Source organism: Nymphaea colorata, chromosome 3 (genome assembly GCF_008831285.2).
Source record: "Nymphaea colorata isolate Beijing-Zhang1983 chromosome 3, ASM883128v2, whole genome shotgun sequence".
Classification (NCBI taxonomy): domain Eukaryota; kingdom Viridiplantae; phylum Streptophyta; class Magnoliopsida; order Nymphaeales; family Nymphaeaceae; genus Nymphaea; species Nymphaea colorata.
In genome coordinates this window covers 9996365-10124536 of record NC_045140.1, presented here as the reverse complement: position 1 = coordinate 10124536, position 128172 = coordinate 9996365, and the positions used below count along the sequence as shown (strand labels likewise).

General features: G+C 37.9%; 5 protein-coding genes, 1 long non-coding RNA gene and 4 other non-coding genes across 31 annotated transcripts in view; 8 read left to right on the top strand and 2 right to left on the bottom strand.

Annotated features, from left to right (window-relative positions):
- The first annotated feature begins 14037 nt into the window (after positions 1-14037).
- On the top strand, positions 14038-36890 carry LOC116250681 (protein ENHANCER OF LHP1 1). Its single transcript, XM_031624498.2, has 13 exons — positions 14038-14351; positions 14938-16049; positions 16295-16471; positions 16661-16777; positions 30845-30949; positions 31238-31372; positions 31451-31506; positions 31599-31704; positions 31785-31901; positions 31983-32109; positions 32635-32765; positions 32971-33435; positions 35755-36890. Exons 1-12 carry the CDS (start codon positions 14081-14083, stop codon positions 33412-33414), a joined length of 2898 nt encoding a protein of 965 aa, XP_031480358.1. The 5' UTR covers positions 14038-14080; the 3' UTR covers positions 33415-33435; positions 35755-36890.
- Positions 19851-19922, top strand: LOC116251767 (small nucleolar RNA R160). The gene has a single exon (XR_004171824.1). It is a non-coding gene; the product is annotated as a small nucleolar RNA R160 (small nucleolar RNA).
- Positions 21095-21166, top strand: LOC116251774 (small nucleolar RNA R160). Its single transcript, XR_004171831.1, has one exon. It is a non-coding gene; the product is annotated as a small nucleolar RNA R160 (small nucleolar RNA).
- On the top strand, positions 22050-22121 carry LOC116251773 (small nucleolar RNA R160). Its single transcript, XR_004171830.1, has one exon. It is a non-coding gene; the product is annotated as a small nucleolar RNA R160 (small nucleolar RNA).
- On the top strand, positions 22236-25408 carry LOC126409906 (uncharacterized). 2 transcript variants are annotated; one of them, XR_007572814.1, is made up of 2 exons: positions 22236-24303; positions 24453-25408. XR_007572814.1 is itself a non-coding variant. In XM_050076781.1 (2 exons), the coding sequence occupies exon 1, from the start codon at positions 23125-23127 to the stop codon at positions 24127-24129; it is 1005 nt and encodes a 334-aa protein (XP_049932738.1). In that variant the 5' UTR covers positions 22236-23124; the 3' UTR covers positions 24130-24159; positions 24453-24465. The 2 variants fall into 2 exon arrangements, 1 of the variants encoding a protein (XP_049932738.1); XM_050076781.1 differs by having other exon boundaries at positions 22236-24159; positions 24453-24465.
- LOC116251772 (small nucleolar RNA R160) lies at positions 28222-28293 on the top strand. Its single transcript, XR_004171828.1, has one exon. It is a non-coding gene; the product is annotated as a small nucleolar RNA R160 (small nucleolar RNA).
- Positions 36891-48315: 11425 nt separating the features above from the next.
- LOC116251060 (uncharacterized) lies at positions 48316-64477 on the bottom strand. Of its 8 annotated transcripts, none has more exons than XR_004171576.1 (4): positions 64365-64477; positions 63716-63826; positions 48684-48852; positions 48316-48525 (listed from the first exon to the last, which is right to left on the bottom strand). XR_004171576.1 is itself a non-coding variant. In XM_031625128.2 (4 exons), exons 1-4 carry the CDS (start codon positions 64040-64042, stop codon positions 48494-48496), a joined length of 456 nt encoding a protein of 151 aa, XP_031480988.1. In that variant the 5' UTR covers positions 64043-64350; the 3' UTR covers positions 48316-48493. The 8 variants fall into 8 exon arrangements, 2 of the variants coding, with proteins under 2 accessions (XP_031480988.1, XP_031480987.1); XR_004171578.2 differs by having other exon boundaries at positions 63716-63845; positions 64365-64451; XR_007572913.1 differs by having other exon boundaries at positions 48684-48800; positions 63716-63845; positions 64365-64451.
- A 2866-nt stretch (positions 64478-67343) lies between these two features.
- Positions 67344-86633, top strand: LOC116250022 (uncharacterized). 4 transcript variants are annotated; one of them, XR_004171297.2, is made up of 3 exons: positions 67400-67844; positions 70876-71160; positions 80634-80751. It is a non-coding gene; the product is annotated as an uncharacterized LOC116250022 (long non-coding RNA). The 4 variants fall into 4 exon arrangements; XR_004171296.2 differs by lacking the exons at positions 70876-71160; positions 80634-80751 and adding exons at positions 84774-84824; positions 86098-86633 and having other exon boundaries at positions 67406-67844; XR_007572807.1 differs by lacking the exon at positions 80634-80751 and having other exon boundaries at positions 67344-67844; positions 70876-72297.
- Positions 79486-82148, bottom strand: LOC116250021 (proline-rich protein 4-like). 7 transcript variants are annotated; one of them, XM_031623347.2, is made up of 4 exons: positions 81528-82089; positions 81207-81410; positions 80897-81016; positions 79486-79742 (listed from the first exon to the last, which is right to left on the bottom strand). In XM_031623347.2, the coding sequence occupies exons 1-3, from the start codon at positions 82087-82089 to the stop codon at positions 80898-80900; spliced, it is 885 nt and encodes a 294-aa protein (XP_031479207.1). In that variant the 3' UTR covers positions 79486-79742; position 80897. The 7 variants fall into 7 exon arrangements, with proteins under 7 accessions (XP_031479207.1, XP_049932694.1, XP_049932693.1 ...); XM_050076737.1 differs by lacking the exon at positions 79486-79742 and having other exon boundaries at positions 80898-81016; positions 81528-81903; positions 82057-82148; XM_050076736.1 differs by lacking the exon at positions 79486-79742 and having other exon boundaries at positions 80898-81016; positions 81528-81846; positions 82000-82119.
- A 32856-nt stretch (positions 86634-119489) lies between the features above and the next one.
- LOC116251261 (translation machinery-associated protein 22-like) overlaps positions 119490-128172 on the top strand; it is an 18613-nt gene continuing 9930 nt past the window's right edge. For 3 of the 5 annotated variants that reach the window (XR_004171630.2, XM_031625421.2, XM_031625425.2), the window contains exons 1-3: positions 119490-119653; positions 119781-119910; positions 120192-120345. Coding sequence is in view for 4 of the 5 variants with exons in the window: in XM_031625421.2 (XP_031481281.1) it covers positions 120307-120345 (39 nt within the window). In the remaining variant the exon portion in view is untranslated. The remainder of the gene's footprint in view (positions 119654-119780; positions 119911-120191; positions 120346-128172) is intronic. The other 2 variants (XM_031625423.2, XM_031625422.2) reach the window with 2 other exon arrangements.

The window sequence follows — 128172 nt, the reverse complement described above, 5'->3', positions numbered from 1 at the left end:
TGGAATGTCCATAATAACAATTACTAAAAAAAAAACACACAAACTGAGGAGAAAGAAGAGGATACAAGATGTAACATGGTTCAGCTGAGAAGCAGCTTATGTCGACGATGGAGAACTCTCTCTTTTAATATGTACATTGCCACAAGAGAGAGTACTATTATCTATGGTCATTTTACACATTTGAGATCCTTGATTTCAGGATCTAGATTCACACGGTGATTACAGAGTTTGACAAGATTATAGGAGATTATATTGGAAACGATATCGTCCTTATCTAGAGAAGACTCTCGAGCTTTAGATAACTCTTCTTGTATGGAAAGAGTATCTGCCGTATCTTTTCCCTTATAACGGTAGATTTTTATCATTCCCCCACAAGCTAATCTTGTTGTCGACAAGATGGAGCTTGTTCCTTAGATAAGTAAACCATGGTCCAAACAATGCTTTGGTCAAGATATCAGCCAATTGTTCTTCTGATGTGACAAATTCAATTTGAACCTCCTTTTTGGTGACATTCTCTCTAACAAAGTGAAAGTTGATTTCAATATATTTTGTTTTTGCAAGAAAAACAGGGTTAGCGGCAAGGTAAGTGGCTTCAAGGTTATCACATCTGAGTAATGGTGGTGCTATAATGTCAATCTTGAGTTCCTTGAGAAGTGATTTCAACCAAACAAGTTCTGAAGCAGCTGTTGCAAGAGCTTTATATTCAGCTTCGGTGCTTGAATGGGCTACAATATGTTGTTTAGTTGATCCCCAAGAGATAATATTTCCTCCAAGAAGAGTAACAAATCCACTGGTTGATCTTCTATCATTTGGGCAACCAGCCCAATCGGCATTGGCATATGCTTCTAACATCATAAACTTGTTTCTTTGAATTTGAAGACCATATGTGCTCGTGCCCTGTAGGTACCGAAGAATGCATATGATGTGTCCCCAATGAAAATCTGTAGGATCATGTATAAATGGGCATGTTTTATTAACAACAAAGGCAATATCGGGTCGAGTGAGGGTGACATACTACAAGGCTCCAACAATGCTCCTATAAAGAGTGGCATCCACAAGTCTTTCCCCTTCATGTCATGAGAGAGGTAGTTGGGAACAACACGAATAACAACAACTTTACATTTGTCCATCCCAGCCTTGTTAAGAATGTGAAGGATATACTTTTTTTTTTTTGAGAAAGAACAAGATGGTCTTTGTCGAAATGCACCTTGATTCCAAGGAAGTAGTGGATTTGCCCTAAGTCTTTAAGGGAGAAGTGTTGTAAAAGCTTTTTTAAAAAAAATTGTATCTCTTTCTTGGAATTGCCAGTCAAAATAATGTCATCGACATAGATCAAGAAAAAAACAGTGGAGGAAGCAGAATCATAGATAAATAGTGATGAGTAAAATTGTGATTCATGAAATCCTTGACTAATAAGAAACTGCTTCAAGCTGTCAAACCATGCTCAAGGAGCTTGTTTGAATCCATAAAAAGATTTGTTGAGTTTGCTGACATGATTAGGCAATTTTGAATCTTCAAAACCCAGAGGTTGGATCATAAAGACTTCTTCTTTCAAGTCTCATGAAGCAGGAAATTACTGACGTCAAGTTGTTGAATGCACCACTCATGACTAAAGGCAATAGAGAAGACAAGTCGAATAGTAGTCAGTTTAATAACTAGACTGAAAGTATCAAAATAATCCACTCTTTTTCTTTGATATATCCTTTGGCCACTAATCTGGCCTTCTGCCTTGTCACAGTTCCATCAAAATGTCACTTGATTTTGTAGACCCATCTGCATCCAATGACATTAAGTGAGACTGTCTTAGCACAAGTTCCCATGTTTCATTTTTGTAGAGGACATCCATCTCACTGTTCATAGCATTCACCAAGTTAGGATTCCATTGAGCCTCTTCAAGAGAGATGGGTTCAGTTTCAGGAATGGTTTGGGTCAAATGGGTGAAGACTCTACGCCCACGAGTCTCATCTTGAGAGCTTGTCACCATGTGATGGGATCTAGTGGGCTCGACTAACTAGTTATTAGATTCATTATTTGGAGGAGACTCAAAGGGATTAGGATCAGTTTGGACTGCTGGGCAAGAATTTTGAGGGATTTGGTATCAACTTGGTTGGCTAGAGATGAGTCTAGGCAACTCAATAAGGGGTGAACTCATCTTAGACTCGAGAATAGGTCTAGGTTTAATGCACTTAGAACTAGACAACTTTAGCCAACTTGAAATGTTTGAGGCAGTAATGGAGGAACCAAATTGAGAGTATAGAAAATTTCCTTCATCAAATATGACATGTCAAGATATGATAACACGATTGCAATCTGGATTATAACATATATAACCTTTGTGGCAGTTTTCATAGCCAATGAAGATGCAAGCTTCAGCTTTGGGTTCTAATTGTGAAGCATGTCTAGGACCATTCAAAGGGTATATGGTACATCCAAAAGTTCTTATGTGATTATATTTGGGAACTTCATGCACGAGCTTCTCATAAGACATCATTTGCAAGTATGTAATGGGCAACCTATTAATAAGATGAACAACAATTTTAAAGGCATCAAACCAGAATTTATGTGGCATATTGGCATAAATAATCATGGTAAGTGTCATTTCCACTAAATGTCTATGTTTTCTTTCCACTATTCTATTATGCTGGGATGTATAAAGACATGTCATCCATCGACAAGTACCTTGGTTTGCAAGGAATCTGGTAAACTCTTTCCTCATGAATTCCCCTCCTCCATCTAAATGAAAAATTTTAATTTTTTTCTCAAGTTGACACTCTACTATGCTTAAAAAAGCTTTAAAATACAGAAACATATCATTTTTCTTGGACAAGGGAAAGATCCATGAGAAGCGAGAATAGTTGTTGACCATTAAAAGATAATACATGTACCCTTCTCGTGAAGCACATGGTGCTGGCCCCCAAAGATCAGCAAGTAACACTTCAAGTGGTTTAGTCGCATGAAATTCAGGTTTAGAAAAAGGAATTTTATGCATCTTTCCAAGCACACATGAAGATTAAAAATCCAATTTATATTTGTCATCAATAGAAATCAAACCAGCAACTTTCAAGGAGTTCAATAAGTGAAAGTGGGCATGTCTTAGACACAAATGAAATAACTAAAAATCTAAGCAAGAATTTTGTGAACTAAAGAACCATTAGTAGTCTTTAATTGACCATCATCTTCAATGTTAGTTGGATTGCCTTTAGAGTCCTTTCTCTCTCTCGTCCATCTATAGAGTCCTCATTTCTCAATCAGCCCTATGTTAAGGATCTTGCCCATCTGCATATTCTTAACAATAAGCCATTAGAGGAAAATTCAATAGAGCATTGATTGTCTTTGGTAAACCTTGCAACTGACATAAGATTCTTGTGTGCCTCAGGTGCATGCAGCACATTTTTCAAAACAAAAGATGATGCTTTTTTAGGAAGGGACACATTCCCTATAGTTTTAATTAGCATTTTACTACCATTACCAAAAATAATAGAATTAGATCCATGATAAAGGACTCTACCCTATATGTTTTGATATGAACATCAAATTGTGGGAGGCGCTTGTCTGAGTCTTGAATATTGTTGGCAATTTCTTGGTTACTAGATGCATTATCATTTTTCCCGTGTTGAGTGCCATGGCCATGAATGCCTTCGGAATATCATAGCAGTGTCGAGCTATATGATTTCTTCTTCTATAGTATTGGCAGGTCATTCCTTGGCGGAACTTGTTATTATTATTGTTCCTACCATAGTTTCCTCTTCCTCCATTATGACCTCTCTCCCTGCCACAATTGTAACCACTACACCCATGCCCCTGTTCAGCAACACAGACGGTGGCTATGGCTTCAACCTTGGTTAGTTGGGATGAGGAATCCCAAGACTCCGCTCTTGAGTGATCAACATATCATATAATTCAGACCATGAAGGCATATCTTTAAATGTAGTAATCGTGGTAATGAAAGACTCATATTCAGAACTCAACCCATTCAAAGTATAAAGAACAAGATCTGTATCTGAGACAAAATGTTGCACGGTGCTAAGAGAATCATTTAAAAAACTAATGTGTTGAAGGTAATCAATCATAGATGTTCCTCCTTTCTTGATGTTTTATAGTTCTCTTTTTAGTTGAATAATACGAAGATTATTTTGCAAGGCATACTATTTTTCAAGGATGCACCAAACATCTCTAGTCGTGCCAACACGAACCAGTTGTGACATAACTGGTTGAGTCACAGTGACTTTGATCCAACTTAAGGCAAGTTGGTGTTCATGATACCATAAATCATGAGCAAGATTTTCTTCGTGTGTGCTTCATCAAGAAATTCAGGAGGAGCAGGACACTTCCCATTAACGTACTTGATCAGGTTTTGACTCTTCATAACACTTTCAATTTGAAAATGCCATAGAAGGTAATTTGATTGATCAACCTTAACTGAAACCAGACTTGAGAAGCCATTCCATTGTGTACCTGGTGCAGCAGAAGCAGTTCGGGAGACGGCAGAAGAAGATGATGCAGCCATGACAAGTGAGTCTTTGGCTCTGATACCAAGTTAATAAAAAAAACACACACACACAATCTAAGGAGAAAGAAGATGACAAAGATGTAACGTGGTTCAGCTGCTTCGTAGCCTACGTTCATGATGGAGAACTCCCCCTTTTACTTTGTAAATTGCCACAAGAGAGAGTATATTATTAGTGCTCATTTTTACACATTTGAGATCCTTGATTTCAGGATCTAGATTCACAGGGTGATTGCAGATTTTTTCAAGATTACACAAGATTATATTGGAAATGTTATCTTCCTTATCTACAGAAAATTCTATAGCTTTAGATAACTCTTCTTGTTTGGAAAGAGTATTTGTCATATCCTTTCATTTATAACCATAGATCTTATCAATAGCTTGATTACCAGAAAAGATATACCATCTGAAATTGACCAGAGTAACGAGGAAATTTGAAAGAAAAAGAAAAAAAACAAAAGTGACTGAAATAAGCCCAGTTATTCCATCTAGCTGCCACTAATTAACGAGCATCCGATTCATGTTGGCAAACTCAAAATTGCGCTTTATGGCCTCAAACAAGCCTCAAGATCTTATTTTGAAAGGTTAAGTGATTTTCTTCTACAATATGGCTCTGTTTCCAACTACTCTGATCCGTCTATGTTCCCTTATCACCATGGTTGTGATAGCCTTACACTCCATGTGTACATGGATGACATGGTGTTTACCAAAAGCAGCTCTCATTTCATTTTTAAGTTTTCATATGATTTTAAAAATGAATTTTGAGTGGAGGATGTGGGGAGGCTACAATATATCGTTGGAATTGAGGTGCTTTATACACCTTATGAACTTCTAAACCAAGCCAAATACGCTCAAGATATTCTAGAAAAGCAAAAATGCTTCATTATGAACAAATATCTACACCAATGGGCATCAATATAGATGTTGATTCTCTTAATGGAAAGGAAATAGAAAATGCCACCAAATATAAGCCCCTTGTGGGAAATACTTGACCATTACTGGACCCGAGCTCTCACATACTGTCAACTTTGTTAGCCACTTTATGCATTCACCTACTGACTTTCATTTTCAACTCGTCAAGAGGATTCTTCGCTTAATGCTCTCTAGACTTACATGCTTTAAATTTTCAAGGCAATCTACTTTTGGCTATTGCACTTTTCTTGGCACAAATTGTATCTCAGAGCCAAGAAACAAAGCACTATGGCAAGGTCAAGCACAGAGGCCAAATATTGATCTATGGCTTCTATGGGTGCCGAATTGACTTGGCTTCTTCGAGTTCAATATATTGGAGTGATGATCAAGAAGCCTCCTGTTCTATATTGTGACGAAATAAGTACTTTACATATGACCAAGAATCTCATTTTTTGTAATCGGTCGATACACATTCAAATTGATTTTCATTATGGGTGAGAGATGGTGGCAAATGGCAGTTTGGTTCCAAAATATTGTTCAACCTCATAAAAAACTCGTTGATCTCTTCGCTATGCCGTCAGGGAAAAAGAAATTTTTGGCTTTTCAAAACAAACCCAACCTAATTAACAAGCTTCGTTTGAGGGGTCAATATTGAGAATTCAAATTGTGGCAATATTGTGGAGAGTGGCAACGGTTGTGATATAAGCGATAATGGTCATTTTCCTTAAATTTCTCCTGTAATCCCGTTGATTCCTTTGTATTTATTTTACTATCTTTGTAAATCAAATTTTAACAAGCAAGAGCAAAAGCGCTTTCATCGTGAACATAAGTTTTGTGTATAGAATTGAACAATGTCAAATGGTTTTTGCCTCCTTTATTCATTGTTTTCTTTAGTAGAAGCGTGCATTTGAAATTGCATCTAAAGCTCCACAAAATTTTGAAACTCTGCAGGCAGCAATTCACAAGTTCCTGATTTTGTTTTGTTTGATGTGCCACTTGATCTGACTGTAGGTACCCTGACTGCTATCTGCACTTAATAGGTACCTTGACTGCTATCTACACTTAATAGGTACCTTGACTGTCTACACTTAATAGGTACCTTGACTGCTATCTGCACTTAATAGGTACCCTGTCTGCACTTAAAGATCATGTGCAGTTATCACAGCTGTGCACCTTACAGAGCCTTTAAGGGAAGCCAACTGTACCTCTTGCCCACTTGCATTGGGCCCCTGGCTATAACCAGGTTGAACAAACCCAAATATCAATGGGTACTATTACACCTGATAGAATTTAGCCTTTCACCACCAACCCCATCCCAGCGCTTCAATATATATATATATATATAGCAAGGGCACCCAAATGTATCACTTGTGAACGAGATACCATTTTCTAAAGTATCTTTTCAAGGAAATATTTTAAGCTTATGGGAACCAAGATTGACCTTAGTAGTTCTAATCAACTCCAAACGAATGGCCAAAGTGAAGTCACAAACCGAACCTTGGAAACTTACCTTAGATGCTTTTCTAGTGAAAGACCAAATATATGGATCCAGTACTTATCTTGGGGAGAGTGGACCTATGATACCAGTTTTCACTCAAGCAGTTTGTAAGGGATGGAGAGAAAGGGACATCGTGGGAAGACCGAGATGAAATTGAGGTCATTGAGTTGGGACAAAGACATCTTTAAGGATGGTGAACCTAATACAAGTCCAAGTAGTCAATCGAACATATCAAGACCCAAACTAGGGACTCTGTCAAAAGTAGGCCGCCATGGGGCACGTCAAGGGTTAAAGGAGAAGGAGAAGGCTACCACAGGGCAACAGAAATCAGTCAATATTCTGGCACAGTCAAAAGCAAGTTCAACTAAGAAAAATTAATTATAAAGCAAGATCGGTCCCTTTTCAAGAGATTGAGCCGTACCCATCGAGTTTGACTGAGCTTGGTCAGGGGTCCAGTGAACATGGTAACTCAAGAACTGAGGTCGGTCCCCACATTAAAGAGCATTGGATGGACACCCATTAAGAAGCGAACAACACGTGTGGAACCCACTAGTGAGCAGAAGGCAACATTAAATGAATAAACCCCGATTATGAGTATGTGGCATGCACAGGCCTGTATCTATATAATCAGGTTCACAAGAACAATGAACAAACCCAAATATCAACGGATGCTGTTGCACCTGATAGTTGGATCAACAAGCATTAACATATGAGCTCCCGCAAGAAAACTGAGATGAAAGTGTCTATGATCGTGAAGACCAAACCTGACTGCGCCCAATCGGAGTTCGCTTTTGCAAGAGGGAGGGAGAGAGAGAGAAATAAAGGAGTGTGACATCTGAGGGTGTCCGTCTTCAATCCTTGGCTTGAAGCTTTGAAGCAGCCGCAATCGTGGAGCTACAAGGCGAAGAGCAGGATGGAAAACAGAGGCTAGGTGTTGAATGAAGGTGAGCGGCCGTCAGATGCATTGCATAAAGGTTTAATGGCGGCCTTCAGAGGCTTTGGAAAAGAGGAAGAAATTGGAAAGAAATGCAATGCTGGAGGACAGCGTTGGCAAAGACGCCGATGAGCAGGATAGAGGCCTTCCTTTTCCTACATCGTAGGCATGAAAGGAAAAGATGCAGATTCAATGGTTGAAGTTTCGTGTGCATGAAGATCCTATCAAGTATTAATCTGAAAATATCAAATTAATTCCGTTTCAGCAAGAGACGATAGTTGGTTTGGATATTTGCTCAAGGGTGCTACTATTTACACGTATGAAGTACATAAATTAAGTATTCCTTCTTATTTGTAAATGGTATAATATGTAATTTGTCATGATGTTCCTTGATTCTTCCAGAATTGTCTATGTACACTTATATGTAGCATGAGCTTTTCTTTTAGTTCTCGTTCAGCTTCCCCTGCATTATTGCACTTGTCTTATTCTCTAAAGCCTCCTTGAAGTACACTGTTAATATGGTGGCTGATCCCGTTTGTGAGCAGAACTAATATCAAATGATAAAAATATCCATCATTCTTTTTCACTCTTTTTTTTCCTCAACTCTTTATCATGATAGATGGAATGGCTTTCATGAGTGAGCTGAGTGACTCTTGATTGTGAGAGACACCATTTAATTTTCGTATGTATACAAACTATATTTGCATGCCATGTTGATCATGTTTTATGCAAGTCTACCTTCCTGCTGAAGCTGATTTTTTTGAGAACTCTTGCTGATGCTGCATTTGCTGGCATCAAAATAATAGAATTCAACAGCAAGAAAATGAAAAAGCACCAAGCTGCAAAACAGAGAGGCCCCTGTGACAATGCAGGGTTTATGAAGAGGGCACAGAAAAAACATGGAGCGCCCGAGAAGATCATCAAAGTAACTAACCATCAACCCTTGATAACATCGTGTGAATTCGGCATCCCATCTTGCAGCTGCTACATCATCTTGTTGAATATCTCCTCTAAGGGCTGCACTGCACACCGGAGCCCAAATCTCAGAATCCCCCAACACAACAACTAATACCCAACAATAGGATTGCCCCATCACACAACAATCCCCAGCCCGAGGTAACCACCCGAAAAACAAAAAGGAAAAGGAGAAAACAACAGAAACCGAATGAAAAGACACGAACCAGCAGAATAAAGAGCGCCTTGTGAAAATTCATGGATTTATGATAGAGGCAACATAGTCAAAGAAAACATGATTTTTTTTTAAAAAACACGAATAACTGCGATAATTAAATGGCCGTTTAAAACTAATAAAACACATGTTTTAAAAAAAATGTTGAAAAAATGCATTTTAAATGTGTTTTTAATGCATTTTTTCATGGTTTTTTCATGTTTTTGATTTTTTTTATTTTTTCCAAACATTTTTTTTTCATTTTTTATTTTTATTTGTTGCAAGTCTACTTATATTTTGATATTTGTGTTATTAGTTTCTTATTTTATTATTCCTTCATTTTTTTTTATTTTAAAAATTTACCGCTTTTTTCATTTTTTTGTCTGTTTTTCTCAAGTTCGTCGTATTATACCCGAAAAAACCTCCCGTTTAAAACTCTAAAGCGTTATTTGTGACTATGGGAGACAAAATTGACCAGACATGAACAACTCGTTGGTGCTCCTACAGCAATTTCTAACCAGGTCAGCGTCTATTATGATGTTAGACTATGCATTGGCCATATCTAGAAGGTAGGCATCAAAGGAATTAAAGTCCTTTTTAGAGGAAATTAAATGTTTAGCTAAGTTGAAAGGAGAATCTACATAAAACAGTAAATATTCCTTTTACAATTCTCAAATGAAAAAGCACAGCAGTTGGCTTATGGCTAGTGTCCTTCATTACATAGTGGGCCATCTCCCAACCCAATATTTAGGGCTTCCCTTTTACTTAGAAAAGGTATGGAGTGTGATGCTTAAGCATGTAGATAAATTTGATAAAATTTGGGCAGGTTAGAAGACACATCTTTTGTCATATGATGAATGCCCAACATTTGAAACACAATATTGCTTCCATTTTAGTGTTCTGATGCAAGTTTTCTTACATATCCTCGTATATATCATCTTGCAATCAGAATGCTATATCTGTGTATTCCCATAGGCTGACCTTCAAGACAGAAAGAAGCAGCATCATTTGGTCAATCAAATTTGTTTATAGCCTCTTGAAAAGGGAGTGCTAGGTTTTATCGGGCATTTGGAGGAGATGAACTATGTGATTTTAGCATGTAGAGTATGTGGACTATGATAACAATGCTTTCTTTTGGAGATTATTAAATAAGAAATGCTTGGAGGGTTGCAGGGAGCGTGTGGAACAAGGAATTGAAGGTGCGATAGATGATGAGCATAGGGTGAGAAAGCAGTTACCTCAGGCACTCCTCATGGAAGAGGTATTGTGGAAACAAAGGTCTCATATTCGTTGGCTTGTAGAGAGTGATAAAAACACACCCTTACATGTGATGGCTAAATCTAGGCAAGCTAAACGAAAGATTACAAGCCTAGAATGTGATGACACAGAATATGTTCAAAGTGGGCAGATTCTTGAAGTGTGCACTGCCTATTTTTGAAACGTTCTAGCCACAGATGAAACGCAATGAAGGTTATTCAAGAGTTTTGATAGCATTCCTAAGGTCACAGAATCTGACAATGAACAGCTCTTAAAACCTAACTTGAATGAGGAGGTGACTACAACAATGTAGAGTTTGGACAAGGATAGTGCCGCTGGTCCGGATGGCTTCCCTAATTACTTCTATCAGGAGTGTTGGGCGATGGTAAGCACTGATGTGGTAAAGGCAGTGCAAGACTTCTTCTTGTCTAGCAAAATAGTGAGGAGTATCAATGAGACCATGATTTGCCTCATCCCTAAGAAAGAAAATTCTAAGAAGGTCAAAGATTTCAAACCCATCTCCTTGTGCAACTCTATTTATAAAATCATTACGAAGGTTATTGTTAATAGGATGAGGGCATCCTTAGCTGTATTATCAATGTTAACCAAGCAGCCTTTTTGAAAGGAAGACACATCCATGAGAACATCTTGTGGGTGAATGAGACCATTAACTCTAAAGAATTTTGGGATAAAGGTGGTTGTTGTTTAAAGTTGGATTTGATGAAAGCTTATGATAGAGTTTTGTGGGCCTTCTTAGCTAATAATATGAAGTTTTTGGGGTTCCATACTAGTTGGATTGATACTATCATGAAGTATATTACCTCTGTGTCGTATAGAGACTGGTGAATGGTAGGATGTGCGAGAAATTCGACGGGAGGCGCAGGCTGCGACAAAGTGATTCTTTGTGTCCCTATTTATTCCTTATTGTAATGGAGATAGTTCAATAGACAACTCACCAAGGAACGATCAGCAAAAATATTCTTGTTCCTAAAATCCAACGTGTGAGGCCGAATGACTGTGCTATGTTGTTGGCTGATGATGTGATTATGTTGGTTAAGGCCACCAAGAGAACTATTAATACTATAGAAGTTATTTTGAAGGATTTTGAATGTCTTGCTAGAATGAAGGTAAACAAGCAAAAGTCTGATATTTTTGCTATAACCATAGTGGAATGTCACATGTGGGAAATTCAGAGGATCTTACAATGGCCTAATATGGACCTCCCTTCAGAGTACCTTGGACTCCCTTTGTTTTTGGAAAACCTTACAGAAGATCTTTGCTTGCCACTACTCACTAAGGTGGAAAAGAGGTTGGCTGGATGAAAGACTCGGATTTTGTCCTATGCTGGCCGGTTATGTCTCATCTGATATATGTTGATGACATTGCCTTACTATTGGATGATGTTGTTTCGATTGCCAAATGTCGTACTAAAGAAAATATAGCAAGCTTGTATCAAATTCATGTAGAATGAGGAAGACGGCTCAAGACACATGCATCTTGTTAAATGAGACCAATTGTACCTACCATTTGAGGAAGAAGGAGTTGGAATTAGGAAACTAGAAGAAGTGAATAGAGCAATGCTAGTCAGCAGATGTTGTCGGCTTTTGATCAATGGGGCACCTTGGGCCAACTTTTTTATGAGTTATCATAGTCTTTGGACCTTCAAAAGAGCTCCCAATCAAAGTTGGGGCTGGAAATGACAGTGATGGGAATGGAGCTGGATCCAAGACAACGTTGAGTGGAAGATTGGCAATGGAGAACGAACCAGATTTTAGACTGATCGTTGGTCGGGGCAAGTCCTCTTAAATAAAGTTGATGGACATGGGTGTATGTTGCTTTGTAGGGAGTTTAATATTAGTATTCGAGAGGTAACTCGTGGTAGGTAGGAAAGTAAGTCTTTTGCCATTGCTATGATTTTTGGAGTGTCCATTGATAACATTCGGCTAACGGATACTGAGGACAGGCTAGTTTGGTGTGAGGATGGCAATGCAATTTTCAAAGCAGGTGAGATAATCAAGAAGTGTGGAACTCAGGGTGTTAAAGAGTGGTGGTAGAAGAAGATTTGGGCTAGCTACGCCCCGGCCAAGAGCTGCTGGCACTCCTACATTGCTTGCGAAGGCAGACTTCCCACACTTGATAGAATTTAGAAGGCTGTAATTCATCTTGCCAATTGTTGTTCCTTGTGCCTTTATGTTGAGGAGATTAATGACCATGTCTTAATAAAATGTAAAGTAGCTAAGTAAGTATGGAGGTATGGTGCTGCAAAGTTTGGTAGAGTGAAGTTTCCTCAAGGTGAGATTGTACCTGAGTTCAAAAGATGGCTACAAGCTAGGATTTCACGGAAGTGGAGGCGTTTAACGGTGCTGGAGGATGTCCTTCTTAGTTGTTTGCTAGAACTTGTGGTGCCTCATAAACAAATGTTTTCATGATAGTCTTTAGCCCCAGATTAATAGTCTCAAAAGATAAGTTTGGAGGAAATGCATGAATAGTTTTTCCTCTGCCAAATGGCCTCCTGAGGTAGATCTTAAATTGAGAATTTGGATGGAAATTGGGCTGTACAATGTTGATACTATTAGCTCCGATAGAAGTGGTATAGTTATTAACACTGTTAGAGCTCCAACCAGACATGGACCTAAAATAGCTGGGTTAAGCTATGAGGATAATGGGAAAATGGGTTGTGTGGTCATTATCAAAGACTGAGGAAGGATCCATGAGGGAGAAATAAAAGTTTTGAAGCGCATTCTCAGATTTTATAAGGAATATGGAGGTGACTATCTTATCGTCTCTCCAACGAAAGAGTGGGTGAGAAAAGCTACGCAGACGCTGGAAGGTAAAAGGACAAATGCAAGCTGGACTAGGTATATTGGCCAAATTTAAGGGAGAATTTCTTTCAAACAAGGTAAAGCAATAGTTGATTTAGAACGTCTGATCATGGAACATGCCCATAATTTTCATGACTATTTTGTTGACTTCAATGTATAGACATAATTTGAGGCTATGTTTGATTTCAATTTCTTAGTGAAGGGCCAATCCTTTGTTTTAACTGTTAAGGTCTGTTTTGGTCTTCTCTTGTACATATCTATTTTCTTGAAATAAAAGAAGGGGGCCTAAGCCCCAAGCAAGCTTTTACTTGTTCCTTTGGCATCGAAGCCGTGCCATCGGAGAGACGGAAAGTTTTTCAAAATCTGGATTTTCCACCCCTCTGCAGTGAATTTCCCAACCCATCCCACCACCCCTTTGGCTTCACATATGAATTTATATCCCAATATGGGATCCATATCCGGCTACAACTCACTCTCTCCAAATCTATTTATCTGGACCCAAACGAAATATGGGAAAATTCAAATATGGTGTTGCAAAAAGGCCATCTGATAGATTTCAGTTACCAAACCAGCTCCAAATAAGATCTACAAAAGGAAAAAAAAGACTGATTTGGACCCGGTTTAGTTCAATGACTTCGTCAGTCGCTGGTAGCCTTCTTCTCGTCAATGATCAGAGGGCCGGGGGAATACAGATCGGAGAACGGACTGAGACCTGAAGGGTGAATCTGGATCTGGAAAATTGGAGTTAAGGGGATCCGAACCGTTAATTTAGCGTTTCTTGGATCGCGTATCTGACCCGGATTGAGAATCAGCAATCTTCCTTCTTTTTCTTCGTCGTAAAAATAATCTTCGAGGGTATTATAGTAAATGTCTTCACGGGAAATTAATCCCGCCAGTCACGTTTCCCGCGATTCTTTTCGCGCCCTAGGGCGTTGTCCCGGCATAAAAGCTAATGGGGAGAAAGTAATGGAGAGAGAGAGAGATGAAAGGAGGGAAAGTGGAATTGAGGGAAGCTCACAAGAGCGTCGATGGCGCCCCTTCGCACTGCTGCCTGGTCTGGGACGGCCATGGTGAGCAGCACATCGTTACTGCCGGTCCTGACTCTACCGTCATTATCCACCCATACCCACTTTCCTCCTCCTCTTCTGTGACGCTTCGTCAGCACAATTATGCGGTGACGGCGCTCGCTGTCAGCTCCAACTCTACCTCCCTGGCCTCTGCTTCTCGATCCGTCAAACTCTTCACGTTTCCAGGTACTGCGCTTTCATCAGGCAACCGATTGCATTTGTCTCCTGGTTTTAGGGTTTTGTTTGTGCCTTCATCAGCACAATTCTCTCTCTTTCTTTCTCTCTCGCCAATTGCTTATTCAAGCTTATGGTAAGCCCTTGACATGAATCGTCACCACCTTTTCTTGTCTTTCCTGCGATGTATTGGCATGCCATACGCTCATATGATTCCCATGTCTATATTCACATTCCAAACTGTTTGTGCATTTTTACTGTTGCTCACTTGCAGTTTGAGTATCAGATGCTTAATAATGAAATTTTATACGTTTGCTGCCAACTTCAGCATAAATTTTGACTATCCTTCTTCTCTGCTTCCCAACATTGGATTTCATCAAGTTTGTTGTAAGATAAGCTTTGCAAAATGTGCTCTACAAATTTCCTTATTTCTTATGGATATCTTTTCCCTATGTTTCTTGGGGTCAAGAACCTTCTTTTTTTTTTTTACCGTTTCTGTTGTTGGGTGTGATGTAATTGTTTTTTAGTTGGTTCTATTCGCTAAAGGCTGGGATCTTGTTTAATCCGTTTCTTATTATGTGAATCTTTCCATGCACAGGTGGGGAATTTGAACGGGATGTTTCTAGGTTTACCCTACCCATCCGTTCCCTTGCTTTTAATAAGTCAGGTAGTTTATTAGCAGCGGCTGGTGATGACGATGGCATCAAATTGATATCTGCAATTGATGGATCAGTGGTCAGGGTACTCAAGGGACATAAGGGTCCCGTGACTAGTCTTTCTTTCGATCCAAAGGATGAGTACTTAGCATCTGTCGATGGGTATGGTACTGTTATATTTTGGGAGCTTTCTTCAGGGAAATCAGTAAATATTCTTGAAAAAAAAGCACCCAACAATGGCTTGGACATGACTATCTTGAATGGATTAAGCTGGAGGCCTGATGGAGAGATGCTTGCTGTTCCTGGCCTGAAAAATGAGGTCGTAATGTATGATAGAGACACTGCTGAGAAACTTTTTACCCTGAAAGGGGGCCATCTTGAACAAGTCACTTTCTTGTCTTGGTCGCCCAATGGAAACTATCTAGCTACTTGTGGACTGGACAGACAGGTACTCATTTGGGATGTAGAGCAGAAACAAGATATCGATAAGCGGAAATTTGATAACAGAATTTGCTCAATGGCATGGAGACCTAAAGAAAATGGTTTAGCAGTAATTGATATTATGGGTAAATTTGGTGTTTGGGAGGGTGCTGTTCCTTCTCATATGAAGTCCCCTGTTGAAGGTTCCCCCAGTGTTCGTTCCCTTGTGAGCGAACTTTTCGCTCCTGATGAGGAAGAGAATCATGGCACAGGTTGTTCTGGTAGTCTAGGTCAGATTGGTGGGGATGATGATGACTTGGATGCTCCAGTCGACAGAAAGAGATTACACAAGCGGTCCTATTACAAGGATGATTCTGATGAAGATAGCAGCACCCATCTTGGCCCATATTCAACGAGTAGGCCTCATAAGAAGCCTAATGCTAAACCTGCAGGGAGAGAGAGAGTTGGAAGTGAAGAACTTGTCAGCTCCAGGTCAGGAAGGTCAAAGTTGGTCATGCAGGAAGCTTTTCAACCAGGCTCTACACCAATTCAGGATGGAAAACGTCATTTTCTTTGCTATAACATGATTGGAAGTATAACATCTCTTCAAAATGGGGAATCATCTCATGTGGAGGTATAATGTTTCTTTGCCTCTTCTTGCAGCTCTTTCGTTTGGAATACAAAGTGGAAGTGCGTGGCTGCCTTCTTTTCCTGCTTAGTTGCTAATTCATATTCTATAAAATAGTTTAGAGAATACTTTTATTTATTTTCTTTTTTTGCTCTTTCTGAAGACGGTCATTGCCATTTATAAAATCTGTTGAATTCTCAGTTAACACTTCTCTCTGTCATCTACTAACTCAGCTTTTTTAAACATTCCAGGTAGATTTCCATGACACTGGCCGGGGTTATAGAGTTCCTTCAATGACTGATTACTTTGGATTTACAATGGCTGCTTTAAATGATCATGGATGTGTCTTTGCCAATCCATGCAGGGGTGAGAAAAATACCAGCACTCTTATGTATCGCCCCTTCAGTAGCTGGGCTAACAACAGTGAGGTTGGTATTTTACTGTCATTTGTTTGACTGGGATATCACCTTTTGCATCATGAACAAGATCGATTTTCTCTTATATGCAGAAATTCAAAATACTTTAATTTCTCATTTTGTTTTTTTACCATGAAGCACAACTTTGGTTAATGACTCTCTCTCTTTCTCTTTCCCTCTCTCTCTTCTTTTTGCCTTTAGTGGTCCATGCGGTTTGACATGGATGAAGAAGTAAGGAGCGTGGCCCTTGGTGTTGGTTGGATAGCAGCAGTAACCAGTCTCAATTTTCTTCGCATTTTTACTGAAGGTGGCCTGCAGGTTTGTTTTAGTAGCTTCCACCATAACTATAGAAGTCAAAAGCTGTTTGATTTATTACTTTTTGGTAATTCTTTTTGTAATTTCGTTAACAAGTTTTTGGACCATCTTATGAGTAAACAGGAAAAACCATGACAAACTATGCTATATGTTCAAATTCTGTGCATGTGTATATTCATCTTTGTTATGGAAAGCACCAGATAGTTTATGGATCCTTTGTACTAGACTATTAGTTAATTTTAGAATATGAGGTGCAAGCCATGTTTTGTTGCTTGCAGTACAAGTTGAAGGAACTGATAACAATTTTAACTTTAAACCTTCCCATGGCAACTTTGAGCCTGTGGCATGTTGTACTTCTAGTGTCATCAGTGTATATTCTCTGAAACTTTGACTTATCTCATTTATCCTCATATTTCAGAAGGCTCATTTACTGTGGTTACAACACATTTTACCTTTTAATTTTTGTGTCTGCCATCTTCTTTTCTTAATTTTACTGTTTGTAGCACTGTCACAATTATTGTTTATGGGTTTTAAATGGCGATATTTTTTGAGGTATAATATGGTAAATTTGAGTTTGAAAAACCTCTGCAAGTTTTGAAAAAAAAAAAAGAGGAAATCCTAAAAATAAAATGCAAAAAATTCAAAAATAAAATGTAGAAATCAAAAATGTGAAAAAATGCCAAAAGAATGCAAAAAAAACCTTTTTTCCACATTCTTTGGCACCTTTTTTATTTGGTATCATTTTCAAAAAGACAGGGTTGTTTTGGCTGACCTATTTTTAACATATAAAACATGCTAAAAAAGGGGTATTCTGTGACACTGCTTTCAACTTGTCCTTTGTAGATATTGAAAAAGAGCCTTGTAAGAAGGCACTATTGGGCAGTGAAGCCTGTCCATCATGCAAACGATGACATAAAAAAGTTTTTGGTGATCATAGGCAGAAAAAATATGGTCTAATATCATCTTATGATGCTTTTCTATATAATGCCAGAACAATATTCCATTTTACTGTACAGATTGTTATGGCCCAATCATCACTATGTGAGGAACATGATCACAAGTAGAAGTAGGTGATTCTTGCAATCTCCAAGGGAAATTTGAGAATGTTCTCAAAATATTACCAGGGGTATTTCTTGTAGTAATATCATGATATGGTTGTGATATTTACAATTAAATTTCTTCTTTAATGTACTTTTGATGTGCACCTTTTTTTTATTTTTCTTTGTCTTAAGATATCAAATACTATTTGGAACCTTCATGAGTGTGTCTGTAAACAAATTATTGTAAAACTCTTAATTTCTTCTATTATGTGTTATATATTGCAGAAAATTTTCCTGAGATTTTCCCGAAAATCTCAACATTCTCAAAAAATGTGACGGAAAGCTCATTGACAAAAACTTGAGAATGTATTTGTGAATGTAGGTAGGGTTTAATCATATTTATCATGTTACTGGGGATGTTTGATGCTAACTATAAAACTATTGTTGTGAGTAGTTAAGCATATTATTCATAAAAAACAAATTTTGTTGTAATTGAAAGTTGTTGATTTGGGACCTAGGCTTAGTTTAAATTTTCAAAATTTTATACTAATTTTGAAAACCTTGTATGGAGTTAAAGTTGCATATGTAATGTCAGCGTCTTGTACTTTTATGACAAATGCATGTTTGTCAGGTTTTTATTAGCAAGAATTCTCTCAGAAAATTCTCAGTTTAAACAAACTAAAAGGTGTACAACTTAGTAGAATAGATTATGAATTACAGTTTTGTACTAATTTTTTCACAAAAGCGTTGGTAAAAATTCAAAGTAGTTACTAAAATGTTTAATGAAACCCAAAAAAGTTTACAAAGGACTTAATTTTTTTTTTCAAAAAATATCACATAAATATTTTTTATTTTTTATGTTTTATTTTTTAACTGGTAATGTTTTCACATTTTTTTGTTTCACTTGTATTTGGTATTTTTATTGGGATATTTTGAAATGTTGCTGATATTGTTGACCATAGTTCTACCTTGGATATTCTGTCACAGGGGAAGCCAATTATCCTACTAATCCTGATTCTTCTGTTTTTCTTTTTGTAATTCACTGCAAAAGAATTGACCCTCTTTTTTAACATCCATAATGGTGGCACGTCTGTGTTATGCAAGCTTTGTAGTTCATGTTATTATTGTCTTTTTCTCTCACAAACACTGCACAGTTTTTTTTATGCAAGAAGGTTATGCAGTGTTGCACCAACAAGCCCCTTGTGCTCACAAGTTTGAATGCAAGGAAACATAGAGAAATGGTACTTTTGGGTGCAAAATTAAGTAGGCATTATGTAGCACTTCTGGACTGGCAAGCTTTCCCATCCACTTGTCTACTTTGCCAACATAGCTTTTCTCTAACTTGTCTGTCATTTTTTGCGTCAGATAATTTTTGCTTTATGCTTTTATGTGTCAGGTCGCTTTTGCTCTACGTTTTGTTGCATGTGATGTCTTGTTAACTTTTGCAGCCCGATGTGCTTATTTCAAAAATCTTGTGTTTTTCTCATGCAGGTGACAACTCCATCATCTTATACCATGTGAGCTATTATAGAATATAAACAAATAAATAATGAATAAATTTTAAGAGGCTATTACCAGCTTGGGAAGAAACATTTCAAATAACCAGTAAATGCATGTTACTTGTGTCTTTTGTTGCTTAATTATTTGAATCGACCTTATCTTTTTTTTATAATTTTTAATTTTTTAGATTCATTTCTGGAAATATTTTTGTGATTTCATTTGCAAGACAGGATATTGACGTCAATTTATGAATTCAATGTGGTTCTAGAATTGACTTGCTTTGTCAATGTAATTAAGTATCTCTAGCTGAAGCAGTTTCAAATATCTGCATTTATTGGTGCAAATATGTATGCATTATATGTTTATGTGGGTATGTATGCATGCATATGTTTCTTTTCTTGCATTTTAAAATTTATATCTTGGTCAGAAAACAAGATTACGGAAAAAATTTCTGGATTCAATGAGGCAGTAGGATTTGATCTTTAGAGTCCCCTTATTTCCATTGGTATCTAAAATATTTTGGGATTTATTTGCAAGGCAAGATGATGATATATTTTTCTGAATTCAATGTGGAAATACTATTTCGTCTTCAAAGTTCTCTGATTGCCTTGCTTCAACTTTGTCTTTTGGTTGGTTCAATTTTGGATGTTTTGGTAGTCACAGACACCAAAGATGTTACAAAGTTTTCTGTAAGTGGAGGAAAAAATGATTTCTGTGTTTGTTCTAGATGATTCTAAGATTCAGAAATTCTAGATGTGTTGAAGCAGATGGCTCCATGGCTTCTTCATTAATGTCTTCCAGTTCAACATGGAATAATTTCCTTTACACAATTCTAAATTCCAAAACTCATGATGCTAATACTAGCTCCAGGAATAATTAACATATGAATTTAACTAGTTTAGGAAGTTTTCTTGTTGTATCAAGCTATGTATAATATATTCTCAAAGTACAACTTGGAGAAATTTTCAAAGTTTAGAGTGTCTTTGGAGAAAGTAATTTTTTGGTAATCAGTACAGCAGTTGTAATTGGAATTTAACTTCTGGACGGTCAACTGTAGACAAGGTTACTTTTCTTAAACATGAAGCAGATAAATGCTTTTCATAACAAATGAGAAGGCACAGTTGTCCGTCCAGAAGATAAATTCCAATTACAAGTTACAACTGCTGTACTAGATTACCAAGAAATTACTTTCTCCAAGGACACTACACTTTGAAAATTTCTCCAAGTTGTACTTTGAGAATATATTATACACTAAGTCACATGGGTACTTCATTAGGGTCCACGTACCCCTTGTCGTCTTACCCATACCCAAGATTCTTAATTTTAGATCGAAACTGATCCAAACTGCTTACTTTTTGGTTGACTTAATTTTTTTCAAATCAGTTTTCATTTTGTTTTTAGAGTTATGGTTCATTAATGTGTAATGTCTTTATTTATATAACTTTTTTATTTAAATCTTGCTTTCATTCTGATTTTTTTTGTGTTATTTTGCGTAATACATATGTATATCCTGTCATACCCTGGTACCCACTTTTTCTAAAGTTGCCATGTTCGTATCCATATCTCCGTACCCATACCCATATGACTTAGTTGTCTAGTATTTCACAGCTAAAACCTTACTTTCCGTGCTTTCTTTTGGTTGTTTGCTTTCCCACTCGTGTTCTCTTGTATGCATCTTCTCCTTCAATAATTTTAGATTGAACCTTTTCCTGGTTTTATGTCGTGATTTTTTGTTTGTTCTCTTTTGATAAACAGTTCATGCCCCTCATAGGTCAAACAAAGCAATATGATGAGTTTTTACTCTGAATTTAATGTGGAAGTCACATTTAGCCTTCAAAGTTCTCTGATTGCTTTGTTTATCTTAATTCTTTGTAGCAGCTGAATTGTATTTTATCTTGTTAATCTCTAAATATTTTTTTTTCTCTTGGGGATTTAGTTATTCAATTTTCCTTAAATTTTCAAATTTGTTTTTCCCTTTCACAACCTGAATGTGTCCATAAAAACATAAGGTTGCAGATTTTGCGGGTTTATGACTGTTATCTTTTGTACATCTCCTAATGAGACATAAATGATATTCACGATTTACTTAAATAAAGAGGTGGATGCAATGCTTTGGGCGATTCTAAATTCCAAAAATCATGATGCTAATACTAGCTCTAGGAATAATTAACATATGAATTTAACTAGTTTAGGAAGTTTTCTTGTTGTATCAAACTATGTATAAATATCTAAGTCACATGGGTACTTCATTAGGGTCCACGTACCCCTTCTCGTCATACCCGTACCCAAACTGCTTAATTTTAGATCGAAACTGATCCAAACTGCTTAATTTTTAGTTGACTTAATTTTTTTCAAATCAGTTTTCATTTTGTTTTTAGAGTTATGGTTCATTAACATGTAATGTTTTATTTATATAACTTTTTTATTTAAATCTTTCTTGCATTTTGATTTTTTTTTTTGTCATTTTGCATAATGCATATGTATATCCTGTCATACCCTGGTACCCGCTCTTTCTAAAGTTGCGATTTCTGTATCCATATCTCCGTACCCATATTTCACAGCTAAAACCTTACTTTCCGTGCTTTCTTTTGGTTTTTTGCTTTCTCACTTGTGTTGTCTTGTATGCATCTTCTCCTTCAATAATTTTACATTGAACCTTTTCCTGGTTTTATTCGCAATTTTTTTTTTAGTTCTCTTTTGATAAATAGTTCATGCCCCTCATAGGTCATAAACAAAGCAATATGATGAGTTTTTACTCTGAATTTAATGTGGAAGTCACATTTAGCCTTCAAAGTTCTCTGATTGCTTTGTTTATCTTATTTCTTTGTAGCAGCTAAAGTGTATTTTGTCTTGCTAATCTCTAAGTATTTTTCTCTTGGGGATTTAGTTATTCAATCTTCCTTAAAGTTTCAAATTTGTTTTTCCCTTTCACAACCTGAATGTGTCCATAAAAGCATAAGGTTGCAGATTTTGTGGGTTTATGACTGCTACCTTTTATACATCACCAAATGAGACATAAATGATATTCACGATTTATTTAAATAAAGAGGTTGATGCCATGCTTTGGGCGATTCTAAATTCCAAAAATCGTGATGCTAATACTAGCTCTAGGAATAATTAACATATGAATTTAACTAGTTTAGCAGGTTTTCTTGTTGTATCAAACTATGTGTTAACATATCATGTGTAGGGAACCGGGTCTGGATCCAGACCCGGTCCCATGGGCACGGGTACCGAGAGTGGCTCGGTACCCTAGGCGTTTTTCCCTCTTATTTAATCCCACTTATAGTGTAATTGTTGATTAAGTGGAATAACATTTTCTCTTTCCTAGGGTTGCGGTTGTGCACCTAGGTTAGAGCTTCTCCGTGGTTTTTCACCTCTCTTTGAGGTTTTCCACGTATATTGTGTGGTCCTTCTCTTTCTCTCCATCTTGGTGTGTGTTTCTACATGGTATCAGAGCCAACGCGTGAGAGATCGTTGGTGTGATAGTCGTGTTTCTGCCGTTTTTTGCCGTTGCTGTTTCCGCCGTTTTTTTTCTCTGCCGCTGTTGCGCCGCCGCCGTCCAGCGCTGCCAGCTGCGCCGCCACCGTCCAGTGCTGCCACCTGCGCCGCCATCGTCCAGCGCGGTTGTTCTCTGCTGCGTTGCCGCGGTCCAGCGCCGCCGTCGCCCACTTCAGCGCCGCCGTCGCCACTTCAGCGCCATCGCCGTCCCGCGCCACTGCTGCCCACCGCCGTCGCTCTCTCCCGCACCGCCGCTGCCTCTTGTTTGTCGTCTCTGGTGCTGGGTATTCTTTCTCCTTGGTGATTGTGATGGCCGAGGAGATGTCCCTCAAGATCGATGATGCCCTAGACTCGGGCAGCAATACCAAGAGCGAGATCTTGCCTGTTCAAGTCACCTCCATCCGGCTGAACAAGGATAACTATCTCTCTTGGTCGGCTGCCCTAGAAATTGGGATAACCAATCGTGGTCGCCTGCCCTACATCACTGGGGAGAAGCCTGCACCTTCAAAAACCGATCCGCGATGGGCTACTTGGACGTTGGAAGATAGTCAGGTTAAAGTATGGATTATTAGTTCTGTTTCTGCAGATATTCAACCTTTGATCTTGCGTAAATCGACTGCCTACGACATGCGGACTGTACTTGCACGGATGTATGGCCGTAAGAAGAGAGTATTGCGTACGTACCAAATCAAACGTAGCATATACTCTCTTAAACAGGGTGACTTGTCTGTAGCCGCTTTCTTTGCAGCCCTAAAGACTAAGTGGGAGGAACTTGACTACCATGTGAATGATGACTGGCACTGTGGGTCTGATCATGCCTTGTACTGGGACAAAGAGTGGATGGATCGGACGTTTCTTTTCCTCGGAGGCTTACGCGATGAATTTGAATCCATTAGGAGCCAAATTTTCAATTGTGACGAGGTCCCCGGAATTGAAGAGGTGTATGCCCGTGTGGAATCTGAGGAACAGCGTCGACAGGTGATGCATATTGACACCAGTCAGGGGAGTTCTCCTTCAGCCTTTGTTAGTCGTGCTTCTGGGATTGGACAGCGTCCTGTTCGGCGGTGTAGCCATTGCAACAAATCAGGACATTCTGTTCATTTTTGTTGGGATCTTCATCCTGAGAGGCGGCTTGTCCGGGGTCGTCCTCCTTCTAGCCGCCGGAGTCCTTCTGTGCCTGAGCCTAGTCAGAGTAGTCCTTCAAATGTTGCCAAATCTAAGCTTTCCTCCGATCAAATCAAAGAACTGCAAGCGTATATCAGCCGGCTGTCTACTACTCAGGAGGAACTTCCACGTTTGAGGGGGCTAAGTTAGCCCAACCTCTCGTGGCCACTAGTGACCAAGGTAATTCCTCACATGGTGATTGGATTGTTGACAGTGGTGCTACGCATCATATGACAGGGGACCCTAAGATGTTCCAAGAATACAAATTGTCTTCGGGGCAGCAACGTGTATCTATGGCTGATGGTTCTTCTATCTCTGTGGCTGGTAAAGGGAGTTTGTCCTTGTTAAATAAATACTGTCTTCATAATGCTCTTCATGTTCCCAATATTCCTGTGAATTTGTTATCTGTCAGCAGTATTACTAAAGAGCTCAACTGTAATCTGATCTTTTCTGCTGATCGGTGTTTTCTGCAGGACTTGGTGACGGGGCAGAAGATTGGGATTGGTTCGGCTATTGATGGACTCTACAGACTGCCTGTGCAGGTTGCGTCCGCTCTTATTTCAGCCACTAGTGGACAGTTGTCAGGCATGGAAGACAGATCTACTATTATGCGATGGCACGAGCGGCTTGGTCATCTTCCGTTTCCATTGATTAAGAAGTTGTTTCCTAGTTTGTTTCATTTTGTTTCCATGGACTCCTTCACCTGTGAAGTGTGTCAGTTAGCTAAACATGTTAGGGCCTCGTACCCTATTTCATTCAATAAAACCACTCGTCCATTTGCTTTGGTTCATTCTGATGTTTGGGGTCCTTCGGGAGTACCCACTTGTCGTGGTTTTCATTACTTTATGACCCTTATTGATGATTACTCCCGTTGTACGTTCGTGTATCTGTTGAAAGAACGTAGTGAAGTTCCCGTTATTGTAAAAAATTTTGTGGCCTTTGTTGAGACTCAGTTTCAGACGTCTGTCCAAGCTTTTCGCACCGATAATGCTAGAGAGTATGTCTCTCAATCCCTAGATGATTTCTTGAAGAGCAAGGGTATTGTCCATGAAACGTCATGTAGTTACACACCTCCCCAAAATGGCGTGGCTGAACGAAAGAATCGCCATTTGCTTGATGTTACTCGGGCTCTTCTGTTCCATCGACAGGTTCCCAAGCGCTACTGGGGTGATGCGCTTCTCACTAGTGCCCACCTTATCAACCGTATGCCTACCCGTGTGTTGCAGGGCTATTCCCCGTACTCTATGCTTTGGCCTTCTCAGAATCCCTGGCCTCTTACTCCTCGGGTGTTCGGGTGTGTCTGTTTTGTTCATGACCATAGTCCCACCCTCAAGAAACTTGATCCTCGGTCTGTCAAGGCTGTCTTCCTGGGGTATTCCTCCACTCAGAAGGGATACAAATGTGTTGATCCTACCACCTCTAAAGTCTATGTTTCTCGGGACGTCACCTTCCATGAACATGAGACATACTTTCATGTGAATCCTCTTCAGGGGGAGTATCTAGGACACAGTAGTGAAGAGTATTCCTCAAATCAGTTGATTCAGTTTACGGATTTCTTGGATTACAAGGCCAGTGACAGTGTGGCAGACACAGTCAGAGATGATAGAGACCGTCACATGGACGAGGGTCTTGTTGATAATCAGCCTACAGCCTGTGATCATTTGTTTGGCCAGGTGTACAGAAGGAAGAAGACAGATGTGATTGAAAATCTTGATGTAACCAATCCCAATCCTGTGAGCTCCCCGGATGACCCAAGTCTAATCAATGAAGAGCTTCCTATAGCCCTGCGCAAGGGCACCAGGTCTTGCACTTCTCATCCTATTCAGAGATTTGTCTCTTATGCGAAATTGAGTAAGGATTACAAATGCTTTATAACATCCTTGTCTAAGTCTGTTATTCCCAGGTGTGTGGAAGATGCTAGAGAGGATCCTAAATGGCTACAGGCCATGACAGAAGAGATGAATGCCTTGGCAAAGAATGACACTTGGGAAGTTGTGGATATTCCCAAAGGGACTCATTTAGTTGGTTCAAAGTGGGTGTTCAATGTGAAGTACAAACCAGATGGTACTGTGGAAAGGTATAAGGCTCGGCTTGTTGCAAAGGGGTTCAGCCAGAAATATGGTATTGATTATCTTGAAACCTTTGCCCCTGTTGCCAAACTGAAAACTGTGAGGGTCATATTGGCACTTGCCGTGAAAAAGGGGTGGAGCATGGATCAACTTGATGTTAAGAACGCATTCTTGAATGGCAATCTAGAAGAAGAGGTCTATATGAGTATGCCTCCTGGATATGTTCAAAGCGGAAAATGCTGTCATTTTAAGAAAGCCTTGTATGGATTAAAGCAGTCTCCTAGAGCATGGTTTGAAAGACTGAGGATAGTGATGAAGACAAATGGATACAAACAGAGAAATGGTGATCACACCCTATTCATTAAGCAGAGAGATGGCCTGGTGAGTCTTCTTCTTGTGTATGTTGATGATATGATAGTCACAGGTGACGATGAAGAAGAGAAAAAGAAGATGAAGGAGAGGTTAGCTGTTGAATTTGATCTTAAAGATTTGGGTAAACTAAGGTACTTTCTGGGGATAGAGATTGCTCGGTCAGAGACAGGGCTGGTTATGAGCCAAAGGAAATACACTCTGGATCTTCTAAAGGAGACAAGCAAACTTGGATGCAGACCATTTCAAACTCCAATGGAGTCTGGTACAAAGATAAGCATCAAAACTGGCAACATCCTAGATGAAGAAGGAAAAAGGCGGTATCAGAGGCTGGTTGGTAAGCTCATCTATCTTACTCTTACTCGCCCTGATATTACTTATGCTGTGAATGTGTTGAGTCAGTTTATGCATGCTCCTACTGATTGTTACTGGAAGAGTGCAGAAAGAGTGTTGGGGTACCTAAAGAATAACCCAGGAAAATGATTACTCTATACTCAGCAAGACCAACTTAATATTGAAGGATACTCTGACGCAGATTGGGCTGGATGTATTGATACTAGGAGGTCTACCACAGGGTACTGCATCTTTCTGGGAGGTAACCTGGTTGTATGGAGAAGTAAGAGGCAGGAAGTTTGCTCTAGATCCAGTGCTGAGGCTGAATACAGGGCTGTGGCTATGGGAGTTACAAAAATGTTATGGTTAAAGATTCTCCTAGCAGATATTGGTGTTGAAACAGAAGAGAAGATGAGGATGTACTGCGACAACAAGTCTGCAATTAATCTTGCGAATAATCCCGTTTTGCATGACAGAACTAAACATGTGGAGATTGATCGCCACTTCATACGGGAACGCATAGATTCAAAGGAGTTGATCCTACCTTATATGAAGTTTGAAGATCAAATTGCAGATGTTCTAACCAAAGCCTTATGTACATCTCAATTCGAGAAAAATGTAAGCAAGCTAGGCATGTTTGACATGTATGCCAAGCTTGAGGGGGAGTGTTAACATATCATGTGTAGGGAACCGGGAACCGGGTCTGGATCCAGACCCGGTCCCATGGGCACGGGTACCGAGAGTGGCTCGGTACCCTAGGCGTTTTTCCCTCTTATTTAATCCCACTTATAGTGTAATTGTTGATTAAGTGGAATAACATTTTCTCTCTCCTAGGGTTGCGGTTGTGCACCTAGGTTAGAGCTTCTCCGTGGTTTTTCACCTCTCTTTGAGGTTTTCCACGTATATTGTGTGGTCCTTCTCTTTCTCTCCATCTTGGTGTGTGTTTCTACACTATGTATAAATATCTAAGTCACATAGGTACTTCATTAGGGTTCACGTACCCCTTCTCATCGTACCTGTACCCAAACTGCTTAATTTTAGATCGAACTTGATCCCAACTGCTTAATTTTTAGTTGACTTAATTTTTTTCAAATCAATTTTCATTTTGTTTTTAGAGTTATGGTTCATTAACGAGTAATGCCTTTATTGATATAACTTTTTTATTTAAATCTTGCTTTCATTTTGAATTTTTTTTGTGTTATTTTGCATAATAAATATGTATATCCTGTCATGCCCTGGTACCCACTTTTTCTAAAGTTACCATGTCTGTCCATAACCTGGTACCCACTTTTTCTAAAGTTACCATGTCTGTCATACCCTGGTTCTTTGCTTTCTCACTTGTGTTGTCTTGTATGCATCTTCTCCTTCAATAATTTTACATTGAACCTTTTCCTGGTTTTATTTCGTGATTTTTTGTTAGTTCTCTTGATAATAGACTTAATAGTTCATGCCCCTCATAGTTCATAAACAAAGCAATATGATGAGTTTTTACTCTGAATTTAATGTGGAAGTCACATTTAGCCTTCAAAGTTCTCTGATTGCTTTGTTTATCTTAATTCTTTGTTGCAGATAAAGTGTATTTTATCTTGCTAATCCGTAAGTATTTTTTTTTTTTCTCTTGGGGATTTAGTTATTCAATTTTCCTTAGATTTTCACATTTGTTTTTCCCTTTCACAACCTGAATGTGTCCATAAAAGCATAAGGTTGCAGATTTTGCGGGTTTATGACTGCTATCTTTTATACATTCCCAAATGAGACATAAATGATATTCACAATTTATTTAAATAAAGAGGTTGACGCCATGCTTTGGTATTTGATTTTAGATTTCCTTCCTGCTTGTTCTGTTACTAACTTTATCATTGCAATTCACTTTTTTTTTCCTTTTAAGGATCTATAAGGTATTGTCACATATATCGTGTACAGGTATTATACGGCTAGTAATTTTTCGGGTATAATATGGCAAAGTTGTATATCTCGGGAATATCTCAAGAAAATCTCGACAAATTTTTAAAAAATTTAATAAATCCTGAAAACTATAAAAAATAAAAATTAATAAAAAATAAAAAAACGTGAAAAACACGTTTTTTTCATTTTTACAAAAAAACACGGCTAATTGCCATTTTATACGGCTGACTTATTTCTCGGGTCTTGTCAACTAAATAGAAAACTTGAGATGCAGTCTGTTTGGCTATATAGTAATCTCTTTTGTTAAAACCTTTGTCACAAATATTGTTCTCAGGTTTTTAATGGCGAGTTTTTTCTTGGGTACTAATCAGCAAAGTTGTTTTTTTTTTTGGAGGAAATCTTCAAAAAAACTATGAAAACTTAAAAAAATAAGAAAAGTAGCTGTAAATGAAATAAATCAGAAACTAATAAGGAAACATAAATACAACTATATAAAAGTGATAAAAGGAATGTTTTGATGATGATAAAAATGATGAAAGTAATCTACTTATGTTTAAATTTAAATCCATGATAACATCAATATTAAAAAATAGAAAAAAATTGTGAAAATGATGCGATAAATATATGTTTGTTTTTTTTACAAAATATCATGATTTTTATCCTTTTTTTCGTTTTTCTATTTTCACATTAATGTTGCAATATTTTTGAAAATATTGCGACATCTAGTTAAAATTCAGAAGCGTACTATTCTTCTGCACCTATGCCTAGGCATTTGGTAGTAGCCTAAATAAGGTACATGTCAGGTAAACCAAAAAAATATTATTTATTTAATTACTAAGTTCTAACATTTTTTTACTCTTCTACTTTGAAAAAAAAAATATTGATTAACTTAGACCTTTTCCAAAACTCGAAGTTGCAGAGTGTAGCTGGTCAGTCTAGTGATCAGATGAAACTCTAGTTGACTATTAGATTTCCATAGATGTTAGGCCTCTATGTTTTGAGGTGACAGCCCTACTAGTAGATGTTCATTCTATTACACAGACTCTTCAAAAAAGGGGCCGCACCTGTGTCGACATGACGCTGGTGTTGGTGCAGCTTCGACATGCACCCCAACCGCATCCTTTCTTATGCAAGTTCAAAATATTTTCCATTCTTTTTTTTTCTTCTCCCTGTCCTTTTCTTTCTTTATGTATAGTAATAAAAGTAAAAAGAAAGAACAGATTAAGCTAAGTAACAATTTAAAATTATATATATTATGAATACATACATTTATATATATATAATAAATATGTTATATATACACCCTCGCCACACCATTGTACCCAAATTTTTTGGGATACGTTGCACCGGCACCTACATCCGCACCTGCACGAGCATCCGCACCCTGCACTGATGTGATACAGTATGCATTGGGCTCACACTTGCAACGGGATCTGCCTTGGACCCTAGGGACAAAGGGAGGGGGAATGTTCTCTCCTGAGGCATCACTTCCATACTTTGTTGTTTTCTGATTTTTTGTTTTTTTTCCTCCTTTTCTTTGTTAAGTATAACAGTCTGAGTCCGACCAAGTGGGAAAATGTAATTTGGTCCCCTGAAAAGCACCATCTAGGCCCTAAGTGGTTTTTTTTTTTTTGGTGTCATCAGCTGCCTAGACCTGCCTTCATTTGATGGTCATTTGCCTATGCATAATTAATAATTTTTCTCCCTTTAATTAGCTCATAGGTTGAAGTTTGAGAAATTCATGTTAAGTGAATACCTCTTGTTTTGTAATATTGCCATGAAAAATCATGAAAATTGCTTTTTTTGCATACACACTTCAGGATATTATATTTGATAGAGATGGAGCCAGACAAGATAAAGCACAGCCAATTAAAAGTATCTTGTTTTCTATAATTGCTAAGATCTTTACACTATTGAAAAGCAAGTTGGCAAAGTATTTGAATGTTTGAATTTGCTAGCTTTTAGAAGAATTCTTGTCCAAAACTTGGTAATGACAGATAAAATTTAAAACAGATGCTTTTTAGCTGGATCTCCTTGTAACCAGTATGATGGTTAAGCAGTTACATCTCTCCTAACCTGCTGGTCCTTTTATTTAGGAAATTATTCAATTGACGTTATGGATTTTTTTGAGGGTGAAATTTTGTACTTTTGGGATCACTAATGAAACCAGTGTGGTTTTCATTTTCCAGAACTATGTTCTATCTGTTGATGGACCAGTGGTTGCCACTGCAGGCCACAAGGATGAGCTTGTTATTGTTACGCATGCTTCTGAATGTCTTCCCAATGGAGATCAGGTACTTAATAATCTATCTTTGTGAAAGTAATGTTTACTCATTTAATCCTGTCTTTTGGCTTTTTGTTCCACATTGTATCTTCAATGCAAAACCCAAAGGGCATCATGGATTAGCTTTTTACATTTGGGTCTGATATGAAGGGCTGTTACTAAATTACAATGTGATCATATTATACTTGAGGATGTGTATTTTCCAGAAAAGTTCTTTTAGTTGATTTCTCTTCTTTTTTTTTAAAAAAAAGAAGTGTCAGTTGCCTTTCTGAATTATTAAACATTTATGGTTTTACAGGTGTTGGAATTTAACATGTTGGATATTTCCAAAAGAACTCTAATCACAAAAGGCCGCTTGCCACTGACTCCTGGTTCATATCTTACTTGGTTAGGGTTCAGTGAAGAAGGCTTACTAAGTTCATATGATTCAAAGGTCTGTTAATGCTTTTGTCCCTTGTACCAGCTTTTATCTTGGTTATTTGCGTTTCACCTTGACTGCCATTGGCCACAGGGTGTTTTGCGAGTGTACATAATGCAGTATGCAAATAGTTGGGTTCCTTGCTTTAGGTAATCAATGCAGCTATTTCATATCTTGTTTTATTGGTATTTGTTTTTGTCTCGAATGTTATTGGTTGATGTTACTGAAATGATGAGTTCAGTGCTGCAAAAGAGAGAAAGGCTGAGGGAGAACATTACTGGGTGGTTGGCTTAAATTCAACAAAGGTCTTCTGTATTATATGCAGTTTGCCTGATCTTCATCCACAGGTACTATGGATTTGTCACTTTTTACTTTTCAAATTTCATTTGAAAATAGAATAATCTATAATAGATTATTATGTTTTCAGGTAGCGCCAAAGCCTGTACTTACACCCTTCAGCCTTGCATGTCCTTTGGCTTCATCAGATCTTGGAGCAGATGACCTTGAGAAAGAGTTCATGATGAATAACCTATATATCGTTCAGGTCTGTTAACCATTTTTTTTGTTGATGTGAATTAAATTAACATAATTCCTATCACATTTAACAATGAAAATTGGACTACAGGCTGAGGGAAAAATTGCTGAAATGGCTGCTCTTAGTCTCGACGCCACTTTGCAAGATGAAGAAATACTCAATCTGGAAGCTTCACTAGATCGGTGCATCCTAAAGCTCATTGCCAGCTGCTGCAAAGGTTTGTAGCTATGTCACATAGATATGGGTATGGGTGCTGGTGCGGGTACCGGTGCGAGTACGGGTACTGACCATTTTCAAAAAACTTGGGTGCGGGGGTATGGCCGTATATATACATAAGCAATAAGAAATACTTAGAAAATATATATCAAAATAAAGAATATACATCAACATAAACAAATAAATAACATAGAAAATATATATCAACGGCTCTTGCAGCAGTGTGTTTTAGAAACCTGTGAAAAACTTTAAACATATGGACAATCAAGCAGCCCCTTAATCAAATATGAACATCAATCGAATTTTCACATCCAAAGAATAAAATAAAAAGTAAGGTGGAAAAAATTAAATCAAAGTAAAATTAAGAAGTTTGGATCTATAGGTACCCAAGTGTCAAAGTACCCATTTTGGGTACGGGTACGGCGACACGGGTACGTGGACTTGACTGCCATGTGACTTAGGTTTGTAGTCTTTGTCTATTTTTTTCTAGTTTGATTTAGTTTATTTCAATCGAATATTTTATCAGGTGATAAGCTTGTGAGGGCCACTGAACTCGCAAGACATTTATTGCTGGAAAAGTCACTCAACGGTGCCATCAAACTTGTCACTGCCATGAAGCTTCCTGTTTTAGCGGAACGGTTCACTAATATGCTTGAGGTATTTGCTGGAGTACATGTTATTATTTTCAGATGAATTTTTAGCATGATTATGAGCTTCAGGATAAAATGGTCTTGCTTTTAATCATCTCATAAAGCTTTCTATGTTCTAGGTGTTATCTTTTGTTCTTTACTGTGGATTCATAGAGGATGTTTTAGTTTTCCTGATTCCTTTGTGATTGTTGGTTGGACAAAATTGCCTACAGGTGCGACTCTTGGATGATTCTCAAGCTACCACTTCAGCTGCTGTCACCAGAGAAACAATTATTCCTGTTTGTGAACCACAAAGATCTTTTGCTGCATCTGATGGTTCACCTTCAGTTCCTTCACCAGTAGCTTCTATTTCGTTGCCTTCCCCTGTATTTGCCAAGATGGGTCAACCAAAAATTAAGGATGAGACCATCACAGAGAAAACAAGTTTCAATAACTCAAGTGAGTCTAATGGAAAGGATATGTCTGATCCAGTTTTGCGGCCATCTAATCCATTTGCTAAGGCATCAAGTGTCCAAGAACGATCATCATTATTTGATTCAATTAAGCAAATGAAGAAAGCTGATCTTAGTTCAAATAAGGTGGCTGATGAACACAAGAGGAAAGAAAGTATCTTAGTCAAAGAATTTCCGAAACCAAAGAAACCAGTGAAAAAGTGAATATCAGCAGAACTATTGAAGGTATGTGTTTTTAAAAAGCTTAAAATGCTCAATCAGTAAAACCTTTAGTCATGCCATCTAGATGAGAGTATGTGACTTGGCAAATTTGAAGTGTTGATCTGTATAATAGCGTGAATCTGCTTCATGATAGGATATGCTTATGATTTGATAGTTATAGATTATTTGGTTTGTATGTTATTGGCAGGTGGATAATTTCATTGTGTTAAAATATCCATGTAAAGCTTCAGCTTTCTGTTCTCTCCATGTTCTCTTGATGCTTATTTTTAATTAGTGCATAAAACCGAAATACTTTGTGACCTTGTTTTCCTTCTTCAGTAGAAATATAGAAGGTAACATCAGTAGCCTTAGGAAATCTTGTAAATTAAGTTCCCTTAGGCTTTAGCCACTATCTATGATGGGTGTGTTTGATATTTACAATATTATTCAAAATCTCAGTTTTCTGCTGCTAAGCATAGCACTTCTTGGCATACTTCAAGTGGCTTTCCATTCTTTTGTATTAGTTTGAGCTTGCTTTAATGAAATCCTGTGGCTTGCGAACATGGTTCATTCTGTCTTCAAAGTTCTTGCTTTCCACCTACTATTTGACATCTAAACCAAATGTTATCACTGGCGTATCGTATCGCGTATCGGTCGGGCCGACCTATACGCCGTATCGTAACGTATCGTAAATGTATCGTAACGTATCGTAAAATTAATTTTTAATTTGTAAAAAATATTAAAAAATTATAAAAAAATAGAAAAAAATCAGAAAAAATTTAAATAAATTCGAAAAAACAAGAAAAAATCAAGAAAAATGTATTTAAAGGAACATTCATCATTCATGTATATGAAGTATGAACTATGAAGTATGAATATGAACAACACATTCCAAAATAAGAAATCAGACATTCAAAAATCAAAATAACATACTAAGCAGCCGAAGAGTATTCGATTACATCACAATTCATAAGTTCAGAAGTCAAAACATATAGACATAGTTATCATCTTTCATGATCCAAAAAGCCCTCTTTCTCCAAGCTTTCCACTGTGCCCTCTACGAGAAAGAAAGCTATCTCACGGGCAAAACTTAAAGCAAATGAGGAAAATCTCTTCCTCCCACGTCTCTTGCAATGTTTAGAAACAAGAAGAGAGAGAGAGAGGAGCATATCTTTTGAAATAAAATGAAAAAAAGGGGCCATCAGACCCTTTTGCCATTTTTCCCCCGTATCGTACGATACGGGGGTGTATCGACCGTATCGTACGATATAGTGCCCGTATCGTACGATACGGGCGATACGTCTACGATACACCTCCGTATCGTGTATTGTAGGCGTGTCGTATCATTTTTGTTGATACAGACGATACGTATCGTACGATACGCGTCCGTATCGTACGATACGCGTCCGTATCGTACGATACGGATAACATTGATCTAAACAACTTGATATAGAATTTATTTTTGCAAAGTACTGATATACCGATTGATGGTATGTTTATAGTCACTTTATACTTTATAGTTGATATATATATATATATATATATATATATCTGTGTGTGGGGGGGGGTGTTCATGAGTCGGGTTGGAGCTGAGCTGAGCCAGCTTGAGTCTCAATAGGCCTAGCTTAAACTTGGCTGGAGCTAGAATCAAACTCGAGTTGACTAGATCAAGTTGGATTTGGCTTGGCTCAAGCTTAAGAAGGCTCGACCTCTGCTCAAGTCAGCTTGGTCAAGCTCGAGCCAAGATTGAGCTGGAGCTTAGCTGAGCCATTTATTTTCAACATAAGTGGAAATGACCACGTTTGAACTCCAAACCTGACCCTTGCTAGGGGGAAAACTACTGGAACTAGTTTTTGTGATGATGCTGTAAAACATCTAGATATTCTCTTCACGGGCTTAATCAATTTGACACAAGCTGGGCCTGCCTGGCTCGAACTCCACTTGTTTACTAAGCGAGTCCATGTTTTTAAGTCGAACTCATCTTCAGTTTAACTGAGATGAGTTTGAGTTGAGCCCAAGTTGGTTTGATCCAGTGAACACCCCCATGTGTGCGTGTGTATGTACTTACTTTTGATGAAAATCTTTGTAATATGCATGTTAGTTACAGTTTATGCTTGTCTTCTCTAGACCGTCTTTTTGTTTTTCCTTCCAAAACTGGTGCTGATGCTCCCATCTGTTGGCTTCCTTTCTGGCATCGTGGTAGATTCACATGTTCATTTTTTCGAGATTATATGCACTGTTATCTTGACATGCATGCTGTATTGTCTGAAACTATGCCTTTGTTTTATAGTTGACATTTTACGTTGCTTAACTTGGTCTTTTCTTCTTCAATGTACACTCAAGAACGAGGGGCCTCTGAAGTCATGAATTAGCATTTGGTTCAGAGCCAGAGCTCTGGAAACGTTCAGCATGAAGCAGTTGTAAATTGAAAGTGCAATTATCATCTACTTTGTCCAGAATGGATTGGATGCACAACCATGCAAAGTTATTGAAGCTGATAATTTTTTTTTAATGAATCCTGGACTGGACAACTTGGGGCAAATGGGAGCTTTGTTCCTTCTTTTGCTCCTTGAGTTATTTGTGGGTTAGCTTGAGCACATTTGCAATTTTTGTAGTAAAGTCAGTTATGAAGTAAATGCAAAAGCAGAATATACATGTGAAAATCAGAAAAATGTTGCATTAGCAAGCACTACATCTGTAATGGAGCTTATTGGAAAGCAGATCTCAGCCATGTGGAGGAGCCTTACTGATTTTTCACTAGAACTTAAAAGAAGTGTCTTCTCAACCTTTCTCTTCTATGTCCAGCAATACTCATTTATTAGATGCTTAAATTTTTTAATACTGGAGCTGTTAAATTACCTGCTTCAAGCATCTGAAAGGTTTGTGCAATGACTCAGCTTACCAAATTGCCTGCTCCAACCATCTGAAAGGTTTGTGCAAGGACTCAGCCTGTCTAGTCAGTAGACATCTGACTCATCAGAACTTTTTGGTACTGCTGAAGAGGTCTGCTACTCGGTACCTACATGACAGGTGTCGTTCAATTTTGTAGGCTGCTGTGGTCACACTATTTGTGTCTGATCCTGCTTATGGCAGCCAAAAAGCTACAGATATCGTTTAATCCCTACCAGACTCACCTGGATAGGAGAGTAGCTGTTCGTTCACTGTCACCATGTTTGCATCTTTCCAAGTTCTTGCAGAACACCTTTTGTTTTTGTATCTTGCTTCAAGTATTTGCTATTGAGAGAAGATGAAGCATTATTGTTGAGTTGAATCTTGTTTACTGTATATATAGGACCCAGATGTGAATATAGTATGACATGTTTGCCATGGATGTGATCTGATGCTCATTGGAATTCTTTGTAAGAAATCATGGTTTACTGGGGTACATGACCAGATCAAACCAAGTGGTTCTGTGATAGTTTCTTGTTACATTGTCTACTTAGCATAAGAAATGGATTGGGTGTTCAAATTGAGAGCTATGCTTGAAACTGTCAAAGTATAATCTGCTTTCTAGTTTCAAAAGCGGCAGCTGCCTTAGACGTATACCGAGAAAGCTGATACAAATTCAACTTCGCCTATTGCAACAGCAATATGGACGAGCATGGTTGCCTTCCGGTGGTCTCTCTCGAGTCGCCTAAGCTTTCAAATCTGCCACACCAGTAAGTCACATTATCATGGAGGAGCTGCGGTGCTGTTTATAAAAGTATGGGTTAAGATTTTTTCACAATGTAAAGTGAAGTATGCTTACAATTGGCTTGGTAAAATTGTGTACGCTTTTGTCATGTGAAATCTGCAGATGAGTGACATTTTCAAGAGTGTAGCTTCGGTATGGCTTTAAATGGCTACTTTCCTCGGTAAAAGTTCATACGCTCAAAAACAATGTCGTTATATAATACTTCTAAGGTTGCATTATGTTGCAAAGTCGTTGCTGGAGGATGCGGAGGTTCAATGTTTTTTTGACCAGATTAGTTCGAGAGAAGCAGCATTAATGATTAACAGAGTGGAGCGCTCGACCCTCACGCCCCCTTGCCATAAAAAAAACTGCTAGGGGATGAGCTTTAACCCCTCGCTGTTTATCTTCCGGCGAGGGAAAATGATGCCGAGGGCCAACAACCTTGGCCGTTCAATGAGGGTCAAGGGTCAATCCTTGCTGGAAACAAAACAGGGAGGGCCCTTGAGCCTTGCCAGAAGGAAAACAGTGAAGGCCCATCTCGCTGTTCTTTTCGATCGAAGGAAAAGCCCTTGCCAGCTGCCTCGGTTGGCAGGTTGAAGATCATTTTCTTCCGATATTATCGTTCATTTCTTTAACCTTTTGCCAGTTTTGAGCAGTACCTTTCTCTTATATATTTTCTTTCTTGAGGGAAACTGAATTTAGAATATCGTCATTCCAGATAATATGTGTGCCTTTCATTCAGCGCAGTGTTACAATTGTTGTATGCCCTTGTATATATTCTGGGAAACATCATAAAAAGGAACAGGTAAATTCTAACTTCCCTACCTTGATTGGCACCAATGGTATGCAATTACCCCTTCCTCTTTCCTCCATTGTTCTCATATAAAGCTTCACATTCTGGCTCTTATCTCGTCATCCAGGCAAACTTTGTCAAGATGGAATGCATTGCTAGATTCATCACAACAGTTTAGAAGAGTAGTCCAGAGAACCCGCACCCCAATGAAAGGGTCCTTTCCAGTGGTCAGACAATGACGAGTTCAAAAACTTCAGTATGACCTATTTTAATCACAGTTCCAGTATATCTGTCTAGGTAAATCATATTCAGAAGTCTTCCACCTCAAGCTGTTTGCTCCAAGAACGTGTCTGCACCAGCAAGTTAAACTAGTGCAGCCAAGTCGAGAAAAACAAAAACCTACCGTCGATGGGTGATATTACTTAAAAGTCTGCAGAGCAGAGGAAGGAACAAAGCATAGAAGAAAGTCAAGAGAGACCAAAGCAACTTGACTGCACAAAAAATGAAAAAGCGTTAACTTCTGAATATCATTATTGAGGTCTTTAAATACAACATCAGCAAGGAGATAACAAATTCTGTATACAATGAATCAAAGAATGATTTCAGGATCAACTTTGTTGACAATGAGGCAAGTTTTTGAATATTAAAGAACCTGACAATTCTTTAATTATTTTCTACAACTTTATGGTTTACAATGTAATTATGTTTGGTACCTTAATTCTCCCTTAAGTAAGGGGTTAGGGTAAGTCATCAAGAAGATTTTTGTGTGTTTCTTTTTCTCTCTTTCTCTCACGACAACATGGTATCAGAGCCGCAGACCTAAGATTGTGCCATCTAGGGTTTCACGCTACTTCCTTCCTTCCCTCATTTCTCATCTCTTCCTCCAAGCTAGGGTTTCATGTCTAAAGTTCCTGTTGTTTACAAAAGAAGCAATTAGATTGTTTGGTGGAAAGGGGCTAATCACGTATAACATGAAGAAACGTGATTAGCACCCTTGTGTTGCTGTTGAAGTCATTAAGTTCCGTCGAGTCTAAGTCCTTCAAGTCATAGTATGTTTGATTTACATCATGTCGATGTGTGGGGGCCTAGCCGTACGGCTAGCCGGTCTAAATCTTGGTATTATCTTGTCGTAGTTGATGATTTCTCTTGTGTTAGTTGGGTTTTCTTATTGAAGGAATGTTTAGCAGCTATATATATCCTTCAAAATCTTACTATTGAAATAAAGACTCAGTTTGGAGTTTCTGTTAAGTCTGTTTGCACTGACAATAATCTAGAATTCAAATCGTCCAACCTTTTACAATTTTACTCAAAACCTGGAATTGTTCCTCACTTCACCTGTCCACATACCTCGCAACAGAATGGTGTTACAGAGAGAAAATACCAACATTTGTTAGAAGTTGCTTGTTCTCTTATGATACAAAGCCATGTACCATCTTATTTTTGGGGGGATGCGATCCTAACTGCGTGCTTGTCTTATTAATCGCTTACCATCCTCATCTATACTTAACAAAATTTCAATTTAAATACTTTACCTTGATCGTCCATTGTTTCAAACTCCACTTATGTTTGTGGCTGCATATGCTTTGTTCATATCCTTGGACTAAAGCGAGATAAACTTGCTGCCCAAGCCCGAAAATGTATCTTTATTGGTTATCCCAAGAACCAAAGAGGCCACAAGTGCTTTGACCCTATCACCCAAAAAGAGTATGTCAGTGTAGACGTCACATTCTTCGAGTCTTGTCCATATTTCCCACGCCCATCTAGCTTTGAGAGTTTCCCTCAATGCCCTTTGCCAATCCCACCTTTCCCACTTATGTCCATTCCGAGGCCGTCATCACCACCTCAAAATTGTCTGTTGGATCCTCCTTCAGTCTACTCTCGCCGACAGGGTCTCTCACATGGCTCTTCTCCAACATCATCTCTTGAGGTAAGTACACTTGATTCCTCACCTCCAGTTATCTCTGACTCGTAGGATCTCCCTATTGTCTTGTAGAAGGGTAAACATCAATGTTCCATCCATCCCATTTCATAGTTTGTGACTTCTAATTATGGAAGTGACAAGGTGCGACAATTTATTCATGCTTTGTCTACTTATACTGCTCTGACATGTCATCAACAAGCATTACTAGACCCTAATTGGCACCACGCTATGGAAGATAAGATACATACTTTACAGGAAATCAACACATGGGACCTTGTTGTTCCTTCTTCCGGTTGTGATATTGTTGGCTCCAAATGGGTAATTTACTGTCAAATACCATGCAGATGGGACCCTTGAAAGCTATAATGCTCGGCTAGTTGTAAAAGGGTACACTCAGACCTAAGGCATTGATTTCTTTGACATCTTCTCACTGGTTGCCCGATTAGGCACCATTCGCCTCTTGATTTCTCTTGCAATTCACTATGACTAGCAGATGCATCAATTGGATGTCAAAATGCATTCTTGTATGGTGATCATGAGGAGATAATTTATATGCAACAACCACCCGGCTTCGAGGTTCAAGGGGAGTGTGGGAAGGTGTGCAAATTGTGGAAGGTCATATATAGACTAAAATAGAGTCCTCGTGCATGGTTTCATAAGCTATCTAATATTGTCCCGTAGAGTGGATTCCAGAGATCACCTCTTGATCATTCAATGGTTGTTAAGAAGGGAGCATTGGGTATGGTCATTTTGGCAGTATATGTTGATGATATTATCTTAACCGGCAACTATAAACATGGTATATCTGAGACCAAAGATTTTCTTCAGAAGCACTTTGTCACACAAGATCTTGGACACTTGAGATATTTTCTTGGGATAGAGGTGGCTCGTAGTAAAGAAGGAATAGTTCTCTCTCAAAGGAAGTGCATTTTGGACTTATTGCAAGAAAAAAAAATGTAGGGGGCAAAACCTGCCACCATTCCCATTAATCCACAATTGTACATGATGAGCAGTCAGAACCTGTAGAATTTAAGACATATAAATTTTTAATTGGAAAGCTTCTTTATGTCATAGTTACAAGACTAGATATTAGTTTCGCAGTGGAAAAGCTGAGTCAGTTTATGAAGAAACCAAGGAAGATCCTTTGGGAAGCTGCTTTGATGATACTCAAATACTTAAATCTTCTCATGGTAAAGGATTACTATTCAAGAAAGGGAAAACCTTAGATGTCCAAGCCTATAGTGATGCAGACTACGCATGATTTGTTGAAGATAGAAAATCTACTACTGGATTTTGTGTTTTTGTAAGAGAGAATCTTATATCTTGGAGGAGGAAGAAACAAAATGTGGTCTCATGGTCTAATGCTTGGTGAAAATATAGGGTGATGACTCAAACTATAGCAGAATTGACGTGGGTCAAATCCATGCTTAAAAGCATTGACATCCAGTTCAACTACATATGACAATGTTTTGTGATAACAGGGCAGCCACCTATATTGCAAACAACCTGGTCTTTCATGAAAGAACTAAACACATTAAAATAGACAATGATTATATTCATGATTTAGTTCAAGGAGGAGTGATCTTTACAACTCACATAGTCTCTGAATAACAAACTACTGAGATCTTTATTAAAGCTCATGCAATTAGTGAATTTTCAAAGTATTGTAATAAGCTGAGCATGGTAGATATTTATGCTCCAGCTTGAGGGGGAGTGTTGACGATGAAGCATGTTTTTTAATATTAAAGAACCTGACAGTTCTTTAATTATTTTCTATAGCTTTTTGGCTTACAATGTAATTATGTTTTGTACTCTAATTCTCCCTTAAGTATGGGGTTAGTTTAAGTCATTAAAAAGATTTTCATGTGTTTCTTTCTCTCATTCTCTCACGACAACAAGCTTGTTACTGATATTGATGACTCAGTGCACACCCTTCAAATATTTTGGATAACAGACTGATATGTTGTTGTATAGACATGGACCAGGGTTAATGCTTGAATTGGTCCATACTACTAAGGTCTTAAATAGGGAATTCTCAACACTCCCCCCCCAAACTGGTGAATAAGTATCTTATATGACCAGTTTGAGCTTCATAAAGAGGAACTATTCTTTTCTAAGTGCCTTTGTAAAAATGTCTGCAAGTTAATTCTTTGAAGATGCATACATTGTGTAGAACTCTAGACTTGATGAAACTTCGAACGAGGTTATAATCCACCTCAATGTGTTTAGGGTGCTCGTGGAACACAAGATTTGCTGCAATGTGTAGTGTTACTTAGTTGTCATAGAACATATCCACATGTGCGATATGGTTGAGAACAAGATCAGATAGGAGAGACTTGAGCTGCACAACTTAACATGTAACGTTGGTAAGTGATCTATACTATACCTCTGCTGATGATATTGGGACAACTTGTTGCCTTTTAGTTTTTCATGAGATCAAGTTTTGTCCCAAGAAGACACAATAACCAAATGTTGACCTTCTTTTCTCCTTGGATGAAGCTTAATCAGCATTGCAATAATCTCTTAAATGGAGGTCATTGTAACCCAACATCATGATGCCTTGTCCTAGGCCTATCTTAAGATAGTTAACTACTCTCAATGCCATTTCATTATGCCTGGTTCTTGTCTCCTGCATGTAGATGCTAAGCACATTTACAACAAAAAAAAATTTATGGTCTAGTTATGGTTAGGTAAACTAGTTTACCTTTTAATATCTAGTTATGGTTAGGTAAACTAGTTTACCTACTGAACGATGATAGATGTTTGGAATTTTTAGGCTTTCATTGTCTTGAGTTGTGACTTTGACATTCTGCTCCATTGGGGTACTGCATGGTTTAGGTTGAAGTAAACCTGTCTCTTCAAAATATCAAGGTAGTACTTCCTTTGAGACAGGTAAATACCATCTCCGCTCCTTGCAAGTTCAATACCCAAAAAATCTTTCAAATGTCCTAGATCATTCATATGAAAGACACTATTGAGGTACTTTTTCACTTCTTCAATTCATTCAATACTATTTCTTGCAACAACCAAATCGTCGACAAATACTAAGATTGCTACAAAGTTTTCACCTTTGTTTAGGATGAACAAAAAATGATTATTTTGTGACTGCAGAAAGCCAAACTTGATCAACACAGACGATAGTTTCTGAAACCAGTTCCTTGGTGCTTGATGTGGGCCATATAAAGATTTTTTAAGTTTAGAAACTTTATTCTCCCCCTTAAACTTATATCAAGGTGGCAAATCCATAAGCACTTGTTCCTACAAATCCCCATGTAAGAAGCCATTATACATGTTCATCTACTCAAAGTGCCAATTCAACTTTGTTTCTAAAGATAGTAGACAGCTTAAAGTTTAACTACTGATGCAAAAGTCTCACTAAAGTCTATCCCTTCAATTTGTGAATATTCCTTGGCAACCAGCCTTGACTTGTGTCTCTCCACCTCTTCATTTGGCTTAAACTTTGTTTTCAAGGCCCGTTTGCATCCGATGGGAGTAAAACTTGAAGGGTAGTCAACTATGTTCTATGTTTGATTCTCTTCCATCGCATTGAGTTCAGTTCCTATTGCCTCCTGCCAGCATGGGCAATGTTTGGCCTCATTATAAGACTTTGGATCAAAGGAAGTTGATATACTTAATAGGAAAGATTTATGTTTAGGAGAAAATTTATTAAGAGATAAAAAATGAGACAATGGATAACGAGACAAACCTTGTTTCCTTGACTCTAATTTGAGTTATTGAACCAAACATGACAATACTGCATTAAAATTCCTTCAACAAGACCAAGGTTTATGGATCCTGGTAGAACAATGTAGTTCTGGCACATTTTCAAGATGTGTAACACCAGTAGGTTTAGCTTCAAGTTGATCAAAATTGGAGGTTTGATGATCACAGTCCACTTCAGTGGTAGGTAGGGGGCTTTCATGAGTCTTGGTGGCAGCAAGGTTGGATTTTAGTCTACCTCTTTTTAGTTCCTGAATTTTATTTGCCTCATTAGCTCCTATAGAGGCAAAGCAATAATTATGCCCTGATTCTTCCTAAGCACTTAAGAATGGAAATATATTCTCATAACCTTTTAGCTTGAAGATTTATATACAAGATAAGCTTTCGTTGCTAATATATAGCCTATGAAAATACATTGCTGAGCATGCTCTACAATTTTATCTTTTGGATTCACATTTGTCACAAAGCATATACATCCAAATACATGAAAGTGTTTGCAAGATGGGTTTCTATTGAATAATCTATCATAAGGAGTTACACCATTCAATAACAGCGATGGAGGTCTATTTATCAAGTATGCTGAAGTTTTTACACATTCTCCCCAAAATTGCAATAGAAGGTTAGCCTGGAATTTAATGCCCATGCGACCACTAGGAAATGTCTGTGTTTCCTTTACAATGCCATTTTGTTGTGGCATGTAGAACAACTTGTCTCATGCATAATTCCTTTCCTCTAAAACAAATCAGTCATTTCATTAAAGAGAAACTCAGCTCCATGATTGTTTCTCACAATCAAAACAGAAGATTTAAATTGATTCTCAACTAGATTAAAAAACTATTCATATTTTTGTCCCGTTAAAGACACCTAAGTAAATAGACTATAATAATCTATAATGCTCAAGAAGTAAAATGCTCCTGTTAATGAAACCTTAGAGTAAGGGCCCTAGATATCACAATGAACCAGTTCAAAGGGTTTTGTACATGAGAAATGACTAACACTAAAAGGAAGACGCATTTGCTTGGACATTGAACAGACACTACACTGGAGGTTCCTAAATTCTGTCTCAGTATCATATGAGGTAAACATTTTATTTTTGAGAGCAGCAGGGTGACCTAATCTTAGATGCTAGGTATCGATTTTAGGTTGATTAATGTTGATAGCTGCAAAAAGTAGAGATGTTTGAACTTTGAGATGGTTTGAACATGCTTTGGTAGTGATGGATCCTTTGACATAGTACACGCCAGCCCTGAGTTCATCATTCTCAGTTGGTGTCTTGGAAACTTGGTCCTGAATAAGACAACCTTATGGTTTAAACAAGACAAAACAATTGTGTTATTGAGCAACCTTACTTCTAGAAACAAGATTAAACTTGAAATTAGGAACAAATACGACATTATGAAGAGTAATGGACGATGAAACGATAACGATACCTTGATGTACAGTATAGGAGACTTTATTATTTGGCATTCTAATGGAAAATGAAAAATCAGGTTTAACCAGATTAATTAGGTATGAAAGAGAGGATGTGATGTGGTAGCTTGCTTCACTATCCAAGATCCACACATCCATAGTTGAAACAGAAATACCTGCGAAGTTGATGATATTGTTGGGTTTTTTGTACTTCAGAAGTTGAAGTAATTGATTGTACTGATCTAACATGAGTGCTGGCACATTATCTTTGTTGAATGGAGAAGCAACTTCCATTGAATCAGGAGTGAACGATTGCAAAAGTGAAGAAAGATAGAGAGAGGACAAATATGAACAAGATAATGTGGTTCAGTCAAGCTCGACCTACATCCACGGTAAGCATCTCTCCTTCGTTCACTCAAATACAAGAAATTTTCACACACACAATGGAAGGGATACATGAGTTAAATAATATGTCAGCCACATCTATCTAGATCCAAATTTTTAGGATCTGGATTGATGCTCAATTTAATTCGTTCATTTTAGAATTGATTCTGACATCTTTGGACGTTGCTGGCCTATTTTTTTTCCCTTTATCGTGATTAACATTAGATTTTCCTTTCTTCAATGAGCATTCCATATCACTCGGTAGATTGAGTGTTGACAATGGATGTGCAAGCTTGGATACTCCTGCTCTAATATGCCCCCTCAATCCAAGCTCCATGACAAAGATGTTCAACTGACTCTTAAGAGCATGAAATCTGGGACCCAATAAAGGTTTAGTGAATATATCTGCAAGTTGCCTGTGTGATTGTATGTGTTTCATCTCAACTTGATTTTCAGCAACTCTTTCTATCATGAAATGATAATCAATTTCTATATGCTTAGTTCATGTGTGAAAAACATGATTTGCTGCCAAATAGATCGTTTCAATATTATCGCACCACAATATTGACTTTTGTTTAGTTGGGGTGCCCAAATCTTGTAGAAGACTTTTAACCACACCACTTTTGATAATGCATTAACAATGGCTTTGTATTCGGCCATTGTGCTTGATTCTGTGACTGTTTGTTGGATTTTCATGAAATGACGTTACTTTCAATCTTTGCCACGTACCCATTGGTGGATTTTCTATCATCTGAGCACCCGAACCAATGCACATCAGAATAGGTTGACAAGACAAAAGAATCAAATTTGGATATTTCAAATCCATGATTAATGGTGCCTTTCAAATACGGTAAAATCCGTTTGATATAGGCCCAATGTATTGTCATTGGCTCGTGCATAAATTGGCATGTCTTATTCATTGTGAAGGTAATACTCGGTCGACTCAATGTTACATAGTCAACAGCTCCAACAATCTGCCTATAGAGAATATCATTTTCAAGTTTCTCTCCATCATATTTGAACAAAGGGACATTAGGCACAGCTGGCGTAATGCATGGTTTGGCCTTATCCATGTTCCCCTGCTTCAAAATATCTTTAATGTATTATCTTGAGACAAAATAAGTTTATTTTGTTGGTAAATTACCTCAATTCCTAGAAGTGTACCTTGCTGAGGCCTTTAATAGAGAAACCTTGACCAACTCATCAATGATATGTTGAATATTTTCTGAGTCATCTCCGGTGACGACTATATCATCAACACAAGCAAGAATGAAAACAACCTTCCCTTGAGAATTTTTTATAAATAGGGATGTGCCGGCTAAGGACTCTTTGTATCCAATTTGGATTAGATACCCTTTTAGACTCTCAAACCAAGCCCGGCGGGGCTTGTTTCAAGCCATAGAGGGTTTTCTTAAGTCAGGAAACCAAATGAGGCTTGGTGGGATCTTCAGATCGAGGAGGCTGAATCATGTGGACTTTTTCCTTTAGAAATCCATGCAAGAATGCATTATTACCTTCAAGTTGGTGTATAGACCAACCTTTGGAGATATTGAGAGAACAATTCAGATAGTGGTCGGTTTGATGACTAGACTAAATGTGTCTGAATAGTTAACTCCCTCTCTTTGGCTATAACTTTTAGAGACAAGTCTAGGTTTAAACTAGGCTATGGATCCATCTGAGTCCCTTTTGATTTTGTACACCCACTTACAGCCAGCTAGGTTTACGTATTGGGTGGTTCAACTAGCTTCCAAGTTATTGATTTTTATATAATGCATTCATTTCACTTTTGATTGCTTAGACCCAACGTTGGTCATTGAGGCCTCCCCAAGATTTGAAGGTTTAGTTTCTTCTTGGGTTACTAAATAAATCTTGAGTTGTTGAGTTCTATCTTGAGATCGTGTGACCATAGGATATGTCTGTAGGAGCACAATGGTGGTGGCTGGCTCAATGGTGTTGGTTGAGACACTTTATAAGGATCCAATATTGTTGTCGAATATGTAGTCAGACTTGGTGGGCTTGGTGGGAGAGCATTTTCTGTGGGATCTTGAATCCCTTCATCTGGATTGCACCCAAAAGCTTCATCTGGACTAGGTAAAAATATCAATTTGGATCCATTGGAATTGGATTCATTCTCTTTGTGAATATTGGTGGCTTTTGGTCCATATATATTTGCTGCCATCCTCTTAGAAATCCACTCCTTAATGTCCTTTTTAGTAGTTGGCACCCCACAACCATGAAAAAGAAATGAGTTTTCTTTAAATACCACATGTTTGATGATATAAAATGTATTAGATATTGGATCCAAACAAACATATCCTTTATGATACGTCTCATAGCCAAGACATAGACATGCTTTATTTTTTGGGAAAAGTTTTGACTTGCGATATGGCTCAAGGATAAAATGCACTCCCAAAAACTCTAAAATAATCATATCAAGGAACATTTTTTATCAATATTTCAAAAGGAGATTTGTTTTTCAGATCTCAACTTGGGAGCTGATTTATAATATGAACAGCGGTTCAAAAAGCATCCCACCAAAACCATTGAGGAAGAGAAGCATGGATCATCATACTAAGTCAGTCTTAGCAACGTGACAATGTTCTCTCTCCACGACGCCATTTTGTTGTGGCATGTGGGGGCAGGAAAGCCATTATTTTATTCCATTACTTTTTAGAAAATAAAAAAATTCATTACTTAAGAATTCACCACCCAAGTCACTATGAAAGATTTTTATATCTTGGCCCAACTGCTTTTCAACAATCAACTTAAAAATTTTAAAATATAAGAAGGTGTCTGACTTTCCAGTTAGAGGAAAAATCCAACTGAGGCAGGAAGAATCACGACAATCAGCAAGTAGTATTTGCATCCCTCTCTAGAACTAACGGGATTCGGCGCTACATGAAGTAAATGAAAAGGATGGACAGTTGAAATACTGCTGGAAACAAAGGGCAGACGACGAACTTTTGCCAAAGCACAACTAGAACAGAAATCAAAGGTGCTGTCATCAACATTCACACAGCGATTGTTCTTAAGAAAAGATAAATTACTAAAATTAGAATGTCCCAAGCCAAGATGCAGAAGATTAATCAGCAAGTTTGAAGACTGTTGAGATGCCTGCCAAGTGAGAAGAGCTTGCTTCTTCTCTTTATTGAGACCCCTAGTCCACTCATAGAGTCAATTCTTAGACCTCCCCTTGTGAAGAACTGCTCCCGTCTGCAAATCGCTAACACCAATCCATCAGCATCAAAATTATATAAAGCATCTATTATCTTTAGTGAGGCGAGAGACTGAAATAAGATTGTGACTGATAGCTGGAACATATGCCTCCTTAAGAATAAAGGACCGAGAGAGAGAGTTGAGAAAAACATTACCAATATGTTGGATAGGAGCTTTAGTTCCATTGCCGACAAGTAGTCCTCCACCTTGATAGTCAACCTTGTCATCCATGGAATCATCATTTGATGTTATATGAGTGGTAGCACCTATGTCTGGATACCATGCATTGTCACGACCACCTTTGAGGGCTAGGGCCATAAAGGCCTTTGAAATGTCATAACAAGTTGGGACAGTATGATTTTTGTGCCCATAAACTTGGCAAACGATAGAATTTTCTGAATTTGAATTCTTTTGTCTTTGATGCCCATCAGAGCCCACACCCTCACCATAGCCACCATGCCCATGACCGCGTTGAACAAAGAAAGCAGTAGCAGATGAGTCAAGTTGCGTGGGGGGAGTTAAAAGTTGGAGATGCCTCTTTTGGTTTAGGAGTAAATCATAGAGCTCCGAGAAAGAAGGAAGGTGCTTAACAGTGGAGACTGTAGTGACAAAGCTTCATAGTCATTTGGAAGACCATTTAAAGTATGCAACACTATATTCGAATCGGAAACAGTTTCATTCACAACTCTAAGGGAATCCACTAAGAACTTGACAAGATTAAGGTACTCTATCATGTTCTTATCTTCTTTCTTGGTATTTTATAAATCTCATTTTAACTGTAAGATCCGAATACTCGAATGAGAGGCATGAGCTTTGGCAAGAGCAGTCCACGCTTCTTGAGCTGTATCATAACTAATAATCTGAGTAAGGATTGGCTTAGTCATAGTTGCTTTGATCCAGCTTAGTGCAAGTTGGTCCAAGTGTTTCCACTTATTATATTAAGGATACTCTTGAGCAAAATTAGCAACCGAGAATTGGGCCCGGGCAAGAGAAAAACCATCGACTTAGGTTAATAAATCTTGGCTGAACATAACATTTTGAAGTTGAGACTTCCACAACAGATAGTTATTTTGATCCAACTTGACAGAGATAAGGCTCTCAACATCGTTCCATTCAGGACTAATTGATGCCATGGCAGACATTATACTGAGATGGTTGTAGGCAAGAGAGAAGCTAAAGATTAGGGAGAGGAATGAGAAAGCACAGAATATACATGGTTCGACATGTACGCCTACGTCCACGAGAAGCAAGGGAGAGCTCGTATTGTATATTTTCTCTATATTGTTGTTTCACTCTACAATCACTATTTAACGTGAGTGAATACAACAGTTACAAAGCAAAAAAACATGGAAAGAAAAATTAACGGCAATCCATGGTGGGCAACTTTTAATATAGGTAACACTATCCAACTAATCATGGAAATACCATGAATTGCATTGCCATAACGAGCCTCTTGTAGAACCGTTTCAACACTCCCCCTCAAGTTGGGAGTGTATGTTAATGACTCCCAACTTGATCATAGTGCTTCTAAGTTTTTCTCTCGTAACTGCTTTGGTGAAGATATCAGCATATTGCTTCTCGCTTCTAACAAAAGGAATGCTGATTTCTATGTTTTAAACCTTGTCGCGTATAAAATGACAATCAATTTCAATATGCTTTATCCTTTCAAACTGAGTTTGCAGCTATATGTATTGCAGCTTGATTATCACAATACAACTTCATAGGACAAGGTTGTTCAAAGCCTATTTCCTTTAGCATCGCTTTGGGCCAAATGAGTTCACATGTAGTGTTTGTCATTGCTCTATATTCAGCCTCGGTGCTGGATCTTGAAATCACTTTCTGTTTTTTACTCTTCTATGAGACCAAATTGCCCCCAACCATAATACAAAACTCTGTAGTGGACTTTCTGTCTGATGCACTTCCAGCCCAGTCTGCATGTGAGAAACCTTATATTTGAGAGAAGCCTCAAGCAACAAGACGAGCTTTATATCTGTCAAGAGTTCCATCACTATGAAATTCCAGTTTAGAAAACCTATTTGCAACTAACAGGTTTTTTACGTGGAGGAAGAGGGACGAATTCCCATGTGTCATTTTTTGTTAGAGCATTTAATTCATCCCTTATGGCATTTTTCCAATAAGGATCTTGAACAGCCTCTTCAAATGTCCCTGGTTTAGAGACTTTGGTTAACTGCATAAAAAAGGATATCTGAGTTTGAGAGAAAGCACCATAATCAATGTAGGCTTCTATCGGATATTTAACCATGCTGCTCATAGCAAAATCTTTGTATCGTTCGGGCTATTGGCGAAGTCTTTCCGAGCGCCAAAGAATGTTCTCTTGTTTTGTCTCAGTTGCAGTAACTTGTCGGGAATGATGTTGGCGAATCCTTTCCGATCACCGCATGGTGTTTTCTGGTTGTGTTTCAGTTGCAGCGATTTGTCGTGAGTCACAATCAACTCTTTCAATGATAGGAGTGGTATCTTCATTATTTTGGACTTGAATAGAAACTTTACCATTCTCAACATCAGCCATAGGAAAAACATTAGGAAGAGGGAGAGTCTGAAATTTTGAGTTTATCTTCTCCCTTTGAGGATGAACTTGTGTCCCCCTGAGGACGATTTTCAAAATATGCTTGCGACTCATCAAATCTAACATCGCAAGATATATACATTTTTCTTGAAGCCACATCAAAGCATCTATACCCTTTCTTGGTAGGGGAACATCCGAGAAATACACATTTTATGGCACGAGGCTGTAACTTGTTTCGATGTTTGGGAAATTTCTAAACATAAACAATGCATCGAAACTTTCTAAGATGTTCAATAGTGTGTTTCGTTCCTTTAAAAACTTCAATGGGGGATCTATTTTCAAGGTAGCATCTTGGTTGCCTGTTTATAATATAGTTGGCTGCTGAAATTGCTTCACTCTAAAAATGTTCTGGAACATTGTTTTGGAAAATCAACTCACGGGTCACTTCAAGTAAATGCCTATTTCTTCTTTCAGAAACTCTGTTCTGTTGATGTGTTTCTCTACATGTAGTCTGGTTGTGTATACCAACCTTGTTGACAAAGGACTCAAAATTCTTGTTTATATATTCAGTCCCATTGTTCATCTGTAAGGTTTTAATTTTTGTCCTAAACGGAGTGACTACATTGTTGTAAAATATTTGAAATTTAGAAAACACCTCGTCCTTGGTTTTTAAGAAATATATCCAACCCACACGAGAACAATCATCAATGAAAGATAAGTAGTACTTAAAACCATTGTATGAATCAAAAGGGGCTGGTCCCCATAGGTCTGAGTGAACAATCTCAAAAGCTGACTTAGTAGTACTTTCAGAGGAAGAAAATGGTGGTCGGGTTAACTTGGTATACTGACACACCTCACAAGTATTGCAATAAAAAGATATTCCAGGCTTCAAGGAATTTAAAACATAATTTGATGGATGCCCCAACCTCAAATGCCATTTTTCTCCTTCAGTCTTGTTTGTAGTGGCAGCAAGTGCCTTATTTCTGCAGTTCAAGTAATAGAGACCGTGAAATTCGTCCCTTTCACCAATCGTTTTCATGGTGATCTGATCCTAAAACACAACCTTTGAGGGCGAGAAAATCACATTACAGTTGTAATTCTTTGTTATCTTACTGACATACATGAGATTGGAAGCCAAATCAAGCATATATAAAACTTCAATAGGACCCTTCTTCTCAAAAAATTGTGTAACTCCCTTTCTTGTGATGCTAACCTTGCACCCATTAGCTATAGTAACAACTTTTATATAAGAGATACCTTCAATGTTGGCTAAAATATTTTTGGAACCAGCCATATTGTCTGATTCACCAGAATCTATTATCCAAGTATTTTTGTCTAAACAAGACAAAAAACTACACGTACCTGCATCATCACTGCTTTCGTTAGTGGCCAGGGTAGCTGAATTTTGTTTGACAAAATTTTACAAAAGTTGGGTCAGCTTTTCCATGGTCACCGAAGTATCTTTCTGATCATCGTGAAAAGCATGAGCAGCCTTGTGTCGTCCTTCATCATTCGATATTTTGTTTAGCTTCCAACATTTCTCTTTGGCGTGATTTTCTTTCTTGCAATAGGTACAAAACAGTTTCTTTTTCCTTTGGAATTTAAAAAACTAGAACCAGAAGACATACTCACGTCCTTTTGTTTGGAGACCATCGCTGCTTGGGGGTCCTCCTCAGTTCGGTTGAAAGGATTCATGATTTGACGCTGGGTTTCCTCATGCAGAATGATGGAGCAGACAGTGCGGAGTTTGGGAACTTCCTGTGACATGAGAACTTGACTGCACAGCGATTCATATTTGGGTTTCAGTCTAGCCAGCATCTGAAAATTTTTTTCTTCCTCTCGATTTTTCTGGAGAGTAACAACATCAATCGCTACAGGGGTATAGGATTCCCATTCATCCCATAAGGCACGAAGTTGTCCAAGATATTCTGTGAATGTCATATCTCCTTATTTGAGCTTGCTGATTTCTCGCGCTAATTGAAAACGTCGAGCGACATTGTATTGCTGGCTGTAGAGATCACGAGCTGCCTCCCACACATCTTCGGTAGTTTCAAGAAAAAAGAATCCACGAACAATTTTTTTCTCCATGGAATTCAAGAGCCACGACATGACAGTGTGGTCGTTTGATTCCCATTTAGCAAATTTCGGATCATTCTCAGCAGGCTTTGGTTTGATGCCGGTGACGTGACCGAGTCTAGACTTTCTGCTTAGGAAAAGTTTAGCAGATTTTGCCCAGATAATATAATTGAACCCATTTAAGGATTCAGTGGTGATTTTGAGTGCAGGATTGACGTTGCCATGCAACTATTGCTGAAGCCAATCCTGCTCGTTGTGACTAAGAGCTATCTGCCATGATAACCAGATGAGAGGAACCTTCAATATCACACGAATCTGGAAATAGATGGAAGGGACAGAACTCCACTTCCTCTTGAATTTGCAGTTGCACGTCTCACAGAAGCGTTCTGGTGAGAATCAAGATATAGTGACACTCAAAAAATCATATGTAATTATCCCAAATTTTTTCAAAAACTATGTTATTTTACCCAAACATAAAACCCAAATTTAGACGCAAGATTCAAATCCAAATTCCAACTCTCAGATCCAAATTAGATTCAAAACCCAAGCTTAGATCCGAATCAAGTATTTGAAACTCAAAATCCAAAACCGAGTTCAAAATGGCAAAGTCTGGTGCTATAAGCGTCGCGCGTGCTTGCACAGACCGCTCTCTTGTTTTATGCTTCGTCCTCGCACCAAAATATGTTTTTAAAACTTAAAATGAAGCCGACCACTCTTTTGACACACACAAAAAAAAAAAACAAACAAAACCGTTTTATACACTTTTTAAATAAATTAAACAAAAAAAATGAATTTTTATACTTTTATAAGAAAAACCCTTATTTCATAAAAAGTTAAAAAAAATGAGTATCGTGCGACGCGCTGTCTCGCGACCGTGCGTCGCGCGACTGTGAGTCACACGATCGCATGACAATTGCGGTAACGCGATCGCTAAAACCAATCGCGCTGAGTGATCGTGTAACGCGATCGCTGTGGTGCCTGGCATTGTTGCGCCTATGTCCCTGACACTATTGCACCTGGTAGTGCCGAGAATCCCCCCTCCATTTTTGCGAAAAAAACCGCCCTTTGGAGGGCGGTTTTGGCATTTTTGGATAGGCAATAGACCTGCCCACACCCTAAAGGAGTATTTGCAGGTCTAAGGCCTACTTAGTCAAGACCTATTTTCTTTAAAAAAATGAAAATAATTCAAAATTATGTGAAATTCGGATGACAATATTGTTAAATTCAAAAAAATTCAAATTTTGAGTTTTGGCTCCAAAACTCTCTATAAATACCCTCACAATCCCCCTCTTAGGCATGGGCTAGTCCTCGGAGAAACTCTAGTGCATTCTTCCTTGAAGACTTAGAGTTTTTCCCTTAGCTCTCTTCATCTTCCTCTTCCTCTTTCCATTTTTCTATTCTTCTCCAACTTGGAGCAAACTTTATCAAGCTACAACTCTATTAGAGGCATCATCTTGGAGCTTCACTCAAAGAGGATCTAGGATCATCCAAGCACATTTTTCCAAAAGTTATTCTCATTAGAGGTATGTAGTCATCATCCCTCTCCTTTCTTTCCCATGTTTCTTCCATTCTTCATCTCTCCATGGTCATACAAGATTGTTTTGAAATCTTCATTTTGAAGTTAAAAAACCATTCTTGAGTGCACCGAGAGCATGAGAAGGTGAAGTAATATTCCATTTGATGATTGAATCATTCTTTCTTTTCTTGCATGTAGCCTTGTTGTTGTTTCCTTATTTTCTCTTTTCTTCATCTCCTCATGGCCATATAAGATAGCCTTCAAATCTTTATTTTAGACTCAAGAAAGCTATTTTTGAGTGCACCGGGAGCATGAGAAGATGATATGATTTTTCATTTTATGCTTGAAACATGTTATTTCATTTCTTGAATATAGTCTTGCTTTGCTTCTCTTATTTTCTCTCTTCCTCATCTCCCCATGGCTATATGAGATAACTATCAATCTCTATTTTAGAGTCAAAAGCTATGCTCGAGTGCACTGGGAACATGAGAAGATGAGATACTATTTCATGTTATGGTTGAATCATGTTCTTTCTCTTTTTTTAAGTATTGCTTTGATATTATCCATGCATACTTATTTAATTTCCCATTCATATGTGAATGCACAGTGAGAATGAGAGTACGGTTTGGGACTCTATTCCATGTTAATTTTTGAGGTTGGGACTTGTCCAACCTGGAAAAAACCATCACGAATATGTACATGTTAATATGCATTTGCATGTCATTTTGCGCTAGTTCCTTTTAATCATCCCATTAGGAACCCTAATGAACATCTTATCGTGTGGTTTGAGTTTCTTCCATACCCAACGGTAGAAGAAACATATTTTCTTGTAACTAACGAAATGATTATGTTTAAGTTCATAGATAAAAATGTTTGAAATCTTGTTTTTCAAAATATTTTCTAATGAACCCTTTCCAATGTGGCTTTGAAGACTCAGTTTAGGCTCTTGCATGCGTCCAAGCTTCCCTCCGGCCTACATTAAACTTGAAGTCGGTTATTATTTTTCATTTCTTGATTTCTATCTCATGAAGACATATATGTATATACATGTTATATACAAATATGTTCACATGATGATTCCCTTCATTTACCTCTTTCTATGCTTCTATAATTTATTTTAATACTTATATGAATGCATATATATATAAATGTCATATTTTCTCTCTCTAGAATATTTTATTTCTCTTTTCAAGTCGAATGCATTCATCTACAAATTTCTTATATATATATATATATATGTATATATATATATATCTCAATTTCTTTTCCTTTAAAATCTCTCTTTCTATTCAAATCAATGTCATATTTATCAACTTTTGTATGTGTATATGTGATAGTATTTACACATGTATATGCATCTTTTCTATCTCCCTCTCTTTCTCTCTTTCTTTTAAAAGTTTCTTTTCCTTCTCTACTTAAATTAAGACCTCATTGTCGAAAGCTTATATATGTATATGCATACATATAGATATATGCATTTTCCCCTTCTTTTGAAATCTTCCATTTAAAGATCATTGAAATCACTTTCTCTATCTCTCTTTCTTCCTATGGGAGCATTTCATCTTCTCCATCCTTTTAAATATTTTTCTCCCATGGTTTAAGATCATTTTCATTTACCGACTTCACCAAGACCAAAACTCAAGTAATGACCTAATATTGGATTCATGCTTGATCATTTACAACCCCAATCCACTTTTAAAGCTTTTCTTTCTTCATAAACATTTATGTTAACTATAAAAACAAAAATCTTAGATGTTTGTTATGGTAGGAATGCTTTAATCATATAGGATCAATGCATTCATGTATTACACTCACTTAACACCACTTGTGATGCACCACACCAAAGAACTTAAGCAAAAGGAGATGGAGCTCCAAGTAGGTGGTAACCGAATTAGAGCAAAATCTCAAACCTACTTAAAGTCTTAAGAGAACACTAAAATGATTTCCAAAAAATGATCTTCAAACAACATTTGTAAAGTTTTTCTCAAACAAAAATGTTCTACACTCTCAAGTGATTCTTCAAGAATCTCTTCAAAAGTTTGAAACATCAAACTTTCAACATTTTTATCAAACAGTACACCGCATATAGAATGAAAAAGATGTTTAAGCTAAAATGAAATGCATCAACAATAAACATAGCCATTGGATTGATACCCCTGGTAAAGGCACCGAGAACGGTTGATCCTCGTACTGATGGGCGAGTCATTTTCTCTCTCATTATCAAAATAAAATCTCATTTTTCTGGAGTACTCCAAATATCAAAAATTTTGGGGATGCGAAAATCATAGAAAATCACTGAGGCCACCTTTTGCCGTGAAATTTAGACTGAAGGTCGACAAGATGAAGGGGAAGGGACACCCCAAAAATCACCCCAACTGGGCCTCCACAAAGAAATGCACCCCATCTGAATATTGCTGGAAATTGCAGTCTCTGAACACCGGCAGCGTTCACGATTTTCCTTCTCCAGAAATTGGGGATTTCCCCCAAATCGATCACAGAGATGAATAACAATACTTTGATTTCTGCTAAGCCTCCCACAATGAAATAAATGCCGTTTTGCCGGTGACACCTCTGATCAACGGAGCCTTTAGAAAACAGCAAATGCTGTTAACCAGTGGACGACATGGAATACTCCCTTTCAATAGTAACATGGCTCTGATACCATAAAGATTAGGGAGAGGAATGCGAAGGCACATAATATACGTGGTTCAGTATGTATGCTTACGTCCACGAGAAGCAAGAGAGAGGTCGTATTGTATATTTTCTCTATATTGTTGTTTCACTCTACAATCACTATTTAACGTGAGTGAATACAACAGTTACAAAGCAAGAAAACATGAAAAGAAAAATTAACGGCAATCCATGGTGGGCAACTTTTAATATAGGTAACACTATCCAACTAATCATGGAAATACCATGAATAGTGTTGCCATAACAAGCCTCCTGTAGAACTGTTTCAATAGAAGAACACAAGAAATTCCTCTCTCTGGCTTTGATACCATGTAAAAGTAAAGAAAGATAGAAAGAGAGAGAGACAGAGAGAGAGAGAGAGAGAGAAAACAAACATGCACAAAATAGTGTGGTTCGGTTAAGCTCGACCTACATCCATGGTAAGCATCTCTCTTTCCTTATTTCTTCACCCAAATACATGAAATTTCCACACGCACAATGGAAGGGATACAAGAGTCAAATAGTATGTCAGCCATGTCTATCTACATGCAAATTTTTAGGATCTTGATTGATGCTCAATTTAAATTCATTCCTTTTATAATTGATTCTAACATCTTTGGATGTTGCTGGCATGATCTCTTTCCCTTTATCATGATCAACATTAGATTTTCTTTTCTTCAATGAGCATTCCATATCGCTCGGCAGATAGAGTGTTCACAGTGGATGTGCAGGATTGGAAACTCCTGCTCTAACAATGAGCCACAATTATATTTTCTTTAATAGACATTGCAGCATTAAATGGGTTTGTCATTTGGCATTTCCTGTTTCTGTCAGTTTAGCTTGAAACCAGAAGGATAACCATGAAGATTGTGGCACTTATCCCTAGTATGACCAAGGCCTTGGCAATAAGTGCATTGTGGGCATCTTTGAAATTGTCTCTTGGCAAGCCTTGAGTCTGAACTGCTAACTGCAAGACTTATTTGATCAGTAGAGGGTGACAGTCTCACCTTTCTTTGTTTTTCTTCTTGTAGAATGAGAGAGTAAGTTTGTTAAATGAGGGGAAAGGCTCCATAAGTAGTATTTGTCCCCTTATGAGCCTATAGGATTGATTCAATCCCATCAAAAATTGTATTACCTTTTCTTCCTACATTTTTGTAGAGGCGCCTTCATAGCTCGACAAAAACAAACAGGCAGAGAGTCGAGTGAGTCTAGTTCATCCTATAAGGACTTGAGTCTTGTGTAGTAGACGGCCACAGTACTAACATAAATCTGGTCTTGTTAAAGTTAAATACTGTATTGCTCCAACGACACTCCTATACTCGTTGGATTTTCATATGGAGCAGCTAGTACTTGTCCGAGAACCCTAGATGTGGACATAGGTGTAGGTGAGGTCTTGGTGCCAGCCATGTTAATGCGTTGAATGAGATCCACAGAGTATTTTTGGTAAGTGACAACAAGACCCTCTGTGGTGTAACATGGCTCTATGCTAAAAAAGAAATGGAGTTTTCCAAGGTCCTTGAGGGAAAATTCATTTTATAATCTGTTGAATCAATGAAAGAATGAACTTGTTGTCTTGTTTGTAAATGACTATATCATCTACACCAACTAATACAAAGATCAAGATGTTGTATTGTTTGTAAATGAAGAGAGATGTGTCTGTTTTTGAAATTCGGAATCCATGAGAAAACAAAGCTTGACTCACTTCATAATACAAAGCTTTTGGAGCTTGTTTGAGGCCATAAATAGCTTTCTTGAGTAGACAAACCTGATTCAAATCCTTTTCAAAACTCGGAGGTTGGTCCATATAGACTTTCTCATGAAGATCTCTGTTAAGATTGAGATTGTGAACATTTAGTTGGATCACCTCCCATTTGAATGACATGGCTATAGAGAGATTGGATCTAATTGTTGTAGGTTTGACTACAGGAGTAAAAGATTCAAAGTTGTCTATTCTCCTTTATTGAGTATATCCTTTAACTACTAGGTGAGCTTTGTAGCGTTCTAATTTATAAAAATTTCTGTTTAGGATCCAATTTTCTTGGGCATAATTTGAGAAACGAGCGTCATTTTTCTGTAAGGTTTTACATGTGATTAAAAGTCAGCTCTTAACAAGTGAAATGTCAAACAATAAAGTTTTTATTTGCCTATGCAAATTATAGTTAATTCTCAATATATACTGAAACATATTCTCAAGGTTAAAGGGTATATTATATCCTGCTCAGGTCCATATGCAATCTACGTCCACAAAAAGGCCAGGGGAAAATGGAGGAGCCTTTAAGATATCTTCTGGTGATGGAATGTTAATCTCCTTCTCACCCGAAGTACATCAGCTTTAAGATCCTGAAATTCCAAAGGGTAAAGAATATTTTTCAATTAAAACCAAAACGTAAACCACTAAGACACAGCAATGGTATATTTGTGTGCGTGCCTAGTATTCTTAAACACTTCAATGGTCTAGCAATGGATGGGAGTCCTGGAATTCGTGTGCAACTCTACCTATTTTAAATGTGGTGTTCAAATAAATGAAAATGTGAATCTATCTTTTGCAGATCTGTTAAATTTTGATCAGATATATATTGAATGTGGAACTGTTTACTATAGACAGAATTTTGGTGGCAAAGGGTAGTTTCGGTAGTAACCAGATAAGCCGAGGAAACCCCGCAACTCTCGGACGGTTTTAGGTGTGGGCCAGCTGAGTGTGGCTTCCACCTTCCTTGGGTCGGTACTGACTCCTTCGCCCGATATGACGTGTCCCAAGTAATCAACTTTAGTCATGCCAAACTCGCATTTGGATAACTTGAGGTAGAATTGTTGACGGCGTAGTAACTCTAGCACCATCGCAAGATGCTCAATGTGCAAGGTCCACTCGCGACTGTAAATCAATATGTCATAAAAAAATACCATGACAAATTGACGTAAAAATGGAGCCAAAACCTGATTCATTAAGGACTGAAAGGTGGCCGGGGCATTAGTAAGACCAAAGGGTAGCACCCTGAACTCATAATGGCCTTGGTGCATCTGAAATGCCGTTTTAGGCACGTCCTCCTCCTTCATACGAATTTGATGGTACCCAGCCCGTAAGTCAATCTTGGAGAATACCTTGGCGCCATGTAGTTCATCCAGAAGGTCGTCAATGATTGGAATCGGATATCGATCCTTGATCGTCAGATAGTTGAGTTGACGGTAATCTACACACAGTCGCCACCTACCATCCTTCTTTTTAACAAGCAAGACGGGCGAGGCGAAAGGACTGGGACTGTGGCGGATGAACCCAGCATCCAATAGGTTTTGCACTTGGACCTCCATCTCCCGTTTTTGGTGGTATGAGTAGCGATATGGGCGGACGGCTATGGGTGGAGTCCCCGGAACTAGTGTGATCCCGTGGTCATGAGAACGTTGAGGTGGGAGTTTCTTGGGTTCTTCAAACAAGTCGCAGAAGGAGCGAAGCAAGGAATGGAGCCTGTCTTGGAAATCCATGAGAAGGTCCGATCTGCTGCAAGTAGAAAGTCCAAGTGAATTTGATGGTGAAAGCGCTGGCAGCTGGTGGTCTATCTGAAATACCCAAGCCACGTGCTCGATCTACTGAATGTTGATGTTTTGGGAAGTACTACTAGCTATGAGACAGCTGAGCTCCTCCAAGTGTTTTAAATCACCACGATGACCCTTGAGAATAACCTCCTTCCCGTTCTTTTTAATAGTGGCCTGGGACTGCACAAAATCAAAAGTGATGGGTTTCACCTCCTGCATCCAATCAGTACCCAAGACAAGGTCATAAGTACCAAGATCAAGAATGCGAAAATCACTTCAAAAGTGACTGCCGCACATCTCCCAGTTCAAGTCAGGGCAAGTTTTGGAGCACCCGACTCTGGTGCCATTGGCTAGAGCAATGGTCATATCCGGGCCGTCCAGGACATCCAGGTTAAGAGCATCAACCAATTTGGAGTTAAGAAAGGTTGTTGTACTCCCTGTATCTAATAAAATCAAGACTGGCTTTTGACGGATGTGCCCCCTCAATTTTAAGGTGTCTCGGCTGGTACTCCCATTAATGGCATGCATGGAGAGTTCCACAAGTTGCTCATCCGGGCTAGGGAGTGGGTGGTCTTCCTCGAGGCCGCCTTCATCCGAACTGAGTTCATCCAAGACGTGAGTTGACGAGGTCTGCAAGAGTGTCCGCGAACCCAAGGGGCGCCGCAGCGGTAACATGTGGGATCCTTCTTGACAGAATGTTGATCCTGTGGGGTTTTCAGTCCGTCGGAAGGGAAGGGGGTGGACGGCGAGCTACGAAATTGGTGTTTTGCAAGTGACTTCAAGGCGGCTTCGTGCAACTTGGCCTTGGCCATGGCCTCCTGAATCGTGAGGGTGTGTGGGCCCGGACGAGGGGCTGAAGCGGGTCCGTAAGTCCGCCAAGAAAACAGGAAATGAAATACTTATCGGACAGGGTGATGTGAGCACGTAACACATGTCCTTGTAGCTCCTCGAAGCGCTTGATATAATCAGCGACACTTCCTGTTGTTTGAGGTGGTTGAATTCAGGAATGACGGTTTCAGAATCTTGAACGCCAAATCTATCGCATAATCGATTCATGAATTGAGGCCAGGTGAGGTCATTGTGGTGGAGCAGTTCATTGGACAGCCAAGTGTCTCCTTCTTCGTTTAGATGGAGGCGGGCGAGCTTTACCTTACGGTGTTCCTCAACGTCATGGACATCAAAGTATTGCTCACATTTTCGAATCCAATATCTGGGATTAGTGTTAAGAACAAAACACAATAAACTCTCCTCTCACACTCTCAAGAGGGGGTTAGAAGCAACAAAGAAGAAGACAACGATTTACGTGGTTCGGAACAATAATCTCCTACGTCCACGGTCGCACAGATCTCTTGTATTCTCTCTCTCAGATGAACACACAGACAGACTCAACACCAGCGGCGGCCATCCTCTAAACATAAGGATTAGGGCAAACCCGCATTTGTATAAAATGACATATATGCCCTTACATATAGAAAAATTGTACAGTATTGCATATGAGTGTCCAGTATGGATCAAGTTCCATACACCAACAATTAGTCGGAGTGAACTCGGGAAAATGGAGGCAAAATGAAACATCACTAGAACGCCGCATCGTAGGGGGAACGAGAGGTTGTGCAGTAGCGGGTGAAGCGGATGATGTTGCTGCCATTGAGGTGGGGTGGGAAGGTGGTGCTTCTAAGAGCCCGTGATTATCAGAGTCCGTGCCCATCTGAGGACAGGAAGCCATCGCGTCCTGTAAGTCGGTGGACCTTTGATCAGCTTGCTTAAAGCATTGCTCCATGCGTTGCCAAGATTCCTGAAGACGAAGGTTAATTTCTTGGCGAAAGTGGGCCATGGAGGACTCCAGCCGTTGGACAAGATCATCAGGTGCTTTGCTGTCGATGGTTTTGGAGCGTGTAGCCATCGTGTGGCTCTGATACCACTTGTTACGTTCTGCTTGTTAACAGAGTTTTGAAGAGAGGAAGAGAGCAGAGTGAGAAGGAAGAGACGGAAGGGAGTAAGAGAAATTGGAATTAGAACCATGAACCTTTCATTAATAACTAAGGCCTTATAACCAGAAGTGGAGGCCTCAAAACAAGCAACGTGGCTAACCCACTAACAGGAACTAACTTCTCGCAAGGTAGTGGGAAACCCCCACTACATGGAATAGCTGAAATCAACATAACTGATGACTAACTAGGACCATGACGCCTACTAACCGTTACCACGATGCCACAATGGCCATTACACGATTAAGGTCGTGACACAAGCCCAATCGCAGACGCTCACTCTTTAAAGAGAGACGAAACAAACATTCAGCAACCAGATGCAATGTCCGAAAAGGAATGATTAACAGGAAGAATCGCTCTCCCGATATAAACACATTCGTTGCGTATGATAATACGTGAAGTCGGATGAGCGCGTCGATTTCGTCGTTTTGCTGGTAGAGGCAGGCCATTAGGTCTTGGGCGAAGGGAGTCGTCTGAGACCGGCCGCTCGTCGACGTCCCTCCAGATTGGTTGGGTCGATTCTCTTCGTAGGAGAGCTGCAACCCAATGGAGATGGTCCCAGACCGAAGCGGAAGACGGAGGGGGAGCGGGGGACGAAGGAGGACTGAGGAGGGGCAGCGGGAGAAGGGGCCCCATTGGGCCGGGCCGGGCCGACCCGGGCTGCTTCATCTGGCCCTGGCCCGGGACCGGTTTTCCCGGCTCAGATCCGGGTCCCGGGCTGGGTACTGGGTACTCGACACTAACCGCGGTTCGGTCCGATCGGTCCGACCGAGCTGGTTACCGGGTACCCGACGGCGGCCCGACACCCACCCTTACATGCATCCACTAAAAAACAGGGAAGAAACAGAGCTTAGGGGAAGAGTTGAATGGGAATAGATTTACCTGGCTTGTAGCAACTTGTACGTTCTTCTCTCTGTACATGTCGAACCAGATCCGTTTCTGCCTTCTATTTTTGTGAAACGCCATCAATTGGTGGCCAAGCCAGAAATTGTGCTGCCAGGGGGAAACGCAACTGAAACTCAACAGTGTGTACAGTTATTATGTAAACGAACTGAGAAGACGACCTAGCTTTTGTTTCCATTACTTGTTTTCGCTTCTGAGTCTTGGGAAAAGAGCCAATTTGTCATTATCCCCGTGTTTGCCATGTGGATGCCTTCGATATATATATATTGCTCCGATTTCTCTTCCTCCACGGTGCAAAATATGCATGGACTAAGATATCCCCGTGTCCGGTTACAAGGAAATTTTTTCCCTTTAATTTCTAAATATTTTCCTTTCCTAATTGATTTTAGGCAAAGAAGGAGATCGATCGCTCGACCGGCTTATAGTTCGACCTTCCAGATCCAGTTTACATCGCCAAGATGCATGGACTTCATGCTAAAATAAGCTGGCAGCCACCGCTTTCCTTTGCCTCCTCCAAGGCCCAACATATATGTACACATCATGGTCGCCTAGCTACTAATCATTTGGAGTAGAAGTTCATGTAGGATCGGAAATAAAAGGAATATAAGCAAGGATGGCAGAAGCATACCTTCAAAGCTGGTGCGAGCTTTAAGCACCTTCTCTAGTTTCCTTTCTTTTCCATTCACATTTTACGGCTGCGAGAGATGCTTCTAACGCCGGCCCGGGAACTTAAGACGCAACTTCCGAAAAGAAGCCTAAACGTCAACTTCATGTGCTTCAACATGATCATATTCGTCTGCCAACCACGAGTTTAATTTATTATTGTGAAAAAAGATAAGATTCCAAACGTCTACATGACAAATTGACAACCGGCCTTGATGTTCGGCAATTATTCTGGCTCTAACTATTTATGAATAAATATATTGCAAACTTCGGGGTTTGGAAAAATATCAGCAGCTGATAGACCATGGGTGGCATAAGAGTGGTAACTCTGACTAAGTCTTGAAAAACCGGCCAATCTCTTTCACCGTAGTCGATGGCTTTTGTTCAAAACCGTAAATAGAGCCAACCAATGGAGAGGCCCTGTTATTATGGGGAGCCCTGCCGCGCTTACGAATGACAGCAAAACAAACCTGCTTTACAAAGTATCAGAGGACTCTATGCCTCAACTGCCAACAAGCAATTGCTTAGCATTTGAATACCTTGTAAATCTGAAGAGACTTCTGCTTTACAATTTTTAAACCAATAGATCTGCCATCGAATTCTCACTGTTTTTTAAGTAATCGAACAAATTGATTGCTTCATGATCACTAAATAGAGTAGATTTTTAGATCTACGCCAATTTTACAATATTCTTATCACATGGAGTTAGCTTTTGATAGATTTAAGCATCTCCAAACTGAATTCTCATGTTGATCGCTCTGAGCACAGATCAATTTAAATTATGAAGTTACAGAGATGCCAACGCATATGAATTTCTTCTAAAGTAATCATTAAAATATTAAAACACCAAGGAATCAGTTTTTCATCAAATCGAGATCTTTGATTATTTGTTCCACAATTATTTGTGTTTGCACATGATCAACCTGCCATTAATTTTTTCCTACTACAACTGTATCTTGTCTTTTCCATTGTCAGTTTCTTGGTTTAATTAGTATTTGCTTCCACAATTTTATAATTGTTTACTAATTTGCCTAAACCCCACGCAGACTTTGTCTGGAATTCTTTCGCTATTGTCAGAATAGGACTGAGTCGGCCGATTCAAATCAAAATGATGGCAAAATGATTCAATTCAATAGCCTATTCAAAGATGCCATCTCTCAGTTGTTAGCAATTTTTGAAATATTCGAAGATTTATTTTTTTAAGCTAATTTTTTATTTTGTTTTTTTAATATTTCTTAATGTTTTTTTGGCAAATTCACAACTGATTCTGCTGGATTTGTTGCCCATTCACCAAACCAACAACGATACTGATTCGGTTCAGGAATTAATTTTCACAACACAAAATTATATATCCTTCATATTAAATTGATTTGATTTACGTCTTTGATAAAAAAAAATGTCCACATGACCAAAACAAATTCAGCGGATATTTATTACCTCCATCCCTTACCAGTACACTAATAGTAGTTTATATATCTTTGTTTTTTCATTTTAAATTAATCTAAAGTACTTTATAATAATTTAAAATTTAAAAAAATAGTAATACAGTATTCTTGTATTGTGTGGGCTGCTGCCCATTCAAAGCCAACGTATGGGATCCCTGATTTACAAACTTTAGTGGAGAACAATTGGAGCAAGAAAGCAACGTTGTTTCCCTCTGTCTTTAGAGGCCAACTTCTTTTGTTTTGTCATTAACCGTTTTCCACTAGGGATGTCAATATATCTGATTTGAATCGGATATCTAATCCATTCGATTCGAAAAAATCAGAGGATAAAATTTTAATATCCGATTAAGAAATCTGATCGGATTCGGATTTAATAAATGACATTCAATCAGATTCAGATTCAGATTCAGATTCGGATATACATAAATATCCAATTGGATTCGGATCAGATTCATTTTTAGACAAATATCCTGCATGTAATGCTTGAAAGTTGGCAAAATCGTTCAAAATTTGAATTTAGATTCAGATATAAATATAAAAATCGGATTCAGATCAAATTCAGATTGTAAAATTAGACTTCGGATTCGAATATGACTTTGCTTTATTCGAATTCGAATATATGAATATTCAAAAAAGCAAATATGATTAAAGATGTATCCAATTCAAATTCAATCCGTTGACATCCCTATTTCCCACTGAGCCGTTTCGATTGCAGCTCATCTTGTTGATGAACTAAGAGCCGAATTTTTGTTTAGGGGTTGAATAGTATTTTTAAAATTTGTAATTTCAAAATTTGTACAAGAGGGAAACAATATTTTTCAACATAGGATAAATTAAAATTTTCAAAAGCATATATATAAACTAAAAAATTAATGGAATGGTCCACTTTGTGATTGGGTTGAGAGAGAACTTTTCTTTTTATTTTCATTTCACCGATTTCACCTGATAGGGGGATTTTTTCTGAAATTTGACAATATTATTTTGCTGATTTTTTTTTTTAAAAATAAAAAAAATAAAGAAATGAAAGTCAATTTCTGGCCATCTGCCGGTTGAAGGTTGCAGTGTGTCATCCATATGTTGGCACTTTTTCTTTTTTCATTTCCCACGGCTGGTTGTTGGCATTTTTTCATTTTGAAAGCTGCGAGAGCTGCTTCAAAAAGCCTAAACTTCAACTTCGTTTGCTTCAACTTGTTCATATTGGTCTGCCATCCACGATTTTAATTTATTATTGTGAAATAAATGTAAAGTAAATGTAAAATATGGCGCAGGTTCGTTGCACCAATGAAGCTGGTTAGCTGGTGCATTAAATTTCGTGCACAGAACAGTTAATGATGAAAATGTCTCATTTAAATAAAAAATCTTTTTATAAAGCAAAAAAACAAGGACATTTTCTTTTCAAAAATTCCTCGCGCACAACCGGCAGTCGTCTTCGGCTGTTTATGTTCCTTCTCCGTGATTGATAGATGTGCTGGGGACCATTTGAATTACGTTATTGACGGGGAACATTGGTTTTTCAAATTAAGTCGACATCAGAATATTACAACTACACAATATTAGATGACAATCATGACATTGAACGGTTGAAGCGTATAAAGTTGGGCTTCCTTTGGGCAGCCACCGAGAGGAGCAAGAACTTCCGAGTTATGCAGGCCTCAAGTCTCCCATCAAGACAAAGGGGCCGAAATTAGCAGGGCAGAACACCAAACTTGATGCAGAAGGAAAGAAATAAGGGCGACAAGTGTGAAAACTCAGATGTTTAAAGGTATACTTCATGCAAAAATTATTTATGTATCCACGCGCTTTCTTTCTGATACATAAGTTGGGAATCTCTGGCCGCCGAAATCTTCTGCGCGAGAAGCTGGATCAGAAGTAGAGGGCGATGGTTCAACAGTGGTTGGTTCCAAACTTTTATTTAGGATGCAGCCCTGAATACGGGAAAAAAGCCACGGCTCCTCGATCGGAAATCAGCCGCTTTAGCCTCATTTCATTACCAAATTCAGGTATCCAGCTATTTTTGTCACTTCATTCATTCATCTTACGCTATAATCTAATCTGGACGTGGTGGCGGTGGTAGGTTTTGTAAGTTGATGCCTCCTCGCTCGCTATGTTTTGATAATTGGCATATAGGTGTCCTTTAAAGGTCTAAAATTTAAAGTATTAGCTTCACCCAGCAAGAAATTTCCGGCTCAGCCAACACAAAATAAGTCATTCGAGCCATCAAACTCACTTTGCCATCATAGTTAGGAAGGAATTTCTTGAAAATTAAGGAACAAGGTTGCTGTATAGCGCGACAATTTTGCACAATATATAGAAGAAGAGAAATCATTTCACATGGCTTACTCTGCGACGGACGCAGGTTGTTCCTTAGCAGCACAATTCTTTTGTCTCGCCAAATCTACTGCTCCCCACCAATTAATGGCTTAATTTTCACAAAAATATAAGGCTGCCTGATCACGTCGTTCTACACATACACATGGGCTGAGATAAATTCATGGACAACCTTCGCCATCATCATCAAAAGGAGCTAGCCAGATAAATTGCCTCCAGTTAACTTCTCCCAGAAGCTCTGCTTTTTTCTCTTTTCTTTTTGCAGCAGGGAATTGTCATTATTCATCTTCTCATTTCTTGAATAAGTGCCACAATGTTCGGGGAGCAAAGATTGGCTCCTCTTGAACACTTCACAGAAAATGATGATTAAGGGCAAGCCTGAACCGGCGATCCAAAACAGTTAGACATAAATTTCTCAAAACGAGTGGCGGCAATTTTATCAATCACAGATCAGCTTAAGGCTTGTTAATATTTGATCGAGTGGTGATAACATCATGTTCTGTATTTTCACGTTTTGGTATGCTCTTTCTTTCTTGTTTTGGTAATTGATTCGCCTGGTAGAAAGGTCTCTTCTTCTCAATTGAAAAGGAAACAAAACTAGGGAAATGAATTGAGGACAGAATTGTGAGCCCTTGCACTGTCTGAACAGCTAAGGTTCCGTCTGCACAGCTCTGGCTCATTCAATAGTCCGAGACCATGCAATTATTATTGTCCTATGGCATCTTCCAAACAACTCACATGGAGGCCACGTTAATGTTCATCTTCTCATCAATCTAACCCCCGAGACCATGCAATTATTGTCCTATGGCATCTTCCAAAGAACTCACATGGAGGTCACGCTGCTGTTCATCTTCTCATCAATCTAACGCTTGAGTTGTCCATTATATACAGTGTCCAATTATTGCATGCGATCAGTGCATTCTTGATGTCCATAAGTCAATAAAATACACATGGCATACAAATAAGTAATCGGGTGCTCAAAATAGTGATCATGTTATACGTGGGAAAATATTTCCTTTTAGCTCACTTTCAAAATTATGTACACCTGCACACAGAGACGTGCATATATTGATATGAAACCGGGTCTGCATCAGTACACAAAAAGGAGAAGAAAGGAATGATCAAATGAATTTCTCTCGTCAATTAGCGCGGCTGATAAGTGCAGAAAACCCAAGTCATCAATCATGTGTCGGTAGATCTGACACCCTCACAGGGGCTCAATTATTACTTGAAAATTATTTTTTAATTTGTATTAAAGAAAAGTCAAAGAGAAAATGTAACTTAATTTGACGATATGCTCGCTCATATATATATATATATATATATATATATATATATATATATATATATATGAAAATTTACTCAGTCAACCAACGCCCTCCTCGTCCCATAAATTTTTATTTTGGTAGTTGTACTCCTATTATTATATATAAGATATGTTTTTCCGAAACCATGAAAGGATGAGACTTATTTTCCGAATAGTCCATATGTTAGGAAGTTATTCCAAAAAACCTCTTTTCTTTTACTAATTTTGGTACCCCATTTATTTGAACAACTGGGGAAAGAAAAGGTCAAGTGGCGGAGGCCGTGTGGGCTGCTGCGTGCAATTGCCTTCACCAGCCCATAAGAATTGTGGTATTTTAAATTGATACCTTCCCAACATTTTACTTGTTTAAGTCGGAGTGCCCTTCAAATTTTAAAAGTTAAACCACTAGTACCTCATAAATAACTCTGCCACTCAATTGGTCTATGATTATCCAAGGTGGAGCTAACAAAAAATAATTCTAGAGTACTTAAAATACTAAAAATTGGTAAACATCAAAGTGGACAATATTGCTTCAAGGCAGCTGCATATTTCGTATGATTAAATATTATTGCTAAACTAATTTTTCCTTTTTTTCTTCATTTTTGAGATGATGTGAAGCAATATATAGTACAAATTTTGAACAAGAGCTTGATGTACTTAAACGCTAGAAGTTGGATCGAAGGTTTGAAGCAGTTTATAATAACTGGCCGGCCAGAATTCACGTTCGATTCCATTGGTGGCAAACAGATTCAATTCGTATCTGACTCAAGAGTGCACATGTCAACTTTTAAATATTCCATTATATTTTAAGATACTAGTGTTCCATTTTTTAGTTAACTTTTATGTATTGTCAATTTCTTTTAGAACCAACTTTTCTAATAGTTTAGGCGGATTCACAATCGATTCAGGTAACTCGGGGAATCATCCTCATCCCTGCCGATTCTGTTCATAAACCAATTTGTACAACACTAGATTGGAGAAGAGAGAGAGAGAGAGAGAGAGAGAGAGACAGAGACCGTGATTGTTGGTCAAATCAAGAACTTGTTGTAACTTCAACTTACAAACCAAATTGTAGAATGATATTCAATTTGTTTTTGGGAGGCCCGAATGATGTATAGGTTGGAGAATTTAAGTGAGTCCATCTCTGAAATGGTCCTAATAAATTATATGTATATGACAAGCATCATAGCAAATGATTGAAGAAGTTTAGAGCAAGAGAGAGTTGTGGTACAGAGTAAGAGAGAGAATAAAGTAGTGAGAGAATAAGTTTGGATCTCTAAGATCCCCCCTCAAACTCAATGGTCTAACATGAGCATTGAGTCGAGGAATTATTTCTTAGCAACAAGATCACACACAAAATGGACATCAAGTTCGATGTGCTTGCTTTTATGATGCAGAACTGGATTGGCGGTCATGTATATAGCACTAATATTGTCGCACCAAATAACTGGGGTGTTGGATATTTTGGTTCCCAAATCACACCAAAGATTGTTGAATCCATAGTAGTTCGGCAGCCGTAGTAGCAACTGATCTAAATTCAGCTTCAAGGGATGAGCGTGCAACAGTCATTTGTTTCTTCAAACTCCAATAAAAAAGACTTGGGCCTAGACAAACAGCCTTTGTGAGAGTTGGAAAAAGCGTAAGTCGAAAACTCCTTCGGAACACCACTATGTTTAAGCAAGGTCAGCCCCGTTTCCACTATAGTCTTGTGCTTTCTTTCAGTTGTTCCATTTTATTCATGGACATGTGGGCCAGAAATGTGTTCCTCTATAAATATGTCACTATATACCATACTATTGAAAAAAATTATTGACAGCTGCATATTGTCTTCCCCCATTGGTATGAAAATATTTGATTTTTGCATCAAATAAATTTTCAATTTCGTTTCTAAAAATCTTCAATGCATGTTCAACATCAGATGTGTAAGCAAGTAAGTATATCCATGTATACTTTGAGCACTCATCCATCAATGAGACATAGTAGCGGTATTTATCCCTACTAACCACCGGTGACCGCCCCTAAACATCTCAATGTATAACCTCAAAAGGAAAGAAGATTAGATACAATCTTTATTTTTCTACTAGTAACTATGATATCATCCACATAATTTAATTCTAGTAATTATTGCCTTCTTTAGGAAAATAAATAATAAACTAAAACTTGACTCATGACTCATAAAAACCATGGCTGAGTAAATAACCTTTGAGTCTGCCAAAACCATTCTGGAAACACTTGCCTTAGGCCATATAAAGCTTGTTAATTTTACATAGATTGTGGTTGTATCAGATCAATATACATAAGTGGTCGCATCATGTAGACACCATCTATGTAAAAAGGCATTATTAATTGTTGAGGTTGGCTTGCACGTGAAGGAAATGGTTGGTGAAGGAGCCATGTGTTAGGCCGTGGAAGCTAGGGCTGCACAACGAGTCGAGATCGAGCTGACTAAACATGAGTCGAGCCGGCTCGTGTGCAGGCCTAGTGGAAGCTAGAGAAAGTTGGAAACAATGAAAAGATTAAGTAGTTAGCCAAGTATGGATGGTGGATTGCTTCAGCTTGCAATCTTACCTTTATTGGCAAAGGATGAATATAGAAATGGACAACGAGGAGGACATTTGGCATAGTTGTTTATCCCCACCGCATCATTACTTTTAAATATTGGCTAAGAATTTATCTAATGTAAAGCCTTGCCTGTAAAAGGCTCACAATGCAAGCTTGTACCATGTGCTTCCAAAATAGTGAAAGAAAAGATAGAGAGAGAGAGAGAGAGAGAGAGAGAGAGAGAGAGAGAGAGAGAGAGAGAGAGAGAGAGAGAGAGAAGGCTCTCTCACTTGTTTGATGGTAGACATAAGGTGTTTAAATTGAACCACCTTAACTTTTGTGTGTTCTTTTCTTCCTTTTATTCTTTTCAAATATGTTGCTAGTTGAGATCCATATTTGGTTCATTAGAGAGATATGACAAGTGGTATCAGAACTTAGTGAAAGATGTCGACTGTAACAAAGTATAAGATTGAGAAGTTTACGGGGAAAAACAACTTCTGCTTATGGGAACAACGTATGCAAGACTAGCTAATTTAATAGGATGTGGTTAGTGGCCGGAAGGGATGGCATGCAAGCAATGTAACATGGCAGATGCAAGGCTAGCTGCAAGTGCAATCCAACTACACTTAGGAATGATGTCATCCACAGGACCACAACATCATCCATGAAAAAATGGCAAAAGTAATTTGGAACAACCAATAGAACATGAATATGGGTAAGAATCACATAAACAAACTATAATTCAAGCAGTGACTTTATTGCCTTCACATGAAAGAGGGATTCTTGTGCATCTTAATGAATTTAAACATACTTATTTTCCAACTTCTGAGTAAGAGTGTTAAATAGATGATGAAAAAAAAGGCAGTGTTCTTGATTGAAATGTTAGCTAGGTCATATGGTTATTTAGTAACCGTAATACTCTTTGGAAAAAAGACAGTTAGGTTAGACAATGTAACTAGTGCTCTTTATTGTATGAAAAGAATATGAAAAACTATGGTACTAGTGAAATGTCCGCAGAAAGACTAGTCGTGGATATAGAGAAAAGAGGCCGTACAAAAGTAGAGGGAAAAAGTTTTCTAGAAAGAACTATTGATTTAAATCAATAGGATCTATGAAAGATCATAGTGATGTGGATGTTTTACTGCCATGAGAGTCATACTTGAAGATTTTGCAAAACATTAATGGACTTAGATTATCATAAGAACCAAAAGAGGACGATATCCATATCATCCTCTTCCTGTACTGGTGTTGCAAAAGCAAAGAGTGAGTTAGAAACATATGATAATAAGTATTTATGTTCAGCATATCATGAACCTCTAACTACAATAGATTACTAAATTTTGGATGCAGGTGCTTCCTATCATATGTGTCCACATTGATAATGGTTTAATTCCTATATTTCTTGTGATGGAGGAACTATCTTATGGATAATATGCTAAATTCAAAGTTATTGGCATTGAAATTATAAAAATTATGATGCCTTAAGAAGTAGCAAGGAAGCTTTGTGAGTTACAAGATGTCCGAAATTTAAAGAAACTTTAATATCTTTAGGGTGCCTAAATGTTGCTGGCTACAATTAACAACATCAAATGGTCTAATTAAATTGTCAAAGGGAATGTTAGTTGTGATGAAGCGACAACAAAAGGACACTTTATATGCATTAATAGGAAGCACTATGATAGGTGGAGCTGCAAAAACGGTATCGACTGATGATCAAATGAATGATGAATCTAAAATATGGTAAATGAGACTCACACATCTAGGAGAGAAATGTATGAAAGAGCTCCATAGGATATTTTGGAAAGGGCTCAAGATTCATGCCATTAGTTTTATTGGTGTATACAAGGAAAGCAATATGAAGCGAGCTTCAAGTTTCAGGCTTAAATAAGTAGAGGTGTCCTAGAATATATTCACATAAATGTTTAGGACACAGTGTAGCATGCTTATTTAGCTGGAGCACACAATTTCATGAGCTTCATTGATGATTTTTATCGAAAAGTTTGGGTTTACTTTATGAAACAGAAAAATGAGGTGTTTTGTGAATGGAAAGAAGCAAAACCTTTATAGGAAAGCAAAAAGAAAAACAAATCAAATATCTACGAAGCAATAATGAAAGAGAATTTAAAAACCAAGAGTTTGATGAATTCAATAGGGTAGAAAGTATTATACGACACTTCACATGCAAAGGAACAACACAACAAAATTTCATGGTTGAAAGGATAAATTAAACTTTATTAAGTGTGCTAGATGCATGTGATTGACTACCGCTCTTCCCAAAAAGTTTTGGATAGAAGCAATAGCCATTACATGTTATTATAAACAAACCTCAATTGACGACCATCAATTTCAAGGTGCCTCAAGAGATATGGATAGGAATGACAATATATTACACTTTTCTTCATATATTTGGATGTATTTTTTAGGTCCAAAATACATTTCCAGATAAGCTTGATCCAAAATCAATAAAGTGCATATTTGTTGACTATAAAAAAAGAAAAGATTTATAAATTGTGGGATCCAAATAACCAATGATCATTTTGTTAGTATGAATGTGGCTTTTGATGGGCACTCTATAATGAAAAGAATCACATCAACACCATTAGATGATGAGCAAACTATTATGGGGGAGCATCAAAATACTGCATGGAATGATGATGAACTTATTGATCATACAAGTTCAGATATAGAAGATTCAATTCAATCACATTCAAAAGCAGTATATCAACCAAACAGAACAACAGGACCACTCCAAAGGTATGGCTAGCTGTATTCAGTTGTGTTTGCATTGTTTGATGGTCTTGATGAACCAACGGGTTATGAGAAGCCTCCCAATAGAAAAAAGAGAAATCATTGGTTGATGGCTATGCAAGAAGAAAAGGAGTCTCCCCTTTCAAATGAAACTTGGGATCTAGTGGAGTTACCCAAGAGAAAGAAACTCATTGGTTGCAAGTGAATTTACGAGAAGAATGAAGCAACAACTGACAAGGAGCTACAAAATATAAAGCCAAACTTGTCACCATAAGATATATGCACATAAAAAGGATTAGATTAGAATGAGATTTTCTCTCCTATCTTTAGGCATACTTCGCGTGATACTCCTTTTGGTAACATTGCTTAATTTAAGAATACATGAACTTGATATAAACTTTTTCATATGGAGAACAAATTTATGTAAGCAACTTGAAGGCTTTCAAGTCCAAGGCAAAGCAGATTGAGTTTGCAAGTTAAAGAAGTCTTTGTATTGTTTGAAGCAAATTCCACAAGAATAATATAAATGTTTGATTCCTTTATGATTTGTCATAATTTTGTTCATTGTGACTATGATTGTCATGTATATCTCAAGGTGTTGAAAGACAGTTCATATGTGATGTTGTCCATATACATTGATGATATGCTAGTCGCTTTTGAAAACAAATCTAAGGTAATAAGATCAAAGTCACCATCAAGTATAGAAGTTGCAATGAAGGACCTTGGTAAAGAAAAGAAGTTTCTTGGTATGGAAATCAAGAGAGACATGAAGACTAGGAAGCTATGGGTGAACCAGAGAAGTTACATGCAACTACATGGGTGATGCTAGACCGGTCTCAGTAGGTTGTCTGATGTACACCCAACCAGATCTTTGTCAAGTGGTTAGCATGTGAGCAAATTCATGAGCAATCCAAGGAAGATGCATTGGTTAGCAGTCAAGAATGTCATTAGATACGTTACAAATTCACAAGGTATATGCATTTTGTTTAATCATTCATCATCACCGCATGAAATTGGTTTTGTGGATGCAAAATATAGAGACTTAGACCCTAGAGAATCAATGATAGGGTATGTGTTTACCTATAGATCCAATTTTGTAGAATTTTGTATTTCAAAAAACCACAACTCTCTCTACTATAGAAGTTGAATATATAACACTAATAGAAACTACAAAAGAAACATTATGGTAAAAGGACTACTCAACAACTTGGTTTGGATAAAAGATGTATGCCAATAAGATGCAACAACTAAAGTGCTATTCATTTGGCCAAAACAAGTATTCCATGCTATAAATAAACACATATACATAAGATATCACAAAATTAGAGAGTTGATATCATCTAAAGTTCTATGTCATTTTAACAAAGGTAAACACCAAAGAGAATAGAGCAAATATATTCTCAAAGGTGGTAACTCGAAGTACATTTGAGAAATGTTTGAACTTGATCAACCTTGTTGATAGTGAGTTGATTCATTCAAGCCAAGGAGGAGAATTGAGGTTGGCTTACATGGGAATGAAGAGGTCAGTTGTGGAGCTATGTATGAGGTTGGTGGAAGCTAAAGATAGTTAATAAGGATGAATAAATTAAGCAATTAGCCAAGTAAGGATGGTGGGTGCCTCAACTTGAAGTTATACCTGCAATGGCAAAGGATGAAGATAAAAATGAATAACTTGGAGGACAGTTGACATATTTTTTATCCCCATCATTATTTTTATATATTGGCTAATAACTTATCGATATAAAACCTTGCCTATAAAAGGGTTATCTTGGAGGCTTGTACCATGTTCTTCCAAATTAGTGAAAGAAAAGATAGAGAGGGTGGAAGAGAGTGACAGAGAAGGGGGTGGGGGAGGATAGAGAAATAAAAACTAAGCTTCCAAACTTGTTTGATAGTGGATGCCGTCTTTATAAACCTAACCACCTTACTTCTTGTGTGTCTTTTTCTTCCTTTTTTTTTATTTGTAGGTGATTTATTAAAGCCATTGAATTTGGAATATGGTAAAGTAGCCCCAGGATGGGGAACTACACTCCTTACGGGTGTCGCAATGCGTTGCTAGCTTAGACTCATATTTTATTCCTGAGAGAGGCATTACATTAGTATCAAACTAGTTATAAGCCATCTTTTATTTAAGGTAATAATGAAGATAATTTTCATTGAGATTGGAGTATTAACAAGAAAAAATGTGTCAAAGTAGCATATCCTTTCCTATTGGCTACACCCATCTCTACTAACTAAGATTTCATTCTACATATAGACAAATCATCATTTTGCTTGATTTTCTAAATTCACTTGCATTAAATGGTGCTTAAGATATTCTTCTGCCAGAAAACATGCTTTCTTTTTTGCAAGAACATATATTTTATATTGCATATATGGTTTGTGGACATTCTATGTAAAGGTTTTCTTGACAAAAATATGTTAGTTCATATGAGTCCATGTTGACCATGGTTTGTTTTTCAATATTTTGGACTATAATTTGAAACAAATTAGGTTGAGTGTACCATCCATTATCATGTGTCTAAGCACAAGAGTAAAAGATAGTGAAGGGAGAGAGTTTAAGTCAATTACAAGAGTAACACTTGATTGAGTTGGAGATTCAAGGGTAGGACATTCGGTTGTAGAAAACAATGGAGTTGGAGAGTTTGGTGGCTTTGATATTGTTTTGAGGATAGCTATGACTACCGACTTGAAGATAAGACCATATAAGATGAAATTTCTCGAGTTTAGGTGTGGTTAATTATCGAGGAAGTAGAACAAACATGAATAATACCAATAGAAGATTTTTCTTTTTCTTTTTTTTTTTTGAACATGAAGGACATTTGTCAACATAAGCCTCTTATTTTTGTATCGAGATTCCATTTTACATATATTTGTGTTTGGAACATTTCATGTAGCTGCATACTATCATAGCAGCTGACTCAAAATACTCATGTTCTGTCACTAAACCTTGATCTAAAGTAACAATATGATGTGTGACACAAATATCTAGATGCCAATGTGCGTTTTGCAATGATTTCATAGTCATTACCAGGCTTGCATAAATCATACAATATATGGCTACATGATTCCTCCTTCCATATAGTTGAAAAATTATTTAATTATATGCACTTTGATGTTGTATGCATACCTTTTCATGAACTTTAAAGCTTGAATTAGGTCATCCAACACCTTTTTTTCTGCCTCTACCTCTGTCATGGGCACAACCACTTTGAGCAAAGAGGCAACTATTAAAAACTCACCCATTGGTTACTACTTCCTCATTAAGGAGCTCTAAATGTTTCTTTTGATTTATTAGAAGGTTATGGATCTCACAAGATGGGAAAAGATAGTTCAAAGTTTCCATGGTGGTAACAAATTTTTCATACTTCCTAGCCATTAAGCACATGCATAATCAAGTTGTCCTTGTTTATATTTTCACCAATTGAGCTTGCTGAATCAATGAATAACTTCACATGATTGATATAGCCAACTTTGCATTTTTCACATTTAGACCCATTTTGGAGATTATGCTCGACTTTAAAAAATCTATAAATTGAACTATGAAAAAATGCTTTCTCAATGAATGAGCATACTTCTTGAGATTTTCGTGAATGATAATTTGGCTCAGCACTAATTTAGTGATGGCAGCCTTAATTCAACTCAAAGTTAATCATCCCTTTATGAATGAGATACTTAGATTTGGCTTCATACTTTCTCCTTAACTTCTAGAGGTAGGCATGAATATCCACATACTTGTGAAGGTCTTAATTGAACATCCTAGACTAAATCTAATATTTCCACAACTCTCATTGTTGCAATCAAACTTCACTATAACAAGAGAAGAAATCATTCCAATACACAGCTAAAGCAAGATCCATAGATTTTACTGATATAGAAGATATAGTTCGCCTTGATGTCATTATATGTTGCAATATATGAGAGAAATAAGAGAGAGAGAGAGGGGGACAAAACAACATGTTAACTTATGTAGCCCTACTTAAATACAGCCTACATCTATGACAACTTTGATTAACTATCGTACTATCACAAATAAAACATCGAGAGGTATAACTGTTGTGAGATTCCAAAGTGTGCAAATAAATGCGATAAACCCATTTGAATTTGAAAAGTATATTTACATTCCATATAAGTATAAGATATGTGATCTAACATTTCCATTCTAGCTTTGATCAAAGATCTACTTATAAAATGATTGCGTTCTTTATGACGCTTTATCAACAATAAATCATTCTTGCATTTGTCTAATGTTCTTCATATTCATATGTTTTTTGTATTTGATAGCTTCATTTTCCATTGACACCATCAACTTCCTTTCATTAATTGTTTATATCTTTCCTTAAGTGCACTAATTCCCCCACACCCAACCCCCCCCCCCCCCCCCCCTCCCCCCCCCCCCCCCCCCCCCCACACACACACACACACACACACACGCAAGAAGAAGAAGAAAAAAAAAGAAGCAAAGGGACAAGGATCATTTCGTGGATTCTTGTTTTAGAACACTGGTCAAACAGAAAATATTCTGTTGCCTTAAGTGTAACATCCCAAAATAACCTATTTTTTTTTTTATATACATTCATTCATGGGGATAGCACAACATTTATAATCACATGACCTATGCAGTTGGCATAGGTCTAGCCTATCATAAAGGGTGTATAGATAATTTATCTGTGTATTAGCACATAGCATGATCTATCTTAGGCAGTTAATGGTTCTAGTCAATCTAAAGACCATGTTTACATTCATTCATAGTATAGTTCACAACCAAACACATGTACGGAAGTCTATACCAGTACAAATCAACCTTATAATTTTCACATTGATGGCCCCACCACTAGTTAAATAGCTGCAAAGAACACACACACATATATATATATATAAAAGTCAAAATAACAGTTGCATAAATATCTACACACCAAAACAGTTAGACCTGCCACAATTTCCTTTGCTCATTGTCGTGGCGCACCAAAATCACCTGAAAAACAATATAATTTTCAAAGCATGAGTATATTTTCACATTCTTAATAGGATCACATATGAGGTGTGTGAAGATGTAACTCATACATACACAACAATATGTTACAGCATTATAACGAGAGGATATTCATACCATGAATATAAGATATATAAGCAAGACTATTTATCAATATCATTCATGCATTACTTTATTTAGTCATCATTGAATATTAACACGTGAGGCAGAATCTCAGGCGATATAACCAATAGACCCTGTTGCGGAGTCCCTGCTAATAGATTGAGGGCCAAGGGGAGAAACAGGGCGTTTACCGTGCCTAGTCCCTTCGGACCTAGACCCTCATGAGTCAGAGCTTTACATTGGGCTGAGAGTCTAGTCAAACTTCACACGTTTGAGCAGGATTATTGAAAATAGATCACTCCCACTGAGTATTCTCCAGTGGCACATGATAGAATAATCACAATTGCACTAATTAAATATCCTAGAAACCATCATACTCTTCCAATTTATCCCCTATGCATATTAAGTGTTTCCATGGGAAAAGTTGGGACATTTTCCAAATCATCATTAATTTCCATGTCCATAAAACGCTAGCTTTCCATATATTGTAAGCCAATGGGGATTAATTTCCTACCTGCAATCAGGTCTTCATGTCTAGCTAGCTTCTCAGTACCCACTTTCAGTGTACCCACATGCAGGATGCCTATTGGTCTTTGGCATTCAGAAAATAGCTAGCCTGCAATAATTTTAAGGTAGAACAAAGAAAAGATGCATTTCTAAAGGAGAAAATAATAAACAGACACTAACATTAAAGAAATTGTTTGAATTAATGGATTCAGATCCATCCTTTACTAGGTTTAGATTCAGACTCAGACTCTACTTTTTAAACAGAATTCCATCTATATCTAAGCGGGTCGAATCTTTTTCATCAAGCTTGGGCTCCGATGTTGAAGCGTGTGGATACAGAAGGAGGCCAGCCTATGTAGCCTGATCATCTGCAAGAAATGACCAAAAAAGGTAGATATATATATATATATATATATATATATATACACCCAATTTGTATATGATAAGTGCCAGATCTGCATGGTTTAAAACGTCCAATTGCGTAAAAAAAGGACCAGCATATAGGCACCAAAACATTCCAGCAGTACCTCAATGTCGAGATGGAAAAAACTCAGCTTGTACTGAAGCCTCAACACCCAGCATCGAAAGGGCTCCAAGAAGGGGGATGGTGGAGCTCAGCAGCAAAACATTGCTTTGCATTCTGTCACCTGCAACATGTTACCAATTAGTTTGGTGATTTTTTCTCTGGTTGTACAAAGGAGAAGAAAGATTGAATGCAGTCGATCGGGCAGTTAAGTAGCCAGCCGGAGCTTCTGGTCAATGAAGGAATTAAGTTGACACTGATGATACATAATCAAGAACGAAGAACACAGCAAATAATTTAGAAGCACTACCCACCTGCATAAGAAAGTAAGAGGGAGCCCGCTATGCCAAGAGAAGTTAAGCCCATGTACAAGGCATGCGAGGGTGAACCCGCCCTGAAAAGGCTGGTGGAAGAAGGATTCATAAGTGCAAATCCAATCAGCAGGTTATACTTAATACTGCTCCTCCGAGAGATCGTGCTGCTCTGAGAGGGTACAATTCCTTCCGGCCCACTTTGCGCTTCAATTTTGACAAAATCACACGCTAATTTCAGACCCAGGCAACAAACAGAGACATGGAGAAGCAAGAAGGTTACAGCCTCACGGAAATTGTAAATGGTCTAGTAACAAGTCTCACCATCATCGGACGCCTCCTCTCGGCTACTAATCCTCCCGTCGACTCTTCCTTCTTCAAGGTCTGCCACCACCTCCGCAGAACTTGGAGCACCCGGTGTTGGAAGAGGAACGTGTACCTCCACCTGCGCAGATGGAGCAACCAGCAGGTTTGGCAGAGGAACGTGCAGCTCCACCTGCGCAGATGGAGCAATCGGCGGGTTTGAAAGAGGAACGTGCAGCTCCACCAGCGCAGATGGATTAATCGGGGAGTTTGGAAGGGGAACATGCACCTCCAACTGCGCAGATGGAGCAACCGGCGTGTTTGGAAGAGGAACCTGCACCTCCAACTGCGCAGATGGAGCAACCGGCGTGTTTGGAAGAGGAACCTGCACCTCCACCTGCGCAGATGGAGCAACCGCCGGGTTTGGAAGAGGAACCTGCACCTCCACCTGCGCAGATGGAGCAACCGGCGTGTTTGGAAGAAGAACCTGCACCTCCACCTGCGCAGATGGAGCAACCGCCGGGTTTGGAAGAGGAACCTGCACCTCCACCTGCGCAGATGGAGCAACTCGTTTGGAAGTCATGTCTTTCCTTCTTTTTCTTCCTTGCAGATGTCTCCCTCTCCGACACGACAACAACGACGGTCTCAGCGAGGAAAAGATAATAAGAGGAGAAGACTCCCAGTGCTTCGTCTTAGTTTCGTGTTTCCTTCTTCATCATTGCTCTCTCAATTTACGTTAATTTTTCCTTTCTGGCTCTCCCACTTCCTGTTCATTTCGTCTTCGTCTTCGCACGCTCTCTCTCCCTCTCTCGCCGCGACACAACGGCGAGGAGGTCTGACGGGAAAGAATGAGAGGACAAGGGCCAGGAAGGTGTCGCACAGCTTCCTGTTAATTTCGGGTTTCCTCTCTCTGGCTTCCTGCTAATTTCGCCTCCTCTCTCTCTCTCTCTCTCTCTCTCTCTCTGAATTTCATCTTTACCGAGCAGAACAGCCGATCGACTCTCTCCCTCTCTTACAAAAGATCGTTCATACAATCAATTAAAATATTGATTTAACGAGAACAGATCCTTACTTTAAAAATGGTAAAACAATTGAAGGAAGACTTTAAACTGTGATTCCTCAAACTACCTATTCAAAATACATTGAAGTGGATAAATATTGTCTTTGTTTATTTGCATGTTTAAATATTGACATTTTATAAGGATCGAAAATTTGATGGAAAGCTTCTATAAATTGCTGTATCCAAGGGTACTGCATTAGTTATACACCACCTTATATTTCTCTTTTTTTTCTTTAAAGGTTATTTTATTTGCTAATATTCTTTTGTGTTTTTTAATTTTTTGTAAAATGTGTATATGATAATATTGTTATCTGCGTTTTCGTAAAAAGTTCAGCTGAATTTCGCACCCTGGCATATTCACTTGAAATCCTATTTTTTTATAATACTGCCGTTCGCATATAAATGTTTTTGATATATAACATTAACAAAGGTGATCTAATTTGGTTCGTGTAAAAATTTTGGAAATGACACAGTAGCACTCATAGATCCTGAAACAACAACCTCCACGGGCAAGGTGGGCCTCCGTTCCATTCGCACACTTTTGTGTTGAGGATTATTTTTTATTTTTGTAAAAAAGAAGCTCTAATCTTCATTTCATTTTTTACCTTACAAAATGTCTCTTATCTCCAAATGAGGGCATTTTAGTCATTTCATGCTCAAAAATACACTCAAGGGAAAAGAAGGGGGTGTGAGTTTTTTTGAAATTTTATAAAAAAATATACATTTTAAACTTTTAACCTTTTTTATAACTTAGTTTTTATCCTCGTAAAAAAGGCTTTTTTTCTTCTTAAACGGAATTAGTTTGTGCATGCTTCTTCTCCATTAGATGAAAAAAGCAAGGTGCCCCCAACTTTCGACTATACTTCTGATATTTTCACACAATTGCTCTAATCAGGCAGACTAGCATTATCAATTTGATGGACGAATATATATATATATATATATATATATATATATATCATAATTCGCCATTGTGAAAAATCATTAGGTCAATTTTACCCATTTGTCCCGAGGGTAGGGAAGTCCATTCCAACAGGATCTTCTCTTAACCACATCAATGATCTTTATATATTTAGGTTTGAATTCTTACTTGAAAACACATGGAAGAGAAATCAATGGGCTTTCAAATGGAATCCTAATTAACCACACTGTAATATGTTATAAGTCGACTTTCAAAAAGAGTGGACATTGGATATTAGATATTTATTGGAAAATAAATTCGAACTTAATACAAATTCAGATACGGATCCAATCGGTTGTGTTTTCTAAATCCAGATCCAATTTCATCTTTTAATCTAATATTATAATTTATTTCAATATCTCTCTCTCTCTCTCTTTTTGGAGTTTATTCAATCAGACAACGGACCCAAATTGGATTTTATAGCATCCTCATCTGATGGAGACTTAGAACTTTATTCCAGTGGATGGTTTCTTCTTGAAATTTAATTTACTCCCTTTGTTGATATCCATACAAACCCAAAATTTTCAAAAGAAATGTACTTTTTTTAAACGATTTTAAAATTAAGCACGCATGTGTTTGGCAGCCCTTATCATGAACTTGAGCATCAAAACTCTTTTCACTCCTGTATCCACTCGACACTTGATTCACTACACACTTTCTCTCTTCCCACATTTGGGAGGAGCGTGATAGCAGAGACTTCAGGGGCACATTCTCATCGTCAGATTCTGTGGCATACCTTGTGTAGGAATGCCCACTTTACTATTAGGCTACAGCACCATCTTTCGTTTGCTGTTAGGTGATTGTCATTCCATCTATCCACTCTCTCTTTACTCTTCTTATTTTGTTTTATTGTGCTCATATGTTGTATATTTTATTCTTGTTTTTGTAGTTTGTTCTTGTATCTAGAAGAGTTCTTGTTCTTAAATTTTGTTATACATTTTCATTTTATCGACTCTCTCTCTTTCTCTCTCTCTCTCGCTTTGTGTGAGACGCAAGAATAAGATTCCAAAAACATAAAGAAAGATCGAGAGGGCAGAGCCAAACTGCCACAAATGAGTGGGTATATAAAGATCATTCTAAAACTGTCCTCGAATGAATAGATATACCCAAGAGGCATGGTCAATTTTAGCTTATATATGCTGGAACTGAAATATTTTTTGTCGTTGAGGAAATTGAGACGTAACTTCAGACAAATTTCTTAGTCTTTTCCTGGAAACTGAAGTTGCCATTTCATGCATGGTTGCAGGTGAAATTGAAAGACGATGACGTTTTGGAAAATTATGCGTTTCCTACGCAGGTTTGACAAACTTGCCGAAATGCTGATTGTGAATTGCATTGACATTTCCATGAAATTGCGCGGCCATTTCCCTGTTATTCTACAACGCGTACGCGTTCTGAAATGGCAATCAAATTAATGCCAATGTTTGTGTGTTCACACGTTGCGTTCGGAAGATGACGAACTAGCAGAAATCGAGCAGCCGGGCTTCGGACAATAACCAGCTAGTCATTTCTTCAAGCTTAATTACCACGAGTACAAATTAAGACAGGATCTTGAATGTTTAGATGAGCCCATACAGTACTGTTATAGATAACCCTATAACTAATAACGTAATTATGAAAAGCCAGAGATCAATCATGTAGTGCCTTCCCGCAGCAAACTGCCAACATCCCTATTGATAATGTCTAAACTACGATTATTTTTTAGTGACAATTAATTATTGATTGACAGCCAATTCATCCTTTGCAACAGTAGGGGTGCTTGCACAGTTGTTGGAGAAGAAACAGAATAAAAAACAGTAATATTTTTAAGCATACATTTAAGAGCGGAAAAATTTTAGAAGGAGAAAATTTCCAACATATTTGTTTTTCTTACTTGTTTTTAGATAAAAAAAAATAAATAAAATTTATATTTTCATGAGGGAGAAATTTTTTCACTCTTTTACCAAAATACGAAGTGAGCATTTACTCGGGGTAGTTCAATAGCTTTACTTGAGACCACACAAATAAGTACTTTATAAAATACATATATATGAGTAACGAGACACCACATGGAACACATACCACATGGAACACATTTTCTCCTTATGCTCACAGAACGTTTATTCATGTACCGCGTGGAACAAATGAGATAATAAAAGTCCAACGAAGGAACTTTTAAAATAATGCATGAACGAAGCAACAGAGAGAATGCAAACGAGGGTGAAGAAGAACTTCTGCCGAATCTGCTGATTGCTCCCACTTGTTTGATACGAAAACTTGAGAATCTCTCCATATTTGTGGAGCCACCGAGCCCCTCCCCATCTCTACGAGCCTAACCATGGGGGATGGGGGAAAGATGAAAGGTGTACCACCACTATTAGCAATCTCCTTTAAAGCTGAACTGAGTAGGCTCTTTTTTTCTTCGTCAAGAAGATTAAAAAAATCCACGCAGAGAAACGGCCACCAATGTCATCAGAGCTCCATTCAGGGAAATCGTAGAGACCCTTAGAAACCATTGCTGTTTGGTCTTTGACATGTCGGTACCTGCAAAATATTACTTAATTTAGTTATTCTTTCTCGGGTTGTTACAGGCAAGAAAGATGGAATTCAGTGGAGGCATTAACCAGCCGTGGGATCATCACATAACCAAGGAAATTAAAAGAGCTTTACTTTCGTGAATCGTAAGTGAAAACCCAGGGTTCATATAGGTACTCTTTAGAAACGCACCTGCATGCCAAACGTACAAGGCAAAAGCTATGCCCAGAACGGTGAGGGACACGTAGCAGCGGTGTGAGGGAGACGCGGCTTTGAAAAGGCTGGAGCGAGCATCAAGGCAGAGGAGAGCAACGCCGAGCAACAAATTCTTCTCACCTCCTTCCTGTTCACTTGCTACATTGACTGAAGGGTGTACGTGTAAGATCATTTGGTGGGCTGACATATGTCTATAAGGAATTTCAGACATTATGGCTGTCTTAACGTAAATATCCGCTTAAGTGATTGCATTTTGGGATATTACGTCATTTTAGATGGTATGGGGTAATTTTGAAATGTATAGATACCAGTACGGAATTACGGACTCTTTGATGGGTGGAATCCGTAATTGTCCTTATTATAAAATGGTAGTGATCCCTGGGGTCGTGCAATGGTTGCCTGAAACATTGGTTTCTAGGGTTTTCCTCTTCCCCATCTGAGAGAGACCTCAAGCGCGCCGCACGTACCCTGGAAGACCCTGCTGCGATCTTCCCGTGTACCAGATCAGATGGATTTAGGTACGCTTCCGCTTCAGTTTAAGGTTTCGTTTATTTCTATGATTTAGCATGAGCATGATCCTTTTTTAGGGTATATACGTTTGGTTTCGTATATGCGTTATGGGGAGAAATCCCAACATTTGGTATCAGAGCCTATGTTCTTCGTTAAATCGTTGATTGTTGATGATTTTGTGCGTCGTTTCCCGTTCGGATGTTCCTCGTTTGGTTCTTCGGCTGCAAGTTTTTCAAAAAAAAAAAAAAAAATTGTGTTGAGGGCATGCGACGGAAGCCGTCGGGCTTCCGTTGCAGCGTAGAAGGGGACGACAGGATCGGGGGCGTCTGTCGCCGTTGGGCGATGGCGGGCCTCCGGCCGTTGGGGCGCGTCGCTGCCTGCGGCCACCCATGCCGTGGGTGGCCTGTCGGTGCCGTCGGTGTCTCCTTCGCAGCCATGAAAGAAGAAAACAAGAGGAAGGGAAAAGGCGAAGGCAGGGAGACGATGGAAGGCGTTGGCCTTCCGTTGATGGGCGACGACTGGGGAGGGAGGCCACCGGCGGGTTCGCCGTCGCCGGACGGAGCCGTGCGACCCACCGGTGCCCACCCGCGGCCTGCCCGCTGCCGTTTCGGCCGCCCATTCCAGTCGATAGGGGCGGAAATCAGAAAAGGCGCAAAAACTGAGAAATTAGGGCACTGCCAGAGGGCGACGGCCGGTCATAGACCTGCCGGCGACTTAGCCGTCGCCGGACGGTGCCGTGCGGCACCTGCCGGCGCCGACCCAAGCTCTCCGGAGGCCTGTCGGTGGAGTTCCACCGTTCGCCTGCCGTTGGGCAGGCCAACGGTTGAGCAGCGGTGTGCGAACCACGCGCGGTAGGCAGCGGGTCGGACCGGGTCGGGTCTTGCAGACCCGATCCGGATCCATCAGATTTTTTTTTAAAAAAAAACAACATTTTGCCGCGCTCGCCCGCGCACCGGTTTTGAAAAGAATCGAACCGGTTCATTCAGTTTCAGACCGATTCAAATCGATTCTGAACCGGTTCGGACTTTTCAGATCCGATTCGGACCATTTTGGGACCGGTTCATTCAGTTTTGGAACCGATTCTAGCATTTCAGAACCGATTAAGTTGATTTTCGAACCGATTCGGGCATTTTCAGACCGGTTCATTCAGTTTTTGAACCGATTCAGGGCTTTCAGGACCGGTTCATTCAGTTTTTGAACCTATTTTTGCCATTTTTTTAACCGGTTCATTGGGTTTTGGAATCGATACGGTCTATTTTTGACCGGTTCAGCCCTATTTAGGGGCATGTGGGTGTTTTTTGTTGTAGTTTAAGAACAATACGGGCCACTTTAAGGCGATTCAGTGGTTCTTGACTCACTTAAGCACAATTATGGTATCGGTTTATAAAATTTTGGACACTTTTGGGCCTCTTTTATTGGAACATTTTGGTTTAGATTCAATGAATGACAATTTTATATGTAAATTTTAATTCATGTATCATGTTTTGCATGTTTTTTAAATTTATGGGTGTACTTTAGATGAATGTTTGGATTATGAATTTTGATCTTTGACCATGTCTGTTGTTTGAAATGAGTACGTTTGTACTTTATGTCGCCAAAGTGACATCTGTTGTACGAATTTGCTTGTTTTAAACATTAGATGATAGTATACTTGATCCATGCGGACAATGATCAGCCCAAAGGAGGATTGTTGTTTGGTCAGGTTTAAGTATACAGGGCAATGAATATATGATAATTTTTCAAGTTTCCATGTGAATAGCGAGTCAATTCAAAGATAGGCTCGTTGTTTGACAGGGTTAATTATCTATATTCATTGTTGACCAAGAATGCCACTTGCAGTTAATATTTCAATCCAAAGATTGGATATTAATGTTGCACCGGTACCTTGTGATGGGTTTTGGGCCATTGTGTTTAAATTCATTTATATTTGTTGTTTCATCTTTGTAAATGTATTGATTGTGAGCATGCTTTGGTTTATTCTTTGTACAGTGAGTTCTGCTTATATGATATTTGCAAATTTTGAGTACTATTCCTGAGTTAAATGATTCGATTTTTTCGAGTAAGAAAAGAAAGACTGTTAATGAAGTTGCAGTTGACCAATCATCCGTTAAGAAACAGAAGAAGCATAAGGAAGGCCTATCAGGCTGCTTCTTTTACAAGGGTGAAGGTCATATGAAGGAGGATTGTACTGAGTATCACGCATGGCGTGAAATGGAGGGTACACTTTTCACTTTGGTTTGTTTTGAGGTTAATTTAACTTCAGTACCCAGAAACACTTCGTGGGTAGATTCGGTGTTACTACTCACATAGTATCTATGCAAGGCTGCCTAAATTGTCGGACGCCAATTGATGCTGAAAGATTCATCTATGAGGGCGATGACAAGAAGGCGAAGGTTGAAGCCATAGCAGATTGTTGGTTATTGTTAAAGACTGGTTGCTATTTGAATTTGACAGAAACTTATGTGGTACCGTCTTTTAGATGGAATTTGGTTCCTATTTCCTCATTGAACAAGTTTGGTTATTATTGTTCATTTGGAAGAAGTAAATTTAAGTTGTTTCTGCACTCAAATTTGATTGTCACTAGTTCTTTGTCTAGTAGCGATAACCTTTATTTGCTTGATATGGTTGCTTCATATAATGAAATCTTGCATGTTACATCTAGTGGTACTAAAAGTAAAATTAGCAAATTAGAATTCTATTATGTTGTGGCATTGGCGCTTAGGACATATCTCTGAAAAGAGAATATAAAGGCTTATGTCAAAAGGAATTCTTGTGTCCCTTGATTTCGCAGACTTTAATGTTTGCATTGTATGTATAAAGGGAAAATGAACAAACATTAAGGGGTTATAAGTTTTATAATCCATTCAGTAAGTCTTTCTTTGAAAAGGAAAATGCCCATTTCTTTGAGGATATTGAGTTTGGAGAGGTGATTAGGTTAAACATATTGCCTTTAAAGAGGGACCTGAGTCCACTCTATTCAGAAGAAGGCAATGATGTCGATCTTCCTACTGGAGAACAAACTCAACAACCTCAAGAAAATCAAGCAGAGGTGCCAATGAGAAGATCCACTAAAGAGAGGAGAAATACAATTTCAAATGATTTTGTCTATCTCCAAGAACATGATGTTGATATGGGCTTAATGGAGGATAATCCTGTCAACCTCCAGCAAGCAATAAAGAGTTCTAAATCTCTTAAGTGGATAGATGCCATGAATGAGGAAATCAAGTCCATGATGAACAATGATGTATGGGAAGTTGTTCCTTTGCCTGAAGGTGTGAAACTCATTGGTTGTAAATGGATATTTAAAACCAAGAGGGATTCATTAGGTAACATCGAAAGGTATAAGACACGTCTTGTCGTTAAGGGCTTTACTCAAAAGGAAGGCATTGATTATACAGAGACTTTCTCTCAAGTTTCGTTGAAAGACTCTTTCAGGACTATAATGGCACTTGTAGCTCATTTTGACTTAGAGCTGCATTAGATGGATGTTAAAACAACGTTTCTAAATGGAAACATTGATGAAATGATATATATGGTGCAACAAAAAAACTTTGCTTTAGGTGATGCAAAGAAAATGGTCTGCAAACTCAAGAAATCCATCTATGGGCTAAAGCAAGTTTTCCAGTCAATGGTATTACAAACTTCATCAGGTTATAGTTTCATTTGGTTTCGAATTTAATATGGTTGATGAATGTGTATACCAAAAGTTCAGTGAGGGCAAATTTATCTTTCTGGTTTTATATGTCGATGATATATTGTTGGCAAGTAATGATGTGGGTATATTGCATGAAATTAAGAAATTTTTGTCAACAACGTTTGACATGAAGGATCTTGGTTGTGCATCTTTTGTATTGGGGATCCAAATATTTCGAGATCGTTCTCGGGGTATTCTTGGATCATCACAAAAGGCCTACATTGATAAGGTGCTTCAGCGATATGACATAAAGGATTGTAAACCATGAAAGACTCCAGTTGCTAAAGGAGACAAGTTTAGTCTCAAACAGTGCCCTAAAAGTAAAATCGAATCTAAAGTAATGAAAATGATTCCCTATTTGTCTATTGTGGGAAGCCTTATGTATGTTCAGGTTTGTACTCGTTTGGATATTGCATTTATCATTGGAATGTTAGGCAGATACTTAAGTGATTCTGGTATGGGTCATTGGAAAGCAGTCAAAAGAGTTTTGAGGTACTTAAAAAGAACATAAGATTTTATGCTCACATACAGAAAGTCAGACCAGTGGGAGATCATTAGGTATTCAGATTCTGACTTTGCTGGGTGCCAAGATAATGACATTCAATCAGGTTTTGTGATTGCAGAATTTTGTCACGAGGCTGCGCATTATGTATGGTATAGAAATACCACTAAGGTTGTTGTGTGACAATAATTCAGCAGTCATGTACTCTTATAACAGCCACAACTTGTCAAAGTCGAAGCACATCGACATTAAGTTTTTGGGCTGTTAAAGAGGGGATACAGAATGGTCAGGTGTCTTTAGAGCATATTGGGACAAACTCTATGATTGCGGATCCGCTTACCAAGGGTTTAACACATAAGGTCTTTCACGAACATGTTGTTTATATGGGGTGTTATCCTTGGATGATGTGCTGGTTTAGTGGGAGTTTGTATTTTGTTTGCTCTTATGTATGGACACATATTCAGTTTTCTGCAGAATAAAGTTTAAAGTTCTTTGGTTCCATTATGTGTTTATGTTTTGATTTCCATAAGGTTTTAAAGTTGGACCAGTTGAGAATAGACATGTTGTAATCACATTGCATATAATTCTCATGCTATACATCCATATCAGATCTATGTCATTGGTTATGTTAACATTTGTGATCATTGAAGGTTTAACTAACTTTTGATATAGCGAAAGCTGCTTTGGTTCTGTGTTGATATGATCATGGACGAGATTGGTGAAATGATGTTTAATAAGATAGCAGTTATGAGCTCCTAAGGTTTTATGTAATGTTTGAATGTATTAAGACATATTTGGCCCAAGTGGGAGATTGTAAGATCATTTGGTGGGCCGACATATGTTTATAAGGAATTTCAGACATTATGGCTGTCTTAACGTAAATATCCGCTTAAGTGATTGCATTTTGGGATATTACGTCATTTTAGATGGTATGGGGTAATTTTGAAATGTATAGATACCAGTACGGAATTACGGACTCTTTGATGGGTGGAATCCGTAATTGTCCTTATTATAAAATGGTAGTGGTCCCTGGGGTCGTGCAATGGTTGCCTGAAACATTGGTTTTTAGGGTTTTTCTCTTCCTCATCTGAGAGAGACCTCAAGCGCGCCACACGTACCCTGGAAGACCCTACTGCGATCTTCCCGTGTACCAGATCAGATGGATTCAGGTACGCTTCCGCTTCAGTTTAAGGTTTCGTTTATTTCAATGATTTAGCATGAGCATGATCCTGTTTTAGGGTATATACGTTTGGTTTCGTATATGCGTTATAGGGAGAAATCCCAACAGTACGCGCTTTCAGAGTAACAAAATAAAGGGAGAGAAACGAAGGAGGAAACACAACTAGGAAAAAGACATGCGCCTGCTTTAGTTAGTGAACTCGTACCCTCTGTGGTGGAAGCTACCTCGCCTTCTCCTAACTCGATCCGTACATCGTCCGGCGAAGCTGAAGTACCAGTGGGAGGTGCATCATCGTAATACGCCTCTGAAGCGGCCTCCGGTTTAGACTCCGGTGATGATAGGTCTGTGGGTGTACCGTCCGCGGTGGAAGCTACGTCGCCTTCTCCTAATTCGATCCGTACCTCGTCCTGCGAAGATGAAGTGCCAGCGGCAGCAGGTGCATCTCTGAGATTTGCCTCTGAGGCCGCCTCCCGTGTAGATTCTGTTGGTGGCAGCTCCGTGGGTGTACTGTCCGGTGGGGATGGGCGATGTTCGCCCTCAATGAGCGTTGCTCTTGATGGAGCCCTGGATGAGACTCGAGAAAAAGGTTGGTAAAAGTATCATGTCCTCTTCTCTCCTTCCTGATTCTTCAAGTCAATCCAACAAACAAAAAAGGAAACTGCAAAACTCTGAAGCTATGGAAGCAGCCCCTCTGGTGATACATACAAATAGAAGCCTGGACGAATTTCAGAGGAAATTTCCTTCTCCGCGTAAATTTCCCGACCGGAATAAGTCCTCCTTATTCCCCACACGTTCCACTGAAAGCTTCATGGCTAAGTAAACCAACTTTTCTTCTTCTCTAGACTCGGCAATTTTCACACCTTGAAACCTCAAAGGAAATTAACAACCATAAAACCTCATAGAAACTGCAGGAACAGTTGTTCCTAAAGCGAACAAGTGTCTTAAGAACTCTTTGTCACTGTTTGTATAAAGTTGTATGTTTGTTTTCTAAACAAAATTTTCATTATGTTACTGTTTGTTTAAATAACTAAACGGACACGTTATGCATTATTCTATTTTTGTCTTTCACTCTTTCTAAAACACACGATAAAACAAATGAAATACATATGAACTAATAAAAATATCTTCTTTTCTCTCAATAAAAAAAATCACATAGACACAAGAAAATATTTCCCAAAGCATAATATTAAAAATACAAGTAAATAAAAGTATTCACACTCTCTTTTCTCTCTCTCTCTCTCTCCATACATGAGAAACTTAAAATCCACATATAATGAAAAAAAATATCTAATAAAATATGTAAAGAAACATATAAGCCAACAAAAATTATTCTTTTTCTTGCTCTTTCTATCTCTATGAATACAAGCAACCTAAAATATACCAGCCCAAAAAATACTTTCTTTATCTTTTCTCTCTCTTGTTTTCTCTCTCTCTCTCTCTCTCTCTCTCTCTCCCTCTCCCTCTCTCTGTACAATAGACGACCTAGAATCCATATATTATAAAGAAAACATCATTTAATTACAAACAACATAAAAACATAAAAAGTAAGTTTTCAATTTGTTAGATACAAACCACGCAACAATAAACATTTTTATGAATAAATAAAAACATTGATCAAAATATAGAAAAAAAATTATCATCTTATGATGTAGGTCCATCTCCATCTCCACCTTCCTCTCTCATGCTTCCTAGTTAAAAATAAATTTCAGAAATAAAATATTAAAATTATTAATAAACACGTTTGATGAATCTTACGAAACCCAGCAGTTTGAAATGGACAATTCTCAAATCTCTTACCCAATTAATGGCAACAAAATAATTATTATAAATAATAATTCTAGAATCACTATTCTGAAAATCATCCCTTCTTCAAATTCATGGTGTGTTTAGATTTGTTGAATGATTATTCTAGAAAATCTTCTCTACCGTTTGATGGCCCTCTATTAAAAAACTGAAAATTTTACTAATTGACATCCTCGTTAAACAAATTATGACATTCAAGTTTACATTACAGTTATAATAATCCAAGGAGAACCATCTATCTTTACAAGTAGATATAGTGAAAACTGAAAAATTAAATAATTATCTACACTTACTGACTGGAAACAAAAAAGGTTCACCAACATAGCTCCTCTAAAAGCAAATATCTCTCTCCCTAATGCCAAATCTCAATTAGCCTCCTTTTAGTCTCTTCTCCTCCCTAGAATGACATTCTAAACAATAAACAACCTTCATAACAGTTGACCACTACATCCAGAATAAGATTTTCCCTTCAAACCAACTTCAATTTGGAAAAACTTCATCTATTGCACCATCAAAATAAAGAAGTACATTGTTACTCTTCCAAGCCGGTTTTGTAGCTAGGCATCATATGTCAGTAGTTATCATTCTAAGACCTCTTTTGCTTCGCTCTCATGTTTTTTGTATTCTATTGGCACTGCAATGTTCCCATGTCAATGGACTCTGATTCACCAACCCAAATTACAGGAACAATACAAGCTACATGCAAACATCTTATGCTGTAACTTTTTTCCCTAATCAAAATGCATATTTTGTGCTTTCATAAGCCAATGCTGTTACAGAAACTGGTAACAATCTTCGAAACCAGCTTAAAGCAGAGTGGGAACTCCACTGCAAACCATCCAAACCCTATCTTCCCCAATTCTTCGTGCATTTTGCCAATTTTCACTAGCTCTACCCCCAGGGCCTTTCGAACTCCTTTCAAGGTGTAACCGTTCCATAGGATGTTTGGCATGTTCACTAGCTGGATAAACAACAACACTTGTTCCAACTCCCCTACATATCTTCAGCAGTAGCCCTAGACACCATCAGCTCACCATAAGGGTTGGACTCCCCATGGTCCAGTTGGATCCATGGAAATTAGGAGAGAATATTAGATACAGATCGGACTCCACATTCCAATATACATTGCACTAGCATGAACATGCACATAGATGAAATATTGCAGAAGAAAGCTCTCCAGAACAAAAAAGACAATTAAGTCACCATAATTGGCTGATGTACTTATTTCCTTTTTTCTCTATTTTATACTTTAATGAAGGTCTAGAACAAGCAAACAGCAGTTGGCAAACATCTTTTGATGAATTTTGAAGGCAGTAAGTAGTAACTAACTACTAGACGTGTAGCGATTTAAAAAGAGACCTAACAGTTAATTAGCTATGATGACAAATGATAAGTTACATAATTCAACCTAGGCAACAGTAATTTGCTTGATAAAGTATAGCATCATTTTATTGATGGAAATGGTTCCAAATGGAATTCCAAACATAGAATACTTGAAGTAGGTCACAACGTTAGAAAACAAACAAGTGATTAGTAGGGACGATGCATGAGAAAAAGAGAATCACACAAGGAACAACCCACAAAATATATAACTAAATATTATTACCACTTAGATTATTTTGTGGAATTTCTATTGCATTCGATACTTTAGATTCTATTACATGAAAATCAGTCATAGGATGAAATAATAAATCGACTAGGAATTAATTGGAAGAATAGAAATCTGTGATACCGGTCTGCTTTAGAAATCTGCATTACCGCTTCCAGAAAGGGCTCCCACGGGATCAGTTTCAAAAAAGCCTGAAAAACAGTGCATTTTACGATTCTCTCTAAGGAGTAAGGAGAAAACAGAATACCATGTGATAACAGCATTAAAGATTATTAGAAAAAGAAGATATATAATGCGACACATAAAAGAGCAAATCATCAATATTGTTTTTAATTAACATTCAAGAAAAACCCCGTTTTTTGAACGACGCTTTGGCAGATGGTGTCAGTTAAGGTGTACAACATTTTTTCTAAGCACCAGTAAAAACCTCATCCTGTGCTCGAAAATGAATAGCACTGGAACCTCTGGTCTCGAGGGAAAAAATTGAAGGAACGAAACTGATATAGAAGACTTGGCCGGCCCGTGGACGTAGATTAATCCAAGCCACATATCTCTTGCAACATTGTGAGAGAGAGAGAGAGAAAGAGCGAGATTAAGCAGGGAAAGCGTGGAGAAAAATCTCGGGTCAAACCTTCACTTGTTTGCGTGAATGGCACGGCAGGGAAGCGCGTGGAATTGCTGATCATGGAAATTGAAAAATGGCAACCGAACAGAGAAATTGGAGATGATGATCGTAATATTGCACCACCTTCTGTGAAATAAGATCACGCGTTTTCGAAGCTTCTTCGGCGTTTTGTAAAGGAAACTACAGATGATAATCGCTAAACTGCATTGTTTGGACATGGAAATGACGGTTCAAAAAATTTCCTAACATTTTCAGGAAAAATGTGGTATTGTGGTTGTCATTTCATGAATGGGGGAGAAGTTGGAAGTCGACGGACTTCCGAAATTTGTTAACGCGTTGCAGCCTTAATGCGAGATATAAAATATTCCAGAGACAAATTCGTAACCTTTTCCTGGAAACTGGAGTTGTCGTTTCACCCGTGCCTGCAGTTCAAATTGGAAGATAGATGACGGTTTTGGAAAATTAGTATACGCGTCTGCTACGCGGGTTGATGAACTTGCATTGACATTAATTTCCTTGAAATTGCATGGCCAGTTCCCTGTTAAATCAGTTAATCTACAAACGTTTTGAGATGGCGATCAAATCAAAACCAATATTTCTGTGTTCATGCGTTTGGAAGATGACGGACTTGAAAGCTAACGTTGATCTCTCTTCCTCTTTTAATTTCCATGTTCAAAAAATCAAAGTATAGCTGACGAGATCAAAATTATCTAATTTATACATAGTATTAGTTGTCGGGTCAAATACAGGCCATAATAAGCAGTTATGTCTGATCCCAAAAAACATAGAATCTACAAAAGGTACATTCACATTATAACATTTGACTCACATGCGTGCATTGCTAAAATATTGTGATGTACTTTTGGACCTGTATAACCATGTCCATTTTAGACTTTCCTGTGACCGACACATTACCAACACTCATGTAAGTGTCCCTGCCACATAGCTGAGAAATGTACAATGTGTTGACGGTCAAAGAACACTTCAATTAATATGCATGATTTGAAACACATAAAAAAAAAAAAGGCATGCAAAATTTAGACTGCATACACAAGGCTATTCAATTGACAATTCCTCACGACCCATGATCTTTGTGAGTCTTTACTTTTTCAATCGCCTCAATCATTTCTTCAAATGATTTCTGCATAAATTAACCGAATCAAACTTCAGAATTGGATCAAAGCTACAAATTCTATATAGACATGACTGATAATACAAAGTGAATGAATTTGTATCATAACATCACTGCGCATATGCGTAATCTTTGACATAGTTACCATTTTCTATACCACACCAACTATGGTCATGCTCAGGTTATAAAGTTAAATCTAACAAAGTGTACCACCATGAGTAATTTATATTAGTTGAATCAAGGAAAAGCATTTTCAAATCATACTGAACCAAACGAAGATCCACAAACAAGATTATTTCTTTCCACCAAGCTGGGTGCTTCACTACAAAGTGACAAGTATGCGGAATATAAGGATTCCTTTCTTTTTTTTTTAATTCACAACAAAAAAATAAGGCCTAAAAGGCTTTTCAATGACATGGGACACTCATTCTAGGAATATTGGCATTCCATGCAGCGTGTGAGGCCGACACTCCATGCAAGCAAAGAAAGAGGAAATCAGTGTTCTGCACAGCATGAAGATTCTGCATTCTGCCAAAATGGTGGATGTGAAATAGAAAACAATGTACATCTCCTTTGCGAAAAGGAGGTGTGCAATTTGCTGCCTTCAAACACAGATAGAGGCTAGTCTATGGCCTGAAGTACTGTTCCTGGTAACTCAAGAATGACACATCTCCTTCATGGCAATTCAGGAATGGATTTCAAAAAGCTCTAATTATGCATGGATCTTTGAACTGGCAAAGAATGAAAAAAGAGAATATGTGAATGTCATACCCCTGAGTTGTTGATCCTCCAGAGTGCCTCTCCACTCCTTTCAACAATGACTGAACCACCTAATAGGACACTGAAAATGGAAAGTGCAGCCATTCTCAGCTCTTTAAGCAGGTTGGTTAACATTGAAAAGAATAAAGGGCAGTCGTGTCAGTCCTTCTATCCAACCTCAATCATTCAACAAGCACTAAGCCCTCTTTACTCCTTCCCTCCACTCGGAAGTAGACCACTTATGAGAGTAGAACCAGGAATACAAAGAACGATCAAACAATGAAACAAATGAGGGAGAGAGGAATAAGAAAAGTTCATAGCAGCCCTGCTCCTAGCAAAAGGTTATGACATCCCCCTCTTAATTCCAATTTATCACAATGTAAACTTTATTATGACAATGACACGAATAACTACGTTCCAATGAAACCATGCGGGGACGTGGTCCCATCTTTATTTTAAACTATATGCACAGGAAAAATGGGAAACGATGCTTAGCATCTGAGCTATAAAAATTGGCATACAGAGCGCAGGAATGTCCACCTAGATTCCCCTAAACAATAGATAACCTTAACTAGGGGATTTTAGCCCTCTTCGTATCTATGTAGAACCTTCCATCCAGCTGTGTATGGCACCAGCTCCTTGGAAACCTGCATAAGACTGCACTTCAGAGCTATGTCCTTCCACCTTTGAGGCCACTGATGTCTTCCTTGAATTAATAACCTAAGCCATGACCTGTTGTTAGTGTGAATTGTGATGAAAACAAATCTACTGAAAAACACGAAGCTGCCAAGAATAGAGGATCGGTTCAACCTGCCTTATCTGCACAATTTCTATCAAATGGAGAAGGAAATTGAATGAAATCTTATTGTTGTAATCTAGATCCACAATGAGTGGAGTCTCATTGTAATCAACGACAATATAATGGAAACAGCTATCTCTCATGATGATTGAGAAAAAAAGAGAGAGAGGGTGATCTTACCGTGGGCATAGGCAATCCTTGCTGGACCACGTTAAATCCTTGTTCCGTTGTGTTCTTCTTTCTTTGCTTTTCTATCTCTCGTCTTTTGGTATCAGAGCCATCATGGCCGCCGCTTTATCTTCTGGTGCTGCTGTTTTTTATTCATCTGCTCAAGCTGTCATGCAGTGGAAAGCCTTCTCAAGCCTTGTCTCCGTTAAGCTTGATCACACCAATTATCTGCTATGGTGCATGTAGATAGAAAGTGTCATGAGAAGCCAATGTGGCTATGTTAATGGCTCCATTAAAGCCCCGCCTGAATTTCTCTATGAAGCCAAAACTCAGCTTAACCCTGCCTTTTGTTACCTGGGATCTGGCCGACCAGCTTGCTTTAAGCTAGATTAAGCCCACCGTTTCTAATTCTGTTCTTCCTCAACTAATTCGCATCACTACAGCTCATAAGGCCTGTCAAACTCTTGAGCAGGACACGCCTCTCAATCAAATCTTCGCATCATTGCACTGAAACGGGATCTTCAAAATGTGAAGAAAGGAGACAAGGCCATTGTCGAATACCTCAACCACATGCAGTTTGTTGCTGATTCTCTTGGAGCTCTTGATCAGCATGTTCCGGACCAAGATCTAGTTATCTATACCTTAAACGGACTGTTACTACAGTTAAGCAGCTCCCTTCTTGGGCCGAACTCTATGATCTCATAGTTTCTCAAGAGGAAAGACTGAGTATGTTAGCCCCCATCCCTACTAACCACGATGAGGCTCAAGATAACCCAAATTGGGTTGAAGCCATGCAAAGTAAGATGATGACCTGTACAAAAATGACACATGTGACTTGGTGCCTAAAAAGCCTCGTAACAATGTAGTGGGCTGCAAGTGCATTTATGAAATTAAGAGGTATGCTGATGGAACTATTTCTAGATATAAGGCAAGACTTGTGGCAAAAAGGGTTCAAGCAAAGAGAGGGAATCAACTACTTTGACATGTTCAGTCTGACCACCATTTGGTTGATTTTTACCATTGAACTCAGTAAACGATGACAATTCAATAAATGGATGTTAATAATGATTTTTTGCATGGCACCCTAAAAGAAGAGGTCTATATGAGTCAACCCCCAGGGTTTGAAAATTCATGCACTCTTGACTATGTTTGCATGTTAAAATAAGTTTCTGTATGGCCTCAAACAAGCACCTAGGGCTTGGTTTGACAACTTAAAAATATTCTTATTTTCCACTGGCTTCAGAGAGTTGGAGTCTGACAACTCTCTATTTTATCCATTGTCCTCTTAATCTGTTATTTGTCTTTTAATATATGTTGATGATATTGGTCTAACAAAGAATTTTACTCAGAAAATATAGGCCTTTATCACAGAAATTGGCCAACATTTTTCTATCAAGGCTCTTGAATGCATTAATTATTTTCTTGGTGTTGAGGTTGAGTTTAGAGATGATGATTTGATAATGTCTCAAAGAAATACATCTCTGACATTCTAAGCAGGACCCACATGACAAATTGCACACCTGTTGTCACTCCCACAAATCCATACACATCCCTTTCTTGGTTTCAAGGAGAAAAATTGTCTGTTGCTACAACATACATGAGTATTGTTGGAGCCTTACAATATGTTACTTTGACTCGACCTGACATATCATTTGCTATCAATAACGCATGCTAGTTTATGCATGAACTGACCAATGTCCACTAGGTGCATGTGAATAGAATATTGTGTTACTTGCAAGGAACTCTATCATATGGTCCCAAGTTTCATAAGAGCTCTAAGTTGCTACTAGAGGCCCATTCAGATGCTGACTAGGTCGGGTGTCCAGGTGACCAACAGTCAACCAATGGGTTTGCGACAATGCTAGGTAGGAATATTATCTCATGGCGATCCAACAAGCAACACATGTTTGTCCATTCTAGCACAAAGGCTGAATATAAAGCCATGGCAGGAGCTGTTTTGGAATTAGTTTGGCTAAAACCCCTTCTCAAGTTGTTGTTACAGATACACTACCACTACGATGTGATAACCTGGGGGCTACTTATCTTACAGCAAATCATGTCTTTTATGTTAGTGAGAAGAATGCGAATAAAAAATTCACAGATATATTGACCAAACCCTTGAGTGGACCATGTTTCACTATCTCGAAAGCAAGCTTAATCTTCTTAACACCAAGATCAGCTTGAGGGGCCATGTGAATTGTGATGAACACAAATCTACTGAAAAACACGAAGCTACCAAGAATAGAGGATCTGTTCAGCCTGCCTTATCTACGCAATCTCTATCAAATAGAAAAAAAAATTGCATAAAATCTTATTGTTGTAATCTAGATCTACAATTAGTGGAGCCTCATTGTAGTCAATGATAATATAATGGAAACTGATCCCTCTCATGGTGATTGAGAAAAACAGAGAAAAAGAGTGATCTTACCGTGAACGTAGGCAATCCTTGTTCCGTTGTGTTCTTTCTTGTGCTCTTCTGTGTCTCTTCTTTTGACTGTTAGATATTATGCTTATGTTTGACACCCCTCCATAAAACCTACTCAGCCTCCACCAACAGAATATAGTGCACTCCAGAATGCCAAAAACTTTCTTACTCCCTTGAAAAACAACCACAGACAGCCGACTTCACTCTCCTTGCCTTTGCTGGCTGCATATCAAGCCCGTTCCTAGCCACAAGTCCACCAACTCAGCCTCCGCTTCCTTCCACCTTACTGATTTGAATTAGTCCTTACACCAATTCCACACTATGTTGATGATGTTGGTTCTTCCATAGGCTGCCTCACCTTCATAGATAGTCTTGTTTCTGATCCACCAAATTTTCCATATAATAATATGGAACGAGATGAGCCAGCACTTATTTAGCCAACCTTGCTTAAACTTGACTGCCGTTCGTGCTATAAACTCTTCCTTTATGGTCAACCTATGCTTGGGGGGCATATGCCCTCCTTCTCTTATACGCGGTCTTGCATCAGTTATGTCACTACCTAGGTTAGACTGTGATTCAAAAAATCGGGATAGATTCTTAAAAATCTCCGGCCTCCAACCAACCCAATCATCGCGAGAAGAAGTCCATCTTTCTTCCCACTGCCACCATTCTTTGAATTACTGAAGGCCACAAGAGATTGGAGCGATGAAGAAATTAAATAACGGGAGAAACCAGCGTAGATAAAGCAAAAAATTAATTCGTGAATCTGGCACGTTAGCGGTTTTTCCTAAATATAACCGCCATTTCCGTTATATTTATGGAAATCAGCATCTGTCGAATGGTGTAGAAACTAATCCATATATTTAAAAATATTGAAACTTAGAGAGGTCTCTCTTTGCAATTTTCCTTTTGGTAATTAGTAGCTGACATTTACCAGATTACAAATTTCTAATGCAGATCTATTCGATTGGCTTTGGCAAAGAAAATGAGATATTAATTAATCAAATTTGGATGCCAACATGCCAAGGATGAATTTCAATCTAGAGTGAGACAAAGCTGATCCAACCTAACACATGCAATGTTAGTATTAGATCTACGCTGGTAAGATTTGGAAGTGGCTTCAAACATTCAGGTTTGAGTCCCAACAAAAGAGTGACGCCCTCTTAGATGAGATGTGATCCGCCCAAACTTAGTAAAGCCTTGATGTAACCGGAGTCTCAACTGTTTACTTTTCCAATAGACATCGAAGGGGATGGGACTTGAACTACTTTAAGTTTAATTCAAGAAGGTGTCATGTGTTCACTATCTTTGATTAATTTGGCCTTAACATAGGAGGACAACTTATTTTGAATCATGTTTCTCAAGAATCGCCAACCAAACTCTCACAGCTTCTTTACATCTGAAAAATTGGTGGCAGCCACTTTCCTTTTCTTTGTGACAGGAACTGCACCAGCAGCCTAGACTGACCCCACATCTTTCGAGGCGATCCAGCTGTGGGAGTCTATTCTCACAGGCTAGAAATACAAACCAGCATGATCATGCTGGAGCCATGGTGCTCCATACTTAATAAAATTCCTTGACCTGTAGATTTTTTCTTGAAGTTAATTTCCATTTCAGCTTATCATTCTGCTCGGAGAGATTAACATTGTTTAGAAGAGAGTTGATGCATAGCAGAACCAAAGGGACCTGTTAGATCTAGACTCGCCTGATGCGTTTAAGGATTCGTGAGCATGCCCATCAAGAGCTCCAGTGAGAAACCAGCACAGGTTGAAACTCCAAACCAGAAGAGATGCATGTTATAATAAATCCATTACAAGTTAATCTGAAGCATAGAAATTCGCATTACCACATCCAGCAAGGGCTCCCTGGGGATCAGTTTGAAAAAGCCCTGAAAAACAATGCATTTTATGACTTTCCAAGGAATAAGAAGAAAACAGAATACCATGTCATAACATCATTAAATATTACTTGAAAAAAAAGATAATGGACACATAAAAGAACAAATAATCAATATTGTCAACATTCAAGAAAAGCCCCTTTTTTGAGCGATGCTTGCCACGTGGTGTCAGTTAGGAAGTGCCACGTTTTTCTCTAAGCACTAGTAAAAACCACATCATGTGCACGAAAATGAATTAACGGAACTGGAACCTCTGGTCTTGAGGGCAAAACATTGAAGGAATGAAACTGAGAAACAAAACTTTGCTGGCCCATAAACATAGAATGATGGAGATTTCCTAATGCATATACAAACAAAAGAATATGCTCTAAAGCAGGATCACGTTCATGTTAAATCACTGAATCAAAACTTTACCTGTAGCGGAAGTGTACCTGAATCCATCTGGACAACCAGACGGTGAGATCGCAGTAGGATCTTCCAGGGCCTGTGTGGAGCACATGCTGTTTCTCTCAGATGGGGAAGAGGCACCCCTAGAAAGCGATATTTCAACTCTCTTTTGCTGCACGACTCCAGGGACCACTACCCTTTTATATTATGAGCAATTATGGATTCAACCCTTCAATGAATCTGTAATTGCGTATAGACATCTATACATTATAAAAATATCTCATACCATATTAAATGACGTGATATCCCAAAACGAAATCACTTAATCGGATATGTACATTAAGATAGCCATAATGTTTGAAATTCCTCATTGACATATGTCGGCCTACCAAATGATCCTTACAATCTCCCACTTGGGCCAAATATATCTTTATACATTCAGACATTATATAAAACCTTAGGAGCTCATAACTGTTGTCTTATTAAACGTCATTTTTCACCAATCTCATTCATGATTATATCAACACAGAACCAAAGCGGCTTTCACTATATTAACATTAGTTAAACCTTCAACTATCACAAATATTGATACAATCAATGACATAGATCTAGTATGGATGTATAGCATGAGAATTACATGTAATGTGATTACAACGTGTCTATTCTCAACTGGTCCTACTTTAAAACCTTATGGAGATCAAAAAACACAAACACAGAATGAAACCAAAGAACTTTAAATTATATTCTATAGAAAATTGAATATGTGTCTATACATAAGACCTTTGGTTTCAAACTTTAAACCCTTCAATTATCACAAATATTGATACAATCAATGACATAGATCTAGTATGGATGTGTAGCATGAAAATTACATGTAATGTGATTACAACATGTCTATTCTCAACTGGTCCTACTTTAAAACCTTATGGAGATCAAAAAACACAAACACAGAATGAAATCAAAGAACTTTAAATTATATTCTATAGAAAACTGAATATGTGTCTATACTAAAATAAAATACAAACTCCCACTTAACCAACACATCATTCAAGGATAAAACCCCCATACGAACAACATGTCCGTGAATGACCTTGAGTGTTAAACCTTTAGTAAGCGGATCTGCAATCATAGAGTTTGTCCCAATATGCTCTAAAGACACCTGACCATTTTGTATCTTCTCTTTAACAGCCAAAAACTTAATGTCGATATGCTTTGACTTTGACAAACTGCGGTTGTTATTAGAGTACATGGCTGCTGAATTATTATCACAAAATAACTTTAGTGGTCTTTCTACACCATTCATAATGTGTAGCCCCGTGACAAAATTCCGCAACTACAAAGCATGATTGGATGCCTTGTAACATGCTATGAATTCTGCTGCCATGGTTGAAGTAGCTACTAGTGTCTGTTTGATACTTTTTCAAGATATAGCTCCTCCAGCCAATAGAAATACATAACCTGAAGTAGACTTCTTATTGTCTTGGTAACCTGCAAAGTCAGAATCTGAATACCCAATGTTCTCTAACTGGTCTGACTTCTTGTATGTGAACATAAAATGTTTTGTTCTTTATAAGTACCTCAATACTCTTTTGGCTGTTTTTCAATGATCCATACCAGGATTACTTAAGTATCTGCCTAACATTCCAACGATAAATGCAACGTCCAAATGGGTACAAACCTAAGCATACATTAGGCTTCCCACAACAGATGATTAGGAATCCTTTCCATTTCTTTAAATTTAAGTTCACTTTTAGGGCGTTGTTTGAGTCTAAACTTGTCTCATTTAGCAACTAGAGTATCTCCTGGTTTGTAATTTTTCATGCCATATCACTAAAGCACCTTATCAATGTAGGCCTTTTGTGATAATCTAAGAATATCCCGAGAGTGATATCGAAATATCTGGATCCTAAATACAAAAGATGCATCACCAAGAACCTTCATGTCAAACTTTATTGATAAAAATTTCTTAGTTTCATGCAATATACCTACACCATTACTTGCCAACAATATATCATCGACATATAAAACCAGAAAAATAAATTTACCTCCACTGAACTTTTGGTATACACATTCAGCAACCATATTAGTCTCAAAACCAAATGAAACTATAACTTGATGAAATTTGTAATATCATTGACGGGAAGCTTGCTTTAGCCCATAGATGAATTTCTTGAGTTTGCAGACCATTTTCTTTGCATCCCCTAAAACAAAGTTTTCTGGTTGCACTATATATCGTTTCATCAATGTCTCCATTTAGAAAGGTTGTCTTTACATCCATCTGATGCAACTCTAAGTCAAAATGAGCCACAAGTGCCATTATGGTCCTGAAAGAGTCCTTCATCGAAACTAGAGAGAAAGTCTCTCTATAATCAATGCTTTCATTTTGAGTATAGCCCTTTGTAACAAGACATGCCTTATACTTTTTGATGTTTCTTAATAAATCTCTTTTGGTTTTAAATATCCATTTACAACAAATGAGTTTCACACCTTCAGGTAAGGGAACAACATCCCATACGTCATTATCCATCATGGACTTTATTTCCTCATTCATGGCATCTATCCACTTATGAGATTTAAAACTCTTTATCGCTTGCTAGAGGTTAATAGGATCATCCTCCATTAAGCCCATATCAACATCATGCTCTTGGAGATAGACAAAATCATTTGAAATTGTGCTTCTCCTCTTTCTAGTGGATCTCATCAGTGACACCTCTACTTGATTTTCTTAAGGTTGTTGAGTTTGTTTTTCAGTGGTTTGAATAGGGATACCATCATCGTTGCTTTCTCCTAAATATGTTGATGGAACAATGGCAGGAATGATAGCTAACCGTCTTAGAGTACAATTTCCTTTCGTTTGGCCTATATGGCTTCGCTTCAGCTGGACATCTCCAAACATGAAAGTGCTTCATACTACGCGTTTTGTCTGTCCATAATTCATATGGGGTTTTCGGTACTGCTTTTGATGACACTCTATTGATAATATAAGTTGTAGTCTTTAATGCCTCTCACCAGAGGGACTTCGGTAAGGTAGAATGATTTATCATACTCCTCACCATATCATAAGAGTCTGATTTCGTCTCTCAACTACACTATTCATTCTGGGAGAACCCGGCATGGTGTATTGAGGGACTATACCGCATTCCTCTAGGTACTTAGCGAAAGGGCCTGAACATTGTTCACCTGATCCATCAAATCTACCATAGTATTCACCACCACGGTCAGATCTATCGGCTTTAATCATTTTACCTAATTGATTCTCAACTTCGGCTTTAAATGATTTGAAAACTTCTAAGGATTGAGACTTCTCATGAAACAAATACAGTTAACCATAACGAGAATAATCGTCTATGAACATAATAAAATATTGTTGTCCATTCCAACAAGCCGTAAGGAATGAACCACAAACATCTATATGAATCAGTTCTAAGACGTCTGAAACTCTATTTGCACATATTTTCTTAATGTTCGTTCGTTTTTCCTTTATGCATTCAATGCAAACATTAAAGTCTATAAAATCAAGAGATTTAAGAATTTCATTTGACATAAGCCTTTTGATCATCTTTTCAAAGATATGTCCTAAGCACCTATGTCACAACATAGCAGAATTCTCATTGGCTAATTTTTTTTTAGTACCACTATACGTAACATGCAAGGTTTCATGATATGAAACAACTATATCAAGCAAATAGAAGTTATCGCTACCAGACAAAGAACCAGTGGCAATCAAATTTGAATGCAGAAACAACTTAAATTTACTTCCTCCAAATGAATAATAATAACCAAATTTGTCCAGTAAGAAAATAGAAATCAAATTTTGTATAAAAGACGGTACTACATAAGTTTCTGTCAAATTTAAATAACAACCACTCTTTAACAATAACAGAAAATCTATTATGGCTTCAACGTTCGCTTTCTTGTCATCGCCCAAATAGATGAATCTTTCAGCATCATTTGGCATCCGACAATTTAGGCAGCCCTGTATAGAAACACTTATGTGAGTAGTAGCACTCGAATCTACCCATCAAGTGTGTCTGGGTACTAAAATTAAATTAACCTCAGAACAAACCAAAGTGAAAAGCGTACATTTCCTTTCATGTCATACGTGATACTTGGTACAATCCTTCTTCATATGACATTCACCCTTGCAAAAGAAACAGTCTGATTTGCCTTCCTTATGCTTCTTTTATTTTTTAATGGATGAATGATCAACTGCAACTTCCATAATAGTCTTTCTTTTCTTACTGTTAGACATAGTTGCCAAATGAACACTTTCTATCTTATCATGTTTCATTCTCTCCTCTTCGTCAACACAGTGCCAAATGAGCTCATTAAGAGTCCATTTCTCCTTCTAACAGTTATAACTAATTTTAAACTGTCCATATTATGGTGGAAGAGAAAGGAGAACCATATGCACTATGAAGTCTTCAGGTAACTTCAGATCTAGTGCCTGTAGTTTTGAAGGAAGATGAGACATTTTCATAATGTGCTCCTGTATGTTCTCATTGCCTTTATATTTCAGCATCACAAGTTTACTCAAAATAGTACTTGTTTCAGCCTTTTCGTTTTTAGCAAAACGCTTTTCAATTTTTTCGAGGAACGCCTTGACACTAGCCTTTTCAGTAATTGAGCCCCTAAAGTTTTTTGGGATTGATTTCTTTATTATCATTAGACACATACGATTTGAGCACTCCCGCCATTCAAAGTTCTGCTTATTTTCATGAGAACTTTCATCTGTTAACTGAGGTGGGGATGACTCCCTAAATGCAAGGTATAAATCCATGCAACCCAGGACAATCATAACAGTTTCTTTCCAATCCTTAAAATTTGAACAATTTAACTCAGGAATAGTACTCAAGTTTGCAGATATCATGGAAGTAGAACTCGCTGTACAAAGAACAAAAATACCAAACATGCTCACAACCAATACATGTACATAGGTAAAATAACAAATGTAAATGAATTTAAATACAATGGTCCAAATCTCATCACAAAGTACTAGTGCAACATTAATATCCAATCTTTGGATTGAAATATTAACTGCAAGTGATATTCTTGGTCAATAATGAATATAGATAATTACCCTTGTCAAATAACGAGCCCATCTTTGGATTGACTCACTATTCATATAGAAACCTGAAAATTACCACATATTTATTACCCTGTATACTTAAACCTGACCAAGCAACAATCCTCTTTTGGGTTGATCATTACTCACATGGATTAAGTATACTATCATCTAATGTTTAAAACAAGCAAATTCATACAACAGAGATCACTTTGGCGACATAAAGTATTACATTACTCATTTCAAACAATAGACATGACCAAAGATCAAATTCATAGTCCAAATATTCATCTAAGGTACACTTACAATTTTAATAACATGCAAAACATGATACATATATTAAAGAAAAAAAATTACATACAAATTTGCCTTACATTGAATCCAAAACCAAATGGTTTAATGAATAGACCCAAAAGAGTCCAAAATTTTATAAACCGGTACCAAAATTGTTCTTAAGTGGGTCAAGAACTATTGAATCGACCTTAAAATGGCCCGTATCGTTCTTAAACCGCAACTAAAACACCCACATGGCCCTAAATAGGACTGAACCAGATTAAAAATTGGACGAACCGATAAAAAATAGACTGAATCAGTTTCAGAACCCAATGAACATGTCTGACCCGACCCGGGTCCGTCCGCCTACCACGCAAGCGGTTTCAGGCAGTGGCTCCACCGCTTGCCTGCCGAACGGTAGGCGAATGGTGGAACTCCATTGGCAGGCCACGCAACAACGTGGGTGGCTATTGGCGGGTCGCGCCAGGACGGCCGGAAGCCAGCCGTCGCCCGCCAAAATAGGCGGAATCCGACCGTCCCCTTCCCCTTTTGTGGCTGCAATGGAAGCCTAATGGCTTCCATCGCCCAACGTCTCCATGGAGAGGACCGATGGTGCCGCTCTCCCTTAAGTCGTTGCCAACCTCCTCCTATCGTCCATCCCTCTCCGATCCCACCAGTTTGTGACTCTGCCACGACTGTCATTGGAGGAGGAAGAGGCAGTGCTTTTCCTTAGAGGGGCAAGGAAAGGGGCAGGGGAGAAGTTACACTGCCCATTGCTCCTTCCCCGCCTTCCTCTCTAGCCTTCCAAGGCGTGCAACAGAGAATGGGAAAGGGACTACGATTGATTGTTGTGGCTGTCGTTCGACAGAGAGAAAGAAGGCCCAAAAGCCTTTCTTCTGTCCAATGATAGCCACCGCCGATCCGATCAGAGAGCAAACACACAAATTCATCCAAAAAATTGTGCGGATGCACCAACAACTAACCCAAAAAACCAATGATTTAAGAATAAACATAGGCTCTGATGCCAATTGATGGAGATTTCCTAATGCATATACAAACAAAAGAATATGCCCTAAAGAAGGATCTCGTTCATGCTCAATCGCTAAAGCAGAAGCGTACCTGAATCTATCTGAACAACCGGATGGTGAGATCGCAGTAGGATCTTCCAGAGTCTGTGCGGAGCACGTGCGGTTTCTCTCAGATGGGGAAGAGACAACTTTAGAAAGTGATGTTTCAACTCTCTTTACTGCACGACCCCAAGGACCACTACGCTTTTATATTATGAGCAATTACGGATTCAACTCGTCAAAGAATCCGTAATTGCATACGGGTATCCATATATTATAAAAATACCCCATACCATATTAAATGACGTGATATCCCAAAATGCAAGCACTTGATCGGATATGTACATTAAGACTGCCATAATGTCTGAAATTTCTCATTGACATATGCCGGCCCACTAAATGAACTTTACATAAAATAAATCAAGCCACATACCTCTTGCAACATTGTGTGTGTGTGTATGAAAAGAGAGAGAGAGAGAGAGGGAGAGTAGGGAAAGTGTGGAGAAGGATTTCAGGTCAAACCTTCACTTGCTTGCATGAATGCTACGACAGGAAAGCACGTGGAAATGCCGATCATGGAAATTGAAAAATGACGACCGATCAGAGACATTGGAGATGATGATCGTAATATTCCACAACCACTTTCTGTGAAAATCAGCTCACGTGTTTTCGAAGTTTCTTCGGTGTTTCGTGCATGAAACTACAGATGATAATCTCTAAACTGCATTTTGTGGACATGGTAACTTCCTAGCATTTTCAGGAAAAATGTGGTTGTCATTTCATGAATGGAGAAGTTGGAAGTCGACGGCCCTGCGAAATTAGTTAACATGTTCCGGCCTTAATGTGGATATAGATTATTGCTGAGACAAATCCGTAACCCTTTCCTGGAAACTGGAGTTGTCATTTCACGCATGCCTGCAGTTGAAATGGGAAGATGATGAGGGTCTTGGGAAATTAGTATAGGCATTTGGTGCATGGGTTGATTAACTTGCATTGATACTAATTTCCTTGAAGTTGCATGGCCAGTTCCCTGTTAATCAGTTAATTGGCATGCGTTTTGAGATGGCAATAAAATTAAAGCCAATATTTATGTGTTCAAGCATTTGAAAGATGACGGACTTTAAACCTAACATTGATCTCTCTCTCTCTCTCTCTCTCTCTAAAGAATATCAGACAAGATCAAAATTCTATAATTTATACATAGTATTAGTTGTCGTGTCAAATACAGTCCATAATAAGCAGTTCTATACATATTCAATATCTGATCCAATCAAATTTAGAATCTACAAAAAGGTAGATTGACATTATCACATTAGACTTATTGTGAGGTACTTCTGAACCTATATGTAAATGTGTATGTATGTACGTACATATGGGTGTGCTTGTTGTAGATGCTGCAGTTTGATCAGATCTTGTGTAGGGCCAAATTCATACTTAGAACATATCCAACTTAACATCATTAGAAGGATCCTTGGAGTCTCCATCCAAAATCCACTTGCCTTTCTCACAGCAAACTGCTCTATGCATTGGATCCGGTTGCATCCAGCAGTTTGTTTATTCACGTCTGGAGCTCTGCATGGCCGGAAGCTTCTATATATATATATAGGAGCAACTAACACATTTATTAACTCTAATTCATTGTTCTTTGAACTAATTTTAGTATCGCCAACATGAGTGATCTTAAGAGCATTTCCATTACCAACGAGTACACTATCTTTTCCTTTGTATCTAGATAAGTTATCAAGCATGCCTGGGTTTGAGGTAACGTGCGATGTTGCTCCAGAGTCTGGAAACCAAGCCTAATCTTGGTTATCAGCCATAGTTACTACTGCCAATGCCTCAATAGCATTTTATGCCTTATAGGCATCGTTATACCTGAATCAACTTCTGAGGGCAGAGTGATTGGGTTTAAAGCAGATCTGACAAGTAATACCTTTTTCTTTGTTTGTTGTAGCTTTGCCTTTATTGTCCTAAGATTTTTGTTGAGCACCTATTTGGTTTGATGATGCCTGGTTCAGGTTCCCAAGTTTTTCTTGTTGCCCTCGGTTGTACGGGTAAAACCCCCTTACGTGAGAAGAGAATGTTGGTTTTCCTCTTCCTCTATGATTGCTATTGAATCCAGATCTTTGAGTGTAGAAAACAGATTGATGCTGAGCGTTTTCTTCTTGTCCATTGAGTTGCTTCATTGTTTCGTCACTTTGGAGTAGTGGGACGACCTCCTTATAAGATGGAATTGGGGGCTTCAACATGGATGTGATGAAGGATTCATATTCTGGTCCCAATCCATTCAAAAGAAGGAAAACCTTGGTGTGATCATTTACCGGTTTTCCAATCGCCTGAAGTTCATCACATGTGCTTTTGAAGATTCAGATGTAATCCGCCATATTCATTTTTTTTTATGCATCTACAACTTTTGCAGCAAGCAACATTCCCTTTCTTGGGAATCCAGTGCATAAGCTTCTTCAAGTGTTTTCCACACTTGTTGTGTTGTTTCCAATCGAACGACCAAGCCTAGAACATCCTCTGAGAGCGTACCTCTGATCCATCCACGTAGGAGTCGATCTGAATTCTTCCATTGCAGGTAGTCTAGATTGATTTGTTGATTGCTACTAGTAATAATGAATTGATCTGGTGCAGCGATTTCTCTGCTGATGAACCCTTGCAAGTCTTGACTTTCAATAAGGCAAAGTACTAGTGTTTTCCATAGGACGAAGTTTGTCTAAGAAAGCTTAATGGAAATGAAATTAGCTACATTCAATGTAGATGGGTAAGGAAACTTCTGGTTTGAGGTGATGTGAGCAATGGGAGAAGCCATGGGTGGGACCTTTCTTTACAAATGCTTTGATACCATAAAGAGAAAATTGAAGATTGGAAGAAAACTTCTTGTTTTTCATGATTTTTCATTGTTATGTGCATGTCCTTTGATACACCAAGCAGGGATTTTACAGTTACACGTTACATGATAAAGGAGATCCCAGGATCAGCATCTTTTTCTCACAACACTTCTCACTGGGTGGTTCTTGAACTGATCAGCACTTCTTTTCTCACGTCTGCATGATCAGCAGTTTCTAGAAACTTCTTCCTCACACACTCAGCATAGTGGATCAGCATGGTGGGTGGTTCAGCCATCGCTTCTTTCTCACACGCATAGTGGGTGGTTCTTCTTTCTCACACGATCACCATATGGCATGTCTTTCTCACACGATTAGCCGGCCACCACTACTCACACGATCAGCATAGTGGGAGGTCTAGAAACATCTACAATGTTAATACATACTTACGTGCACCATTAACCAATGGGATTGGTAGGATGACATATTCACAAAGGACCCTTACAGGGCAGTCTTGTGGAGGAAGGAAGATGATTACTACAGGGAAATGATAAATCAACTTGAAGATAATGGAAGGTAGAAGAATAAGTTGGCTTATTATGTCTACATGCTTAAATTATTTATCGAATAAATAAATTGTTTTTAATTGAATAAATCACCTTAAGTAAGGGAGGAGGCTGAATCTATCGGGGATATGGATTCCTGAACATAGTTGTATTACTAATAGCAGGAAACTTTGTTCTTAACATGATATTTGAAGAGTCATCACCGATTCGCGTGAAAGAGTTGAGAAGACTCAAGAGGCATTGAGTCTAGCAACACTAATTTTCTTTTGAATATTTTATTGCAATACAATATAGAGTCAATAATTATAGAAGAAAAATTAAAATGGAATTAAAATTACATGTGCCTTTCAAGTTTTTCTCTTTTTCATGAATTACCTGAATGTTGAGAACCAGGTTTGTCCTATTTGTATGTGATTCTTTTTCAATACATTATAAAGTAGGTAATCTAGTTAAGGCCCTTTCTCTTGTGAGCTCTCCAGTTCCATCCATGTAAATGCCTCGCATGCAACTTGCTCTTGATTGTGAAACATGAACTTGTACTGGTTCATCTCTGTCAGCCTATTGCAAGGTTTTAAGGTCAAGCTACTGATATTGATCTTTCCATGAAAGAAATTAAAGATGTGAAGGATGAATTGGTAAGAAGATGGAATTCTTTATTTTATAATGGACATATCATAGGTGAAGAGGTATAAAACCCTTTTATGATGTCTGTTTTCCCTTTCTTCTGTTCTGTCTTTGTTATGTATTATATAGTAGTGCATAACCACTTCTTTATGTCCCTCCTCTTCTATCTAATTTTTGAATCCTTATAGTGGATTTTTTTTTTGTACTTGATCTAGTTTCACTAAATAGGGGAAAATTTTATAATTGTTGAGTAAAAAACTCCAAAAATTTAACTACTTTCATGGTCAAAGTGGTAATCTAGTGAACCCACTTTAAGTTATGAGCCTACACTAAGGTTCAACTTTTAATTACATAAGCTAGTTTAACTTTTTATATAGGAGAGTCTTGAAATACTCACAAGAAACCTTGAAATTTTGTTGCAAGGTCACTCTTTATGGAAGACATATAGGTAAATCTCGAGAGAAGATTGAGGAGGATATAAGGCATCGAAAGTATTTCAGCCCAACGAGGCAGTTGAATATGGAATCATAGGCATGGTATGAGTTGATGACTTTATTTCTTGTAGAGAAATACCAGCTGAAAGGAAAACTCTTATTCAATTTCGTATGGGTACTCTGCAATGAAAGAGGGAGAGAGGATCGCAGTGTTGTTGCTAATCTAAGAAAACCCAACTTATAAGAAGAAGTTGAATTTTCTTAATTAACCGTAATCGCTTTTAACTAATAAATGGATGGCATGTTATGATAGAAATCTTTCCATTCTTGCTAAGAAATGTCAAAGTTGAATTCTCTTTATTAATTGTAATCATTTTGACTTTGTAGTTTAATAACATAGTATGGTCTCAGTTGAAAATTAGTCATAGACCATTATCATTGTTATTTAGTACAATAATATCAGTTACTCATTGTTATTTAGTACAGTAATATCTAACGGTCTTGATTTGTACTTGCTTCCAAGTTGTGCAGTTATTAGCATGATGGCCTAATTTGAGCGTTATTACTTATTTATGTAGCAATTAAAGAAGCTCTGTTTTTGGAAGTATAAATATTTATGTGTTCCCGGTGATGGAAAATACACATTAGAATTCATGCACCATTTGCTTGAAGAAGCTCGACGCCACAAGGTCGACAATGATCAGAAAATGGACAGCTCTAATTTGTTGTTATGATGCTCATACATTTTTCTGCTGAGCTTTCTTCCATTTCACTGTCCATGAAAAAAAATATATTGTGGATGTTCTCATATTTCCAATCTTAGCCTTTCCACATTTTTTTTCAGTTACCACTTTGTTAGTCTTGTAAATTGTATTCGATGTTTTTTAAATATGACTACTGAGGCAAATCTCTACCATCTTGCATCACATACACTAGTATTGAACTCTTTACCTTCATCAAGATCTTTAGTGTGTTTATTTATTCCAAGTTAATGATTAATGAGTGTTGGTCTCCAATTTGGGTCTCCTATATCTACAGTTGCATTCTGTGTCAAAAACCACTATTGCTTTTTGTGTATTTTACTTTTTTCAATCTGTAACATGCATGCGCTTGAGATTTTGAGTGGATTTTTTTCTTTGATCCACAAAGTGTTCATGTGAAGAGGGGAGTTTCTAGTGTATATTTTTTTCTTTGTGGCTTTTGTAGCTTTTATATGTTGTATCCAGAAATGGCAAGAGCATTGCTTCCTTTTCACTTATGCATTAATTTTACATTTTATATGTGAGATGCTGTAGGTCAGAGGATCAAGTTACAGCCAGTAAAGTTGCCTAAAAACGGAGAGGAATGTTCTTATCGCACTCTATCCAAAATGCATTTTAGGAGGAATAAATGGGACAGAACATATTGAGAAAATTAAGATGGGTGGTGTACAAATGTAGAACCGTCTTCTTTCTAGGAAGGCATACTTTCTTGAGCTGAGTTGTGATGACAATGGCATCAATTAATAAACGATCGATTGTCAAAGGGATCAGCAACTTTACGGAGTACTGACAGGTGTCATTTTCTTAGAGATGCTCATACACTATTTATAACTTGATGGTGGATGTTTTTGAGATGTTTTAATCTTCACAGCAACAGTTGTAAGTTGTAAATAATTTTCTGATAACATTTTAATACAACCCTCACAAGAAATGACATGTAATTTAACTGGCATATTGCCTAAAAATCTGATTTTTTTTTTTGTTCGTTTTGCCTTCTGTATTTTTGTTAATCCAAAATCTGATGCATAGAGTGTTCAGTAGTCTATGTTTCTGTTTTGTTGGTATCGATCTAGATTATATATTTGAAACCATCCTACTTTCAAATTAGAAAAAACTGGCTTACCAGCTATATAAGCAGCACTGTTTTGTCTTCAAACGAAAAAACAGACCTATAGCGGTGAAGGAATCACTGCTGAAAGAACTTTTAGCAATGACTTCTACCATTGTCAAAAACTCAAGGAGTTGTTACCAATGATGTTATTGGCAATGACCCTTGGCCTAAAAAATGACTTTTCCCCATGCTGTAAAGGGCAAGGGCAACCTGAGCTATTCGCTTGGGCAAGAGTAGTTGCCAGTAAGTTTATTGGCAACAGTATTATGACTCTTGGCTATGGTAAAAGCCGTTGCCAATAGCATATAATCTAGTTGTGGTTATACATAAGTGGGCTAGAGCCCAACTCTGCTCATATCTTGTCATGCTCGAGCTCTGCTCAAGCGCAAATTGTGCTTTAAAGGGTCAGTTCAAACTCCACTCAATAATCCAAGACCTAGCTTGTGCTCGACACTTTTCCTTTTACTTAAAAGGTGAGACATAGTCACTTTTCCTATTTCTCTCCATATGCTCTATCTTTTCGTTGTCATGGTTCCATTGCTGTGCAAATTCACAGGAGTTAATTAGTAACGCTGTGACGAATACAATAATCACTCCTAAGTTCCTAACTCTTCCCATTCGATGAATTGGAGAGAAGAGGAAATTCAATATTTCCATAACAAAAAATAAAGATGTAGAAAACAAAGCCTCAAGGACGGTGAATAGCTGGTCGGGGTGGAGTATGTGTGAACAGCGTGGCATAGCTTCGATTTTCTTGAGTATTATTTTGCTGGGCCGCTAAAAATGAGGATGCTCCGTCGAGCTGAAGGCAAACCACTGCTCACCCAAGCGCCAATGAAGCCCAGGAAGAAGGGGAATAAGAGGACCTTCATGCCTCATTTTCGGGCAAGAGGGTTGTTAACCTCTTGCTTACCCTAAAAAATGTAGAAAGCCAAGGGGAGACGCTAAACTAGTTCAGAAAGAAACAATCTCCAAAAATTTATGAAAGTGACTATGTCTCACCTTTTAACTATAAAACGGACAGACTCAAGCTTGTTTAAGCAAGCACAGTATTTTGATATCTGACTACATCATTTTGGCTGGCAACTGAATGCTTTGACGCTTTTTTTTTTCTTTTTTTTGTTAAGCAACACCACCGCCGTGGCACTTGTACAAACAAAAAACAACAATTTATGATCCTGTTAGATAATTTAGTTTTTTTGTTTTTACGTGATTTATTCGATATGCTTATGCACAAAATCAACCCAAATGAAAAGGAAAAAGAAAAGATTGGGAATGATGGAATGAATAACCAGATTAAATATTTATAGCTAAAGAAGGAAAAAATCAATGACATGTGAAAAAAAGAAAAAGAAAAATAGGCAAGCGAAGAAATGAGGGCCTGGAAGCCCCGTTGGCTCAGGATAGCAAAGAATCAAAATTTTCGGTTACTCTTCCGATGAAATCTGTAACTGAGTATATAAGCCGTGCTCCCTCCATTTAATGACCCTTTGCCTAGTTGCTTTTAGCACCCGACTGTCCAAAATTGGCCTACCGCCTGAAGATCTGGAAGACAAAAAGAGGAAAAGAAAGAGACACGGAGACTGTTCCCACAGATGCTGGAAAGCTGTTCAGGAAATATATATATATATATATATATATATATATATATATATATGCAAGGATGTCATCCGACAGGATTTGAATCCGACATACACTTTTTGTTTTGGAGATTCATATATTCAGATTCAGATTTGAATATGAATAGATAAAAAATATATTTAAATCTGGATTTGATGTCTGGATTTACAATCAAAATGCAGATCCAAAATGAGATTTCGCAATCTGATCGAATCCAATTTCCAATTTTGCATTTCCAATTTTGCATTGATATTCGAATCCAAATTTTTAATCCAATTCAGCCCCAATCATTTTGAAAATATAAGAGCATTGAATATAGGATATTTATTTCAAACTGAATCTAATTTGAATACGATCAAATGTCATTTCTTAAATTTAAATTGATCACAATTTTTAATCAAATATTTTTTAAATATTTATTTTTTTAGAAGAGTTTGATCGGATATCTTATTCAAATCTATGCCGCCTTTCATCTCAATTCATGTTTTTATGTTTTTATTTTTCTTTTTTTCTGCTTGTTTCAGAAAAGAATAAAAACTTCTTGAATCTATACTAGCTCGATGATGGAAAAACTTTGTTGAAAACAGTTAAAAACTTTTTTTGGTCGGCATATGTGTCTTAATTCCCACCCACCTAACGCTGAAAAAGAGGTTTCTTCTTCTCCCACCCGCCATGTATTCAAGTTGATCTGACACCGACGTACCGTTGCCAATGTGCTGCGGTCGTCCAGCCGGACTTAACAGATGGTAAAGGGGTTTCCTCAAACCATCGGCCGGATTCATCTGACAAAAAGGGAGTTTCCAGTGACGCCTTCCATTTATCGCCGTCTGTTGCTGCAAGGATGCACCAAACCTGTGCAAATCAGTCGGATAAATTTAAGAGACAAAAAAGGGGTTTTGCAAACGAGGGGCTTTTCCTTGTCAAATGAAAATGATGTTCTGCCACCGTGAATCAGTTTATCAATGAAAACAATGTTGTATTTAGATCGATCGGTAGTTTTTTGCTGCCTTTTGCTGTTGAGTCGATGAGTCATTGAGTAAAAAGTGGTTGCGAAACAAAAGGGCTGAATGCATAATCTGTATTTAGAGGTGAAGGACTCATCAATGGCTAGGAGGGAGAAGGTTTATGGAAATGGTCGTATAAGATTTGTTTTCAGCCCCATGAAACACCTAAGAAAGTAGTAGTTATGTTTTATTTGTGTACCATGCATCAAACACGACATGAAATTGGAATAGGTAGAAAAAAGATTCCCTTCCACCGTATTCCAGAAGCCTTTGTTTGGTGGTCAACGCAGCGAATTTTGTATTATCCAACGTCTTCGTTTGGAATATTAATACTCAAATAGTTTGCTGTACCCACCATCAATAAACGTGCTGGGGGGGGCCTTCTATTAGCGTTATTAAACCTGCCGCCAATGAAGAACACATTGACGCAATATGATGGTCGTTGGGGTTCCGTTTTTGCCGCTGCCGGGAAGCATGAACTTCTAGATGACATGTACGCAGAAGGAAAGAAACAAGGGCGGCAAGTGTGATATAGCTCACATCTTTGAAGGTATGCTGCATGCAAATTACCTCATATGTCATGTTCGCAACCCTGTTTCTCATACCTATACATATATTATGGACCAAGTGAGAAGTACGCGGTCATGAGTATGTGTCAATCCCTTCTTAAAATGCAGTCCTGAACCTTGGAGGCAACGGAAGGAAGAAAGCCGTGGCTGTCTGCACCTCTAAGGCCTTGTTCCTAAGGCGGCCAGCTTCTTTTAGCTGTTTCTCCATCTTATGATCTGAAGGCAGGGGCAGAAGCAGGTGTAGGACTGTTTAGTGCATATTTATATTTATGGAATAATTACATAGTGTTTTGTTTGGTTCAAAAGTTAAAGTATTACTGCTTTCAGCGAAGAAAATTTTGGAAATTAAAGAAAAAAGTTCTTACAACCCAACAGTTTTGCAAATCCTAACAAAAGGCATTCAAAATGGTAGACGCAGCAATGGCTTTGCTAAACAGTCGAAAAGGAAAAAAAGGAAACATCTTCTCAGTTCATTATGTATGTGTACATCTCCTGAGTTTCATTTTCCGTTGTTCGTAGCAAAAGAATTCTTTGGGCGCCCCAGTTCGACTGCTCGCCACCATTTAGCGGCTTTTCATAAAAGATAATAAGACTGCATCTTCTTAGACGTATCCATGGAGGCGGAGGTAAATCTATGGAGAAGCTTAGTCATCATCAAAGAGGGGCCAACAAGGTAAAATTCTCATCATTTAACTTCTCACACAAGCTTTCGTTTTTCTTTTCTTCTCTTTTGGTAATTGGATAAGAGGTTGAAACCTCACACCCTTTCCCCCATCCCTGGGTTCACGGCTGTTGAACGGTTCTTTTCTTCCCTTTAAAATGAGTAGTTTTTCATCGATTGTGTTGCTTTCAGTAGGAGAAAATTATGAACATTTAACTAAGTGCTTATTAAGCGCAATTATCGGTTTGGCTCCTGATGTTGAATTCTTCACCACAAAATGACGACATTCATCGTTAGGGTAGCCATTCCTTTTATTTCAATTAATTAAATATCAAAGAAGGGCAATAATGGAGCACCACAATACGCTAAGGAAATTGAATCAAATTACTCAAAATGTCAACCATTAATCATATTGGGCACGGTTATGTCATTCACAAAAGAAAAATAAGCCAGTGCAGTCACAGTATGACAAATGAAATAGAAATGTATATAGCTTCCTTCTAATTAATCTTTTAATTTTTTATCGTTGTTGTCATTTTTTTAAACTAATTCTCTCCTTTCTTTCAGTCCAATTGTACAAACGACCACATAATCACGGTATTTCAATTGTTAAAGTTGTTAATGTCATGTTGTATTTTCGTTCTAAAATGTTCGTTCTTGCTTGTTTTGGTAATTGCTTTGTTTCGGTACTCTATTCTCTTAAAGAAGTAACAATAAAATTATCTTTGCCTAATCCTCGTAATTGAAAATATATGAATCCATGCTGTCTTTTTCTTTCCAAATAAGCTCAAGCCAATCCTCGACGAACTGCTTGAGCCATATTCAAGTTTTTAGAAATCGAGCCAAGTTCGAGCAGGCTCGTGAACAGCTCTAGTTGGACTTGAATAAACCTGAAACCCTCAGCCACATCTATTAGTAAGTAATTGAGCCAGGTCTGATCGTCAGCTTCACAGTTTAAGGCATATTTGGCCTAATTCAGACCATCTAAAAAAAAAAAAAAATCCATTGACATTGGCAAGCCCTCACCAATCATTGGGGGTTTGTGAAGACATTAGAAAAGAAAATATGTGCTTGTCGCCATAGGTGATGGTCACCACAAGAAAACTCATTCTTGCCGATGGTGGGTAGTCCATCAACATCTCACTAAGGAAGAGGATGCTCACAGATATATATATATATATATATATATATATATATATATATATATATATATATATATATAAAGAGAGAGAGATATATATAAGGTTTGAAGATGTATATATTGAGTTAAGTCGGACCCTAATGCCCAGCCTGGGCCTGCCCAACCTGCCCAGTTTCTTTTTGTAAAAAAAAAAAAAAAAAAAAAAAAAAAAACCATTCCGGCCCTTAGGTTGGATAGCCGAATAAACTCTACAATACACATTTTTAAATTGTTGTTCACTGATCACCCACTTTGTTTTCTTTAAAGTGGAAGAAAAGATGTAGATCTAAATGTCTCCGCTACTTCAACGTTCTCTGAGAGAGAGATATATGACAGGGGGAGAGAGTCAAGTCTTTCTAAAAATAAACCTATATCTGAAAGTATGACTATAAACCTGCACTCACATCGAAGCCACCCTGCATTTTTTAGTGGTTCTTCATGCATTTTCTAATGGTTATCACTGATGACATCTGCCAACCATTTTATATATTTTCTTTCGGCATATATATGTAATTTAATTTTGATTGTTTAGCTTTCTCGGCATTGCGCATGCATTTAATTAGTCAGGTTTTAGAAATAATTGCTCAAAACCACTGGTTTTGATCAGATGGTTTTGTATATCTATTGGTTGAACTTTTTTCTTGTCCCATGCCATATTCCATCCGTCGACTTTTCTCCCGCATACCAAGTCAAAAACCTTTAACATATAATTTTTTGTGTTTGGATCGTTTTCCAAGAGTGTCCCTCAGAGGATTAATATTTCAAATGCACGAGAGCGCACTCTTAGGTTGTTTGGGTGGCAAAACTCATTTTTGAGGTAAAAAACGATTCTTCCTTCTAAGACACTGTTTTGTAAGAGTTTGGATGATAAGAAGTGCAAGTTTTACGAAAAAATAATTTTGGAAGAAAATATTTCACCCAAATTAATTAAAAACAAAAAACTTTTTAAATTCTATATCCAAACATACAAATCTATTTTGCAAAACTAATTTTAAAAAATAATTTTTAAAAAACTATTTTTCGTAATTGTAGTGTGCCATTAAAACGCTAGCACACCTTAGACTGAACGTACTGAAATATTTCCGCTATCTTTCACAAAATTATACAAAGTGGCTCGATTCTTGGGAAAATAGTAAATCACAAGTCAACTCTTAAAAATCAAGAAACGTGCACTCAACTTTTGTGGAAAATCTCAATGAGTTGCTTCGGCATGGAAGTCACTAAAATTATATGGAATAATTTACACAGTTGCCCTTCTATTGAAAATTATCCAGTTTATTTTTCTCTTCCTTTGCAGATCATTTAGATTGAGATGAGTAATTTGTAAATTATCCCTTTATTTTAATGGCTGCTGCCGCCACAGCTTCTTAAACCCATTAATACATAAGTCGCTGATTTTCCATTGGCCCATTCAGTGCCACGACAAATTCAATACTTGGTAGACAATACCCATGGAGTCCAGGCTTTACCTTTTCCTCTTTAGGAATTAGGACTTTCTCCAACACTTGAGCGCTATACCTTGTCAATTAGAGTGTAATCCTTTGCAGCTTTAGTAGTTTTCATGGAAATCAGATTGAAGAACACTTTCGAGAACTTGTCAGCCCGATCAGTGAGTCTTGAAGGGTCAGCTCAGCTGCACAGCCTCACTTTGGTGAGTGGGGAGGTTAGTGTAACAGAGAACCTGACATCCGACGCAAACAATCAGTCGAAGGAGAGGAGATTAGACCCGGCGGGGCACACTCACTCTAACGGCATACCTTTTGGGAATAGCTGCTTAAGCCGTTGAGTGTAGGTGCTTCCTAGAGGTTGCAGATGATAGTTGTTCCTATTTGACCCTAAACTGATCGATCTAGCCAGGTTGAAACGAGCTAAGTGATTTATAGGTTCTTACGTAACAGATTATGTGCTTTTCACAAGGATAAACAATAAGACATATAGCAACATATTAACAAAAAAATTTACAACTGTTTGTCTCAATAGAAATAAATTCAGCAATATTTGCAATTATTTGCTGCATTAAGAATAAAATTCACATGAAATGGAGGCGCTTTGGGCGTTACTCTCTTCCACTATAAAACATGGGGAAACAAATGGAGGCTCCCGAAATGATAATGGTAGGGGCGTACCCCCAGCAAGCTGTTACTGCAACCAGATCCCAAAGGGAGGCACTAATTGGGACTTGTTATATATGCACTATTTTAATATATTTTAATATAATGTCTAAGAAGAAGAACTTAAATTAATTCACGCATTATTGCACCGCAAACTACTCCATACATTAGATGGTCCGAGTAAATGACATGTCTATGATAAACCACAAAATAAGTAACCAACACATAGAGAGTTCAAAATTTTGAGACCCACTTTGTAAACTTAATTGATTTCCTCCATCCCTACCCACTTAGTATTACCTTTTAGTACTGCTTCATCATTTGAACCACTCAGATCCACATTTTACAGGTAATTCAATCGTTTTCTAATGCACTATTCTCATTTAAAACATCTCATATTTCATCCTTTAATTTTATTGATTTTTTCGAAGTCATTTAATTGCAAAACGTTGCATTCTTGGATACATGTTCTATATGAACACCAGGTTCTCGTTGCAGTAATGCATGGCGTATTTATGTCTATATTTGATTGCTGCATTTAAAGATCATTTCATACTTTCAAAGGCTATTATTGGAACATGGTTTTATTTATTTTTTCACAAAACTACTTGAAAGTCGCAATGAGAAGGATAGCATGGAATCATGAAAAAACAAAAAATTTACATCAAGCAAGAAAAAGTCATGCGGAACCATCTGTCGAGTGGTCTGTTTTGAGTAATATTTATTTCAAAAACACTATTGCATAAATGAATGTACAATATTGTTAGAAAAAAAAACTTAAAGATGTTGCGAACCTAAACTTCTGTGACCAATTTGTTTTATTGAAAGCAAATTTTTTATTGAAGACATAGCACATGGAAATAATTTTTCAAACATCCTAATTTTTATACTATTAAGCATCATTACAATAGATACTGACAACAAAGCACTATTATTTAGAAGATAAACTGAACAAGCAACCCAGTCAAATCTTAGAATAAAAGTTCTAATTATTCTAGTCCTAAAAATTCTGGTAGATCTTGGAATGGTTTTGGCATAACAAGGCCATTTCAGTAATGTTCCAGCCACATCGCCAGCCCTTTTATTTGCAATCACCTGAAAAGGGAAGATGGGGATGAGAAATTGGGAAATTTTTCCATACAATGGATACTATTGACTTATTCCAAATTATGTTAAGTAATTTGAAAGTCTTGTCTCACTCCTGCACGAAACTGAGAGACTTAATATATGGTTTCAAGAACAAATATGCACACAAAGACATTTAACAGTGACAAATACAACATTCATGAATATGAGAGAGAGTTTTGTATGCCACTCCGTGTATGTAACGAGTGTGCGCCAGATGTGGACCATACTACCAATATGCACATTTTCTTTCATGCCCAAACATTACATATGCATGTGCATGAGATAACAAATAGGTACAAAATAACAAAGAAGTATGATATAATGTTTATGAGACAATAAAACATTTATGAGATAATGAGATAACGAACAGACAAATGGATGTATGGGATAACACTAATTGTTTATGAGATAACTAAAGATTTATGAGATAATGAGATAACAGATGGATGTATGAATGTAGATTGATAATGCCTTTCCAATGCTTGTCTAGAATTCATTTATGCTTGGCATGAAAACTCCTTAACCGGCACTATTTTTTACATGTATAACCACTTTTAAAGCAGCTTCCCAATTAGTATTGCAAAGTTTTTCCATACAACTGCTTTATACATTCACTGAAATAAGCATGTCAGACCATGTAATTGTTAGGTAGTTTAGTTTCTCTACTAATCTCATATACTTTGTATCACCTATGATGCATTCTCAAACATTTTTAGGCAGATGTATGTGTTCTTCCATTGGTTTATCAACAGACTTTGCATCTATATGACCAGGTTTTTCAATATTATCGACAGCATACTTCCTTTATGCTACATGAATTCCCTATTTGTTTCTTGCAAGTTCAAGACCTAAGAAAAATTTCAGTTTTTCGAAATCTTTCATATGCAAAATCTAAGTAATTCTTGAACTTGTTGATCTCTTCATCCTTATTTCTTATAATGATAAGGTCATCTACATAGACCAAGACAATAATAAAACTCCCACCTTCAGAGAGTGTGAATAGCAAGTAACTAACCCATAGCTTCTAAGCACAATAGAGAACTTGATAAACCAGTTTTGTGAAGCCTATTAGAGTCTATAGGATGATTTGTTCGATTTACAAATTCTATTTTTTCCCTTGTAAGCCATATCCTTTAGGTAGAACAACTTCAAGCAAGCCACCATGTAAAAATGTATTGTAGACATTCATCTGATATGGGCTCCAAGTCAATTTTGTGGCAATGGTAAGCATCTCACAGACACTAATTTGGTAACTAGTACGTAAGTTTCATTATAGTTCAGCCCCTCTATTTGCCCATATCATTTTAGTACCAAGCGTGCCTTGAACCTTTCAATAGTTCCATCTGATATATGTTTCATCCTATATACCCACTTGCAACCAATTGATCCAACACTAGGTGGACAATGAGTAAGAGCCCATGTTCTCTTGTCTTCTAATGCTTTAGCTTAAGCTCCCATAGATTAATGCTAGAACTTGTGCTTTACTACTTCAAAATATGATAGAGGTTAAGACAAATGTGAAACAATAAGCCAAGATGATTCATGAGTAAGAGAAAGCCTTTGAAAGGATATAGAATTGGAAAACAAGATGAATGACCTCTTCTCAATAACTATTTGCTTGATCATTGTTGTGAGCAATTAGAAGACGTAGTCGGATGACTTTGCTTATTATTGCTAATGTCATCAACACTTTATTTTTGTCACATATTTTTCTTTATAGCTTGATCAATAATGGGCCGCGGAAGAAAAAGAATTTTAGGTTGATTAGATTGATTGAAAAAGAATATTTAAAAAAAATTAAAATCTTGACCGATAAAACTTCTATGAGTATCAAAATCATATACATTGTATTTTTTGTTTAAGCATACCACCAAAATCATGCATCTTCTTGATCTTTGATCAAATTTTGTTTAGGTTTGATGATAGTTGCATTGTAGAGAAAACCAAAAAGTCACATTATGTAAAAACATGTTTTCTTAAAAATAGCATTTCACATGGTATTTTTCGTTTCAATAGTGGAGTTGGTGTATAAGACAAATTGTTGTTTGAATGCATTTTGCACAAAATGTCATAGATAAATTGAATTCAAATCTTAATGAATGAGCTATATCTAAAATGTATTGTTGCTTCCTCTTCACAACACTATTCTATTGGGGTGTATAGGGACAACTAAGTTCATGGATTACACCTTTTTTCAACAAAAAAAATCCTTATGTTCTTGGTTTAATAATTTTGTGCCACTATCATACTTGACTTTTAAGATGTTACCATTGTATTTTCTAATAAAAAACTTGAAAAAAATTTACCTGTTGATTTGTTTTCATATTTATGCTTTATAGAAAGTATCAACAATGCACAAGTGATCATCCACAATACTAATGAAATAATGTAAGTTAGTTATAGATGACAAGGAGTTAACTCCCCATAGATAAATATGTAAGAGTTGAAATGCAGTTTTCATTGATATGCAACTAGAAGTGAAAGGTAATCTGGTTTTATTAGCAATTGAACGAACATCACAAGTATTTCAATTTGATTTGTAGGGACCAAAGCATGTTAGCAAAACGTGTCAAACATTTGTGTCTTCTCATTGATGATGTAGAGCCTCCTCCACTTATCAAAAATAGTGCACTGCAGTACTTACATTTTCCTTTTTTGATACCATTTATAACAATCTCGTCAAAATCATTCCATATTGTAGAAGTCTTTGACCTTGACCTTTTTGCACCACTTATACGTACTTCATGAGCATCTATTGAAACCCCTTCATAGTCAGGTTCTTGCGAATCTATAGGAGTTTCATTAGAGGAATGTACTCCGATTTGGACATCATCTGAACTCGGTCTCGAATCACATACTTGTTTGCCCTTATTAATGCTCGAGCTTCCTAAATTTGTCATTCTTCACTTTATGGGAACAATTTACCTGATCTGTCAGTGGCTGAGTCAGACCCAGGTGCATGAAAAAACAAAGGCTGGGCAAGGTAAGGGAACAATAAGTACAAAGAAAACAAAGGCTGGACAATTTCCATAACAACGTGATGTCAAGTCTATACCAAAAGCAACTGTGCATTTGTGCATATAAATGATCAAATTGTACAGCTTATAATTAAAGAAAATGCAAAAGAAAAAAAAGACATAAATGACAGTGCATGTATGCGAAAAAGCACAAATACAAACATCAAGTGTATATGGAGGGAAACAGCAATAAAAATGTCAATTAATTGCTAACAAACTCACTTCCGTAATGCAGCATATGCTTCTGCCTTCTTTAGAGGATATCCGCTAGAGTAGAAAGCAATTAAGCAATCGCAAATTGGCCAACTAGAAATAAGAAAAAATGAAAATAGTAAGTCGGCATCGGTGCTTGACATACAAATAATAAAGAGCCATGTAAGCAGCAGTGCAGCACATACTAAAA

Bases quoted from the DNA above. Each gene is read 5' to 3' on its own strand.
- LOC126409906 (XM_050076781.1), top strand. From the start codon at position 23,125: ATGGCCGAGGAGATGTCCCTCAAGATCGATGATGCCCTAGACTCGGGC.
- LOC116251060 (XM_031625127.2), bottom strand. From the start codon at position 64,042: ATGCATATTTTGCACCGTGGAGGAAGAGAAATCGGAGCAATATATATA. The intron at 63,846-63,917 runs GTAATGGAAACA...GTTGAGTTTCAG, and splicing joins AGACTCAGAAGCGAAAACAA to TTGCGTTTCCCCCTGGCAGC. The intron at 62,778-63,715 runs GTAAATCTATTC...GTTAACAAGCAG, and splicing joins TACAAGTTGCTACAAGCCAG to AACGTAACAAGTGGTATCAG.
- LOC116250021 (XM_031623347.2), bottom strand. From the start codon at position 82,089: ATGACTTCCAAACGAGTTGCTCCATCTGCGCAGGTGGAGGTGCAGGTT. The intron at 81,411-81,527 runs GTGAGACTTGTT...TCAAAATTGAAG, and splicing joins AGAGGAGGCGTCCGATGATG to CGCAAAGTGGGCCGGAAGGA. The intron at 81,017-81,206 runs GTGGGTAGTGCT...AACATGTTGCAG, and splicing joins CCTCTTACTTTCTTATGCAG to GTGACAGAATGCAAAGCAAT.
- LOC116250681 (XM_031624498.2), top strand. From the start codon at position 14,081: ATGAAAGGAGGGAAAGTGGAATTGAGGGAAGCTCACAAGAGCGTCGAT. The intron at 16,050-16,294 runs GTATAATGTTTC...TAAACATTCCAG, and splicing joins GGGAATCATCTCATGTGGAG to GTAGATTTCCATGACACTGG. The intron at 16,472-16,660 runs GTTGGTATTTTA...TTTTGCCTTTAG, and splicing joins GCTGGGCTAACAACAGTGAG to TGGTCCATGCGGTTTGACAT.